Source organism: Grampus griseus (genome assembly GCF_964374135.1).
Source record: "Grampus griseus genome assembly, chromosome: 8".
NCBI lineage: Eukaryota > Metazoa > Chordata > Mammalia > Artiodactyla > Delphinidae > Grampus > Grampus griseus.
In genome coordinates this window covers 105,314,818-105,444,863 of record NC_139002.1, presented here as the reverse complement: position 1 = coordinate 105,444,863, position 130,046 = coordinate 105,314,818, and the positions used below count along the sequence as shown (strand labels likewise).

The 130,046-nt window shown below is 53.4% G+C and overlaps 4 protein-coding genes and 1 long non-coding RNA gene across 8 annotated transcripts; 2 read left to right on the top strand and 3 right to left on the bottom strand.

The window, feature by feature from the left end:
* Window positions 1–23,968: 23,968 nt before the first annotated feature.
* CHKA (choline kinase alpha) lies at window positions 23,969–85,975 on the top strand. Of its 2 annotated transcripts, XM_082661224.1 has the most exons (12): window positions 23,969–24,356; window positions 49,083–49,194; window positions 60,140–60,193; window positions 66,214–66,327; window positions 70,433–70,566; window positions 70,960–71,064; window positions 72,138–72,196; window positions 73,791–73,878; window positions 74,274–74,382; window positions 77,174–77,280; window positions 78,648–78,729; window positions 84,772–85,975. In XM_082661224.1, the coding sequence occupies exons 1-12, from the start codon at window positions 24,028–24,030 to the stop codon at window positions 84,829–84,831; spliced, it is 1,353 nt and encodes a 450-aa protein (XP_082517350.1). In that variant the 5' UTR covers window positions 23,969–24,027; the 3' UTR covers window positions 84,832–85,975. The 2 variants fall into 2 exon arrangements, with proteins under 2 accessions (XP_082517350.1, XP_082517351.1); XM_082661225.1 differs by lacking the exon at window positions 60,140–60,193.
* A 2,378-nt stretch (window positions 85,976–88,353) lies between these two features.
* On the bottom strand, window positions 88,354–100,222 carry TCIRG1 (T cell immune regulator 1, ATPase H+ transporting V0 subunit a3). 2 transcript variants are annotated; one of them, XM_082660893.1, is made up of 21 exons: window positions 100,185–100,222; window positions 99,115–99,178; window positions 97,768–97,888; window positions 97,303–97,381; window positions 96,233–96,453; window positions 96,059–96,144; window positions 95,686–95,812; window positions 95,522–95,604; window positions 95,252–95,345; window positions 94,885–95,097; window positions 94,074–94,218; window positions 91,399–91,538; window positions 91,139–91,296; window positions 90,973–91,063; window positions 90,314–90,432; window positions 90,023–90,236; window positions 89,546–89,674; window positions 89,355–89,459; window positions 89,163–89,280; window positions 88,576–88,753; window positions 88,354–88,491 (listed from the first exon to the last, which is right to left on the bottom strand). In XM_082660893.1, exons 3-21 carry the CDS (start codon window positions 97,882–97,884, stop codon window positions 88,413–88,415), a joined length of 2,496 nt encoding a protein of 831 aa, XP_082517019.1. In that variant the 5' UTR covers window positions 97,885–97,888; window positions 99,115–99,178; window positions 100,185–100,222; the 3' UTR covers window positions 88,354–88,412. The 2 variants fall into 2 exon arrangements, with proteins under 2 accessions (XP_082517019.1, XP_082517020.1); XM_082660894.1 differs by having other exon boundaries at window positions 89,552–89,674.
* Window positions 100,223–102,858: 2,636 nt separating this feature from the next.
* Window positions 102,859–106,997, bottom strand: NDUFS8 (NADH:ubiquinone oxidoreductase core subunit S8). Its single transcript, XM_082660530.1, has 7 exons — window positions 106,914–106,997; window positions 105,904–105,961; window positions 105,764–105,814; window positions 105,100–105,189; window positions 104,833–105,005; window positions 103,129–103,257; window positions 102,859–103,043 (listed from the first exon to the last, which is right to left on the bottom strand). The coding sequence occupies exons 2-7, from the start codon at window positions 105,959–105,961 to the stop codon at window positions 102,912–102,914; spliced, it is 633 nt and encodes a 210-aa protein (XP_082516656.1). The 5' UTR covers window positions 106,914–106,997; the 3' UTR covers window positions 102,859–102,911.
* A 1,404-nt stretch (window positions 106,998–108,401) lies between these two features.
* ALDH3B1 (aldehyde dehydrogenase 3 family member B1) lies at window positions 108,402–125,214 on the bottom strand. 2 transcript variants are annotated; one of them, XM_082660373.1, is made up of 10 exons: window positions 125,167–125,214; window positions 121,134–121,296; window positions 117,493–117,603; window positions 117,260–117,380; window positions 116,880–116,965; window positions 116,271–116,352; window positions 113,676–114,062; window positions 112,806–112,972; window positions 111,133–111,232; window positions 108,402–109,101 (listed from the first exon to the last, which is right to left on the bottom strand). In XM_082660373.1, the coding sequence occupies exons 2-10, from the start codon at window positions 121,293–121,295 to the stop codon at window positions 108,911–108,913; spliced, it is 1,407 nt and encodes a 468-aa protein (XP_082516499.1). In that variant the 5' UTR covers window position 121,296; window positions 125,167–125,214; the 3' UTR covers window positions 108,402–108,910. The 2 variants fall into 2 exon arrangements, with proteins under 2 accessions (XP_082516499.1, XP_082516500.1); XM_082660374.1 differs by lacking the exon at window positions 111,133–111,232.
* On the top strand, window positions 123,421–125,550 carry LOC309826319. Its single transcript, XR_014297093.1, has 3 exons — window positions 123,421–123,476; window positions 125,001–125,197; window positions 125,348–125,550. It is a non-coding gene; the product is annotated as an uncharacterized lncRNA (long non-coding RNA).
* Window positions 125,551–130,046: the final 4,496 nt, after the last annotated feature.

Sequence of the window (130,046 nt, the reverse complement as noted above, 5' to 3'; positions counted from 1 at the left end):
GTAGGTCAGCATGGACACCTGGTCCTGTTGCCAGTTAAGCTGCGTCCACTCGCGGTGAGGGCGGTCAGGGTGAGTGGTGCAGACCAGGCTGGGAAGACTTCCCGATGAATTGGAATATCCACGCGAACTTGGGTTCCCGGTATGAGAAACGGCTAACAGGGCTTCCCTGGTGGCGCAGTGGTTGAGAGTCCGCCTGCCGATGCAGGGGACATGGGTTCGCGCCTGGTCCGGGAAGATCCCACATGCCGCGGAGCGGCTGGGCCCGTGAGCCATGGCCGCTGAGCCTGCGCGTCCGGAGCTTGTGCCCCGCAACGGGAGAGGCCACGACAGTGAGAGGCCCGCGTACCGCAAAAAAAAAAAAAAAAAAGGGGGGCTAAGAGGTGGCGCACCTGTTAAATCCACAGCCCCTTTCAAGGCTCGGGTTTGCTGTCTACCCTGAGATGAGTTGCGCCTTCTCCATAACCAGTGGCAGCTCCCGCGCCGCCCAGAGCCCTCGTGTGAGTTCCTTTTCTCCAGTGTCAACTCTGTTGTTAACACGTGCCCATGATGTTCACTGCAGAACCCAGCGGCACTCAGTGGGGCGCAAGCATGCTGCTGACCTCAGGGGCACTTCAGTACACCAGGGCTACGGTCAGTGTGACCTCTCCTGCAAGGGAGGACGAGAAGGTCTCCAGCCTCCTCCCTCCCTGATGTCATAGAGCTTGGGCAGCGCTTAGTGTTTGCTAGTGACAGGCTCAGAAGAAAAGTGGACATTGACTCTTCAGGAAGGGGCAGGGTACATTGGACGGGCAGGGTTGGGCAGAGGGGTCTCCCACTCGAGCTCCCTCCACCCTTCCTCCTGCACTTCTGCCACTTGCACTCTCCCAGAGGGTTAAGCTCACGTTCCTGGAAGCAGTTGAAAAGCTGCTAACCTGGAGGACAGAAGACGGCCTACAGCCTCACAGAAATAACTTTGGTAAAGTCCTTTTTACCAGATCCTGTTTTCTCCTCGTCAGATTTGTGAGTGTTCCTGCCGAGTTGCTGTGGACTGACTTCTGTCTTTTGGGCGTCACCCACCCTGTCGGACCTGCTCTGCTAAGGGGAAGCAGAGCACTGCTGGGTCTGCTCAGGCCCACAGGAGGGCTGCCAGCGAGTCGGCAGGTGGCCCTCTCCCCAGTCTGAGAGCCTGAGCAGGCAGTGTCCAGAGTGGCTGGGGCAAAGTTGCATTTCTTTGCTATTTGTCAAGCAGTGATTATGTTAGGTGCTGCTAGGGGTGGGGAGGCAAGATGTGTGTGTCTTCAGCGTGGGGGGTAATTAAAGCCCTGGGAGAAGGTGAGATAACCTGGGCAAAGAGGACAGGCAGCCGCAGGGCCCTCTGGACACAAGGTCAGGCAGGTGCTATCGCTCTTTGGTCCTCGTGCCCTGGGGGCGCCTGGGGAGGCCCTTCCAGGAGGAGCCAGGCAGGTGGAGGAGAGAGCAGGCGGAGAGGAGGTTTGACCGAAGGTGGAAATGATGAAACTGGAAGGGAGGTGGGGTTAAGGATTAACAAAGGACAAGAGGGTCGGAGCGTGGAAAGCTTCTACAGGGTGGGGGAGGGGAGGGGTTACTCAGAGTCCGGGGAAGGAGGGGTGGTCTTAGGTTGATAGGTCTGTTTTCCTTGGCAACAGGAAGAAAAGAGGTGGTAGGTGAAGGGGGGGAGCCAGTTCCAGCATGAAGGTTTCTATTTTGTCTAAAGTAGGAGGTGCGGTCACCTGACCGGGAGGAGATGACGGGCCCAAAACTTGAGTGTGCGGGAGATTTGAAATCAAGAAAGGGTGCGCAAGCTGACTAGGAACCCAGTGTGGTGCTTCACAGAAGTCTCAGTACCAGTCAGTGTTCTAGGCACCCATGGGAGAAAAGGCTGGTGGCAGCACTTCTCCGCACAGGTGTGAGGCTCTCAGCCAGGTGGGGGCCACAGAAGGCAACAGGGCTGGAGGCTATAGGGTGCAGGTGGGCAGGAGAGGGCTTGAACGAAGAGGCCTGGAGTGCACTCAGGGAGGAGGAGTCCGCAACCAGAGTAGGCCCCTGACCAGGGGAAGTGGACTTGCCCAAAGCCTGGCGGTGCCCCTGTGGTCAGAACAGCCAAGCGGTAGCTGGACGAGCACACCGGGAGGACAGGAGGCTGAGGTCAGAGGGGAGGCTCTCGAAACCGGAAGAGCTTCATTTTCAATGGGATTTGGGGGAGAGTGTTGTGGTCCTGAGGCAGCAGGAGGGCCCACAGAACCGAGGTCAACCAAGATGAGAGCAGATCAGCCTTCACCGTGAGCCCTGGGAAGCAAGCGACCGCCCCCGGAGCCAGACAGAGACTGAGCCTGTGGCGGACAAACACGGAAGACACCCTCTTCAGGCGGCGGGGGCCCGGGGCTGTGGGTAGTAATATGTTTCAGGGAGAGAGTGAGTCAGCCTGCCCGAGGCCACGTGGCTAGCAGCAGCGAGTGGCAGCTCTGGCCCCAGGGCCCCACTCCTGGTGGATCGGCCTGGAGAGCACTGGCTGGTGAGGGTCACAGAGCCAAGGGTCGCTCCAGCCTCTGTCTCGAGGCCCCGCCTTCCCCAGGTTAATTCTGGAAGTCTCCGTCTGCTTCTTAGGAGTGAGTGACAGGTAGCAGCCACTGCGTCTTACCTTCATTTCCACGCAGTGACGTGCAGCCAGGAGAACCTTGTCCAGAGGTTATCGTGCAGATATGCTGGGTGAGCCACCGCCATGTGTCAAGGGTGGGCGAGGTGCCACGTGTGTTTGCTGGGCCCCCGAGGGGTGCGGACTTGTCTTTATCTGAAAAAGTGAGTCAAACACGAGGATACCTCAAGACAGCAAAAGAATTCCAAGGTATCCTCCAGCCTGGCAACTCTGCGGTGGTGACGGTGGCTTCACACAAAGGTCCAGATGTGAAGGAGGGACTGAATCTGACCAGGAGAGTTCTTGCGTTATCCCCTAAAATACGCCTATGGTACCCTCCGGACAACTGTCCTCTCACAGGACAGACTTCAGAAGCTGTAAGGACAGGTCCGGGAGGCAGAGTTCCATTCTAGGACAGAAAGCTGATTTCCATGTCGGAAGCACACCCGTGAAGCGGGTTACCCCGTGTTTGGCTCCCGGCAGGTCAGGCTCTGAGGTTTCTCCGCAGCCCCTCCTTGGGGCCACGAGCTGCACGTGGCACTGGCAGAGGTGCCCAGGATCAAGCCCGAGGCTGTTACCTTCCCTCCTGATTCTGGCAGGTGGAGGAGGCCCTTCGCAACGTCACTCTCCTAGAAACCAAACAGAACGACATTTATTTCCTGCTCTTGCCAGTTAAAGCACATTTTTCTTCTTCGGGTAAGAGGGTGAGTGAAAGACTGAGCCTTGCCAGCCTCCGAGTGGACCAGAGCTGGCCCTGGAAATGGCTCAGTCTGGGCTCACGGCTAGTGGTTGATACCTGGCCTTCCCCCCGCACCCCCTACCCCAGGCTGCCCACCCGGGTTTGAGCAGCACCTTTGGTCTTTCTGCCCTTTCCTAGCTATGTGAGCGTGGGCAAAACACTGCCCCCTCTCGTCTCAGCGTTCTCCCCTGCACGATGGGGTAATACTGGCACTTAACTCTGGGATGGTTGAGGATTAAGTGAGACCACTGGTTGGGCCTTCATGTGGGGCCTGGTACCCCAGCCAGCAGTTGGTGTCAGCTGGCATCAACGTGTGCCACCTCAGCAGCCTGTGCGTGGCACCCCCGGCCCTCATGGGCCTCTGACCTCTGCGCTCGCCAGCTGACCCCTACTCAAAGGGCCTAAATCATAACTTCCTCCGTCCCAACCTCAAAACGCCGGCTGCCGGAGATGGTCTCCACCATTAACATGGCTCCAAAGGATTCCGCTTCTTTCTTCCTCTGGCCGGTGCCTCCTCTGCTCACCAGAGGATGCTGCCCCATCCCTGTCCGTCTCCTGCTGACACAGGGTCTCTCTGGTTCACCTGCTCCCTTGACGACCTTCCCTGCTTGAGCACTGAAGAGGTGCTGGATGCTCACTCCAAAAGCACAGCGGGGGGGGGACTTCTCTGGTGGCGCAGTGGTTAAGGATCCGCCTGCCCATGCAGGGGACACGGGTTCGAGCCCTGGTCCAGGAGGATCCCACATGCCGCGGAGCAACTGAGCCCATGCGCCACAACAACTGAGCCTGCGCTCTAGAGCCCGCGCACCACAACTACTGAAACCCGAGCGCCTAGAGCCCGTGCTCTGCAACAAGAGAAGCCACCACAATGAGAAGCCTGCGCACCACAACAAAGAGTAGCCCCTGCTCGCCGCAACTAGAGAAAGCCCGCGTGCAGCAATGAAGACCCAACGCAGCCAAAAAAATTTTTTAAATAAATAAATTTATTAAAAAAGCACAGGGGCCACAGGAGTGATTTGGACCCAGCCCTTTCCCTCACACACAGCAGATACACAAACAGCAAACAAGCGTGAGAAGTGCTTGACTAGATGTGTGTGAGAAGCACTGATGGAGTACAGAGGAGGGTGTCCCCACTTCTGCTGGGGAATCAAGGCAGGCTTCAAGCAGGATGTGAGATTAAGGAGGGCCCTGAGGGATGAATAGGAGTTCATAAACTCAAAGAGCAGAGAGGCAGCCGACACGTGCGAAGTCCTGGAATAAGGAAGGACAGGTGAGAAGGATGGTGAGAAGTTCAGTGTGGCCAATCTAGGAGGTTTAAAGGAAATAGGTGGGCCCAGCCCGCAGCCCTGAGGAGACCAGGGGTCAGGGGAAGGAGACAGGGCCCCTCTGGGGTGAGTGGCAAAGGCTCTGGTCAGGCGCCCTCGGGGCAAATTCTGTCTCCACCACTTCCTAATTTCGTAACCTTTGTTTCCTGTTCTGTAAAATGGAGACAAGCAGTCGTGTCCACCTTGCGGAAGATTAAATCAAACAGCAGAAGGATGCATGCTGATGGGTAACTGATAGTTGCTTTCGTTTCCTGGAATCTAATTCCAAAAGCTGTGCTTTTTCTCTGGCTTCACCCAGCCAGACCCAGGCTCAGCCTGGACCTCCCCAGGCCCCCTCTGGACCCCAGCCCCAACTGTGGCCCCGCATCCCAGGAGGCCACTGTAGAGAGGAAAACTGAGCCCCAGGAGGGACACTGCCTTGCCTGGGATCACACAGCGAGCCGGAGGCAGAGGGGGCTGGGACCTGAACCCAGGGCAGTGCAGGCAGCCTCAGCCCCCCACCCTGGCCGTGGCAGGTAGTGCTCTGACTCAGCGGGCCAGCCTGGCCAGCGAGACAACTCCTGTTGACATGTGATAACGTGTTTGTTTAGCTGGGGTCACTTGCCAAGGGGGTTAATGTTCAACTCCCACCAGCCCTGGAGCTGCAGCAGGGAGCCAGGTAGTAAGATCCCCAGCCAGCGCTGGGCCCACAGCCTGTCTGTCCTGCCCACCCAGATACAAGTCAGCCCTCGCCTTGGGGAGCACGAGACGATCGCCCAGGGTCTGTCTTGGATCTCTGGAAAGATGTGCAAAGGCAGCAGGTGGGGCCCCTCATTGCCACTCCTGGGAGGAGGAACCCGAGGGTCTGAGTGTGACAGTTTCACGAGAGCCCACAGGGCTCCATGACGTTGGGCTGAGCTGGGGGCGTGAGGACCCCTGGAAGGCCCTGGTGGGCTGGGACTCAAAGTGTGTGTGGGGGGGGGTCTATCAGTGGCCCTGGGGCTCACTTGGGTTAGGTGGTCTTTGCTTGCTTTTCCCTTTGCCTGGACCCCTCCTGCCCACCCTCACCCCAACCTGAGAGCTCCTTCTCACCTCTCGGGTCTCTGTGCAGATGTCACCTTCCAAATCCTCTCTAACCCCGATTTCCTCTCTTCTCAGCCTGATCCCTGGTGCCCTATGGGGTCCTTGTGGCCCGACAGGTATCAACCTCAAGGAGGCCTGGGCGAGCTGGACCCTGGCTGATGGGAAAGGGCTTCCTCCCTGGAGAAAGAACCCCTCGAGCGATTTCCACTACCCATCCTCATAGGTTGGCTGGCAGGGGTCAGGCTGCCACCAGTCGTGGGACCCCCTGGGCCGGCCTCCCCTCCTCCCTCCCGGTGAGGCTGGAAGCGCAGGGGCCACGCTGACAAAGGGGTCAGAGCAGATCCGGGCCCCAGGACCCTTCACTCCACACAGTGACTCCCAGAGAGAAGGAAACGGGGAGCAGAGCCCGGGTTCTGTGGAGGGCCCAGTTACATGGCCCGGATCTGGGGCGCGGAGGGCCGCTGGCCAAGGGGGAAGTGGGCGGGGTCAGCAGGCTCTCTTGCTTCCACCTGTTGTTGCCCCAGCCGTCATGCCAGGGGAGAGCGGGGACCGGCAGGGAACCCGTGGTTCTCTGCGGCATTCCCCGCCCGCCCAGCTCGTTTCTGGGCACAGAAATAGCTGCTTCCCGGGGCTTCCCACACAGCCCCGAGGGCTGGGCCGCACGAGCCCTGAACTCACAAACCCAGCCTCATTCAGCTTCAAGGAGCCTTCTAATCTGCCTCTGGACACCCAGGAAGCACAGAGAGGGAAACAGGCCCCTGAGGGCCAGGATCTGCCCTGGGCAGGGGCAGAGCAGGCACGAGGGCCTAAATCTCTCTCCTCCGGGCCAAGTGCCCTCTCTGTGGGGATGGCAGGCGCTTCCTGACAAGGAAGCAAAGCTGGAGGTGCAAGAGGACAGGGCACCTCGGCTGCCCGCCCCTGAGGGAGGGAATACGAGGGGCTGAAGTTGCAGGATATGCCCAGAGGGAGACCAAGGGCCCTGGGGACAGTCCCGCCCTGCCTGCCAGCCTGCCTGCACTGGACAGTGGGCACAGTGAGGACCAGTGGGGCAGCGGGGCTGGCATCCGCACCTGGGTCAGAGAAGAGACAGGCCAGGCTGCCCTGCACTGAGAAGGGTGTGGGAGACCCCGGGGCCAGGTGACTTCCGGGCCCTGGGTCAGATACGCAGACTGCAGCCAGGGTGGCAGCGAGCATTGGCCACGTGGCTTCCAAAGGGTGTCAGCTGGGTTGAGAAGGGCCTGTTACCGTGAGCTGACCTTGGACTCCGGCCATCAGGAGCTGCAGAGAACCCAGCTTCGGCCACCCACGGACTGCCCGCCAGGCCCCTCACCCTGTAATTCTGTTCACTCCCTCCCATCCTCGTTCATTCACTCGTGAGGTGTTTGCTAAGCACAACCTGGGCACCGGGGAATCCCCTGTCCTTTCTTTCTCCCAGGGGACTCCTCATCCACAGTCTGACACACAGACAGACAGACACACACACACACACACACACATGATGTGGTTGGGGCTCTGATGAAAGCAGCCCAGGGGACAAGGTACACAGGGGAGGGTGGTGAACACAGCAGGGAAGGCTTCTCAGAGGAAGTGTCCTTTGAGGGAGCACCTGGGCCGGAGAGCCGGGGAAGCGGCTCAGCTGCCCCGGGAGTAAAGGCTCCACCCGCCCTCTCACTGCACTCCCTCACAATACCCCCCTCCCTGGGCCGAGAGCTGAGGCCTCAGACACAGCCCTTGACCAGATACTACTTGTTCCACAGCTGTGGCAGCACTGCTTTAACGACACATGGATGATATTTCAGAAAGAAAAAAAGAGGGGCGCCTGGTGGAGTCAGATAGACCTGGGTCTGAGCCTGGGCTCAGCCATGTGCCTGCTGCAAGCTTCGTCTTTCTGAGCCTCAGTTTCCTCATCTGTGAAATGGGTGCTTGTGGAGCTTGGACGAGGATTGAATGAGATGACTGGCTTAATGTGCTTAGCACGGTGCCTAGCAATTGATCAGCTCTCGATCTGATCTTGGCTGTTGGAGGAGGCCCCCTGAGATGGTGACCCCCCGAGATGGAGGCCCCCCGCAATGAAGGCTGGCCCGGGCACTCAGTGTTTGTGTGGGGGGAGAGGACCAAACACTCCCCTCCCCCAAGAGAACACTCTTTCCTCTGCGGCTTCCTGGACCTGCCCTGAGGGTCAGCTGCTCCAGCACATCCCAGCTGCCTACCTCCGAAGTCCACCAGCCCTGCTGCCGAGGGGATAAAGAAGCCAGGGCGGCCACTGTCAGCAGGGTTGGGACAGGACAGGTGTGGAACCCCGGTTCCCTTGTCGGGTCATTTGCTACATGCCTCTCCTGGAGGCTGCTCCCCTTCTTTGGAAGCGTTCTTCGTTCATGTGACTCAGGGTGGACCACACACACCAGCCTGACTCCAGGGCTGGCCAGTCAGAGGGCATGTCCCTGGGCACTGTGACCAGTCCAGGGATGGACACATGACCAAGTTAGGGCAATGAAATGCAGCTAGGGGGCTTTGGCGGGGACCCTGCGGCAAGGGGCACCCTCTCTCCACTGGGGTTCCTTCATCAGTAGGACGTGAGCCTGGAGCTGCCACCCATCTTCTTGCTACCACAGGGAGAGGCCGCCAAGGGGGCAGGTTGCATCAGGCCAGCTTTGCAACCCCAGGTGCCTCAGCCCGAGACCCAGATACCTCCTCCAGCCCTTTGACACACTGCTACTGCGCTGAGGAAGCTGGGCCTGGTGATGGGATTAGAGGCTGGAGGTCAGGTCACTGAATTGCTGGGTGACCAGGGCCGGGCATTGGGCCCCAAAACCATAGACCCACAAGGGGGAAAGAGCTGGGGTTTGATCCCTGGTTTTTCTGTTCTGAAGCCAAAGTCCCCCACTACTTCCTTTAATACCTGCTCCAAGCTTCTGCCAACAGCCAACTCCTTCCCCTGCCTTGTGAAGTACACAGGTCTGGGCCGTGCTGCCGGGCCCTACTCGGCGGTCCCAGGAGAGAACGGAGGCCGCCTGTCAGCTGCTCCCTCCCATCATGCTGCTGTACCTTCCGTGGGGCGCTGACCATACCGGGCTTGCCCAGTGTTTAAGGCCCAGGGCACACACAGAGGCAGAAAGGGAGGCTCCGGAGGTCTCACTCCTGGGTTTGAATCCACACCCTGCCACCTCATGGCTGTGTCATTTGGGACAAATGACATCACCTCTTTGAGCCTCACTTTTTTCATCTGCCAAATGGGAATGGTAACAACTAATCGTCAGCTGTCACCTAAATATTGACACTGGGCTTGCATTTTCCATATGTTATCTTGATTTTTCCTACAAGCCATAAGGCAGACCTCACCACTGCGTGTTCTCCGTGAGGAAGACCACAGACCCACAGAAGTGACAGAGCTGGTTTTTGAACCCTGGTTTTTCCATTCTAAAGCCAGTGCCACCAACTACTTCCTTTTTTCTTTTTTTTTAATTGAAGTATAGTTGATTTACAATATTGTGGTAGTTTCACCCAACTACTTTCTTTAACGCCTTCCTTACCAGGTGCTGTCTCAGGTAAGGTTCAGCCAGGAAAAGAAGATTTCAAGCAGAGAGGGATTGAACTCAGGCCCTGAGGGGCTGCAAAACCACTGGAAGAGCTGGGGCAGTAAAGTGTGGGCAGTACCCCCGACCTTGGCGTTTGGAAATTGGGAAGGGCAAGAATTGCACCACAAGGGGGGTGAGCCCCAGGAAGACCCCAGAAGCCACTGGCCAAGTGTCACATCTGTCTCCCTCCAGGCTTTCAGATCTGGGGAATGCCTGAGACTGTCAGAATCTAACCCAGAATCCCGCTGCAGGGGACTCTGGGACCCACCATGTGGTCCTGGGCCTATGGCCACATTTCCCCACGCCTGCCTCACCATCACCCATCCCACTGGGCTAATGTGAGGATTCTAACCTGTGTAGAAACTGGTACCCAGGAAGCACTCAGCAAACACCAGCTGCTGTTAGGTGAGATGACATTTATTCGGGTAGGAGCCCATGGGCTGCTTTGTTTAACGGCCCCACCTCCGCTGTGGCTTCTGCAGGATGGAATCCCCCACTGTGAGGGTCTTGACCTGTCATTCTTCCACAGAGAATCAGGGACCACAGGGAATCTTCCTGGCGGCCATGGCTGCAGCGTCCCTCCCTGACACTCTCCCTGGTGGCGTCTGGCATCCATGGTGTCAGTGGCGGCCACAGCAGCTCCTAGAGCAGAACACAGGCTGTGGGCTCTTGACAGCCTCGCCCAAAATTCTTTTACTTCTTAAGTTGACCTGATCAGTGTTTGTGGTCTGAAACCAGCAGACCCACCTGGGGCGTCTGGTGGCTGCGGGGCTGCGGCTCTCACATCTGCTCTGGGGGGAGGTGTGTGGCGGGTGAGAGTGAACAGGGACACATCCATGGATGGGAAAATGTGTAACCACTGAAGCTGGTATCTTCAAAGAACAGGGAGAACGCTGATGATAAATGTTTCCGCTGAAGAGTATGCTTTACGTACAGTCCACGATTTACGTACAGTCCACGATTTACGTACAGTCCACAAATTTTAAGATACCACTCAATCGTTTTTGGACAAGATACACACCTGTGTAACTACCACCCAGCTCAAAACCTAGGACATTTCCAGCCCCCAGAAGTGTCCCCTCCCAAACAATACTTCCCGAAAGGAAACCATGATCCTGACGTCTATCATGGATTCTGTTCTATCATACACTGTTCTAGAACCTCCTATAAATGGGATCAAACAGTGGGTACTCTTCCGTCTGTCTCGTCGCACCCCATGTTATGTCCATGAGATTCCTTCACAGTGTTGTGTGTACTATTCAATTGTGTGAATATACCACAATCTGTTTATACATTCTACTTGTGTTGGACATTTGGGTTGTTTCCTGTTTGGGGCTATTTGCTGGGCATCGTTCATGCACATCTGGTGTGGACATAAGCACTCATTTCTATCAGGTATATATCCAGGAGTGTCATTACTGCTTCCTAACATACATGTATGCTCGCAATCTGATTGTTTCTCAACACTTTGTATGAACAATTTCACACCTACAGACAATTTGAAAGAATTGTTCAGTGAGTCCCATATTTGCTCCACCTGGATGCCACAATTCACATTTTCCTATAATTGCCTGATCATATCTCTAGCCATCTGTCCATCCCTCTATCCGTTCATTAATGTCTCTACTTTTGTTGATGAACAGTGTAATTTTAAGGAAAAAAAGAGGCAGGATCCAAAATTATCCAAACACCATAGACCCAGAGACATTGGGAGGAAACGCAGCAAAGCCCCAGTGGCCACGGCGATCTCTGCTTGTAGGATTTAAACAGTTTCCTTTTTAGGATTTCCCAAATTTTCTGCAATAAACTTGTATTAATTTTTTTGATCAAGAAAAAAATCCGGGCTTCCCTGGTGGCGCAGTGGTTGAGAGTCTGCCTGCCGATGCAGGGGACGCGGGTTCGTGCCCCGATCCGGGAAGATCCCACGTGCCGCGGAGCGGCTGGGCCCGTGAGCCATGGCCGCTGAGCCTGCGCGTCCGGAGCCTGGGCTCCGCAATGGGAGAGGCCGCAGCACTGAGAGGCCCGCGTACCACAAAAAAAAAAAAAAGAAAGAAAAAAATCCATTTGAAATAAAAAGGAGCTTTGCCTTTTATAGGATTGGAATTTCCCTCTTTGGGGAAAGGAAGCAACGGGGAGGGGAGAGGGGGTGAGGATGGGGAGAAGGGCGGGGTGGCCGCACCCCCTTCAAACAGAGAAGGAGCCCAGGGAGGAACCAGGTACCACCTGGAGAAAGAAGAGCGGGAGGTTGGGGTAGAGCATCAATTCGGGGCAAAAACCCCCGCCTGCCTCTCCCTAAGACAGAGGTGTGGCGACTTCCCTGGTGGCGCAGTGGTTAAGAATCCGCCTGCCAATGCAGGGGACACGGGTTTGAGCCCTGGTCTGGGAAGACCCCACATGCTGCAGAGCAACTAAGCCCGTGCACTACTGAGTCTGTGCACTAGAGCCCACGCAGTGCAACTACTGAGCATGCGTGTTGCAACTACTGAAGCCTGCAGCACCTAGAGCCTGTGCTCTGCAACAAGAGAAGCCACTGCAATGAGAAGCCCGCACGCCGCAACAAAGAGTAGCCCCCGTTCACTGCAACTAGAGAAAGCACCGGCGCAGCAATGAAGACTCAATGCAGCTAAAAAAAAAAAAAAAAAAAAAAAAAAAAAAAAAGACAGAGGTGTGGTTACCAGGGATTCCCAGGGGCAGAAAGAACGGTACCCAAGCTGATGACGCTGCCTCAGAGGGATCCAGGCAGTTGGTGGTTTCTGAGTCCAGCAGGGGCTTTCAGAATGTGGGGATCAGAGCTCAGTCCTGGACATGTGGCTTGAGATCCCTGGAAGAAGAAAAGGCGGGGGAGACTGAAGGAAGTAGAACGAAGGCAAACTGCCCCCCCAAGCCTCCTGACCCTGAGAGGTATGAGCGAAGAGCTCTGGGGACTCTACCCCAAGCTGGAGGTGACCAATAATAGCGGGGAGAATCTCATCACAAGCAGTGTCTAAGATGAAATTTGGGAGAAGGTAATGGAGGGAGAGACTGGGTACTGTGTTCTGCTTGTTATACTTTGCTACGAAAAGCTTTAACAGATATGAAATGGCCAATGAGTTCATGAAAAGATGCTTAACATCACTAATCATTAGGGAGATGCAGATCAAAACTACCAGGAGAGGGAATTCCCTGGTGGTCCAGTGGTTAGGACTCCGGGCTTTCACTGCCGAGGGCACGGGTTCAATCCCTGTCCAGGGAATTAAGATCCCACAAACTGCACAGCGTGGCCAAAAAAAAACTACCAGGAGATACCACTTCACACCCATTAGGATGCCTATTGTAAAAAAGGAAACAGGGCTTCCCTGGTGGCGCAGTGGTTGAGAGTCTGCCTGCCGATGCAGGGGACACGGGTTCGTGCCCCGGTCAGGGAAGATCCCACATACCGCGGAGCGGGCTCACTGAGCCTGTGCTCTGCAATGGGAGAGGCCACAACAGTGAGAAGCCCACGTACTGCAAAAAAAAAAAAAAAAAAGGAAACAAAACAATAAAGAATAAGTGTTGGTGAAGAAGTGGAGAAAGCAGAACCCTTGTGCATAGACGGAATGTGACATGGTACAGCCGCTGAGGAAAACAGTGTGTGGACCTAGAAAAATGGTGCAGATGAACTGGTGTGCAGGGCAGAAATAGAGACACAGATGTAGAGAACAAACGTATGGACACCAAGGGGGGAAAGTGGCAGGGGGTGGGCGGTGGTGTGATGAATTGGGAGATTGGGATTGACAGGTATACACTCATACGTATAAAATGGATAACTAATAAGAACCTGCTGTTTAAAAAAATAAATAGAATAAAATTCAAAAATTAGAAAACAGTATGTGGTTCCTCAAAAAACTAAATGGAGAATTACCATTTGATCCACTAGTTCCACTTTGCAGAACATCCCCCAAAGAATTGAAAGTAGGGACTTGAACAGATATGTGGGCACTAGCGTTCCTGGAGCATAATTCACAATAGCTAAAAGGTGGTAACAACCAGTGTCCATCAACAGATGAATGAATTTTTAAAACGTGGTCTAACAGGGACTTCCCTGGTGGTCCAGTGGGTAGGACTCCACGCTCCCAAGGCAGGGGCCCTGGGTTCGATCCCTGGCAGGTAACTAGATCCCTCATGCATGCTGCAACTAAGAGCCCACATGCCGCAATGAAGACCTGGTGCAGCCAAAATAAATAAACATTAAACAACAACAACACATGGTCTATCCATACAACGGAATATTTTTCGGTCTAAAAAGGATAAAATTCTGACATACGTTATAACTTGGATGAACCTCAGAGACACTGTGCTGAATAACATAGGCCAGACATGAAAGGACACATATTGCATAGTTCCACTTATAAGAGGTCCCTAGAATAGACAAATTCATTGAGACAGACAGAGGCCCCTTTCCAGGGGCCAGATGGGGGAAGGAACAGGGAGTTGTTGTTTAATGGTTACAGAGTTTCAGTTCTGCAGGATGAAAAGAGTTCCAGAAATCGGTTGCACAACAATATGAATTTACTTAACGCTACTGAACCGTGCACTTAAAAATGTTTAAGATGGCAAAGTTGGTCATCTCAGATGAGAAAGACCAACTTCCTAGGATAGGTAGTAGGACAGTGTGAGGACCCCACTGGGCACATGGTCATGAATTGAAAGGAAAAACAGTTGAACCAGTCACGGGATGTTCCTCTGGAATATTCAGCCTTTTCAGGGGCAGTTGAGAAGGGCAGGTGGAGAGGAGCCAGTTGGGTTTGCCTAAGGTGGGAGTTTGCCAGGTGGATGTAAGAGAGGAAGAGAGTGATGTGTTAGGATAGGCCAGCTGCTAAAACAAAGAGCCCTCAAATCACCCTGGCTAAATAGCACAAAGCTTTGCTTCCAGCTCACATAAAATTCTGTTTTGTTCTTGGTCAGGCGTCTCTCCTCCACATGGTCACTCAGTTTCCCTCCTTCTTTCCATGCTGTTGTTTTCACCCTCAGCTCCCTAGGTCTGAGAGTGGGAAAGAAGGTGTGAGGAAGGCATATCAAATATTTAACCTCCTTGGCCCTGAAGGGACACGTTTGGCCTCTGTGTGTGTCTTAGTTCATTCATGTGGTGGGAATGGTGGGTTCAGGGAACCAGGTACTTTGCAACGAGTGCCGCTGCCTTGGCTTCTTCCCTTGGAATCAGGGAAGCAGGAGGGCAAAGAGGCTCTCGCAGGAGGGAGAAGTGACCCACACAAGGAGTCACGTGGTCCTAGCCCATTGCAAGGGGGTGGGGGACGGGGATATGTGGTCGTCCCGTGTTCCCAGGAAGGAGAAGGGCACCTGTGTAGAGGAAATACTCATGGAGTCTCTGCCATGAGGGGCAGGCGTGTTTATGAGGGCGTGTAATCTACACTGGGGGTGGGGAGAAGGGAAGGCTGGAGGGGAGAAAGTGGTAATTACAGCTTGAACAGAGGGTTAAAAAGGGTCAGAAATGGTAGCCAGGAAAGGTCCCAGTGGAGCGCCCTAAACTCAGATAGGAGCTGGTGGATGCAAACTAGGATGTTGGAAATGCATTTCAGGACTGGGTTGTTTCTGGTGGTGAGACAGTGCAGGGCCACGTGTATGGGTCAGTGGGGGGGGACGGGGGGACAAGAGACCAGGAGCACAGTGTTCTTTCTCTTTTCACCCTCCAGCTGTGGGTCAGGCTCGGCTGGAAGCTCTTTGTAACTATTCACTCATTTAATCCTCTAACAACCATATGAGGTAGCGACTCAAATTGTTCCCACTACCTTGGGAATCCCAGCCCATTCATTCACGGCACAGCCACTGAAAGAGGAAGATGGACCGAGGGGTCGGTAGACACAGCGGCCAGCCCAGGAGAGGGTGAGGAGTCTCACGGCAGGAGGGCCAGTGGTGTGGGGCTTTGGGGGAGGGCTGTGCGGGTCCTTGGCCTCAGTCTGGAGGCCTGGCTTCCTGGGAGGATCTGCTGACCCATCGCTGCTACCAGGATCACTCGTGCCTTCGGGGAACCGGAACCTTTGTTCTGTCCCAAGTCTCGAGCTGCTCTCGGCCCAAGAGCCCTCCCCCGCACCCTCCCCCGGCCAGGCTGGCGCCACAGCTTCGGGCGGTGCCTTGCTGTTATCGTGGTAATAAAAGCTCTAATTGCAAAAGCGGCTTCATCAAGCCTGTTGGAGGAAACCGGAAAAGGCTTTAGCTCTCCTAACCGAACACCGGAGCAGCTCCCACCGGGTCCCAAGCGCGGGAAGGGGGCTTGTAGAGCAGGGAAGCCCAGCGGTCCAGCTGGGACGCCCCCCTGAGACCCTGCCGCAGAGGCACGTCTGGGGCGCCCCCAGACGCCCCCCACCTGACCCTCGGCGCAGCGCCCTCTCACCGACAGCAGAGGGGCGCAGGAATCCCAACCGGCCGGATTCCTTTCCCCAGGAGCAACCCCTGGCCTTGGAATTTGGCCTGGCAGCTGGGCTGGGAGTGGTGGGTACGCCCACTGCTTCCCAGAACCCGGTGGATTCCAAAACCATCTTCCCCCTTCTTCATTCGCGTGTCCCCCTCCCTGACACCAACCCTCCCTCTGCCCTGTTAGATGGCCTCCTGAGAAGCTCTGGTACTGGCCAAGGTCACACAGAGGGTTGCCAGGGGGGCCCCACCTGTGGGAGGCTTCTTCAGGCCAGGGTGGGAGTTGGGGGCTGCCAGCTCCCTTGCTTCCAAGCTGGTCACTAAGGAGGGTGCTGGGGATAGAGCTCGGGGCATCCAGGCGAGGGTATCTCCTCCCAGGAGGAAGAGGCCAGATCCTGAGCTTGGAGAATGCGGGGTGGGGATGGCCCAGCGCCGGCCATGGCATCCTGGGTAAGCAGAACCACTGCCTCCTTCCTGTGCCCCTGGGCCTCAGCTTACACATCTGCTCACGGGGCCCTTGGGTCCTGCTCGTTTTTCTCCACAGAGAGGAGAGTAATCCCAAGGCCACCTGACACAAGTCCAGCCTGCAGGGCCCAGGGCTGACTAAGGAGAAAGTAGTCCAGTGGGGTGCAGTTCCTGAACAAAGGTTTCCCGACTGCTAGCCCAGGAGTCTGGTCCCCACAGTGTGACTTCCATCATAACAGGGATCTTTTAAAAACTGCATTTATTGTGTTATAAAAAAGTAAAGCAGGGACTACCCTGGTGGCACAGTGGTTAAGAATCCTCTTGCCAATGCAGGGGACACAGGTTCGAGCCCTGGTCCAGGAAGATCCCACATGCCACAGACCAACTAAGCCTGTGTGCCACAACTACTGAGCCTGCGCTCTAGAGCCCGTGAGCCACAACTACTGAGCCCACGAGCCACAACTACTGAAGCCCGCGTGCCTAGAGCCCGTGCTCCGCAACAAGAGAAGCCACTGCAATGAGAAGCCTGTGCACCGCTACGAAGAGTAGCTCCCGCTCGCCGCAACTAGAGAAAGCCCGCGCACAGCAACGGAGACCCAATGCAACCAAAAATAAATAAATAAAATAAAATAAAAGTAAGGCATGTAGGGCACAAAACCACGGGACAGGTTTTCACCAAAATTGAAATAAATAAATAAATAAAATAAAATAAAAGTAAGGCATGTAGGGCACAAAACCACGGGACAGGTTTTCACCAAAATTGAAATAAATAAATAAATAAATAAAATAAAAGTAAGGCATGTAGGGCACAAAACCACGGGACAGGTTTTCACCAAAATTGGAAGGTGACTTGGGAAGGCTCTGCTGTGGGGACACAGGAAATGCAGCCCCAGGGATCACTGCAGGACAGTGATGGACAGTCGTTATCAGGGTCTCCCACTGGGGCCCCAGGAGGGCCTCCTGTGCCCTAGGGCCTCAGATTTGGATTTCTGGTGTCATTTCTAAATAAGGATAATCAGAGAGACACGGTCAGGCTTGAAAACGTTCTTCACACCGTACCACTTCAGTGCTCCCCCAAAACCATAATTATTTTTGATTAATTCTGCTATTAGCTTGTGAACAGTAAAATTATCTTGTATAGGACCCTTTGCATATGTGTTAAAAGCATTGATTCGTTCAAATTCAGTGTTTCAAATATGCCCCAGTTTTGACAATTACGTTGAGGTACCAGCATGCCTTGGAAATATTGCAGGTTGGGTTCCAGACCACCTCAATAAAGCAAATATCGCAATAAAGCGAGTCACATGAATTTTTTGGTTTCCTAGTGCATATAAAAGTTATGTTTACAGTATACTGTAGTCTATTAAGTATGCAGTAGCATTATGTCTAAAAAAACAGTGTACACCCTGTCAACTGAAAAAAAAACGCACAGCTTAAAAGTTGAGAATTACGTTTTATTGGGAGGACATTCTGACAGCTTGGAGGAATCGCTCCAAAGAAGTAAGGGAGGAACCAGGATATATAGGGATTTTTGCAACAAAAACCAGGTAGTCAGAACATTAAAGGATTACTGTTAATTAAAGAAAATCAGACATCTCAAGTTAATGAATTTGGCGCTTTTCTGTGTATGGGAAGATGTAAGAGTCTGGGCTCACTGAAGTAATTTCTTTGATACGCACCTTACCTCTCTAGGGCCAGCATCCTATTCTTTCCCATCCTGAATCCCCTCAGAGTGCACCGTTGGGTGCAGCTGCAATGGCTGATGGTTTGACAGCCACAACATCCTTTGTTCACTAATATGGCAGGTGATATCCTTCATCCACATACTTTTAAAAATACTTTATTGCTAGAAAATGCTAACCATCATCTGAGCCTTCTCTGAGAGGTAAACTTTTTGCAGTATAAGGTCAACTGAAAAAATGCACAACCTAAGAGCTGAGTTATGTTTCATTTGGGGACCTTCCTGAGGACTACAGTCTGGGAAACAGCCTCTCAGATAGCTCTGAGGAAACATTCCAAAGAGGTAAGGAAGGAGCCGGGATATATCGGATTTTTTTGTTGGGAAAAAAAAAAAAAACAACTTATAGTCAAACATCAAAAGATTACTGCTAATCACAAAAACCAGACATCTCAAGTTAATGATTTTAGTGCTTTTCTCTGTGCGGGAAGATGCAAGAGACTGGGCTTGTTGAAATCATTCCTTTGACAGGCATCTTAGCTGTCTAAGGCCAGTATCCTGTTATTCTCCACCCTGAATTCCCCTCACAGTGCGATGCAAGGGGAAGGCTGCAGTGGTTGATGGCTTGATGGCCACAGCATTTGTTTTTTACTGAAATAGCTGGCAATATTTTTTGTCCACAAAAACATCAAAGATCACTGATCACAGATCACAGTGGCAAATATAATAATAATAATAAAAGTTTGAAATATTGCCAAGATTACCAAAACGTGACACAGACATGAAGTGAACAAATGCTGTTGGAAAAATGCTACCAATAGACTTGCTCCATGCAGGGTTGCCACAAACCTTCCATTTGGGAAAAATGTATTTGTGAAGAGCAATAAAACAAGTTACGCCTGCATTTCTTCATTTTTGAAAGTGCTAGGAGCCTCAAAGAATGGAAAAGTCCCCAGGCCCTGGTAGACTTCTGGGAGGCCCTGCATCGCCAGAGTTCCTGCAGGCTTTGCTTCCCTCATGGTACTTGGGATGAGTTGCTGCAGGGCCACTCTTACTAACAACAGATGATGGCTGCTCTCTGTCAGTCTCTGGGAATCCAGAGAACAATCAGTAGAAGGGCACAGCTACCCTTTGTGTGTCCTTGACTTTGAGCCCAGCCCTTTCCCTGCTGGCTTCCATGACTCCCCCCAACAAACTTGTAGGGTAGGAACAATTATCTCCATCTGGTATAGAGGGGTAGGTAACTTGTCCTAGGTCACACAGTTGGTGGAGGCAAAAGTTCCAAAGACAGGTTTTTACGTCTAATGCTATATACTCAGGATACCTGCATATGGGGTATGGGGCGAGGGCCTGTCCCATCCACCGGACGCATGGGCATACAAGTCACCTGCTTTCATTAAACTCTCTGGGCCCTAGGTCCTACCTGTGGCCTTGAAGCATTGAGGCTAGGTGTATGGTAGAAGGATGCCTCTGAGAAAGGCTGAGACCTCTGGAAGCTGCTGGCCGGCCAAGTCTCTAGCTGACAGAGCAGCCTGGACTGGGGCCAAACCCAGGCACTGAGTGAAGGGGCCCAGTTCCATGTCACACTGCTGGCAGGGCTGTAACCCAATCTTTTTTTACTTATTTTTTTTATACAGCAGGTTCTTATTAGTTATCTATTTTATACATGTAAGTATATATATGTCAATCTCAATCTCCCAATTCACCTCCCCCACCCCCGCTTGTCCATACGTTTGTTCTCTACATCTGTGTTTCTGCTTTGTAACCCAATCTTGAGCAGGTAGGATTTCAGTCCATTGATCTCTCTGAGCTCACGTTAATATTTTAAGGCTCAGAGCTGAAGTTGGGGTGCCGGGTCTTGAGTGTAGCCTGGGAGGGGGTGGTGAGCACAGCTGTCCTTACTGAAATAGCGGGCAATATTTTTTGTCCACAAAAACATCAAAGATCACTGATCACAGATCACAGTGGCAAATATAATAAAAGTTTGAAATACTGCCAACATTACCAAAACGTGACACAGACATGAAGTGAACAAATGCTGTTGGAAAAATGCTACCAATGGACCTGCTCTATGCAGGGTTGCCACAAACCTTCCATTTGGGAAAAATGTATTTGTGAGGAGCAATAAAAAAAGTTATGCCTGCATTTCTTCATTTTTGAAAGTGCTAGGAGCCTCAAAGAATGGAAAAGTCCCAGCTGTCCACAGACACAGGGCTGTCCTCCAGCCCTCTAGGGAACTCCCACTGTGCCAAGTGCCTTGGACTTTCTGGGTCAAAGGTGTTTTTGGTGCAGAAGGATGGGGTTCTCCTACATTCAGAGAGCAGAGTCCTGGGTGGGTCCTGGGTCCTGTCCTTACTAGCTGCCTGCCTTGGACAAATGGTTTTACCTCCTGGTAAACCATCGCACCTGAGAGACGAAGTGCTAATGACACTCACCACACTGCTGGCAGCGAAAGTTCAAAGATGCTGGATACAAGTAAGGGGCTTGCACAGGTCCCGCTCGTACCAAGTGCTTGACAAGTGGCCCCTCTCTTTTGAGGGGAGGTAGACGCACAAAGCCTTTCCTAGGAACAGGCCTTGCAGCTGGAGCTGGTGGCAGGGCTGGGGCCCCTGAGTGGATCCCTTTGTTCCTTGGGGGAGGCCCCTGGTCTGCCCAGTGGCCCTGGTGACTCCTCTGCCAGGTTCCTCAGGCCAGACCAGAGGAACCAGTCTGCAGGAATGTCAGAGACTGGACAGGGACCCCCCAATCTCCCGCCTCTAAGCTGTCCAAGGCACATCACCCACACCGTGTGTCTGCTCTCAGAATTCAGCATCAAGGAGCTTTTGGACAATGTTTTCCGATGTCCTAGAAGAAAAGATTTTACACTTGGAACACACTCTCTCCAGCACCAGTGGCTGCCTTAGCAAATTTCTCTCCAAGCTTCGTCCAGCTGTGCACAAATGATCACATTTTGGTCATCAGAATGTACATTCCAGTTTGCATTCTTTTCTCATATGACATCGTCTTCCGAGGCTGAGTTGCTACAAGTGTGTGCATTTTTCATCACCGAATGCCAGCTGCTGGCCGAGAAGCCACGCCATGCAGCACGTTGCACGTAACAACAATACGGGGCGGGGGGGTCCTGCTCACCGCACACTTCCTGTACGTCCTCTCGCTCTCCCTCACAACAACCCTGTGCCCTGCGGATTATAACCCCCATGTTACAGCTGAGGAAACTGAGGCTCAACCCAGAGTCATACAGTTAGGAAGTGCTGAGCCAGGACTTCATTTGTTCAGCAAATACTTCCGAGGGCCTACAAACCTCAGGGCCTGCTGGGCACTGTGATGGAGAACTAGACACTTAGGTCCCTGCTTTCCTGGAGGTTGCAGTCCGGTGGCGACACAGACAATACACAATAGAGCAACTAACAAGGGTGAGGGGAGAGGGAGAGGGTGGCGTGGGGTGGGCAGTACTGCTAGTCCAGATTGGAGCAGGGGCCAGGCATAGCTGGTTTCCTCACTGCCCAGTACTGCCAAGTCCTCTGGCTGGCACACTGGAGGCACTTGAGAAATGTGTGGAAAATGAACCCTGCTTACCAACTTCACTGCTGTCTGATGCACCAACATCCTTTCTAGCCCAGTCCAGGGCACTAGACAAACATTTAGGTTATTTCCAGCTTTCTTCAGTGAGAGAACACGGTGATGGCCAGTTTTACGCACAGGGCTTTTTGCTGTCAATGACTTCTTTTCTTGGGAGGAAGTCTTGAGAATGGGGTTGCTACCTCAAGGGTCATGGGCATATTTACCTTTCTGGATTTCTCCTTCGGGTGGTGATATGCCTGGCACTTTTCCTGAGCACCTACCGTGTGCTGTATACACCATCACAGATGACTCTGGAAAGTTGATATTATTATGCCCCTTGCAGAGGTAAGCAGCCTGAGGCTCCTGACTGCCTGGTAGAGATGCCTTCTCAACTAGCTCAAACACCCCTAATGTAAAACCTAATATTTTAGCATTACTATACGCCAAGCTCCTCAGTTTCTGCTTCGGAGGTGTTGCATGGAATTGATCACGCCGGTGCTAAGGGTGGGCCCTGACTGGCCAGGCCAAGGACGGGCCATTGAGAGCTCAGTCCAGGACTTTAGTTTGACTGTAGGGGAGGGAAGTTTTGTCCATATGGACATGGTGCTCTTCACACAAAGGAGCCAGGACACCTGCCCGGCTCCTCACCTTAGCCAAGGGGCCTCACCTGAGTTGTTCAGCCTCCGCAGGACTCAGTCTTCATATCCATTAAATGGAAGCAGTAACAGATATAACTTTCCAACACTTTTAATGAGGCAATTTTTTATTCCCACAGGGAACTGCGATCCCATAAAGGGGTCTGTGGGTTCTAGTAGCCTAAACCAGGCTTGAAACGACAGAGGCTCAACCCCTACTTCCTGTGCCCCTTCCTCCTGGCCAGGTTTCTGGCATTCCTCTGGGATTACCAGGCTGCTGTCACGGGACACTGCGATAAAGGCCTGTCACCTGGGCAGAACGTAGACACAGCCCCACCATCTGAGGGCTGGTATTTTTAGACAAAGTCCTTGGCTCCCTTATCTAAATGGCCTGACTGGAGACCTTGATTTCTCAGCTTTTCCAACATCCAATGGGACTCCTACTCTGCCCCCTCCTCCATGCTGGATGGCTCCCAGCTCCCTCCAGTTCAATGTCCAGGCCCACCTCCACAGCTGCCTTGACAAAAGTCCCCTTTCATCATAATCCTTTTGTTCAATGAGCGCATTTTTCTTGGAGCAAGTTCAGCCAAGTGCACACTGCTAAAGAGAGATGTTTTCTTCCCGAAGACTGTGAAATCCCCACGTAGAAGCCATTTCCTGCATGCCAGGCGCTGAATTTCCTAAGCAGCCAGGGAACCCTCTTGTCCCAGCTCATGCCCGGTAAAAACAGGATCTGTAATTTAAAAATTTATCCATACTCCAAATGCTTTCGGAAAGGATTGGGGCGGCGGGGTGAGAGGAGTGAGGGACATGGGGCAGTAAATGTGGTAAATGCGAGCAGGGGCCCTTGCCTCCCCTCCGCGGGCAAAGGTGCGTTACACACAGTCACGGGGCTGCCTCCAGCGTGGGGGCGGGCGGGGCGGCACCCACAAAGCCAGCAGCCCCGTGGCACTCACCTTTGGCCAGTACTCAGGGCGGCTGCGGGGATGCCGCTCCGCCCGCCCCGAGCCTCTAGGCCCTGGCATCCTCAGCACCACGGACAGGGAAACTGAGGCTGCAGGAGGCTTCAGAGGGCTCCGCGGCCAGCTGTGCGGCCTTGAACCAGTCGCTTCTTCCCCCTTTCGGGCGTGACCCGGGGACAATAATTTCTCAGGCTCCAGCTTGGACGGGGCGTGGCCGCGCCTCGCAGGGAGCTAAGCCGGCGCTGGGAAGTGTTATAAAAACACACGCACGGAGCTGCAGAAGGAGGTGCCTCGCCCAAGGTCATGCGGAAAGAGAAGCCAGCCTCCAGGGACCGGCTTCCTAACTGCCCGCTGCCAGGCCCCGGCCTCTGATGTCCTGCAGGATTCGAGGGGTCAAACAAAGTTTCGGCCACCAAAGCCAAGTTCTGGCTCCCCCGAGGTTCAAGGGCCGCGCAGCCCCCGCCCCCACTCGGGGAGTCCCCCCCACCCCGGGGAGCCCCCCCCCCGCCTCGCTAGCTTTCTCCATCCTCGCGACCCCAGCACCGGCTCGACGCTCCGCCCCCTCGAGGCCCCGCCTCCCCAGGCCGCAGGAAACGAGACAGCGGGGGGAGGCCGTGTGCTGCCGCAGCCAATGGGGAGGCGGCGTGGCGAGGGCGGAGGCGGTTGTGATGCGCCAGGCCGACGGACGGCGGCCAATCAGCGGCGAGCGCGAGGGCGGGCTGTGACGCGGCCGGCGCTCCTCGTGCGGCGGCAGTACAGGAGCGAGCGCCACGGCCAGCAGAATCAGCGGAGCGCCGCCGTCGCCCGCCGCTTGCCGCTTCCACGCCGCCGCCGCCGCCCCGCGACCGCCCGCCGGCCCCCCAACCGCCGCCGCCCCCGGCCTGCCCGTCAGCGAGCGGGCGAGCGGCCTCCGCGCCCGGTCTCCGTGAGGGGGGCGTCCAGCCGGATCCTGAGCCTCGCGCTCTCGTGTTGCGGCCGACCGCGCCTCCTCGGCCGCCTGCCCGGCATGAAGACCAAGTTCTGCAACGGGAGCGAGGCGGAGCCCTCGCCGCTCGGGCTGCTGCTGAGCTGCGGCAGCGGCAGCGCGACCCCGGCGCCCGGCGTGGGGCAGCAGCGCGACGCCGCCAGTGACCTCGAGCCCAAGCAGCTGGGCGGGCGGCAGCCGCAGCTCGCGCTGCCCCCGCCGCCGCCGCCGCTGCCGCTGCCCCCGCCGCCGCCGGCCGACGATCAGCCCGAGCCCAGGACGCGGCGCAGGGCCTATCTGTGGTGCAAGGAGTTCCTGTCCGGCGCCTGGCGGGGCCTTCGCGAGGACCAGTTCCACATCAGTGTCATCAGGTCGGTGTCGGCGGCGCGCCGGGGCGGGCGTGAGGGAGGGAGGGCTTCGCGGACGCGCGGGTGACGAGGGCCGGGGGCGGAGTCTGAGGTCGGGGGCGGGGCCGGGGGCTCTGCGACCCGCGAAGCCACCTTTCAGGAGCCTTTGTGAAATCCAGGCCAAATCCCGTGAAACGGGCCCCCGAAGACCCTCCAGAAGGCAGGCTGTTGAAAACATGCCGCTTTCGTGGCAAAACAGGTCTCTTCTAAGGAGAACAGTACTGTTCAATCACAAAGTACATTTTGTCCAGAAGCTTAAACTGTGTCTAGCAAGTCCCTTTGGGTTTAGGGCCTTGAATGAAGGAGGGATGTTTTGGCTGGCTTAAAAAAATCACTTGGTGACTTACTTTTAGTTCTTCAAGTCCATGATTAGGTTTTTCCCACTGAAAGAGACATTTGTTAGGGGTGAAGGGGTGATGTTTGTTAGTTCCCCGCTAACCGCTCAGACATGTAGGTGTGTGACCAGCCAAAGTTAGGATGTGTGGCTCAAAAAATAACTAAGAGTGAGGTAGAAAGAATTTCCCCCCCCTCTTTTAAGCTTAAAAAAACTAATCATAAGTTTAAATTACAAAAAAAGTAAGCGTGTATGTATTCAGACTTAACAGCAAAAGATAAACTGGTTTTTGTCCATCCTGCTCCCATGAGATGATCACTTAACATTTAGTGGGCTTACTTCTACTGAGACCTTTAAAAATGTGTTTTCTTGGGCTTCCCTGGTGGCGCAGTGGTTGAGAGTCCGCTTGCCGATGCAGGGGACGCAGGTTCGTGCCCCGGTCCGGGAAGATCCCACATGCTGCGGAGCAGCTGGGCCCGTGAGCCATGGCCACTGAGCCTGCGCGTCCGGAGCCTGTGCTCCGCAACGGGAGAGGCCACAGCAGCGTACTGCAAAAAAAAAAAATGTTTTCTTTTTCTGCTAATTTTCTTGTAACTGGTTGACCAGGTTGAGTGCAGTATCTAGAAACTGGCTCGCTGGCTGGCTGCCACCGATAAGCCCCAAATCCAGTTTTAGTCATTTGATTCCTTTTCTCTGCCCAGTGCTTCGCCAGAGCTGCAAATGCAGCAAAATTAACTGAGCTTCACTTTCTTTTTGTGCCTGTGGCCTCTCTTACAGATATGCCTAGGAGCAGTGAGAATCATAAAGGTAGAAAGAGAAAAGAAAACCAAAGAATTGCTTAATGAAACCTTTGTTTTTTTCCTGAAATGAAACTGTCTCCCAAACTATCACATTTAGTTAGGCCTGAAAATTCTCAGTGAGAAGATCATCCGAGGCCATGTGATCGTCAGGTCGTCCAGCTGTAAAGTGGAAAACGTAGAGGGGCAGTGACTTGCCTGAGGTCAGTGGCTCTGTGCTGACATCACAGTGAGCTGCCTGGTCTCTTGAACCCACCTCCTACTCCAGTGCTCTTGCCTGTTGCCTATGAAAACGTTTCGGCTACCCTGGATCCAGCTGTAAGATGTTTTTGAGGTGCTTTTCTGGGGAGTGTCACTCATTAGATAAACCTTTGTGTTTTTGCTTAAACCTGACATTCTAAAAGCTTTGAGGATGCCGATGAAAAAACTGATCGGTAGTCAATCTAAGGAAATGGAAAATTTTATTCAAGTCAGACTGAGGATTATAACCCGGAGACAGCCTCTCCGAGAGCTCTGAGAACTGTTCTGAAGAGGTAAAGGGGGAGGCCCAAATATATGTGATTGTTGCACAGGGGGTGCGTGCAGTCGAGCTCACATCTCAGCAAAAGGTGGCTGCTAGTCATGAGGAATGACTTCTTAATTAATGCTGTTAGTGCCTTTCTAAGTGTGGGAAGGTGCAAGGATAAAAAATTTCTACAGAAAATATAATATCTCTCTGAGGGTCAGTTCTGTCATTTTTCTGAGGGCATGGAGTACTTCATCCTGATCTTTGCCCTGAATTCCTTTCAGGGTGTATTGTAAGTCAGCAACTACAGTGGCTAATGATTTGATTCTTGTTGAACTGGATAGTGGGCAGGATTCTTTATTCTGCAGTCCCTTCCCTTTCGGTTGTAATTTCAACCAAGGTTTGGGAGGCATTTCGTGACCAGTCTGTCCCACTGCGTTAAGAATGCTCATTCCCAGGCCAGGGGAAGATTTTGTTGATAGGCCACTCAGTGTGCTGTTAGTGGACTAGGCCCTGTTAACAGTAGCGAAAAGCCTCTGGACCACCTATCTTAGTAGTCTGTTATGCTCCAGGAAAAGTTTCCTTCTTCTTTAAAAAAAAAAATTTTTTTTTTAATTATTTATTTTTGGCTGCGTTGGGTCTTTATTGCTGTGCACAGGCTTTCTCTAGTTGTGGCGAGCAGGGGCTACTCTTCGTTGCGGTTCGCGGGCTTCTCTTATTGAGGAGCACGGGCTCTAGGCACGCAGGCTTCAGTAGTTGTGGCACACGGACTCGGTAGTTGTGGCTCGCGGGCTCTAGAGCGCAGGCTCAGTAGTTGTGGCGCACGGGCTTACTTGCTCCGCGGCATGTGGGATCTTCCTGGACCAGGGCTCGAACCTGTGTCCCCTGCATTGGCGGGTGGCTTCTTAACCACTGCGCCACCAGGGAAACCCCAAAGGTTCCTTCTTGTTGCTTCTTCCCATATCTAGAGCTATACTATTATAATCGTTGGTCTTATAGAACTGTAAGTTTGGTCAATCATTTCAAGTTGGCTAATCATCATTAATTTTATTGGAGGCTTAGTCACACACTTGGTAATGCAAGAAACAGTAATCTTGTAAAATAGGCAGAATACTGGTAATATAGCTAGTGACATTAATAAGATCATAAGTAAGTATTTAAGCTAAGAACTTCCATTAGGTTTGGCCCAGTATCACCCCAGGTCGTCTGACCAGTCTGTTCTGGGCCAGTTGCTGTCTTTAAGGGAAATAATATACTGGCATTGTATGTGAAGTTCACCAAAGATGTCATCAAGTGCAAGGTGAGTGGTGGGTCATTGTGACCCCTAACAGGATTGGGAAAGGAGTTACATGGTTGGCTCCAGAAGAAGAAAAATTGATCTTTATGGTTGAGCAGGTATTTCTGTCATTGGGGAGGTCTGGTTAACACATAACGTAGATGCGCGATGCATGCCAGAGGGGAGGGAGGAGGCCAAATGGGCAGAGAAAAATTTTGTGTTTAAATTTTTCTTGTCTTGCCTTAAAATATGAATTTTTATTTCATCAAGGATGTTTTGTTTGTTTTCTCCAGGAATCAGTGGTCTTGGAAGACACAGCTTTCCTTTTGGTTTGGTGGACCTTTTAAAATAATGTTGTGTGGTGTGATACACTGCCTCAGTCCTGTTTTCTGGAGTAGAATGTAGTTATGGAATGAGTTTAACAAGGAGAAAAGAGGTGATTTAGGATATGGGAAAGTGGGTGATGCCTCGCTTTAAAAAAAAGGCAAAAGAGGTAGTTCAAGTGGGGAAAGATATACACTTGGTTGAAATTCAGTGGCCCCCCAGAACCAGTCCATGTACAGGTTCTGGCTGTCACGTGTTCCTGATCTGTCTCTCCAGCCCCGGCTCTTTGCTGGGTGCCTGCCTCAGCGCAGCCCATCCAGTCCATCCCACACTTGACCCTTCTGCCCCTCCCCACCCTGGAATATGTTTCTCCTGCTTCTTTTCTTTGAGTTATTAACAGCAGCTGGCTGGTGCCTCAGGATTATTTCTCACCCTTTGCATTGGCTCAGAAAGCCCTCCTCAGCACTCGGTGGCAACTAAACCCTAGTGAACTGCTCTTGTGCCCACACCTCCGGTCTGCTCCAGGCCCGCTGTCCTTGCTTAGACCCTGTAACAGGAGGCACCTGTGGATATCCTTGTGCTTTGGGTGGCCACCCCCCCTCCATTCTGTATCCCATTGCCAGGGATTTCTCAAATATCCTGACTCCTTTGTTTAAAAGTTTACTGTGGCGTCCTGTAGCTAGAGAATAAAATCCAAACTTGTTTGCATGGTTTATACTTGGGCCCCAGCCTTAATTTTTCAGGGTGGTTCTTTTTTTGTTGCTGTTTTAAAATCATTCCTTTCCCCTAACCAGCAGCAACTAACAGTGAGCTAGTTACACTTGTCCTTGCACTTCTTGAATGAGCTTTGTGTTTTCAGTCTCCAGACCTTTCTTTGCTCCTACATTTGCTCCTACATTCTCCTACATCCTGGCAGCCTGGTGTCTGCCTTTTTTTTTTTTTAATAAATATATTTATTTATTTAATTTTTGGCTGTGTTGGGTCCTTGTTGCTGCACATGGGCTTTCTTTTAGTTGCAGTGACCGGGGGCTACTCTTCGATGCGGTGTGTGGGCTTCTCATTGCGGTGGCTTCTCTTGCTGCGGAGCACCGGCTCTAGGCGCGCGGGCTTAGTTGCTCCGCAGCATGTGGGATCTTCCTGGACCAGGGCTCCAACCTGTGTCCCTTACACCAGCAGGCGGATTCTTAACCACTGCACCACCAGGGAAACCCCCTGGTGTCTGCTTTTAAAATACCTCCTTCAAGGCCTAACTTAGAGAGCCAGAGAGAATTAGTTTCTTCCTCATTTAGGTTTCTTCCATACCACTTCATGCATACACATCTTTATGTCACAGCACTTACCACATTATGTGTGTTCACTCGTTCAAGTCTGTTAGACTGAATTCCTAGAGGGCATGTCGTGTTCATCTTTGTATCTCCAGTAGTAGAAGAGTGCCTGACTTTAGCACCTGGATTTTCTCTTAAATTGGCTTCTTTGCTGTCCTCCTAATGTGATGATAGGGCTCTTTGTAATCAGACTACTGGTTGCCTGAGTCCCTCCAGCTATGAGTGGTATAGGGAAAGATAAAAATTACTGTAACATGAAAATTGTCATTAATGTACTGACCACTTGGAAATTTTGTCCATGCCCGGACATCACAGCTGAACACTAGCTTCTGTTTCTGCCCATCAAATCAATGTTTGTTATTATCACGCTCATTGCTGGTGGATAGAACAGTCACAGTGAGTTGTGAAATGAAATTGTAAATCTTGCAAAAGATGCAAGATATCATGAAGTTTGATGAAAGAAATGTTTGTGGACTATTAAAGTTTTACACACATCTCCCCACAGACCCACTACGAGTTGAGAAATGATAGGATAGATGGTACCATGGGCCCTTCAAAATCAGATCATTTAAATATCAAAAGACAGAGAGGGCCTTGAAAAGACTGGCAAAGTCCTCAGCTGTGTTTGCAAAAGTATACAGTAAAAGTCAAAGAAGGAGTGAATTGTGCTTTATGGTGCTATCTTAAAGGGTTTTGGAAAAATTATGCCAAAACTCCCTACTTGATTTCCTTTATATGTACATAGTTACTTTGATAATCTAAATTATGTTACATGTAAAGACATAAATAATTCTGTTCCATTTTTCAAGATAAAGTTTCATTTACACTTTGTTTTTACTACACACTGTGAAAATTTGGTCCCTTAAGGGGCCTTACTTTTTTTGTAAAAAAATTTAATAAACTTAACTTTTTTTAGAGCAGTTTTAGATTCACAACCAAATTGGGCAGAAAGTACAGAGAGTTCCCATTATACCCTCCTCCCCCCACAGCCTCTCACTGCTGACATCATTCTTCTCCTGCAGTGGTACATTTGTCACAGTCCACGAACCTCCACTGACACGTCATTATCACCCAAAGTCCACAGTTTACATTAGGGTTCACTCTTGGCGGTGTACCTTGTACAGGTTTGGACGAATGTATAATGATGTGTACTATATCCACCATTGTAGGATCCTACAGAATAGCCTCGTGGCCCAGAAAGTGCTCTGTCCTCTGCCGATTTATCCCTCCCTCCCCTCAAACCCTGATCGTTTTAGTGTCTCCATAGTTTTGCCTTTTCTAGAATGTCATATGGTTGGAATCATACAGTATAGCCTTTTCAGATTGTCTTCTTTCATTTAATAATATGCATTTAAGTTTGCTCTGTGTCTTTTCATGGCTTGATAGCATATTTTGTTTTAGTGCTGAATCATATTCCATTGTATGGGCGTACCACGGTTTATCCATTTGCCTGCTGAAGGATATCTTTTTTTTTTTTAAGTCTTTATTGAATTTGTTACAATATTGCTTCTGATCTGTGTTTTGGTTTTTTGGCCCCAAGGCATGTGGGATCTTAGCTCCCCGACAAGGGATCAGACACGTACCCCCTGCATTGGAAGGTGAAATCTTAACCACTGGACCGCCAGAGAAGTCCCTGAAGGATGTCTTGATTGCTTCCAAGTTTTGACAGTTAGGAATACAGCTGTTATGAACATCTGTGTGCAGGTTTTTCTCTGGACATGTTTTCAGTTCATTTGGGTAAATACCAACAAGCCCAGGTGCTGGATTATATGGTAAGAGTATGTTTAGTTTGGTAAGAAGCTGCCAAACCGTCTTCCAAAGGGGCTGCACCATTTTGCATCGCCACCAGCAGTGAATGAGTTCCTGTTGTTCCACATCCTCCAGCATTTGGTGTTGTCAGTATTCTGGATTTTGGCCATTCTGCTAGGTGTGTAGTAGTATCTTGTTTTAATTTGTGATTCTCTAATGGCAAATGATGTTGAGCATCTTTTCCTGTGCTTATTTGCCATCTGTGTATATTCCTTGCTCAGGTGGTTGCTTGGATCTTCCGCCCATTTTTTTTTTTTTTTTTTGCGGTACGCGGGCCTCTCACTGTTGTGGCCTCTCCCGTTGCGGAGCACAGGCTCCGGACACGCAGGCTCAGTGGCCATGGCTCACGGGCCCAGCCACTCTGCGGCATGTGGGATCCTCCCGGACCGGGGCAGAAACCCGCGTCCCCTGCATCGGCAGGCGGACTCTCAAACCACTGCGCCACCAGGGAAGCCCCCGCCCATTTTTAATCAGGTTGTTTTCTTATTGTTGAATTTCAAGAGTTCTTTGAATGTTTTGGATAATAGTCCTTTATCAGATGTCTGTTGCAAATATTTCCTTCCAATTAATGGCTTGCTTTGCATTCTCGATAGTGTCTTTTGCAGAGGAGAATTTTTTAATGTTAATGAAGTCCAGCTTATCAGTTATTTCTTTCAAGGATCATGTCTCTGAAGTTGTATCTAAAACATCATCACCATACCCAAGGTCAACTAGATTTTCTTTAATGTTATGTTCTAGTTTTATAGTTTTGCATCTTACATTTAGGTCAATGATCCATTTTGAGTTAATTTTTGTGAAGGTATAAGGTCTGTGTCTAGATTTCATTTTTTTGGCTGGGGCTGTCCAGTCCTTCCAGCACCATTTGTTGAAAAGACTATCCTTTCTCCACAGTATTGTTTTTGCTCTTTGTCAAGATCAGTTAACTGTATTGATGTGGGTCTGTTTCTGGCCTCTGCATTCTGTTCCATTGATTTATTTGTCTGTTTTTTTTTGTTTTGGCCAGTATCACGCTATCTTGATTCCTTTAGCTTTTTAGTAAGTCTTGAAATCTGTACGATCAGTCCTCAGACTTTGTTCTTCTTTAGTATTGAGTTGGCTGTTCTAGGTCTTTTGCTTCCCCATGTAACTTTAGAATCAGTTTGTTGATATGCACCAAGTAACTTGCTGGGATTTTTATTGGGATTGCATTGAATCTATAAATCCAGTAGGGAAGAACTGACATCTTGACAATATTGAGTCTTCCTGTTCACAAACATGGAATATCTCTCCATTTATTTAGTTCTTTGATATCTTTCGTTAGAATTTTGTAGTTTTCCTCATATAGATCTTGTACATATTTTGTTAGATTTATACCTCAGTATTTAATTTGGGGGGGGTGCTAATGTAAATGGTAACACGTCTTTAATTTCATTGTCTACTTGTTCATTGCTGGTATACAGGAAAGCAACTGATTTTTGTATATTAACCTTGTATCACATAACCTTGCTATAATTGCTTATTAACTCCAGGAGTTCTTTTCTTCAGTCTAGTCTCTTGGCTTGCTCATCTCTGACCCTTATGCCCACCACCTCCTTCCTTGGTTTCCTCTCTGGCGGAGCCTGGCAGTCAGCCTAGACTCCCTCCATGATCTCACCATCCTCTGTCCACTGGCAGGGAATCTTTTACCGCCCTAGGACAGCCCTCATCTTTAGCTTTGCATTAGCCCATCTTGCATCCACAACCAGACTGCCATCTCCCTGTAAATCAACATTCAATCATCTCATTGTGCCTAGTACTTTTTTTGTTGAATATCACAGTAGTCTAGGGCCTGGTGATGAAACAATAAAAACATAAGGCCCAGGAGGTCCATGTGGGCTAGAAGGGCTGTGGGGCACTTTGTGGAGAAAGTGGGAGCATCCCTGAACTCTGAGAGGTGGAAGGACCTTTCAGGTGGGAAGAGGAGGCAGAGGTGTGCTGTGTCCCAAGGATGCTAAGGTTGGTGGCTTGAAATGGGTATTTTAGAAGTACTTTCTGAGGGACGTTTGGTAATGTCTGGACACATTTTTTTTTTTTTTTTTTTTTTTTTGTGGTATGGGGGCCTCTCACCGTTGTGTCCTCTCCCGTTGCGGAGCACAGGCTCAGGACGCGCAGGCTCAGCGGCCATGGCTCACAGGCCCAGCCGCTCCACGGCACATGGGATCCTCCCGGACTGGGGCACGAACCCGCATCCCCTGCATTGGCAGGCGGACTCTCAACCACTGCGCCACCAGGGAAGCCCCCAGACACATTTTTGATTGTCACGATTTCGTGGTGGTGGTGGTGGTGGTATTACTGGCATCTAGTGGGTAGAGGGCAGGAATACTGCTCAACATCCTACAGTGCTCAGGACAGCACTTCCTCTCCGTGCCCTGAATGTGGACAGTGCTGAGGTTGAGCAGCCTGGAGCAGAGGACTGAAGACTGAGCTTTTCTCTGTCCTGCACACTCTTTTTTTTTTTTAATAAATTTATTTATTTTATTTATTTATTTTTGGCTGTGTTGGGTCTTCGTTGCTGTGTGCAGGCTTTCTCTAGTTGCGGCGAGTGGGGGCTATTCTTCATTGTGGTTCGTGGGCTTCTCATTGTGGTGGCTTCTCGTTGCAGAGCACGGGCTCTAGGCGCATGGGCTTCAGCAGTTGCAGCATGCGGGCTTCAGTAGTTGTGGCACATAGGCTCAGTAGTTGTGGCTCATGGGCTCTAGAGCGCAGGCTCAGTAGTTGTGGCTCACGGGCTTAGTTGCTCCGTGGCATGTGGGATCTTCCGGGACCAGGGCTCGAACCCGTGCCCCCTGCATTGGCAGGCAGATTCTTAACCACTGCGCCACCAGGGAAGCTGTCCCACACACTCTTTTTTTTTTTGCCGTACGCGGGCCTCTCACTGTTGTGGCCTCTCCTGTTGCGGAGCACAGGCTCCGGACGCGCAGGCTCAGTGGCCATGGCTCACGGGCCCAGCTGCTCCGCAGCATGTGGGATCTTCCTGGACCGGGGCACGAGCCCGCGTCCCCTGCATCAGCAGGTGGACTCTCAACCACTGCGCCACCAGGGAAGCCCCCACACACTCTTAAAGATTGATAATAAACAACTGACATTATCTCCTGTAATCTTCACAGACCCCTACTAGATACTCTTACACCATCTTACAGAGTAATTTGCCCAAGACCATGCAGCTGTCTGCAGAGCCAGCAGCCCACCTGGGACAAAGCCTGTTCTCGTAACTGTGCCTGTAGACTTGGTGTTGAGAGAGCTGGGAGTTGACACCTGTTCCTGATTACTGTGTACTATGCTGTCATTTTACTGAAGTGCTTTTTTCCCCCTGAGCTGTGGTCGTTTCAAGTTGAATTTTAGATGGTTAGAAGAAATTTTGCAAAGGTCTCCTTTTTTCTTGTTTGTGCTCTAAATTCAGTAGCTCTTTTGATATTACGCTGTCTTCTATTTTCCTTGCAGGCCCTGAACCTTAGGGAGATTAAGTCCTGTGTGTGCTGGGCTTTGCGCCATGTTACTTGTGGACAGTTTGCAGAGGTTTCAGTGGCTTTTTTGGTTTTCAGCAAAGTACAGTTGGTTAGGTGCAGACGAGAAATTTCCCATCTCAGTTTAGCAGGTGAAAACCTTTGTGTTAAAGGCTTCTCTGGAGCAGGCAGTGTCTCAGGTTTCTCGTTGTCTGAGCTGACTCACCTAGATGGACTCCTTTTCCAAATGGTTAAAAATACATAGATGTTTTTGATGGATGAATGGATGAGCAGAGTGTGGCATATACCTGTAATCAGATATTATTCAGCTTTGATAAAAAGGAGATTCTGACACGTTACAACATGGCTGAACCTGGAGGACGTTCTGCTAAGTGAAATAAGCCAGTCAAAAAAGACAAATATTGTGTGATGTCACTGCTGTGAGGTCCCTAGAGAAGTCAGATTCATAGGGACACAGTATCCTGGTGGGTGCCTGGGGCTGGAGGATGGGCAATGGGGCGTTAGTGTTTAAAGGGCACGGAGTGTCAGCTTTATGGGATGAGCAGTCCTGGAGGTAGAAGATGGTGATGGTTGCACAAGAATGTGAATGTACTTAATGCCACTGAACTGTACACTTACCGATGTTTAAGATGGCAAATTGTATGTTATGTGTGTTTCACCTCAACTTAAATATTGGAAAAAAAGTAATCTAGATGTGTGACGTGAGGAATGGCATATTTCAAGACCTTGGGCACTTCACCAACTTGTTGTATCACTACAGCATGCATTTTCCCCATGTAGAATGGGGAAAGACCTGATAAGTCTACAAATAAAGGATACAAGCCATTTGTAAAGCTACTTGTATTAAATACATGTTGCTAAAATAAAAACTATGTTATACAGTAGACCACTATCTAGTGAAGTGATTTTACTCCAAAACTTAAAAAATTGTTTCTGTGGGGCAAAGAGAGTGCACACAATAGTGCAGAGGCTCTCTCCCCTGCATTCACTTTATCACTTGTAGTTAAAATTACCAACTACTTCCTGTCACACACTGAGTACTTGAAGCACAGGGTGTGACATTCCCAAGTGCCCAGGACCTGCCCCGTGTAGACCAGCTTCCTGCTGCCGTGTTAAAGTGACACACAACACAGCATGAATGGACCACATCTACTGGACTGTTCGGCCTTATCTTTGACTTGGATTTGACCTCCTTTCTACACATGGAGTATATTTTCAATCTATGAGAACTTTTCAGAGCAAGCAAACTTGAATGATAGTTTTTATAGCCAACACCTGCCAGTAGCATTCGGTGTTTTTCACAAGGTGGATGAACAGTCTGGGAGGATTTGTGAAGCGGCCAGGAACCAAGATGCCATCTTGCCCTGCAGCTTCGTGGCTGGAGAGGGAGTGATGAGGGAAGGGCCGTACCGTGGTCCCACCCTGAGGACTGAGCCTTAGAAGGTGGGGAGCTGGAAGGGTAGTTTTTACAGTTGCTGTGGCCCAGCCACCTTCCTTTGCTTCCCTGCGTTACAGTTGAGTCCTCTCTGTATTTGAGTGGGGAGCCCTCTTGCCACCTCTGACCTCCTGGGTAAAGTACAGCTGTGCCATAAATGATGAGCTGATAGACCTTTAAGTCAGGGCTGATAGACCTTTAAGTCAGGAGTGTTACCTCATTTGCCTCATGGCGGGGAAATGTTCATTTTCATCTCCCTCCTTGAAAATCTCCACTGCCATTAAGTCTGGAAATTAACTGTACTGTATCCCAAATGTGAGAGTAACCTGTTTGAATTGTAGTGACCTCTTAGCAAGTTAAGAGGATCTTGATTGATTTTGTGCCTTACCAGGGTTTTGGGGTTTGTCCTGTGTTTAGGTAACATGTAAATTTCCCCAAGATGCTTCACTGTCTAACACAGTCGACTTCTGTTGGAAAGGATTACGCTTCAGGTTCTGGAACAGTGGGGCTAACGTAGAAAAAGATGAGTTGGGGGAGGTGAGAATCAACTTGCCTAAACCTAGAACTGCCTCTAAAGTTGTAGGTTGGAAAAGTCACCAAGAAACAAATTGATCATTACTATTATAGATTGCTATCAGTGAAAAACATTTTGGCTTTTAAAGGGCTCAGTCAGGCAGTTCAGGGCTGAAAATGAGGCCTGGGCCTAAAAATCCTGAAACGTACACAGGGTATTATCTGTTATGTGACTAGAGTAGAGAAATCAGCAGGAAAGTTTCAGTTAACTGGAGCCCAAGTTACTAAACATTTTCCTTAATTTTTTTTAAGAGAAAGTGTGAAAATAAGAAAAAGCAGTATTACTTTAAGCATTAAGAACATTCCCTGGCCTGCCTTGGAAGCCGTTCACATCTGAGTTCCTCTGTGTGTGTCTTAACCTCCCTAGCATTCTGTAGTGATATTTCATGTTCAGAATAAGGGCCCCAGGCCAGTGAGGGGCTTGAAACATGAACAGGTACATCACATTTGCCACCCTATATTTAAGGCAGGAACAGAGGGAGGTACAAAGAGTTTTTAGATTTTCCACAAGAGTGTTTTATTTGTTAGCCTCTAATTATCTTGTGGTTAGGATGGTACTTCATACCGACCTGATGATTAACCAGGAGGTCAGTTGAGTGGGATAGTCCCTCCTTGAGCATTCATTCCTTTTATTTGTGAAGGGATTACAGAGGACAGTTGGAAAAAAACAAGGGTTATTTTTGCTCATTTTGTTAAAGAAAAAAAATCTTTGAGTAGATAATCAGTGTACTGGCTTTAAGATTCAAACATTACAAAAGGGTGTCTTTCTCCCACCTCTGACCCCAGCGCCTCTCCCTAGAAGCAAGCACTTCCAGAGAGATGTCATGCATACATTAGTATATGTGGGTGTATTCGTTTCTTCAGCAAACACTGAGAGCTGCAATGTGCTAGGCCCTGTGCGAGGGGCTGAGAATGTGTAGCTTCCCCTCCCTCTTTAATACTTAACAGTAGATCACTTTTTTTGCACTAAAAGCAGCACTGTGTCTTGGAGACTGTTTTATATTGGTATTCATTGAACTACCTTATTCTTTTGAATAGCCATATAGTGTTATATTTTAATTGAAATAACATTTTGATCTTTTCAGGACAGTTTGAATGCTAGAACTTCTGCTTTGTTAAGTTAATCATGGTAATAAAAGATTCCATTCATTAAGTGCTCAGGTACTACGTTAATCTGGGCAGTGAGCCTCAGGGAGAGGAATTCTTTTTGTTTTTTTTTAAGATGAAAGTTACTTTAATTTATTTTTATTTATTTATTTATTTTTGGCTGTGTTGGGTCTTCGTTTCTGTGCGAGGGTTTTCTCTAGTTGGCGGCGAGCGGGGGCCACTCTTCATCGCGGTGCGCGGGCCTTTCATTGTCGTGGCCTCTCTTGTTGCACGGCACAGGCTCCAGATGCGCAGGCTCAGTAGTTGTGGCTCACGGGCCTCGTTGCTCCGCGGCATGTGGGATCTTCCCAGACCAGGGCTTGAACCCATGTCTCCTGCATTGGCAGGCAGATTCTCAACCACTGCGCCACCAGGGAAGCCCCAAGGGAGAGGAATTCTTAACCCCAGGGGCTCAGAGAGGCTGAGTAGCTTACCAGGAGTTAAAGTGTTAATAAGTGGTGACTCCTGTCTAGTTCTAACACAGTATGATGGTTATTTCAGCTAGTCACTCAGGTGTGCACTTCAGTTTAGGAAGAGATAACATACACCTGTCTCTATTTTTGCCCAGATTTTTTGTGATAAGCAGTTCTCTACCATAGTACCTATTGCTTGCAAGGTATGTGCAAAAGTATCCTGAGAGTATGATGTCTGGCAAGGACTTCAAATGACCTTGAGCGTGTTGACGAGTCCTGTATTTCAGGTAAGTAATAAAGTCAAGTGGCATATCTCCCCTGAGGTCCAGTCAGTGCTCCCATGGGTTAGAAACCTCAGCAGGCAGGCATCCTGTCACAGTCCAGCGCCAAGTGACATTCATATAGACGAGTCATGTGGAGAAGGCAGGGGTCCCCCCAGGTGTCTGACCTTTTCAGGGACCCTGTTTTACTGATGAGAACTGCGAACAGACCTGGTTTGTGAGTCACCCTTTGTCCGTTTTGGACTGTGAATAAGGGTGAGTAGGATTCTGTAGGGTGTACATACGATGGCAGGTAATTAATGCCTGAAGTTACGGTTGTGGCCTTTTACTGCTCTCCCCTGCACATAGGCTACTGGAAATTTCATCTCTTCCGAGTCTTCCTCTCTTAGTTTTCCTGCGTTGCGTTTGGCCTGCCAGCGCAGGGGTGGAATTCAGGATGCTGCATAAAGAGTACTGTGGAAGCCACCTGGTTCAGAGATGTTCACAACTACTGAAGCATAATTTTAAAACTTTGAAAAGTCCAGAGATTATGAACAGCACTGAAGTGAGCCAATCGACAGGAGGAGGGCAAAGGGCACGGGAGGCCAGTGTTGGCAAACCTTCCCTCCCCAGGCTTTTCTCTTGATGGTTTTGACAATGGCCTGGATGGTGTAAGGTGCCTGGGCTGTGGAAACCAGGTCGTGGGAGAGTGGAGAAGGCGGTGGGCTGTGTGTGTGTGTGTGTGTGAGCCCTCCCTGACAGGCCTCAAACTGGGGGGCTGCAGGAGTAGGCCGCAGAAAGATACGTGGGGAGGAGAAGAAGTGTATGGCCAGGACCAGAGGGAAGCACCTTTGGTCGTGCTGGTGGGGGACAGGTGCCACCTCCAAATAGACTTACAGGTAGGTGTGGGAAGCTGGAAACCCAGTGTAACCACAGAGGTTTCCTGAAGCTCGGTAACTTCTCTTATTCCAAAGTCCGTAGTAATGCTGCTTCTTTTTCCAGATCCTAAAATCAGAGGCATCTTTTTGAGGGCTTGATTTCTCCTAGGGTCTAGAGTTTCATTGGAAGTGTTCACTACTTGGGAGCACATTTTAATCAAATGGTGATTGCCATGGATCATACACATGGAGCTTAATATTAAGAGGACGGTCATTCATAGGTTCAAATAAATCAATGAATGGTTGATTTAATAAACTAAGGCAAGTTATCACTGGTTTAGAAAGGAAAAAGACAGCATTATTGAGATGTAATTCACGTAATATAAAATTCACCCTTTTAAATGGTACAGTTCAGTGTTTTTTAGTATTTTTACAGAGTTATACGGCAATCACTGCTGTTTTTTCAGAACACTTTCATCACCTCAGAATGAAGCCCTGTACCATTAGCGTTCTCTCCCTGTTCTCCCCTCTCCCTAGCTCCTGGCAACCACTGATCTACTTACTTTTTTTTTTTTTTGATCTACTTACTTTTTATGGATTTGTCTCTTCTGGACATTTCATATAGATGGACTCATACAACATGCATGGCCTTTTGTGACCAGTTTCTTTCACTTAGCATCATGTTTTCTAGGTTTATCTGTGTTGTAGCATGTATTGGTACTTCATTCCCTTTTATGGCTGAATAATATTTCATTGCTTGATACACCGCAGTTTATTCATTCATTAATTGATGGACATTTGGATTCTTCCCCTTTTTTGGCTATTATAAACATTTGTGTTCAGTGTTTGTGAGGACATATGTTTTCATTTCTCTTGGGTATCTGTCTAGGAGTGAAATTGCTGGGTCATTTGGTAACTCAACATTTAACTTTTTGAAGATGTCACTGATCTTTTGAGCCCTCTGTCAGAGGATCTCCACAGACCCCAACAAATATCCCTATTGAGTTTGAGAGGATATTGGACAAGATTATTGTTGCTTTGACCCATTGTGATCTTTTAACCAGCAACTTTTTTTTTTTTTTTTTTTGCGGTACGCGGGCCTCTCACTGTTGTGGCCTCTCCCGTTGCGGAGCGCAGGCTCAGCGGCCATGGCTTACGGGCCCAGCCGCTCCACAGCACGTGGGATCTTCCCGGACCGGGGCACGAACCCGTGTCCCCTGCATCGGCAGGCGGACTCTCAACCACTGCGCCACCAGGGAAGCCCTTACCAGCGCCTTTTTTCCCCTTGCTTCCAGTGATCTTGGTTTTATACATATACTAAATTACCAACTGATTTTTGAGAAGAGTTCATTATAGTATATGCTGGTGATTGTGTATGAGATGCCATAAAGTTTTATGTGAAACAACCTCTCTTTATTAAAAATTACATTTATAAAGTAGTAAAGAATAAAGTTTTGAAAATAATAAAATAGCTTTATCAAATCTGAACATTTGGCTTCAGGTTCCCTTCTTTTGCCCAGAGGTAACCGCCATTTTGCATTGGTGTTAAAATTCTGTTTCATTCTGAAGTAAGATTCTGATCTTTAGAACAGAATTTTGAAGTCTTTCATAACCTGTGTATTTGGTCTAAGTGCTGAAACATTAGAGCATTTTTTGTGACAGGTGTACTTGCAGTAGGGTGGTTCACGTATGGGGGGTTAATAATCCTGTGAGTCATGGAGCCTTTGGTTCATGTTTGACTGTAGGTAACCAGTTGTCATCTAGGCTTCTATTTTAAGAAGACCTTTCACACCAGGAAGGCGTGATGATATTTCCTGCTGTGAGGAACTTTGAGAGGAAGTAGCATCAAATGCCAGATCTTAGTTTCGTGGAGTGGTTTTTGTTTTGAAATGATTTTGTGGAATTTTTCAGGGTTCTTTTAAAATTAATTGCAATCGGGCTTCCCTGGTGGCGCAGTGGTTGGGAATCCACCTGCCAATGCAGGGGACACGGGTTCGAGCCCTGGTCCGGGAGGATCCCACATGCCGCGGAGCAACTAAGCCCGTGCACCACAACTACTGAGCCTGAGCTCTAGAACCTTCGAGCCACAGCTACTGAAGCCCGCGTGCCTAGAGCCCGTGCTCTGCAACAGGAGAGGCCACTGCAGTGAGAAGCCCGCGCACAGCAACGAAGACCCAACGCAGCCATAAATTAATTAATTAATTAATTAATTGAAAAATAAAAAGGGAAATCTCTTTTTTAAAAATGTAAATAAATAAATAAAATTACAATCAATGCGATGCCAACTGTGATAGTTTCTTTGACCCGTTTCTGGATCAACTAAAATTTTAGATTATCTGCTGTTTTACATCTTCCAGTTTTATTTTCTCCTCTTAATGATTAGTGCAGTTAATTATCGCTTCATTTGAGGTGGGTAAAGAATTGACATTTATCAGTTTGGGGGGAAGTTACTTAGCATAGAATCACTAAGGCGTACATCAAGAAATCCATTTAAATAAAGTTGCTAACTTTCAGTATGTTTCATAGTTTATTTTCATTAACTATTTTTCCCTTATTGACATACTTACAAATATTCCCTTTGCAATAATTTTTTTAACTTTAAAATATTTCATGCCATTTGTTAACTTTATGTATATCTTGAAGCATTAAAAAATTTCATTATCTTCACTAGCAGTTTAATGGTTTAAAAAATTATATTTTTGATAATATCAGGTTTTAATTGATTAAAAAACAGGTCAAACGAGATATGAGACAGGAGTTCTGACACCACTGACAGGTGAAGAGTGAACTGGTGTGGCTCTGTTTTAGGACACTTTGGCAGTAGGCATCAAGAAATTTTAAATTGGTAGTGCCCTTTGGTCCAGAAAACCCAGCTTTAAAGGGTCTCCTCAAGATTTATGCAATCTTGTGCATAAAGATTGACATATAGGTATACATTTGTAGAGTTGTGTGTAGAAGTAAAAAATAATGGGAAAACTCTGTCTTTAGCATTAGGCAGTTGGTTAAACCATGCTGTATCTTTAAGGTGAAATTCCATGCACAATTAAAAATGATGTTTTTAATGCTGAATTGAGGGAAAATGCTCATAATATAAGTGGAAAATGAACTTTGTAGAGCAGTATATTCACCATGATCCCTTTTTTTTTTTTTTTTGCAGTACGTGGGCCTCTCACTGTTCTGGCCTCTCCTGTTGCGGAGCACAGGCTCCGGACACGCAGGCTTAGCGGCCATGGTTTATGGGCCCAGCCGCTCCGCGGCATGTGGGATCTTCCCGGACCGGGGCACGAACCCGTGTCCCCTGCATCGGCAGGTGGACTCTCAACCATTGTGCCACCAGGGAAGCCCCATGATCCCAATTTTAATAAAAAGAAAGAAATTGGGAAAAGGAGCTTAGGAAAATGACAAGAAAAAATATATACTACAGTGTTCAAAGTGGTTATATTTGAATCATAGAATTTGGGAAAGTAGTTGTCTTTTTTATTTTGGGGGGGTCTTTCAGATTCATGTACACACAAGTTTTTGGAACCTGGCTTTTAAAATCTGAAAGTCAAACAATTTAATACACGTTAAGGCAGCCTACTTTAGTTGCTTCAACAACTGATAAACTTAATTGAGTTTGAAAAAATACGCCAGGTCACCCAGGTCCTTCGTCACTTGTGGTGTGTAGGTGATCTTGAATGTGCCAAGAGCAGCACAGCACTACCAAGCAACTACTTTGTGGCTCTGTTTTCACAAATCCATTTTCTTCAGCATATAAACCAGTTAGCCTTTTGGTTCTTCAGTTTGGAGTTGGTTCTTTGTTTTTGCATGGTTTCTTTTCAAATATCCTTTATGTTCTATGTGTGTTGTCATTTGATGAGTCAAGTTATTCTCAATTGTAAGTTAATTCTTGATAAGCTGTATATCAAGAGAAATTGAAATTATGATTTTCGCATCTCATCAGCAGTCTGTAAAAGCAGCTCTGTGTTCTGCTCGTTATTCCATTGGTACCGTTTGAGGGACCTGTGGGGTGAGGATTAGGGACGCACACTCAGCTGGATCCCTAGGGCACTGGTTAGAATTCCCGCCAGCAGTGACTTCTCTTTTCAGTGTCCTACCTGCCATGGCTTGCTTACATATGTTGAATATGAAATAAATACGTTACTCTCATCTTATTTGATATTTTGCTTATGTGAGTATCTCTGTGCCTCCTAAGTTTAATTATGACATGTATGTTTATTATAAAGATCTTCTGCCACATGGTAAAAAGGTTGAAGTTTCAGACTTCTTTGGAATCCTTGAGCGTTCCTGGGGTTTTACTTGGAAGGATATTCTTGACAAATCCCATGGTAAATTGGCTGTTGTATTTCTGCTGTCATTCTGTGGCGTATCTTCCCATCGTATCTTCTTCCTAGTCGTATTATTTAGCTCATTAGTGTCTGACATTTTTCTAGGTGTTTTCTGACGGTTTGGGTCATCTGTGACAGTGACATTGTTTCATTTATTTTGATTGTCACTTAAAAATCATCCATGTTTTACTTCTTCCCACTAGGGCCTATTGGGTGAGCGGCTACAGATAATACAAGAAATGAAGGATTTCCAGATTGTGGGCTTGTTTGTGGCCAAGCCGGCCTGCTTTCCTTCTTTGGGACTCTGGGGATAAACTGAATCGAGTTACACAGCATAGAACAGTAGTTCATCTGTTTGCTCTCGCCGTGGACTGAGCTTTCGAGAGTATGTGACAGGAAGGAAAACTAGGGCTTTTAACTGATGTCATGCCTGTCCTGTTGCTTGGTAGCCAGAGGCCCGTGCTGGCTGTGCCTGGCTGTGACAGGCCCTTGTGACAAGCCATGCACTTGGGGTGCGGGCCTGAGTGGAGGGGAAAGGAGAAGGCTGCCCTTCTGTGTCTACGCCTGCCTGCTTCCTGTGTCTTCCTGAGCTGGGGTCGACAGCTAGCTTGCCTCCTGGGAAAGTAGGTCCTTATTCCTGGCAGAGGTTCCCAGATGCCATGATTGCTTTTCTTTAAATAAGCTGTTGAAAAATATTCTTTAAAATGACTTTTATTTACATCTGTGAAACGTTGTTTCTGTAGAAGCACATACAAGTTTCACTGGTGAAGAAAAATGAGATTTTTTTTTCCTTTCTAAACCATTGAGATATAGTTCACATATCACAGTTCACCTGCTTAAATTGTAGGATTCAGTGGTTTTTGGTATATGGGTTTTTTTTTTTTTTTTGGCCGTGCAGCATGTGGGATCTTAGGTCCCCCACCAGGGATTGAACCCGCATCCCCTGCATTGGAAGCTCAGAGTCTTAACCAGTGGACTGCCAGGTAAGTTCCAGCATAGGGTTTTTAATATATCCACAGGTATGTGCAGCCATCACCACAGTCAATTTTAGAACAATTTCATACCTCGAGAGGAAACCCTGTCGCCTTTAGCCCCCTTCTGCCCCGGCCCTAGGCACCCACTCTGCAGATTGCCTCGTTCCGGACACTTCATACGAATGGAATCATTTAATATCTGGTCTTTTGTTCTGGCTTCTTTCACTGAGCATGTTTTTAAGGTTCATCCATGTTGTAGCTTGTGTCAGGACGTCATTCCTTTTTTAAAAATTGTGGTAAAATATGCATGGCATAAAAGTTACCATTTTAACCATATTTAAGTGTATAGTTTAGTGGCATTAAGTCGGTCACGTTCAAACATCACCACTGTTGATCGCAAGAATGTTTTCATCTTGCTAAACGGAACCTCTGTGCCCATTAAACCGTAGTTCCTCATCACTGCCGGTAGCCCCTCTTTGAATTCATTAGCTCACTCCGAATCTGTTTTACTTATTTTGTGTGTTTCCTGGAATGAGGTATGTCCTTTAGAAGTCTAGCCCTGCTGACAGCTTGAGTTTAGCCCTGTGAGACCTGTCTAGAGGCATCTGATCTCCAGAACTGTAAGATAATAAATGTGTGTGTGTTTTTTTAAAATTAATTAATTAATTTATTTTTGGCTGTGTTGGGTCTTCATTGCTGCGCAAGGGCTTTCTCTAGTTGCGGCGAGCGGCGGCTGCTCTTCCTTGCGGTGCGTGGGCTTCTTGTTGCCATGGCTTCTCTTGTTGCAGAGCACGGGCTCTAGGCGCGCGGGTTTCAGTAGTTGTGGCACGCAGGCTCAGTAGTTGTGGCTCGTGGGCTCTACAGCTCAGGCTCAGTAGTTGTGGCGCATGGGCCTAGTTGCTCTGCGGCATGTGGGATCTTCCCGGACCAGGGCTCGAACCCGCGTCCCCCACATTGGCAGGCGGACTCTTAACCACTGCGCCACCAGGGAAGCCCTGTGTGTTGTTTAAAGCCACGAAGTTTGTGGTCGTAAGTGACAGCAGCCACAGGAACAGAGACATTTGTCTTATGCAAGTTAGTACAGACCCGTCCTGACGTCGGGCTCCTGTGATGGATGGCGGTGCCCGCAGCACCACTGTGTGTCTGGCATGGCACGTGGTGCCCTCCTGCTTGTGTCCCGTCTCTCAGCATGAGGGTAAAAGCAAGGATTCTGGAGCCAGATGCCGTCTTCCATTGTGGCTCTGCCACTTTCTTGCTTTGTCTCCTCCTCTGTGTGATGGAGGCAGTACTGGCACTGCCCTGTAGGTTGTCGGGAGGATGGAATGACCCCACCCTTGTTGCGTGCTCAGGACGTTGCGGCCCCAGGGCTCCGTGACCCTGAGGTCTTACAGTGACTAGATTTAAGTGCTGCTCCTTTACAGAGGAGTGCATTTTTGAGGGTCACAGAGGTTTAGCAGCGTGCCCAAGATTACACAGCTAGTAAGTGCAGAACTAGGGTTTGAATCGGCTCCCTGGCTCTGAAGCCTGTGGCTTTTCTTTTACATGATGCCCTCCCCCAGGAAGAGGGGACTGTCCCTTGGGGAGCTTACAGTCTAAATTAGAGAGCCAAGGCTGACCACCAGCCTATTAGAGAACAATATAAGATGGTCATTTGGAGAAGGGAGGTTCTGGAAGAGTGCTGTGGGTCATTGTCATTTTCAGAAAATCTCTATTGAGCATCCACCATCTGGGGCCACTGGGCCTTGAGAATTGAAGTTAGACGTGACCCCTGTCTTCAGGAGCTAGCAGGGAAGACAGCAAAAGATTGTTGAGGAGGTTGGACTTGGAACTTGGTTGTTTCTTTTTTGTTTTGTTTTTTGCGGTATGCGGGCCTCTAACTGTTGTGGCCTCTCCCGTTGCGGAGCACAGGCTCCAGACGCGCAGGCTCAGCGGCCATGGCTCACGGGCCTAGCCGCTCCGCGGCATGTGGGATCTTCCTGGACCAGGGCACGAACCCGTGTCCCCTGCATCGGCAGGTGGACTCTCAACCACTGCGCCACCAGGGAAGCCCTTGGAACTTGGTTTTAAACAGTAGGTAGTTTTTATTTTTTTATAAACTTATTTTATTCATTTATTTTTGGCTGTGTCGGGTCTTTGTTGCTGCGCGCGGGCTTTCTCTAGTTGCGACGAGCGGGAGCTACTCTTTGTTGCGGTGCATGGGCTTCTCATTGCGGAACATGGGCTCTAGGCACACGGGCTTCATCAGTTGTGGCTCACGGGCTCTAGAGCGCGGGCTCAGTAGTTGTGGCGCACAGCCTTAGTTGCTCCGCGGCATGTGAGATCTTCCTGGACCAGGGCTCGAACCCATGTCACCTGCATTGGCAGGCGGATTCTTAACCACTGTGCCACCAGGGAAGCCCAGTAGGTAGTTTCTAGATGGCAGAGAAGAGTGAGGAGTTTCCAGATTGGAAGAACAGGAGTAAGTGGATGTGGTGACACTGCATCAGTTACTACTAGGTTTAGCTGCTTATAACAGAGGGCCCCAGAGTCACAGTGGTTAAACAACATAGAAATTGATTTCCATTGTGCATTAAAGAGGTCCAGGAGAAGCCAGGCTGAGCAGGTGTGGCGGCTTCACGGCTTGGTGGGGATGCAGACGCCTTTCGGCTAACCGCTCTGCCATTCCTAGGCTGTGGCCGTTAGTCTCGTGATCTAGGAAGCTGCTGAAGCTCTGGCCGCTTGTGCTAGTTCGGGGCCTCGCGCGAAAGTGGAAACGCCACTAGGTATTTCAGCAGCCATAGAGGATTTAATATAGGGAATCGGGTGAACAGGCAGCGGAGAGCCAAAACAGCAAAAAGGAACAGAATTGATTAAAATAAGGAATACTAAGTGTGCAGGAAGCAGGCTCCTGGGGCTGGGGGACAGGGAAGAGGTTGGGGTGATCAGAACCTGGAAGCTGAGAGGAGGGGCCCACAGGGTTGGGATCCCGACCTCCAGGGAGAGGGCACTGCTTGGCTATTGCTGGGGACCCTGAGGCTGGTGCTGGGGTCGCCCAAAGAAGTGAGGATGGGAACGGGCGGGTTGCGCCGCCGCACGCGGGCAGGAGCGGCCAGCAGACACGTCTGCCGCCAGAACCTGATGAATGGGAGCAGCTGATAAAGGAGGTTTGTCATCGGCAGAGTCCCAGCCCAGCATCACAGCAGAACTGGAGTGGGAATTTGGAGCCCAGAGGCAGTAGCTTAGCCCTGACCCACCACTGTCTCCTCGGTCCACACAGCAGGATGGATGGGGAAGAGGGGGCAAGCGCATGAGCATGTCTGACGTTGATTTCCCAAAAGCCACATAGACACTTCCTTGACATTTTATTTGCCAGGACTTGGTCGCACAGGCCCGGGCAGCTGGTAAGTAGAGTCCTGACGCAAGACACGTTGCTGCCTGAGCACAGCCCAGGTTCTCTAACCCAGGAGGGTGGGGAGTGTCTGCCACAGGGGTGGAACTTTGAGCATTTTTGTGGCACCGTTAATGCAGCAGCGTTAACAACCTCCAGATAAAACGTTCTCCCTGTTATCTTTCTTCCTCACACAAAATGAACTCTGTCTCTTGGACCATTTTTTGACGGTGCCTGTCACTGTGTGCTCAGGATCCCTGTCTGACTGGGCGTGTGATGATGCAATTTAGGTTCGTTTTTAGCCTCACTTTGGGGAACGTAGCCTCACTAAGACTGTCAGTGGATAGAACAGGGAAAGAGGCTGCTGGCTTCTGTGACTGGGGGATGTCGTTCTAGGAAGCTGTGGTCCACCTTGCTGATAACGTTTTCTCCACAAGTTGCGCCTGTACTGCTGTGTGATATTGATGCATCTGACAGGCAGGTGTAGACTCAGGGTTTGCTGAAGTATCTGGTTCAGACATTGTCCCATGATTTTGAATTCTGTCTTACAGTTTTATGTGTGCCTTCTTCATTGGAGCGGAAGTTGCTCAAGGGCAGGGACCAGAGCCTGTTTCAGTGTTGTGTTACCCGAGCTTCCAGCGTGGTGCTTTGCTTATGTAATAGTTCCCTGCAGTTTACTGACTGTCTATGAATAGGACTGGGGGACTCTGAAGTCTACTACAGATGAGGTGCCTCTGGTCTCGAATTCCTAATTGTACAGTATTTTGTGTTCATTTAACTCCAGTCCCCGCATTAACTAACCACCCTCTGCACCTAATCATTTCCAACCCAGGCAGGTGATTTGTCCCCGAGGCTATGCTTTCCTGTTTAAACGTCCCCTGTAACTTGTTGCTTGTCTTTGGTAGTCACAGTAGAAGGTTTAGGGTATTGAGAGCTCTGAGAGCTCCAGTAATTGTTAATGTTGCAAATTTTTTGAAAAGGCTGTTAGGCAAACCTGGTTGAGAAGGGGTGGATCTTTCCACTTCAAGTGGAAAGTCCTGTAGGAGATGGTTTAAGTATTGCCCCAAGAGTTTAACCTGGCAGTGATGGGTATATGATGGGAATTTTGGATCATACGTGAATGTGGGCTGGAAGGGAGGCATCTGGGATTTCCCCCCATTCCCAGGGCTGAAGAGGGTCTCCTCGCTCCTTGTCACTCTCTGAGGCAGATGCCACATGCAATTATAAAAACTCCCCCCATTGCTGTCCTAGAAGAACAGATCCGGAATTTGCCTGTTTTTAATGTGACTCGTGGAATTGATCTGAGAACTGTGGAGTTAATCATTTATGTTGCTAGTATCCAGAGAGATTAAATGAAGACTTAGATGAGGACAGTTCTTGTGGGATGGATCCTGACTTCTCATCCACACGCGATTTAGCTTGCTTTCAAAATACAGATCCTTACGGTCCTCTTGTTTCTGACAGAGGTGGCCTCAGTAACATGCTGTTCCAGTGCTCCTTACCCGACACTCTGGCCACCGTTGGTGACGAGCCTCGGAAGGTGCTCCTGCGGCTGTACGGTGCAATTCTAAAGATGGTGAGTTCCTCGGCTGCTTGGGGATGGGAGGGGCCTGGTCACAGTTCTCATCCTCTTCCCAGATTACCGGGGAAGAGACTTAAAATATGTTAGTGGTGGTGTAAGAGCTATTTAAATATATTGCTTTTGCTTTAATTGGGCTGCACAACTTGGTTTTTTGTTTATATTCTAAGTAAATTCTGTCTTTACTTAACTATTTGTTAGTAAACTAGTACAAATACATCCAGCTTTATATCCATAGGAAGTACAATGTTGGTTAAATCTTTAATAGTTTTGGATAATGCTTGGATTTTCCACACATTGAAATGTTCAGCTCAGACTTAGGTTGTAAAATTCGAATGTGGGGAGAGCATCATCAAAAAGGGTTTACAGGATAGTCCCAGTGGAAAAGTGTGAGCTCAGTGAAGCCGGATTTATTAACTGCCTCCCTTTGAGATTTCTTTAAAACTTTGAATTTGTTAGATTCCTAATCTTTCTAAATTTTTATATTACTTAAATAATTGAGTCTATCGGTTAAAGTACCTTATTTGTTGAATTGTCTTAACCAGTTATAGGATATCCCAAATGTCTGGATTAAAAAAAAAAGCTATACCATGAATTTATCATTTTACTGACCACACATATAAATGTGTATGTTTCTGTGGTAGAATTTTGATACCCATTTAAATCTTCCTTGGAAGGGCCCATTTTGACCTTCATGAAACGGAGAATAGTTTTCTCACTCAGTTTTTTTTTTTAAAGACTAGTCTCTTTCAGCTCAGTCGAAAAAGCAGGTCATGTCCATATCCGTGATGATTTGATTATATGTTTAGAAATATTAAAGTTAAAATTGGCACTCTGGATATTAACTCATTTAAAAACATTGTCATGATGTGACTGAACCTTTTCGTTGGGTAATTTTCCCTTAACCCTGTCCAGCTGTGAGAGTGGTCAGGGTCTGAGGTTAGGAACAAGCTAGCGTGTCTGAGGAAACCCGAGGCCACTTTGGCATTAGGTTCACGTGCTGACTGACGGCCGACCCTGCCCCCGACTGACAGTGTACAAGCAGAACAGGGTCTGTGCTTACCATGCAGTCCAGTTTTTTATTTAATCAAGTTGCAGTTTCAGAGCAGTTCTTGAACTATACCCAATTAATGTCCTTTTGGGACTTTTAATGAAATCAACCTTCAGCTATTTTTTTCTCTGAGGACTTGCTGTAACAATTAAGTCCCATTTCTGCCCATTCGTTTCGTGTGCTTTCATTTAAGCAACTCTTTAAAAATACTTTAATAACTAGCTGCTGGAATTGCATGCGATATGAGACTATTTAAATCTGATTTATGGAGGCTTTGTTTCTATTTCAACTTAAATAGGAGCGTTTTCAGTGTGCACGGTGCGCTCCTCCTAGGCCGGGGGCAGGCCCTGTGCCCTGAGAGCAGCAGAGACCTGTGGAGGTGAGGGGATGCTCTGATGCATGCTGTCCAGGACGCCGGTCACCAGCCACTTGCGGCCCTCATATGCCTGAAAAGTGGCAAGTGCAGCCAAGGAATGGAGTTTAAAATTTTAAGTAATTTTACTTAATTTAAATTGCAGTGGTTACATGGAGCTGGTGGCTGCTGCGTTGGCTGGCACGTGTGCCCTGTTAAGGACAGCTAACTTAGTAACAGCCGGCTGCAACGCAGGCCGTGACCTTGCAGTTTTCTTTTCCCCTAATAAAGATTCACCATCAGTAGTTAATATTTTGTCCTTTTTGAAATTTTAGCAGTCTAGAATTATTACCTGATAGTACTTAAGTGCAATAGAAATGTCTGGAAATAGAATTTGAACAGAATTCGATGTCCCTATTTATTTTTAAGGGGAAAAAGACTATTAGGTAACTCAGTAGAAAAATAGAGAAGAATTGAAGCCACTTAAAGTGGAATTAACTTTTACCAAACGAATGGATCAGAGTATGTTTTACATGCAGTTAATGGGGGAGGAGGGGTCAGCACTCTAGATTTAGCTTCTCAATTCTATTCTTACTAGGCTGTTAGTTTCCATTCCTGAAACTGCATCTGCTGATGAAGAGTAGAAGCTGTGCTTGAAAGCACATGGGTGGAAAGGCAGGCAGGTAGCTCACACGATGGATAACGAGCAAGCGTCTGACAGTCTCACACCTGACTCTGGCGACAAACTCATTTTCGTTAGAAACAAGCTGTTCCTTTGCTTTGTAGGTGGGACTCAATGTTTTCAATATAATTACTCAGTTGATTGAGTCCCTAGTTCAAGTACACTTTTTTTTTTTTTTTTTGCGGTACGCGGGCCTCTCACTGTTGTGGCCTCTCTCGCTGCGGAGCCCAGGCTCCGGACGCGCAGGCTCAGCGGCCATGGCTCATGGGCCCAGCCGCTCCGCGGCACGTGGGATCTTCCCGGACCGGGGCACGAACCCGCGTCCCCTGCATCGGCAGGCGGACTCTCAACCACTGCGCCACCAGGGAAGCCCTCAAGTACACTTTCTTGTTGAAGTTTGAACTTAGTAAAACCATGAAACCTACAGCCTCAAGTATTTTTGGTTCCCAAGTTCTTTGGGGTTTGGCAGGGGCACTCGCTGCCAGTTAGAGTTTCGGACATTAATGGCCATTTGAATACTTTGGCAACATGAGGAGGGGAAGAAATTCAGGAACTCCGAACAGGAACTTCAGTTTAAGTGAGAAGGAAAGTAAGGGGCCGAGACTAAGCAGTCAGTAGTTCTCGAGGCCGACGGCGGTGCCGTGCACTTTACAAGTTGAGCTCTCACGGCGTGGTGCCGGGGATTTCACCAGAAATGGCCCAAACTGATAGTAACTTGCCAGGATTCGCATTAATTAAGAGACGTGGCTGAGCAACTGTGGAACCCAAATAATAAGTCACATTACTTTCATAAATGCATGGATTGAAGACAGAAATATCATGCAAATCAAATGTTATGCTTTCCTTATTTTTGCCTCTACTTAGAGGAGAGCACACACACACATCCCTACACATGCATGTGCGTTTGTACAAATACAACTTGGTATTTCCTAAACTGGCCATATACATGCAGTTGTCACATCCTTCAAGGTGGATTAGAATGAGCTCCTTCCCTGAAACATGTTAATTGATGACTGCACATAATGATAGACTTACGTATTTTCTCAGAATGTTTAGCTGTTTTGCTTAATTACATGATAGACTGGTTTAGTTTAGTATGTCCCTTCTTTCCCTTTCTCCTCCTTGTTCCAGCTTTGGAATTTTTTACCTCTGTGAGAATCAAATATTATGTAGCAGTAATTTGTTGATTTACATTTACAAGTAACTTGGTTTAAAATAACGAGATGCTTCTCGACTTTCTTGTTTTTCTTCATCTTGGTGTTGCGAGATGTCTGACTTCCTTTATTTCCATAGCAGCCCTGAAATGACTGCTCTCTGGTGCAGTTCACTAAGGGTTAAGTAGCAGAAGGCCAAGGTAAAACCTCCTGGTTGGGTTTAAGGCCCACAGTTCTGTCCCACAAACAGCTATCTCTGCCACCCCCCTCCATTTCTGTATAAGATGAGACATAAGCAGACTTCCCAGCTGTACCCTGGATGTTTTGTTTAGGATTTGTGTTAATTTTAGGGCGTATGGAAAGTCCTGTGTTGGACAAGGGGGAAAATGGGTCCTTTTGAGAATAAAACAAGGTAAGACACACACAGCTTCGAAAAACTGCCACACCACACGATATTATTTGCAGGAGACTATTAAATATAAAAATATTGGTGTGATCTTAAAACAGTGAATGTCAGTAGAATTCAGTGTCTGTTTCACATAGGCCAGCCTTAACTTTAATGACAAGGAGGTTATTCTCATTAGCTGCATAGACGATGGAAACCGAATTCAACTATAAAATTACCCGTGACTAAGGCAGGTAGGATAGCTCGGTAGAAGTTTTGAGAAGTACTGGTTTATCCTTTGCCATTGTGGAAAGAGATGTAATTGCTAGATGAGAGCTTGAAACGATAAAATTAGCTGTCAATGTAACTTGATTTTTTTCCTTTCTGGTACTGGGAAGGAACATGAGCTCTGCATCGTCCAGTAGCAGCCTTTTCCCAGAAGCAAGTTTGGCTGATTACAAATAACCAGTTTGCTTATTTATCATGAATTGTGGAAGACACAAATGTCAGTACGTATTGTTCTTTCAATGTAACCTGTGCCAGTTGGCGGAAGTCTCAGAGGGGGCTTTGTCCCTGCCTCTGTCAGAACAGTGACTGTGTCGAGCCAGTCCCTTCTCTGCATGAATGGAGAGATTTGGCCTCACCGTTTTGAACGGTCTCACAGGCATGAACGTTTATAATACACCAGCGATCTCTCGAGTGCTGTCTGGGAAAATTTTGTTTTTGTTCTTTGAGTAGTAGAAGGCTAATACTAGTGTTTGTTGACGTACTAACCATAATTAAATGAAAGGCACCAAGGCACAACGCAGATATGTATCAGTGACTCAAAAGAGTACCGTTTGGGACACGGTCTTTTCTGAATCCAGAAAACAAAATGTCTTCTTCCCTGTTTTCTCTTAACCCCAGTTTAATTAAAAATTCAGTCACGATAAATTACAGAGCAGCCTACAGATAGCTGGCAGTAAACTCTTGGCTACTGAGAAGCTGTCTGCTTGCGGCACTTCCCTCTGGAGCTGAGACGGCATGGCTGCCGCTCCCCGTGCAGAGCCCTGCTCCGTCCCGAGAGGCTGAGCACATGTCCCTGCTAACTGAACACGGTGCATTCGATTTTTTTTCTCATTGTATTAGGTCATCATGACCTAATTTACTCTGGTTTTAAAAACTCCCCTTGTATGTGTTGAGCATGGTGTAATTATACCTATTTCTAAGGCAGTCAAAACCTCCCTCTCAGAAGTGAAACATGTTTCTAGCATTGCGTGTTCCCATTTGGTCTAACCTAGTATTTCTTCCATTAATACTCTCCAAAGATAGTTGCCAAATTACAACCTACAGTGGTACCACCTTCCGTACCTGCTTTGGTGCCTTCTTTTGATAACTAAATAAACCACAAACTACTGTGTCTAATTTTGACATATGCAAAGTGTCTTTGTCTTGCTGGTCTTAAATGTTTGGGCTTTAGAGCATGAAGCCAATACAGATTTCTGGTCCCTGGAACGCTGGTGTGACCGCAGCCCGCCCTCTTGGGAAGGAATGTCTTTGTGTTGGGTGGCGTGAAGGGCGTTGGGGGTAATGTACCACTTTAGCTGTATGTGCATGTGTTCTCTGCTGCAGGCTTGTCCATGCGATCGTGCCTGGAGCACTCTGGTTTCCAGGTGACAGACACGATTCACGGTATAGTATGAGTCCTCTGAAGTTGGAGCATTCTCTACAGCTTTAATTTCTTTCTTTTAGTTCTTGGTTTCAAGAAATGTTTTTTAAAAACAAAGTTGTAATGCTTATGTTAAGTAGCACCAGCTACAGTCTGTGCTTGCTTAAAGAGGTACAGTAGTTAAGATTTCAGAATGTTGAATATATCACTTTGGGTTTTTTGGTTTTTGGTTTTGTTTTTTGGTTTTTTTTTTTTGGTCCAAAGCAGATCAGACCCTTTCTTCTGTTTCCTCAGTAGAAAATGACAAACATTTCGTAATTTTAGAAATTTATGGGCCTCAACTTGAAAGTTCATCTGAAGTATTTAGCTGCTTCTTCCTTCATACCACTTTCAGCCTTAAGGAAATGCCATGTACATATTGATGTGTTGGTTAGACTTAGAAACCTCCTTCTCTGTCCTAATCATTTAGTGTCCTTCTCGCCCACCCTGTGCCTTTATGAAGCTCAGCAGTGCTGATCTGAAGTGGGAGGACACAGGCTGGAGAAGCGAAGGCCCTCTTCCTGGACACGTGTTGCTTACAAGTCAACCCTTGGGGTGCTCATGCCGAAGGAACTCAGAAGCCTTTGGAGTCTTGGGGCCTCAGGTTACCCTGGATCAGACCTCAATTTTGAGAAGGTCCTGAAAGGCGCCTTCTTTACCTGGACTTCCACTCACCTGTCTTTCTCCTAGTTCACGTCTGCCTAGAGCCTTTTAGACATTCTAGTCTCCTCTTGATGTTCATCAAGACATCCGATTTTGTGAAGTTCAGCAGGGTCACATTGTCTTAGATTTGGTCCTTGGGCAGATTGAACGTACTCTAGAAAAACGTTAGGAATCATTTGTCTCTTTAAATTCTCGTAATCCGTATGTGTTCACTAGGTAATCACATAAGCTATACTTTAAATCATTGCATTGTCATCTCACATTTTAATGTGTTCTATAAAATATTTTCAGAAAAGGCTGTAAGAAGCCATGAAAGCAGTAAATGCAGAATGTTTTCATGGAGATGAGGAAGCCAGAAGGTTAGAATCTGTGATATTGAGAAGAAAACTTGAGAAGAACCACATGACTGCTGTGCATTCTAGGGAGTCAGGATTCTCACCCTTTCCTGCCCCAACTCACCTGAGAGGTGGCACACAGTCCGATCGATGGTTAACAGGGATGGTGACAGGTGTGGCCCCCTCGTTGAGAGCCTCTTCTCTCGTAGAGAGTCGACGTGGTCAGATAACCAGTGTGGATCTTAGAATCTTCAGAGCCACAGGCAGTATAGTCAGGAAGCCCGTGTCACTCCAGGGCCAGACGAGCATCACAGCTACTGAACATTCAGGCTGGTGCAGCCCATCCTGTTACTCTCAGGATAAACACTGATAGTCTGGAGTCCCTCGGGACTCAACTCAGGAGGTTAATCTCAGGTTAGTGGAGAGCTGGATGATTTTCCTAGACCAGATCTTAGATGCCCTAGAAGTTGAGTCTAGCTAACATTTGGATTATTCTTTCTTAATCACTCATTTCTAGATCCCAAAGCACTTTATCAAGGCTGCAACCAACTTACTCCTGTTTTAAAAGAGGCTTTATCTCCGCACAGCTACACATACACAGACTAGGGAAAATGAAGATGCTGCTTTGTTTCATCTCACAAATGTGGTTTTATTAAAGTAATTTAATCATAAAACTAGTTCCCTCAGCATTAGCAGACTCTTTTGTTAAGAACTGGCCAAGCGATGAGAGTTTATTTGGCTTAAACAAATTTAAAGAAATAAGCCTGTTATACTGTGGAATATCAGGTAACTTACTTTTTGCAGAGTCTTCTTTAAAGTACAAAAACCTCTAAAAGCCTCTAAATGCAATTTTGCCAGAAAAGTAACATTTGAAACCTTGTACCAAATATATTTATTGTAAAAGTAACATATACTTTTAAACACTTTTTAAAGTATAGGCATATGTAAAGTAAAAAGTCAGAATCCTCTATGCTCTCATCTTACTGCCTTAGCTCAGGGGTCCCCAACCCCCGGGCCGCAGACCAGTACTGTTAGGAACCGAACCGGGCCGCACAGCAGGAGGTGGGCCCTGCCACCCCGCCATCGCTCCCCGTCGCTCACATTACCCCTGAACCATCCCTCCCACCCCCGGTCCGTGGAAATATCGTCTTCCACGAAACCGGTCCCTGGTACCAAAGAGGTTGGGGACCGCTGGCCCTAGCTAATAGAGTTCAGGCTTTTAGGAATTTAGGTTTTAAATTTACAAGTGCTTGGTCAATCACAGATCTGTTTCCTCTTTTGAACTCTTCTATAACTTTAAAACAAAATACCAGCCACGCCCCCTTTATTATTTTTACCACTTTAGCCTGTTGCTGCAGCACAGCTAATGAATACATGGGTTATAGTGAGTACTTGTAGATTCTCTTGAAAACCAAGCCCAGAATAGGGAGAAAAGAATGAGGAAGATGGGAGGAAGCCAGCGGTGGTATATTTTTATTACCGTTGGGTGTCTTCTTTTTTGTTTTTATGACATCTTCGTAGCATACGATTCACTTATTGATTTAAGCGTACCATTCAGTGGTTTTTAGTATATTCACAGAGCTGGGCGTTGTCTTAAGCATGTGGGATACATTCTGACTTCTTAGGTCTTGCAGTTTCAGCGTTTATTTTTAAAAACATTTTATTATGGAGAATTTCAGATGCACACAAAAGTAGACCAGAAGAGCATAATGAACCCCAGGTACCCAGTATCCATCTTTCTCTCCGACCAGCTGTCTTTCCTCTTTACCTTCATTCATTCTCCAGGGTTATTCCAGACATTGTCCTATTTCTTCCATGACTGTTTCAGTCTGTACCTATATAAGCTGATTTAAAAAAAACATGACTACATTAGTGTTCACATTAAAATTTTTAATAATTAATATTAAATAACCAGCTAGTGTCCAAATTTCTAATAAATGTTAAAATTTTTTACCTTTATTTTATAACTTATTGAAAGCTAAGTTTTATTAATGTACAAATTAGTTGGTGAAGAATTTGGAGTCATGTTAAATACTTGTACAATGTGTTTTAACATCTGCTTCAAATAAATTTGTGCGTCTGAAATAAAATCCCACAGATTCCAAGTTACATTTTACCTTCTTTCTTCCTGGACAGAACAGTCCTCGGACTCTCTTTTGGCCACTCTCTCTTGTTGGCTTACCTCTGCAGGAGGCTGCTTCTCTCACCTTTCCGTGAATATTCAGTCCGCTTGGTTGGCGATTTCCTGGTCTTGCCCTTCTTACCTGTAGGACTGAGGGAACCTGAACATTCTGTACTGAGGAAACAGAACAGAGGGCTGGGTGTGGCAGAAGTCCATCTTGCCTTCCTGGTGGTGCTCTGATGGGATAAGTAATGCATTCCCTTGGGGGTGGAATGGGGTGGGCGGGGGTGGGGAAATGATTAATAGAATTTATTTCTACCTAACAGCGCTGATATGTTAAAAAGGAATGGCCTCGGAAGCAAGCCAACTTGTAACTTGGATGAGGTGACTTGCTGGCTTTGAGAGCACCATTAGACAAGGGAAAGGGAACTTCTGCTGGCTAAATAACCCCCTAACTGTCTCCCTAAGAAGATACAGTTCAAGTAATAACAGCACAGGAATAACCATAGTCACCTAGAATTTTGTGCAGGTCAAATCCCGTTACAACAAATTTCAGTAGGATATCCAAATTCCTTGTTTGTCTTTTCCTACAAAGTATCAAAATAAAAAAAAATACATATACATATATATATATATATACAGTATATCAGATTATAGAACTTTTTTTGTTCTTAACTGTCTTTGGGGAGAAAAAGCACAAGGATTTAATATTTGGGGGACATTTCAGCCCCATCGGACATTCTGACTGACACTGTTGCCAGTTCCCCCACAACTGGGATCACAGATGTAAGTCTGCCCATCGCCCTTGGTTGCTCCTTGAGCTTCCCAGCGCAGGAGTGTTTATTTAGTTGTGCAGGCCACAAAGTGTAGTGAGCACCAGGGTTTGCTGGGGAGACCAACAATAAAGAAAAGATGGAGTCCCTATTCACTAGGAACTTGTAGGCCGCTGGGAGGGAGCAGCTAAGGGGTAGGTCTACGGCCGCCCATGGTGCGGTCAGGAGGGTATTTTGGAGGTAAGGAAGGAGTGGCGCTTTCATGGTACCTAGGTACTCCTCCCGAGGGTTTTTATCACACCCTACGTCAAGCCATCAGCAAGAGTCTAAAAGTATTTCTGTAGTATTTTCATTTTGTAGCTTTCATTGTAACGGGATTTAACCTGTAGCATCTTTTCATCAGAGAAATGCAGATTACACAAATGAAAATATCATATATCCCCCATTTGTACTTTCTGTACTTTGTACAAAGTGTACTTAACTGTGTGTTAAAGATATTATTGAGTATGTCTAAGTGCAACTCTTTTGCAGATAACTTCATATGAACGTGGATATTTATTTTGTTTACTTTTATATCGAGTAAACTAGAACATGTACTGTTTATACAAAACATTAAATGTCTGTGGGATGTCATTTCCGTGTATGATGGATGGGAGCTGTCGCTTTAAACCGCTTAGGTGTTTTGAATGATGCTAGAGTAGCTGGTGGTGCTTAACGTGGCATTTTTTTTCCTGTCCACACTTTCTACCCTTGGTACAGGTATTTTTGATAAAGCTGTGGAATGGAAAGGTATGTTTTTCCTGGGATGTTCAAGAATCTTTTACCTTAACATTTTTAAAGAGCTTCCTTTATGGGCTTCTGTGTCTGACGTAAGCAGACTTAGTTTAATTTTAACAAATAACATCTTTCTAGGGGCAATATTTGAGTATAAAATTTTGACAGGACACGTTTGAAGGTTTTTAAAGCACTTGGGGTGGGGGGTTGCTTTTAAAAGATAAGATCTGCCATGAAGAAAGGATGTGGCCAGAGAGTTGCTTATGGTAGTTCGTGGTTGAGGTGTGTTATTGACTCGATCCTGGTTACCAATAATTTGCAATTTCATTGAGGAGAGCGATGAAAGTATCTCTCAATACGTTAGCATACGAAATAAGTTTGGGCCTTTATTAAACTGGCACAGGCCTCTCTCGGGTGGAGGAAGACTCCACACTGAGCTAGTGGTGCCCTGATGATCAGGCTTGGCCGCGCAGACTGGGTGCCAGGCTTCCTGCCCACACAGGGCACCCTCGTCCACCCTGTGCTGACCTCGGCGGCCGCGAGCCCACGTGCGCCCCCTGCCCTTGCAGGACAGCACCCTCCTGGGGCTGGCGTTGCCTCAAAAGACCCACCTGGCTAAACAAGATAAGCCAGCCCAGCGTTTGTCTTGAGGAGGCCTGATTGGGAGAGCAGCCTCCACTGACTTTCCTCCAGCAATGAAATTGTGAAAAGGTACTCGGGATGGTGGTGAGACTCACAGCTGTGTGGTCTCGACAGCACATCCCTTTTCTCGTAAAGAAATGAAGTGCTTCCTCAGGTGTTGGTCCTAGTGTGGGACACTGGTGGTGCATTTAGACTGCGCTGAGAAACACTCGCTAAAGATCTGTGATGTTTTGTAAACCGTGACTGTTCTGATGGTTGCAAAGTTAGTGTCTGCTCAGTGTTCCCCATCTCACTGGAAGTGTTTGCTTTTTCTCATTCGTAGCGGTCCTGTAATAAGGAGGGATCCGAACAAGCTCAGAAAGACAATGAATTTCAAGTAAGTAATTCAGTCCGTTCTGCATTTGTGTGAGGTGTGAGCTGGTGGTGGGCAGCCTTGCCCCCCTGCTCTGGCAGTGCCCCTTCCTGCCCTGGAGTCCTGCTGTGTGTCCCAGAGGAGGGGCTCTGGGGGTACTGGGAGCTGCCACAGTGAGACCCAGCGAACAGTCTGTGTTCCATTTCCTACTAAGGGTGTAGGGAGTGCACTTGGTGCCTTTAGGGTGATCTGAACAGCATTTGGGGTGCTAGGAGGTGGCGACTTGGGGTGACCTGCGTGCGTGATACTCTGATGTGGAGGCAGTCTGTCGCTGCCCAGGTGTCTCAGTGGCTGCCCTCCCCCGGGGCGGGCAGGAGTGTTTTTCCCTCTGCGTGGTGCCCGGCTCCCGAAGGCTTCTTCCTAAATATGAGATTTCACTCAGAAATGCGTATATTCAGAAGAGCTCGAGGTCCAGAGCACCTGCCCCCTCTTTGAGGCTCAGAGGTGGGGCGTCTGGAGTCGTGATCTCCACACTCCAGGGAGTGAACAACTTCTGAGCACACTCCCCTGGTGTGTGGAGGTTTGTGTATAACGGGGGGAGTGTGTGGGTGTGCGTGTGTAGCATACACACCACGCACCCCGTAATATTGACACACGTAAATACACTGGTTTTACTAATTGTATACGAATTATTAAAGTGATCAAGAAATAGAAATGTAGAAGAGGTGAGAGCATATAAAGGAATAAAAGCGCTGCTGTTCTCTCCTCGCGGTTCCATGGATGTTTTGCATGGGGTGACGCTGTCTTCAGCCTCCTGGGCCCTTTGTGTGTAGACTTTCGTCCTTTCTGGGAGTTGAAGCTGTCGGGCCACTAGGACCTCCACGACGCTAATCTGAAGTGTGTTTCCAGCTCTTGTTTTATCTGGACTTCTTAGCAGCGAAGGTGGCCAGGACCCAGGGACACGAAGTAAAGGCCCCTCGTTTCCTGCACCGCTCTCTGCCTCCTTTGTGGGCTCAGTCTGTGATTGTCTTAAGTACTCAGAGTCCCCAGGCCTGAGGCCCTATTTCCACCCCCCGCCTTACCAGGCCACCTGATCCAAAGCTGGTCCTTGCGTTTCTCCTAGGGGCCAAGGGTCTGCAGCTCCTCCAGCCCACAGCCCTGCTTGGAACTAACACTAGCTGCTACCCGTCTCCTGGGGTGTCTCACCAGGTCCAAGACCGAACCCATACTCTCCCCACCCCTCCAAACAGCAAAATCTAAATCTGGCCTTTCTGGGCAGGCCGGGAAGCAGGGAGTCACCTTCTGTACCCTTGTCCCCTCACCCCTGTGTCCCATCCACAAGTCTGTTGGTGGTTTTCCTTTGAACCATATCTTGGATCTGTCTACTTTCTCTCCATCTGGACTGTGCACCTGCCTAGTCCAAACTGCCACCAGCTCCTCCCTGGGCTTCCGCTTCCACTCTTATTTCCTGCAGACCATCCCTTCGTCTTTGCCAGAGCCAGCTTTTGAACTGCTCATCCGATCGCGTCAGCCTCTTGCTTACAATCCTTCGGTGGTGACTGTCTGCCCTGGTCCCAGTTAGGTGGGCTTTATCCTGCCAGGTCCCGGCAGCCTGACCCCCGCCGAGCTTCCTGGTCTCATCTCACAACGCCTTCCCCCTTCCCTGCTCTCCAGCCGTGTGACCCTAAGCTGTGTGGTTTCCTTCCTGCCACGGGGCCTTTGCAGATGCTGCTGCTTCTGGCTGGAATGCTCTGCTCTTCAATCCGCACCACTCCCCCCAACTGCTACTTACAATTGGGATCTTGGCTCCCAGGTTCCTTCCACAGGGAGCCCCTTCCTGCTCTCTCATGTAGGTTTGCTCCTCCATTCGTGCTCCTACAGCACCGAGTGCCTCACCTTTGCACTTTCCGTGACTGTAAGTTTCCGTATTACGTGTTAACGTCTGCCTGTTCTTATGAGATTCTAAACTCAGGGCGGGATCCCGCTGCTTGTGCACACTCTTCTGTCCCTTCCTCTCATTAGTCCAACGTGCCTTCGCCGCCGGGGACCCGCGCGTCACTGCCACACCACCTCCTCCTCCTGCGCCGGCTGGATCTCTGCTCGGGGCCCAGCAGGCAACAGTAGTAGGTGCTGTGATTTTGTTTTTGATCCTCTGTGTCAGAAGGTGGGCAGTTGGCTGTCAGAATGGGGAAGGTGGTGTGTGTCCCTTGAGCCTCTTTGAATGGCCGGTCTCCTCCAGCAGGAGGCCTGGCTCCATTCCCGTTTGTGGTGCTAAGCCGCAGGAGGGGGCCAGCGAGTCTGGTGGGCTCACCTCCCTGGCCTGCGCTGTGTGTGTCTCACCTTCTTTGCTCTTTGGCCTCCCCTCCCCACCAGAGAAATGCTGTTACGTCTTCTCAGGAGGGTCATAATCTCGATATTATTGCTGGACTTTTTAAAGGAGGAAAACCACACAGATGAATTGAGAAGTCAGTCTAACCCTCCCCCAGCCCCCCACCCCGGCCCCTCCCCCTCTTCTGCCCGCTCTGCCCGGGTGTCCGTCTGACCCTGTCCCCGTTGCTCCCAGAGCCACTCTTGGTTCTGTCACCGACAACTTCTGTGTTGCCAAATCCAGGGCCCACTTTCCTCTGCCCCCTGTTCGCTGTCTCCACGGCGTCTGACACAGGACATGCTGTCGCCCGTCCTGACAGCAGGCGTCGTCGCCTCCCGCACTACCGGCTGCCCCGGTTCCCCTCCTGCTGGCCCGGCTACATCAGGGGGTGTTAGGGTGCCGTGTAAAGTGGGTTTCTTGCTGTAGGCACAGTCGGTTGGAAACATTGCTGTGGGTGCTGGGCGTCCTCAGGCTCTGTGCTGCGCCTCTTCGGCCAGTTCGTTAGCTTTAACGCTGGCCGTACGCCGAGGACTTTGTATCTGGCCCAGACCCCGCGGCAGCCCCAGCAGCTTCTCCGGGCTGATTCGGTCCTCTTCTTCCTCGGTTCCTCTGCTCCGTGCATCGGCCCCTCCCAGGCCTTGCTTTGCCCCCGTCAGGGTCACCGTATCTGCTTGTGGGTGGCCACCCCGTCACGCTCCATCAGGATACCCTCTGCTCCTTCTCTGCGCTGCCCCGGTCTGCCAATGGCCCTGCTCGGTTCCGGCCGTTTCTGTCCCTGGAACGCAGGCTCTGTCCGGGCAGCAGCCACGTGTGTCTTGTTCTTATTGTTTCCCTGGGGCTTAGCACATGCCGGGTACAGAGTATATGTCCAAGTTACATTTGGGGGGGTGAATATATGAATGAGTATTTCTGAAGCCATCGTGATTCGTTTCAAGTTGAGGTATTGAGCTGCTCTCCTGAGAAAGCAGGACCAGCCGTGGGTGGATGGTGGGGGCCGAGCCCGGGTGCTGCAGGCAGTGGACCGGGTCACGCCCTTGCGCCTGTCCTTCACTGAGCTCGCTTTCCTTGAGGGTTTTGAGACCTGAGGATACCTGCTGTCCTTCGTAACCTACCCATCCTTCTTGCTTGTGACTTGGCATTTTCTTTCATTTCCTTCCTCTCCAAATTCTTCCCTCCACACACCACCACCCCTTCTCCCTACTGTGAATAAATATTGAACTGCAGTATCACAGAAGAACAAAGGTGTTTCTTGTTCACAGTGTGCAGAGCAGTGCTGAAGAGAATGGGAAAGTTCTTTAAGTCTCTTTCCATCTTCTCTCCACCATCCTGGCACCGGGTGGACCCTGCTCTGGAGGATCCTGGACAGTGTGGCTTCGGCCCCGGTACCAGTGATGGTGCCACGTGTGAAGTCAGCTCCCAGCAGACTTTGCACTGCGTGGGCACCACGCACACTTCCTGAAGTCATACTGTGGGTTAAATCTGTGTCTAGAACTAGACATTTCAGACGTAAAGGGCTATTTCGGATTGGCTGCACATGTGTGTCTTACATATGCCAACCCCAGTGCCCTCCAGCTTAGTCACGCTACACAGAAAAAGGTTGAAAAACCAAATTTTAATCCTGGCAAAATCCTGGCTCCGTAGGACAGAGGAGATCCCGATCCTACTCTTTGGAAACAGTTGGGGAGTGGGTTGGAGTTTTGAGGTGGGAGACTGTACAGAGGGCAAGGGGCTGCCAAGAGCCACTGCCTGCAGGTGGCGTGGTCTGGGCCGAGCCCTGCACCTCCTCGTCCACGATGCCAGCCTCCGATCGCTCGGGCGGGCGGCAGCAGAGGGTTCACTTCCCGTGGGGTGTCTCTGAGGCCGGAGTTGAGGTAAATGGGGCCAGCACTGACCGTACCTCCTGCCTAGGTTTGCTGTGAGGTCAGGTGAGTGAGAGAAAACATTTTGCCAGCTCAGTAGAGCCGTTAGGAACTCGTTCTCATTCTCTAAGCGTTTAAGAGATAAAACCCGTCTGGTCGAATCCTCCTAAAATCCATTAACTAGATAGATCAGTGCTGTGTCTGGATTGTCGTTGTCTTAGTCTGCTCGGGCTGCCAGAAAAAGCCACCTGGGTTTATTCTTCATAGTTCTGGAGGCTGGAGGTCCAAGGGCAGGGTGCCAACACGGCCAGGTTCTGGTGACGGCCCCTTCCTGGCTTGTAGATGCCGTCCTCTGCCTGTGTCCTCACGTGGCGGAGAGGGAGGCAGAGACTGAGAGAGAGGGAGAGAGGGCAGGCTCTCTGGGGACTCCTCCTATAGGGATACTGACCTCGTCAGGGCTCCACCCTCGTGGCTTCACCTAAATCCATCACCTCCCAAAGGCCCCATCTCCAAATAGCATCGCACTGGCAGTGAGGGCTTCAATCTCTGAATTTTGGGAGGACACAGTCCAGTTCATAGCAGTCATATGTACAGAACTGCAAATTAGTGAATAGAGGTTGGGCCTCACAAGGTGATGATGGTTAGATCATAATTGTGGAGATTATACAAGATGGTGGATGGATTACCAACAAACCCATTCTCCCCAAAATGTAAAAGTGACTGAATTACTTTTACTTTAATATGGCCCCATGTCCTTTGGAAGTAGCTTTTCTTTTTTCCTTTTTGTTTTCTTCTCGCCAACTTTAGAATCATGTCCCTGCCTGATGAGTTTGTCCTTGCTAAGTCTCTCCATCCATTTTGGTAAAATGAGTGTATTTTAAAGAGCTCTGTTTTATTGAGCAGTGTTTCTCTGAGATCCTGTCCCCACGGCCCCTTTCACCCCTGAACAAGGGGTGACCTAGAATCACCTGAGAGTGTTTCCAGACCACACCTGGTGCCCCTCCCGACACATCGCCATAGAAGCTCCTCAAGACGCTTGGGCACAGGGCTCCTTCCCGCCCTTCGCCCCAACCGATGGAAACTCTTAAGCTGTAATTTCCTGCTTAAGGGACGAGGACTAAGGAGTGGATTTGAATTGAGACCAAAAGGTGGATTTTGAAGGCAGAATGGCTCTAGATCCCTCTTCGTTATTAGGAGTAACTAAAGGCGGAACGTAGGAGCGTCAAAGAGGTGTAGACAAGAAGACAAATGTTAAACGACAGAGGAGACAGGGGATAAGAGCAGAAAACCGAACCCTTGAGCGCCCTGTGCTAGGGTGCACTTTGGCATGGGCCCCGCACCCCGTGGGGGACCCCGCAGGCCAGTTTCATGGGCAGAGGGCCCTTTGAACCATTTTCTTTCCCTGGGCACTCTCGACCGAAAAGCAGATCAACCGTCACCAGAATGGATGGACTTGTTGTGACCTTTGATAAGATGCCAAGGGTGAGACTCATATGAGTTTTAAAATAAATAGAAGCGATAGAATATTGATACTGTTCTATTTTTGGAACCAGTGACCTAAATTCAACTTGAATTTTAAATCTCATCAATATAGTGTGATGTTTGCCAGCATGGATCCTGAGGTTTACAGATCTGTTTCTTCGTATTTAAAGTGGGGACAGTGGTAATAAAAACAACAATTGGTAAAAATAATAATGATGATGATGCGCCCTCAGGGTTGCTGTGGGAGTGGGTGAAACGGCTCGTGTGAAAGGACTGCCGATGCCTGGCTCGTGGTCCACACTCACTAACCGGCTGTGTGTTGCCATCTGTTTCAGGGCGCCGAGGCCATGGTTCTGGAGAGCGTTATGTTTGCCATCCTTGCAGAGAGGTCGCTGGGGCCAAAGCTCTTTGGCATCTTCCCCCAAGGCCGCCTGGAGCAGTTTATCCCGGTAAGATGCGCGGAAGGCTGGTCAGGTGATGGGAGCCACAGTGAGAAGACAGAGTCTGTCTCGTCACCGTCAGTGCAGGAGCCCGAGGCGCTGTGGTCCAAAATAGTAAATGTGGCCTATGTTATCACAGAAGTAAAGGAAAACAAAATTTCTCTTGAATTTACATCAAAACCTCTGTCTTTCCTGCAAAGATACGTTCATCCATTCAGAACCACGCAGGCAGACCTTGTTTAACTGAGCTTCGCAGATGCTGGGTTTTTACAAATAGAAGGTCTGTGGTGGCCCTGCATTGTCAGACAGTGGTTAGCATTTCTGAGCAATACGATATCTTGTAATTAAGGTATGTACATTGTTTTTGCGACATAATGTGATTGCCACTTGATAGACTGAAGTGTAGTGGAAACATGACTTTTGGACACGCTTGGAAACCAGAAAGTTCACGTGACTCGCTTTGTTGCGGTCGCTTTACTGTGCTGGTCTGGGACCGGACCCCCAGAATCTCCGAGGAGGCCTGTTTGTGAAACCTAACAACTTCCGGGCCTTGGTTATAGAACCTGCTGCAGGACGTGGCCCTGCCCGCACTGTGCCACGTGTCTGGTCTTTGCCCTGCGGGCGCCACCACTGCTCTTTCCCTTGTCTCCCACTGCCCCCCCCCCCCCACTTTAGGGTCTCCCCTGCCCTCATGTGCCTGTCAAGTTCCTTCACATTTCAAGGCCTTGCTCAGATCCTCTGTTTGCAGGACTGTTTTCCCTTCCCTGCTGTGCTGAGGCATTGTTAGTGTTGCCCTAGCATCCGCCAGTGTGCCTTGTTTAGAGTTCTGTGTGCATAGCCCCCGCCCTGTGCCCCGTGCCCTGTACCCTGAGCCCCGAACCCCGAAGAGGGCTTTAAGCCTCAAGAGTTCCCTATAAAGTTGAGTGTGGGGCAGGTCTGGGCCTCGTGACCGGCTCGTTTGGGTGGAGATGCCGAGCCTTGCTGGCCTGTGTTTCCGCTCGTGGAAGGGCACCCCTTCTTGAGCTCTGTGAGCTCCCTAAGGGCTAGGGGCTGCTGCCTTCATGTCTTGCCTCATGTGATGTCTTGGCCATGAGAGGCCTCGGTGTGCAGGGCCGCCCGGTACAGTCGTGCAGGTGGTGCAGAGCACAAGGACACCTGGCCGACAGGGTGCTCTGCTCGCCAGGCCTGCGTCCAGCGGGGGCTGGAGGGGGCGTGGTGCCCTCTTCTCGTTCACACGTGGTGCCGTGTGTGCCAGCTGCCAGCCTGGGGCATGTTTGAAGGAATGGATGTACCTCCCTACATGGAAGAGGCCTTTCAGTCTTTTCCCTGGCACCTGACTGTAGGTTTTTTTGTTTTTAATATAAATTTATTTATTTATTTTTGGCTGCGTTGTCTCTTCGTTGCTGTGCACGGGCTTTTTCTAGTCACAGTGAGCAGGGGCTACTCTTCGTAGCGGTGCGTGGGCTTCTCATTGCGGTGGCTCCTTGTTGCGGAGCATGGGCTCTAGGCTCATGGGCTTCCGTAGTTGTGGCACACGGGCTCAGCATTTGTGGCTCACGGGCTCGAGAGTGCAGGCTCTGTAGTTGTGGCGCACAGGCTTAGTTGCTCCGCGGCATGTGGGATCTTCCCGGACCAGGGCTCCAACGGGTGTCTCCTGCATTGGCAGGCGGATTCTTAACCACTGCACCACCAGGGAAATCCCTGTAGTTTATTTATAGTTTTATTTATAGTTTTCCCATTAAAGACAGTAACATCTGTCTAGCATGAGAATCAAATGAGATAGCAAAGTATTAGAATTTTGGAAATACAAAACACTTCGTATGGTTATAAGTGCCAACGTGGATCCATCTTAAAAAACATAATGTTGATAAAACCAAATTGCAGAAGGCTACAAACGGTATCATAGCATTCGTATAAAGCCCAGTAAAAAGCAAGATACAAATTGTTTAATAAATACACACGTGGGCTGCTCTCACCTTCTGCGATGGCCCACACTCTGTCTGTGGAGTGTGTTTCTCTCTAAATAAATCCACTACTTACCTAAAAAAAAAAATTTAAAAAGGGGCTTCCCTGGTGGCGCAGTGGTTGAGAGTCCATCTGCCGATGCAGGAGACACGGGTTCGTGCCCCAGTCCGGGAAGATCCCACATGCTGCGGAGCGGCTAGGCCCGGAGCCATGGCCGCTGGGCCTGTGCATCCGGAGCCTGTGCTCTGCAATGGGAGAGGCCACCACAGTGAGAGGCCCATGTACCACCAAAAAATAAATAAATAAATTTAAAAAATAAATAAATACACATGTGATAAAACTTCCCTTTTTAGAAAAGGTAGAGGACCAGTGAACACAACTTAGAATAATGGAAACGTCTCGAGGGGAAACACAGCTCCTTGAGATCAGGGCACATAGGTGGTTATGTCTATGGAATAGTTACTGTTCTCCTATTCTTTTTGTTTTTTGTAATTTTTTTTTTAACTTTTTTTTTTAATCTTTATTAAATTTGTTACAATGTTGCTTCTGTTTTATGTTTTGGTTTTTTGGCTCCCTATCTCCCCACCAGGATCGAACCCACACCCCCTGCATTGGAAGGTGAAGTTTTAACCATTGGACCGCCAGGGAAGTCCCTGTTCTTCTTTTAAAGTTTTAAAGTTCTCTACTCGTGTACACGTTTACTACATAACATAGTAAAGATTTTTTAAAAATTATTTTAAAATGCTAGGTTGAACCATATGAAACTGCCAGGGTTCAACTGTTTCTGCCGCCAGAAACAGCGACTCCATTTGCCTCAGCCTGTCAGCGTGTGTTATTTCCAGGTTTACCCTTGACCGCTGAATGGGGTGAGATGAAGTTCATCTCACCTGTTCCCATGGCTGTCCTCCAGCAGACACACGAGAGCAGTGACCTCTGAGAATGGTAGTCAGTCTCATATCTCTTTGTGCTGGGAAAAGAGCTTGGATTCCAAGATTTGTTCACGTTAGAGCACGTTAGCTTTAAATTGTCCCCGTTGCCAAACCAGTTACGGGCCTTCTTTAACAGCCGAATGAAAGCTCCGCCAGCTGCCTCGAGGAGTGCTTGGCGTCCCGCCGCTAGACGCCGAGTTCCCTGTCCTTGTCGCGACTTGATAACTTGGGAGAGTCTGGGGTTGAGGGGAGGATTGAGCCTGATGCTTTCAGGGAGCTCTCAGCTCCGATCACAAGGCACCTGCCATCCTTTGAGACTTCCATGGCTGGGTGCTGGCCCGGGGCCTTGACCTGCAGCGTCTGCTTTAGTTCAGAGCTCCCTGTCGGGGACTTGATGTCCTGGTTCCCATTTTACAGAACCCAGAGAACGAGGCACAGAGGTATAAAAGTACACCCTTGGCCACATAGCGTTGAAATGAGTGTTAAACCCAGAATTTGAGCTGGGGTTTCTCTAACTTGGGGACACTCACTCTTAACTCCTGTGCTGTATGGCTTCGGATTCTCAGAAAAATCTCTCTTTGGGTTTCGGTAGGGAAGTGGTTGGTTTGGAAAAGATAAGAGGTGCTCCCGTGGGTAGCCGTGAAAGCGCAGCCAGGACGGGTGTGGCCGCAGGCTGCACTAGCAGAAGACGGAGGAAGCCCCCTGCCACACCTGTCCCTGGTCGGCTTTGCCCTGAGAGGCTGCTCTGGGCCAGGCTGGGTGCTGAGCTGCCCCGAGGGCAGGAGTGGGAAACCCTCGCCCCGAGCGCCTGGCGCCCCTTCTGCTGGGAAGCTGTTCTGAGCACCACACCGCCTGCCCTGTGTCTGGGAGGAGGGCTGAGCCGATGGGGGAGCTGGACGCGGGCCACGGCATAAACTGCTGACGACCCGGCGCTTTGAGCCTAGGAAGGAGCCCCCCGCAGTGTGGGGTAGAGTGATGGGAGAGCAGGACCATAGGTGCGTGAGAAGGACTTTGTCACAGCGAAATGGCCCTTTGTGGCTGGCCTGCCCCTCCCTGAGTAGTGCTGTCTGCAGGGCACAGTGCCCGTTCTGAAGGAATTTTGCGCCCTGGATGAGACTTAGATGCCCTAGAAAGACGCTTCTAGCTCTAGGGCTGTGTGCTCTCACGCTTCAGGGTTACCTGGATGAACGCCATCTTCTAACTCCCCTTTTTAATTCCAGAGCCGGCGATTAGACACTGAAGAATTAAGTTTGCCAGATATTTCTGCAGAAATAGCTGAGAAAATGGCCAGATTTCATGGTATGAAAATGCCATTCAATAAGGAACCAAAATGGCTTTTTGGAACAATGGAAAAGTAAGTGATCAGCCGCTGGGCTCTCACCTAGCTTCCCGCCGGTGGCTCCCAGGGGTTCCAGAGCAGCTCTTGCTTGCCGTGCGGGTCAGAGGCCTTCCCCGGTCCACCAGCGCACAGGCTGTCCGCTGGTGATGATTGTCTCATGAATAAAGTGTTCTTGAGTGTAAAAATCAATTCCTGAACCAGGAAAGCAGACTGTTTGCAGAAATGCTCCTGAACAGGCTAGATGGGCAGAAAATCCACATCCTAGAGTGTACTGAACCCCAGGCCCTTTTCCCTCCTCTCCGTCTGGGGTCAGGGGCCCTGCGGGTTTTGCATGGTTACATTGAACTAGAGCCCCAAAAGCAAGCTAGGTGAATTGAGCACTGATCCTTTGTTCCCTTCTTTTGCAAGATACCTGAATCAAGTGCTGAGAATTAAATTTACTGGGGAATCCAAAGTTAAGCAGCTCCACAAATTCCTCAGTTACAACCTGCCTTTGGAACTAGAAAACCTGAGGTGAGTGTTTGCTTCCATTTCCTAACTTAGTAAAAGTGCATCTGTCCAGAAATGTAAATGTTCTTAGTCACCACGCCTGCTTTCAGTGAACGTTAGGAAGCATCACCTGAGGCTTGGTGTTTCGTGGGATGAGTTTAGACAGATTAATTCTGTCATCTGGAATTACAGTTTTATATGAGTGGCATCACCTCTCCTCTTTTACATTGGTTTTGTGGGATAAGTTTAAACAGATTAATTCTGTTATCTGGAATTACAGTTTTATATGAGTGGCTTCACGGAGGAAGTAAAATTCCAGAATTCTAGTCCTGGTCAGTGACTAGGGCGGTAGGTTTTTTCTGAAACAAAAACGAAAAACAAGGGGCTTCCCTGGTAGTGCAGTGGTTGGGAGTCTGCCTACCGATGCAGGGGACGCAGGTTCGTGCCCCGGTCTGGGAGGATCCCACGTGCCGCGGAGCGGCTGGGCCCGTGAGCCATGGCTGCTGAGCCTGCGCGTCCGGAGCCTGTGCTCCGCAACGGGAGAGGCCACAACAGTGAGAGGCCCGCGTACCGCCAAAAAAAAAAAAAAAACAAGAACCATGGGGGCGGGCCAGCGAGTGTCAGCCGATGAGGGGAACAGATCAGCCCAAGCTAGCGGGGGATGGAGTAAGAAGCTTGACACTGGTTTCTGAGTAGAGGCTACGCTGGTGTCTCCAGGGTGCGGGGGGCACGCAGGCTTCTAGCCTTCATCCATCGCCTGAGTGTCAGCATTTCCACCTTTAAATACTCACATATTTGAGTGTCTGCTGAGCCAGCATCAGGATTGGTTCTGAGGAGATGTGACCAAGACAGTCTGCAAGGAGCTTCTCTTTTGTTAGGAGAGAGAGAAAATAAGTAAATAAAAAAATGTCAGGTTGTGATGAGAGCTGTGAAGGAAACCAGAGGTCAAAACAGACTGACACAGAGGGCTCTGCCTGGGGTCCGAGGTCAGAGGGCTCCGAGGAGGGCCCCCCGGAGTGGGGAGAGCGTGTGCAGAGGTCCTGCCACGGGAGGGAGCTGAAAGGGTGAGAAGTAACAGCAAAACCTTCCTTTTCCAGATCATTACTTGAATCCACTCCATCTCCAGTCGTGTTTTGTCACAATGACTGTCAGGAAGGTAAGAATTGCTGCCTGTTATGCTGAAGGTGGGGCTCATGTGTCTACTGAGAAGATTCCCTCCAGTGTGTGTGATAAATGCCAGGTGCCCATGAAGAGAGGGTTAGGTGCACGGAATTATGGCACGGCCATGCACGAAGTGTTGTGTGACTATTAAGAGTGAGGTCGAGTTTTATACAAACCAACAGAAAAATCTCCAGGCTACATCAAGAGGAGAAAAAGCGAGTTTTAGAAAAACGTGTAGGATATCATCCCATTTCTGTAAGAAAAAATATGAGAATATCCACTAAACCGAGAGCTGGGATACACGAAGTCACGTATTTGTTCAGTGTTTAACTCCTTTCGGTAAACATGTCAGTTGGCTTTGTCAGTCCGAAAGGCATCAAAGAGGAAGATGGCTCCTCGGCCAGTCTGGGGGCGCTTGCCTTCTGCCCCTGCAGCCCAGCACGCTGGCCAGGGCCCCCTTCTCTCTCAGGGTTGGCTCACATGCTTCTAATGACTTCGGGTTTCTCTGCTTTAAAAAATTGCACTCCCATGTACCCCTTACTGTAACCAGACTCTACCCAGTGTTATTTCAAACATACCAGTTTCGTCAGAGGCCCCATCCGGCCGGGCACCTCCCCCTGATACTGCCATGGCACCTGGCTTTGCCTTGCTGTCCTCATCCTGCCCAGCGCAGCTGGCTGAGGTCCACCCTCGGGCCCTTTCCAGGCTCTACGGCTTGTTTTTAATTTGGAGAACAGTCCCTGGTGAAGACTTGTCATCAGTGAGACGTTAGTTTGAGCCAGAATACCTGTTACTAATTAGCTGATGATTGCTGGGCAAGTCGGGTCAAGCAGCCTCGTGTGTGTAACGGGTGATGGTGAACGGCCCAGAGGTCGCCGACGGGCTGAGGGAGGCCCCCGCCGGCCACGGCAACACGGGGAGAGCGTGGAGGGGGCGGGAGCTGGACACTGGGTCTGGCCCCGGTTCTCCTATCAATGGCTCCCGGAAACGGACGATGTGTGCCGAAAAGCCTTGGACCTGGCTCAGCAGAGCCCACCCGCCAGCGCCACCGTGAGAGATGCAGCACGTTGGGTAGAGCGTGGGCCTCTCCGAGCATGTGCCTGGGGGGCCAGTCTGGCAGCCAAGCCCCTTCTGCCCAGAATTCAGCCTTAAGGGAAAGAAATATGGTCGTGGGAGCACTGTCTGTGCTCTCCTCCTTGGGGGCAAAGCAGTGGGGCCTGTGTGGACACCAGGGCCCAGCTTCCCAGCTGGGGGCCACAGCCCCGCCCGCCTCGGGGCTGCTGGGGGTGCCAGAGCTCCGGGGTGCCGAGCAGACCTTTCCCTTCTTGCCCCCGTGTGGAAATGGGGGGGAGCCCAGGCCACGCTGCTCTTGGGGTGCTGGCAGCAGGGCTCTCGGGCCAGGCCTCCCAGGTCAGTGCTGCTCCTGGCACCCTGTCCCCCCGTCCCGTGACTCGGCCACGTCCGCTCGCCACGTGGTCAGGATGCCCTTACAGGATCAGAACCACCCTGGGCCCTGTGGTTGGAGACTTGCGCCTTCGATGACAGAACGTGCCCAGAGCAAAGGTCGTGTCATCCAAACCTTTTTGCAGGTAATATCTTATTGCTGGAAGGCAGGGAGAATTCTGAAAACCAGAAACTGATGCTCATCGACTTTGAATATAGCAGTTACAACTACAGGTAAAGTCAAATGTTTTTATTTCAGTATTCTGTGTGTGTGCGGAACGAAGGAGAAAGTAGGTCACGATACCATCCTGAGTTGGAAGTTTCCTCCCTGGAGGCCAGCACTTTGTGTCCCAGCGGCCGCAATGGCCGCGTGGGGCAGCGCAGCCTGTTCTCAGCTGCGTCAGTGGGAGCAGGGGCCAGGTCCTCAGAATCCAGAGCTTGGCCTTTCGTTGGCTTCACCAAAGCACTGACCGCAGGACGGCACTCCTGAGCGGTTGCTCCAGACAGCGGGCCAGGGTGCTTTGGTCTGTCCCGTCACTGAAGCATTCATGCTTTCGGGACCCCGGGGGCCCAGGGGCGCTCGCAGCGGGGCTGCTGCCTCATTTTCTGTGCCTCTCGCTCTTTTTCAGGGGATTCGACATTGGGAATCATTTCTGTGAATGGATGTACGATTATAATTACGAAAAGTACCCTCTTTTCAGAGCAAACATCCTGAAGTATCCCACCAGGAAGCAACAGGTAGGAGACTCGTGTTTGTATTCAGTGCACTTACTGAGAAGTAAATCACATACCTCAGCTTTACCCAGTCAGAGATGAGTACAGCTTCACTTTTAAAGATGCCCTTTTAAAACCATGGAGTTGGTTAAGCAGGTCCTTTTGCTTTAAAATGTTATTTTGTGTCAAGATACAGACTCAGTATTTGAGTCCAGCCTTTTAAAATCCCTGTGCCAGAGGTAAACTGCGTCCAGTCAGAGAGGAGCACAGCCTCCTTTGTGATTCCTTCTAGTGTTTTCCCAAAGCCCAGCCTCCCTCCTGCTCTCTAGCCTTCTTTTGGGGATCACTGACTTTCCTCCGTTTGTTTCACTCTGTGCAGGCAGAAGTAGTCTTGTGGGCACCGCGGTTCAGTAGCTGTTGCAGTGTTCACAGACCCCTTTCCTGTCCTGGGTTATGCGAGTCCAGTGACTGGAGAATCAGTCCTGTGGGAATCTCTCCCCAGGAAGCCCTCTATTCCATTCTTCAGCCTCTGCCGAAGCCTGGGGTTGAGGATGAGTACGTAGTGTTGCAGAAGTTAGCAGGCTGGGGAGAGGGGCACTGCGCCCACCTCTGCCAGCCTTGCAGGACAGCAGCTCCGCCCGCGCTGGGCGGCCCTGCCGCCCGACATCCCTTCTCCCGGGATCCCCGCCTGGTCAGAACGTTTCCCAGGGGCCGGGGGTGAGGACGGATGTAGTCAGTTGCTGCAGTAGCTCACTCAGGAGAGGTTTCTCGAGCACCTGCCTGAGTTGGGCATGGGGAGAGTCTCCAGCAGGTGGCCACGCTCAGGGGCAGCCGTTCAAATACAGCCTTGCCGTGTGGCCAGACCTGGGCTGCTCTCTTCTGGCCTTATTTTCAGGCAGACCTGATGACCTTGAGCGTGTCCAGAGCAGAGTGACCGGGACGGTTTTGGACCTCAAGTTCAAGCTATGTGGGTAGGAAGGGTGGGAGAACGTGGGGCTGTTGACCCCAGGGAGGAGAACACGGCAGCCTTCAGGTTCTTGCCATGCTGAAAGAAGTTAGACTTTTGTAAACACTGGGCAGGCAGCTCCAGAGATGAGCACTCTCAAACCAGTGAGGGGAGATTTTCAGTAAGAAGACAGATTTCATTTTAGTGGAAGGCGGCAGAGCTGTGTAACCCCCGACACTGCACAGCAATGGAAATGTAAAGAAGCTCCATTCCTGTTTTCTGAGGTTTTAAAATCACGTGCAAGTGTTGGTCTCTGTCAGATACCCTGTCTGTAGCTACTGAGGTAATCTCACGCTTTTCTGTCTTTAATCCATTGAAGTGTTTTAAAATGTTAAGCAATACTGAAGTTCCTGAAATAAACTATTTGAATGAGTTAACGTTTTTTTGTAATGCTCTGTTGGATCCAGTTAGGCAATTTCTTATTTTAGGAGATTTACATCTATGCATATATGTGAAATAGGACTTTAATGTTCATTTAAAAAAGTATTCATACCTGCTTTTGGAATAAAAACTATACTAGTCTTACAAAATGAGTTGAGTGTCCCTTTTTATTTTCTGGAACAAATTTATCTAAGATGGTGTTGTTTGAAAGTTTGGTAGATTTTGCCCATAAAACCATCTGGGCCTAGAACTTTTGGGGGAGGGAGGGTCATTAATTACCACTTTCTTAGGGTTTCAGTCTCTTCAGATTTTCCATCTTCATTTGCCACCTTCAGCGTTTAGGGTCTCCCAAGAAATTAAACCATCTAGGGTGGTGGTTCAAGCATGGGTTCTAAAAACTAATGGGCCTGGATTTCAATCCCAGATCTGCCACTGCTGGTTGTAACGTACTATTTCTGTGCCTCAGTTTTCTCATCTGCAAAAATTATTTTGTCGTCGTGGGGAGTGTGCCTGTTACACAGAATTTAATAGGTATCAGCAGTCATCTTTTTTGTGCCAGGTTTACTTCAGAATCTACAGCCCCCTGCCTAGGACAGTGCTTGATCTTGAATGATGCTTTCTGGTGGAGGAGGGGGCGTAGTGTAAGAGAGCCGACTTCAGAGCAGGAAGATGGAAGAGGCGACCCAGGGAAAGGGTGGGGAGCGCCTTCCAGCCGGGTAACCAGGTAGCAAGGGTTCTAACACGGAGAAAGACTGACGGCTGTTTTCTTCTTTACAAAAGCAAACAAGCCGAGGTTGGCTGTGTTCTGCTGCCTTTTGATATGGTATGAAATAGTGAAGAACAAGGGCTCTCATAAATCCTAATTCATGTGTAGACTCAACGTGCAGCCTGGTAGAACCTTAGGGTAAACTGTCTTCTCCAAACCAGAATCAGACACTGCCAGTTTATGGACATAAGTGTGGACATCATCACAGCATCTTAGGGGTGGAAGGCCCCTTCACAGTGCCTGGTCCGGCGCCTGCCCTGAGGCAGCATCTGCCGACGAGCATCCGGGTGCCCTGGTGCCTCGTGCCAGCGCCGCGCGGAGCAGCAGCCAGGCTGGGGAGGTGTGGAGTAGGCTGACCCTGCTTTGCGGTCAGTGGAAGACAGGAGTGTGAGTTAGAAGGAACAACTCTACCTAAATTACTTTCTGCAGAAGCAGTAGTGGTCTTGCCGACAGTATGGCATCGAGTCCATTAGTTCTCTGACTGTAACCCGGTGAACCCAGCCGGGTGGGTGAGCTCCCTGGACCACGCCCCTGGGCAGAGCAGGGTGGCGGGCTTTGCTGACGTCCGGAAGAGTCACGCTTGACGTGTGCACTTCGTGACAGCATTGACATCACCTGTTTTTAACCATCATTGACCCTAATGTCATTGCTTTTTTTTTAAGCTCCATTTCATTTCCAATTACTTGGCTGCATTCCAAAATGAATTTGAAAACCTCAGTAATGAAGAAAAGTCCGTTATAGAAGAAGAAATGTTGCTTGAAGTCAATAGGTAATTTTTTTCCTTTGTCGGTTTGTAACGATAGCTTCCCTCTTTATAGCGCGTACTTGGGATGCCTCCTTGCAAACAGGAGTATTTTAGGAGCTCCCTCACGACCATACATCTCGAGGTCTTGTACGTTGTCAAAAACAGAACATTTGGTTCTTGTCCATGTGGCCGAGTGTGTTCGGATCCCCCAGATTTCAGCACACAGCCAGTGAGGAGAGCAGGGTCTGTGCACTAGGTCAGGGAGCGAGGGTGCCGTTCCGAACCGTCATCCCCGCCGCGGACTCTGCTGCACAGCCGCTGCCGCCAGGGCCTGCACACTCTTCTCACTCGTGCTCCTGGAGAGCTGGGTGCCACCGAGTAACATGGTTCTCCTAGAAAAGAATTCAAAATCTGTTTTCTCAACAGCTGTCAAAGCAGGGCTGAGAAAGCTCCAGATTCCGCAAAGGTCTAGATCACTGTGTTCTCACACTCACTCATCTCTTTGGTCAGGAGGCCTGAGTTATTCCTAATCTTTGGGGTCTTCCATGAGATTATTTGTTAACAGTGACGGTTTGAGTGGCTGTGGCCCTCCTCCCTCAGCATAGAGCACCTCCTTCGTGTCCTCGGAACTGTCCACAGTCCTCTCATTGAGCTGAGGCCACCCTGGTGGCCCCTCGGCTCCGCCTGCAGAAGAGAGCTTCCCTCCCTGGTTCTTGATCAGATGGAAATAGGAAAGCGGAGGTGGAGGAGACCCAGACAGAAAGGGTAGCACCAGGGGATCTAGTGGGTCAGGGATGAAGAGAAGCAGAATCAGGTCTGGTAAGGGCAGCACCGAAGCCCTCGTTCCTGAATTAGAGCTTTATCTTTATCGTTTTGAGAAGAACTTGGATTCGCAGTGAAGAGGAACGTGGCACAGCCTAGAGGTGGGGACCTGGCCACACCCTCCTCCTGATTCACTTCCGGGGGAGAGGGGCATGGGGGATGGCAGCAGGCTGTCCGGAGGCCCACGCTTTCCTCCACCTGTTGCTGGTGGGGTAGGGGCCGCCAAGGCTGTGCGCTCACACGCGTGCCAGAGGGTTTCTCTCTCTGTGTGACCCACGCTTCACCAGCAGCGGCCACTGAGGCCTCCGGGTGGGTCCTGCGAGTGTTCCGTGTGCCAGGGACAGGGAGTCGGGGTGTTCGCACCTGCAAGGTCACTGGCCAGCGGTGGGGAGAGGACGGCTGTGGGCTCCTGCTGCTCTGTTGCCGTGGAATATTGTCCCACTGGGTCGGCCAAGGCAGACAGTTTGCACCCAGATGAGTTAGAACGTCCATCTGGCAGGAAATGATGTAATCGGTCCTCCAACTGGTCCCACACATCTCATGTGCATTTCCTGCTTTTGTAATTACAGGTTTGCCCTTGCGTCCCATTTCTTCTGGGGACTTTGGTCCATCGTACAGGCCAAGATTTCATCCATTGAATTTGGGTACATGGTATGTTTTGGGGGTAGTTTTTCTCTTCTGCTCCCAGGAAAGAAATGCTTCCATGTACGTGAATGCTCGGCAGTAAATGCCTGTTCCTCCCAGGGGGTTACCTGTTCCCCTCCGAGTACCTGAACCAGGTGACCAGCACCAGGACAGCGGGCTCCCCCTGGGGAAGCTGGGGGAGAAAGGAAGGCTGCATAATTGAAGCCACTTCTGCTGCTGCTGTGTCTGCCTGTGGAAGTTGCCCTCACTCCCAGGGCCAGCAGGTCCCACCTCCCCTGCTTCAGAGAAGTGCTCTGTGGTCCTGTGGTTCTGATGGGGGATGTAGAAATCCAGACCCTTGAGGTCCAGCCCCGACCTCAGTCCCTTCTGACAGAAGGGACACTGAGTGAAGGAACGGTGGTGGGGTTACCTACCGTGCCTTGTTTTATTCACCTGTTAACACCCCATCCTCTGGCCTACAGCACCCGACTTAAGAGTTGGAAGCTGGTGCTGATTGAGTTAGACCTGCTTTTGTGCAGCAAGTTTGTACCAAACCAGGCTGTCTTTTTATTCTAACCTAAGCGGTGTCCTTGGCATTTTACTTTGCTCCGTAGTGAGTGGTGGGGGGCGTCCTGGGGCAGGGGTGCACACAGGTGTAGCGAGCACCTTGCTTTGGGACAGGTGGTGGGAAAGGACTGGTGCATTTTGTTCTCCTCGGTCCTCAGTGAGGATGGTTTCTGCTTCTAGGCAGAAGATTTGGTAACGCACAGATGCTCTTAGGCAAAAGAAGGGGAAATTTGGATTTTTAAAGCAGATTTGGAGTCATGGTTAGATGTTACTGTAAGATAAAGTGGACTTCAGAGAAGGAAAACCACCGAAGGTAGAGAAGGGCGTTGCATCCTAGTGAGGGCATCACTTCATCTGCAGGACATAGAGAGACCCTCAGTGTGTGTGCCCCTGAATTCTTCAAAAGACACAGAGCAGGGACTTCCCTGGCGGTCCAGTGGTTAAGACAGTACGCTTCCACTGCAGCGGGCACGGGTTCCATCCCTGGTCAGAGAACTAAGATCCCACGTGCCGCACAGCACGGCCAAAACTAAACAGACCGAAACAAAAGACATAGAGCAAAAAGTGACAAAGCCGAAAGGAAAGGGGGAATCTACTATTCACCAAGTAGATTGCACACCTCTAGGTAGCGGGTGGACCCAGGAAACCCTGCCACAGGCAGGGTGGACACCTGAACATCATCACCCCAGCCAGCTCAACCTGACGAACACGGGTGGAGCCCAAACAGCTGCAGGACAGACATCCTTGTCAGAGAATGTGGAGTCTTCATCAGGATAGGCCACAGGCTGGGCTGTGAAACAGGCCTCAAATGCACTGCAGAGTAAGTTCTCTGACCACAGTGCAATTTAATTGGAAATCAGTAACCAGCAACCACAAAAATATCTGGAGAATTCTCAGTTATTTGGAAATTAAACTGTATACTTCTAAATAAACCCTGGATCAAATGAGAAATTACAAGGACAATTAGAAAATATTTGGAATTATAATAAAAACACAACATGCCAGAATTTGTGGGATGCAGCTAAAGCAGCATTTGGAAACTTACGGCTTTGCAGCTTAAATGCTGTCTTGGATATGAAGGAAGTTCTCAAGCCAGTGATACAAGCTGCTACCTTGAGAAGCTAGAAAGAGAAAAACCAACTAAGCCCAAAGTAGATAGAAGCAGAATGAAGGTAAGAGCAGAAATCATTGAAATATAAAATGGACAAAAAATAGAGAAAATTAATGATACCACAGAAGTATTTATAAACCTCTGGCTGTACTAAGCAAGAAAGAAAAGAGAAGGCAAACATTGCCAAAACCGGGTACAAAGAGAGGCCATCACTACAGACTCTATAGATCTTCAAGTAGAAGACGACAATGAACTCTGCCCACGGATTTGACAACCTGCCTGAAGTGTGCCAATTTCTTGGAAGATACAGATGACCAAAACTGACGTAAGAAATGGCCATATAGTTATTTAAATAAGGTGAACTCATAATCAGAAACCTATAGATTTGGGACTTCCCTAGTGGCGCAGTGGTTAAGAATCCGCCTGCCAATGCAGTGGACACGGGTTCGAGCCCTGGTCTGGGAAGATCGCACATGCCACGGAGCAACGAAGCCTGTGCGCCACAACTACTTAGCCTGTGCTCAAGAGCTTTTGAGCCACAACTACTGAAGCCCACGCACCTAGAGCCCGTGCTCTGCAACAAGAGAAGCCACCGTGATGAGAAGGGCACCACAATGAAGAGTAGCTCCCACTCGCCACAACTAGAGAAAGCCCACGTGCAGCAGCGAAGACCGGATGCAGCCAGAAATAATTAATTAATTTTTAAAAAACCATAAATGCTACTAGCCTCCTTAGCCATGCATTCAAGGCTACATACACCCTCTTAAAAAAAAAAAAACCTATAAACTTCAGGTCCTGGTGAATATCATCAAATATTTAAGGAAGAAATAATAACAGCTCTACAGACTTGTAGAAAATAAAGGGAGAGGGATCACTTCTCAACTCATTCGATGAGGCTAGCATGACCCTGACACCAAAACTAGACAAGGACATTTCAAGAAGACTGCAGATCACTGCTTTTCATGAACATTACCCCCAAACCATTATCAAAATACTGGCAAAAAGTAAATCCAACTTATGTAAAAGGATAATATTTTATGACCAAGTGGCATTTATCCCTGGAATGCAAGGTTAACGTCAACATTTGAAAAACCTATTAGTGTAATTCACCGTATTAACAGAATAAAGGAGAAAAACCATACAATCATCTTAGTGAATGCAGGAAAAGCATTTGATAGAATTCAACACCTGTTCATGATAGAAAGTCTCAGCGAACTAGTGATAGAGGAGAACTTCCTCAACCAGGTAGAGGGCATATACACACCTCTTGTACAGCTGCCGTGGTAATGGATGGTAAAGCACTGAATGCTCCTCCCACCTCTGCCCCAAATATAGAGCAAGGCAAGGCTGTTCGTGCTCACTTCTCCTCACAGGCTGCTGGGGCGCCTAGCCAGCAAAGGAAGGCAAGAAAAAGGAAGAAAATGCAGAAGTACCAGAAAGGAAGAAGAAGAACTGCCTTATATTTATAGGTGACATGATCATGCACATGAAAAAATCTAGAGGAATCAGTAGAAGAGCTATTTAATAACTACTGAGTGAGTTTATCAGGGTCGTAGGATACAAGGTCAGTATGCAAAACCCACTTGCATTTCTACGTGCTAGAAGCAACTGTAAATGAAAAATTTTTAATTGTGTTTACGATGGCATAAAAAACTTGAAATACTTGGGGATAACATTTTTCAAGTATTGCATGATCTTTACACTGACAACTATAAAACATTGCTAAAAGAACCTACATAGAGATAACCACATCTGTGGATTCAGAAGACCTAATCTTTTTTTTTTTTTTTTGCTGTATGCGGGCCTCTCACTGTTGTGGCCTCTCCGGTTGCGGAGCACAGGCTCCGGACGCGCAGGCTCAGCGGCCATGGCTCACGGGCCCAGCCGCTCCGCGGCATGTGGGATCTTCCCAGACCGGGGCACGAACCCATGTCCCCTGCATCGGCAGGTGGACTGTAAACCACTGCGCCACCAGGGAAGCCCCAGAAGACCTAATCTTAAGACTTCCATTCTCCCCAAACTATCTTCTGTCGTCTCCGTGACCCCAGCAAAATCCCCACAGGCTTTTGATAGAAATTGACAAGCTGATTCTAAAACGTATGTGAAAATGCAAAGGTCCTGGAATAACTAAAACACTAAAACTAACTAGAACCACGTTGGAAGACTCAGGCTACCTGATTCAAGACTTACTAAGCACAGTAATTAAGACCATGTGGTGTTGGTCATAAGATAGACATAAATCAGATGGAACAGACTAGAGTTCCCAGAAATAGACTCCTTCCTACACATATAGGTAACTGGCATTCCACAGAAGGGCCAAGGTAATGCATTGTGGAAAGGATTAGATTTTCCAGAAATGATGCGGGGACAACCGAATAAGCCATATGGAAAAAAATAATGAACTGTGAACTTGCGCTCTACACAGAAATTGACTTGAAACAGGTAATAGACCTAAATGTAAAAGCTAAAACGGGAGAGAAGCTTCGTAACTGTGGCAAAAATTTCTTAGGTCACATAAAGCACTAACCCTCAAAGAAAAAAAAATACAGTAAATTGGACTTAATCAAAATTTAAAACTTTTGTTCTTTGAAAGACACCATTAAGAAAATGAAAAGCCCAGCCACGGACTGGGAGAAAGTAAGGCAAATTTATATCTGACAAAGGACTTGTATTTAGAATATATAAAGAACTCATAACTCAGCAAGAAACCAAACAACCTACTTTATAAGTGGACAAAAGATTTGAACACTACACGGAAGGTAAACTAATGGCCAGTAAGCATCTTTTCATCTGCTTGATACAAAGTCATAAAGGAAATGCAAGTTAAAGCCCCAGTGAGATGCCTTGCACACCCATGACAATGGCTACAACTTAAACTCAGGATACCAAATGTTGGCAAGACTGTGGAGCAGCTGACCTCATATACATTGCTGGTGGGAATGTAAAAGGGTGAAACCAGCGTGGAAAACAGTTGGACAGCCTCTTATAAAGTCAAACGTACACTTACCGGGACCTCCCTGGTGGCACAGTGGTTAAGAATCCGCCTGCCAACGCAGGGGATACGGGTTCAATCCCTGATCTGGGAACATCCCACGTGCCGCGGAGCAACTAAGCCCATGGACCACAACTACTGAGCCCACGTGCCACAGCTACTGAAGCCCGCACACCTAGAGCCCATGCTCCACAACAAGAGAAGCGACCGCAATGAGAAGCCCGCATACCGCAATGAAGAGTAGGCCCTGCTCGCTGCAACTAGAGAAAGCCCGTGCGCAGCAGCGAAGACCCAAAGCAGCCTCCAAAATAAATAAGTAAATTTAAATCGACTGTACTTCAATAAAATTAAAAGTTAAAAAGAAAACAAAACAAAAAAAAACCCTACACTTACCATACAACCCAGCAGTCCCTCTCTTTGGTATTGATCCAAGAGAAATGAAAGCCTGTTTCCACGCCAAGACTTGTATTCAGGTGCTCACAGCAGCTTTATTTTCAGTAGCCCCAAACTGGAAACAACCTACATGCCCATCAGCAGATGACTGGATGAACACACTGTGTTGGAGCCACATCACAGAAAACTACTCAGCCACGAACACTGCCGCCCACGGCAGCGTGGATGTGTCTTAGTCACAAGCCAGACACCAGAGGGGACGTAGCGGACGATTACACTCACGTGGAAGCTTTCTGTCGCGATCTGGTGGGCTTGACTACAGAGACCCAGGAGGACCTTGAGGGTGACTGTGGTGGTGGCGTTGAGCTAGGTGTGTGCATTAGCCAACACCACACGTTTTAAATGAGTTAAGCTTTGTGGTATATAAATTATACCTCAACGTTAATTTTTTTTGAAGTGGTGCTGTGATCTTGGCAGTTAGCACTGCAGACTTTTCGATTTGGAGTGGCCCTTAAGAGACTGTGTTCTGCACACCGGTGGGCAGACAGGGGAAGGGACCCAGGGGCCCGGTGGCTGGCCAGGTTTTCTCACTTCCCTCCTGGTGTCCTTTTAGTAATGGTGCTGCAGCAAACAGGTGGCACCTACCGTCTGTCTACCCTTGCTAACGCCCCAGGGACCTTGGGCTTTGACAGAGAAGCCTCTGTTGTGTCCGTCAGTCCGCGTCTGTAGCGTTCAAGGTGAATGAGTCGGTGAACCGTGCTGCACCAGATACATAGACAGAAGTCCCGTCTCCTGTCTGGGATGGCAGGGCCGGGCCGGCGCAGCTGATGGAGTGGGGAACGTTGAGGGTAAAGGGAAGGCGGTGACCGGGGCTGCTGCCAGCGGGAGAGGACCGTCCTGAGAGCAGCGCGGCTCCTGGATGGCCTGCAGCACACGGAGCTGCTCTGCTCTGTGCCGGGGGGCGGGCGGGACCCGTGGTGAGGCCCCTCTTCCTTCTGTCTCCTAGGAGTATGCCCAGGCCAGGTTCGATGCCTATTTCGACCAGAAGAGGAAGCTTGGGGTGTGACTGGGGAGGCCTGCCTGCGCTGCATCCCTGGACTGCGCGGGGGCAGCCGAGCCCGAGGCTCCCTCTGTGCTCCGACTACTGTATCTGCAGCAAGAAGGCTCGGACGTCTCGCTGCCGAACACAGATGTGTATGATACGAAAGACTGTATTAAAATTGAGGAACATTTATTTCATATCTTGTTTACGATTTCTCTAGGACTCTGACATGAGATCAGGAAGCAGAATTACAGTACACTAGTGCAATAGTGCAACATCTCAGACCCCCTTAATCTAGAGAAGGCATTTTCTACTTCAGTCAGGTGGGGCAGACAGCAAGAGTAAGCAGTGTCACTGCAGGTGCCTTTTGGTTAATGTTGATCTTTAAAGGATGTTAATGACCGTGCTGGTGAACAGTGCTGACTGGGCTTTCTGTAGGTAACGGGTGTGCAGGGTGGCGAGTGGGCAGCGACACTGCCGATGCCCCGTGGCCTGACCGGGGTCCTGGGAGATGCAGACCGCCCCCGAGGTGCGGGGTGCACAGAGGCGGGGACGACTGGCTGCCCGCTGACTGCTGCCTGTCATCCGTGTTTTCCTCTGCAGGTGAATCTCAGATGAATCTCACCCTAACTGGATGCAGCCCCGCCATGCCCTCTAACTGAAAGTGCTTTATTAACCCCGGCTCTGGGGCAGGCAGTGGGCCGTGGCCACAGAGGGCCAGCAGGCTGCACGGGGACACGTGGACACACATGCCCACCCCGGCCCCCCCACTGCCCAATCCGCTTTCCTGGTAGGGAGCGGGCTGCTTTGTCCCACACTCTGCAGCCTTTTCCCCTCCACCTCTGCTCAGCCTGGAGCTGGGCTCTTGTGACAGGGCCAGCTGCCCGCCCCCAGGCATGGTCGTGCCCCAGGGAAGCCTCCTGTCGCCCTGGTGCTGGGGCCTCGGTGTGCTGGGTGCGGGAGGGAAACCTTGCCCTCACTGCTCCCCAGTGTACCTCATGTGGTCGTTCTGGTGGGAAACTGCAGCCTATATGTGGAGTATGGGGGCGGGGATAGAGTATAGCTGTGAAATCTGTATGTATTAAAAGTCCTTTGGGATAAATTTTTTTTTCACTCTGAACTCTTATTTGAATTGTTTTTTGTGCATACATTCCTGCTACCACAAAGACTGTACTATACAAACAATAAAAAAGATAAAAGCCCATCCTCTGCTGTCACCCTCGGATGCATCCCTAGTCTCGGGGAGGTCTCCAGTGCGTCCACCCGGCTCCGGAGGCGAAGCCCTTGGGCGGGAGGGAGGGGGGAGCACCGGGCTGTCCAGGAGGGAACTGAGTGGCTGGGTCAGGGCAGGAGGGGGACTTCCGCTGCCCGGCCTGCTAGACACCGAAAGTTTTAACCAGGTGAGTGTGTTATGATATCCAAGCAATAAAACTGAGTCCTAGGGACTTCCCTGGTGGCACAGTGGTTAAGCATCTGCCTGCCAGTGCAGGGGACACAGGTTCGAGCCCTGGTCTGGGAAGATCCCACATGCCACGGAGCAGCTAAACCCGTGCGCCGCAACTACTGAGCCTGCACTCTAGAGCCCGCGAGCCACAAATACTGAGCCTACGTGCCACAACTACTGAAGCCTGCGCGCCTAGAACCCATGCTCTACAACAAGAGAAGCCCCCGCAGTGAGAAGCCCCCGCTCACCACAACTAGAGAAAGCCTGTGCGCAGCAACGAAGACCCAGTGCAGCCAAAAATAAATTTTTTTTTTAAAAATCCAACAGCCCTAGATGCTGCTGCCCTGTGTGTGTGATCTTAGAACACAGCTCCCAGCTCCTGCCTGTGCCCACAGGGTCTGACCGGCCTTGCCCGCCCCCTGCCCCCAGCCTCTCTCGTCCCTAAGACACCAGGCCCTCTCGCGCTTTCCTCTGCCAGGTGGCTTTGGGGTCAGTCTCCCTCACATCCACTCGCTGGCTATCACTTGCATTCTCTGTATGTGGAATTCCTGGGATGCCCATCTGTTCGCTCAGTCATCCTCCTGGATTAGACCGTACACTTGCCCGAGCAGGCCTGTCCCCAGTGCAGGTGACCCCCCTGTCTCTGTGTCTCCTGATGTGACCCCCACGCCTCAGGGGTGCCCCCTCCAGTGCCTTTGCATGCTGGTTCCCCAGCAGCCAGCCCTCTCCAGCCAGGCTGTCCACGCGTCAAAGCCAGGGCAGGGCCAGCTAGCATCTCCCTGGGGTCACACCTGCCACCCACCCCCGAAACATGCCACATTCTCGGCGCTGAGCCCCTGCTTAGGGTTCCCCTCACCTGCCCCACCCTGCGAGTCTCTGCATAGCTCTGCTCCCCAGGAAGGTAGAGCTTGGAGTCCGGGGCTTGGGCCAGATGCTGAGACGCACACCACCCCCTCTGTTCCTAATCAGACACTGCTCTCAACGTTTCCTGGAGCCAAGTCTCTGCCAGGCGTGTCATACTGCAGCCAGACAGCCCCTCATACCCCAGCCCAGCATCTGGGGGCCCTGAGCGGGGCAGCCCCGGGCTCTGGAGGGACAGGCTCCTCCCAGCAACTGGCCAGACAGAGCCACGGTGACGGGGCCAGGTTATGGGGCCAGGCCTCCCGGCTCGCCGCGCCCAGGGCGTCTCTGCCTTCAAGGCAGCCTTTGTTCCCAGGGCCTCCAGCCGGAAGAGCCACTTGGCAGCTCCTCAGCGGGAGAAAATGAGGCCTCTGGGAAGCACTGGCTCTGCCACCCAGCTGGGGGTGGGACCCAGACCAGAGAGGCCCAAGGATGCCACCTCCCTCCCCCCAGCGGAAGGATGGCCTGGCAGCAGGACTGCCCACCAGGGAGGGATGGGGGAAGACTGTGGCCTCTGGGGAGGCAGGGCCTGGAGTCCGGCTCTGCCCTTTTCTGACCTTCGGAGCCCTGGGCAATTCTCAGGGTGCCCTGGACGAGCCTCTGCCCTTGTCTGCGGGAAGGTGGCCTTGGGTGTGACACCACTGTCCATGTGGAGTGCCGGGTCTGGCTCAGGTGTCCCAGGCTGCTCTCTGCTGCAAAGCATCTTGAGTGCCGGGGGCCAGCGCCAGCACAGGCACGTGAGAATATTGGCCAACTGGTGCCAGGCACCACCCTCCATACCCAGGGTAGCCCAGACATCATCGTACAGCCAGTTTGCATATCCCCAAGGATGGGGAGCTCACTCCCCCTGGCCCAGCCTGGGAGGACAATCTTTCTGAGCTAGAATGTACTGGAAACAGCCCTCCCTGGGCCTAGTTCTGCCCTTCACCCCAAGAGTCTGGGATCGTTGCAGATGTGCTCATGGGTCCTATCCTGACATCCTGAGGCCCCAGATCGTAGACCAGTGGCTCCCACCTCCCCCCACCCCCCCCCCCACCAACTTCAGCTGCAGAGACAGACATAAGGGAGACGGGCACAGAGGCTGGCGTGGTGTCCATCCAACCAAAAGGCTCCCGGGGCAGGACCAGCCCATGCCAGAGCCCAGGCTCCTCCACACCCAGCAGCCCCAGCCCCTGCCTCCCAGACAAGACCAAGACACGGGCCCTGGGCCTTCCCCTTTATTTCTTCCCTGCTCAGCAAGGCAAGGGCAGGGCTGTGGGCACTATTCACCCTCCACGGCGAAGGTGAAGGGGCTCAGCTTGTAGCCAGTACCCGAGTAGAACTTGTTCTGGAACTCCACCCTGGGGTGAGAAGGGAGAGCGGGTGAGGGGACGCCCCCCCGCCCCCCCCACCGTGCTGCCCACACCAGCCAGGCGGCCACTCACCAGTGCAGCCGCAGCGCGTGCAGGAAGGCCGAGAGCCCCTCCATCACCAGCAGGATGGCCACAGTCATCACGGCGAAGGCGGCGAATACGGGGACCAGCACCACAGCCGCCACACCCATCTCGCCGCCCAGGCTCAGGCCGGCTCGCATCACCATGGCCCACAGGACCTGTGACAGCTCTGCAGATGGAGGAGGGAACCGTGGGGACCACCAAGCCACCTCGGCGTCCCGAAGCCCGCCCTCCCCGTGGGCCAGCGGGGGACCTCCTCCGACGTCCCCCCTTTACAGACAGGGATACTAAGAAGCGACCAGGGCTTCCCTGGTGGCGCAGTGGTTGAGGGTCCGCCTGCCGATGCAGGGGACACAGGTTCGTGCCCCGGTCTGAGAAGATCCCACATGCCGCGGAGCGGCTGGGCCTGTGAGCCATGGCCGCTGGGCCTGCGCGTCCGGAGCCTGTGCCCCGCAACGGGAGAGGCCACAACCGTGAGAGGCCCGCATACTGCAAAAAAAAAAAAAAAAAAAAAAAAAGAAGCGACCAGAGGGGACCACGCATCCAGCAGCCGGGTATGGGAAGGAGCCGGGACTCACGGGCGTGGGCCAGGCTCAGGGCCCAAAGGCGCAGGTAGGAGGCCGTGTTGGAGATGCAGCCCAGGCAGAACTCGATGGTGTGGATGGCTTGGTGCATGAATACCTCGGACAGGACAAACTGGGGGGACAGGTGGCAGTGAGGGGCAGGTGGGGCCGGAAGCCATCCCCTACTCAGGAAGGCACCATACCCACCTCGGCCTCCGCCTGGTCCCCTGGGCATCCTGCCTTCTCCTCATCAGAGCCCTGGCTGGCCAGGGACGTGTCAGGCAGGTCCAGAAGCCCGGCTGTGTCCTTATCCTAGAGGTGGTGCAGCGGCATCACAGACCCCCAGCCCCAGATGGGGCTCACGTCCCGGACAGGACCCCACCCCCAGGCTCCCCTACCTCTACCGGCTGTTGCCTCCTCCGAGAGTGGCAGCGGCGGTGCTCCCGGTGCAGGAACAAGGGCGTGCCAAGCAGCAGGACGGGCACCATGGCCAGGGCCAGGACCACCAGCGTGGGCTGCACCACTTCCTGCAGGGGAGGAGGGGGCGATGGTCAGGGCGCCCCTGCGAGCCACCGGCCAGCTCGGGTCACGCGATTCCCCAGGGGCCCGGGGAGCCCGCAGCCCACTCCAGCCCAGGGCCCCTCACCAGGCAGGGACTTCGCCCCGTGTGGAATTCCTCTGGGCATAGAAGCCACCACCCCTGCTGGGAGCTCCCAGGGAGGCCCCCTCGACCTCCCTGTCTCACGGCCTCAGGCCTGCATCCCACTTCTCCCACGAGGATCCTGCAGCTGAGAGGCCCAGCCACCAGGGGGTCCCAGGGCGGGGTGTGAGCCCCCCACCCCCGCCGCCCCACCCCCACCCCCGCCCCAGCCTACCTGCCCGGAGAAAAGTGGCCGGTCTGTGGGGCTGCTGGAGAAGAGGAACATGTTGATGAAGTGGATGAGGATGCTGGGGGCCGAGGCCGCGCTGGCGGCCGTGACTCGCAGCCACTTGTAGGCGACCAGGAAGACGAGGTAGCCGAACAGCCCCAGCAGGAAGACCAGCTCGGGGAGGGTCTCCAGCAGCAGCCGGTGCCACTGGCCGAAGTGCCTGGGGCAGGAGGGGAGCCGGGTCACCAGGTCGCCCTGGCCCTGCCTGGCCCCCACCCCAAGGCCCCCGGTCCTCACATGTGGTTGAAGACCCCCAGGACCACCCCGAAGGTCATGTGGGTGACCCCCAGGATGACAGACATCTTCATCTTGAAGGAGTTGAGGAAGCTCAGGTGGTTGACAGCCAGGCTCCAGACCTGTGGTGGCAGGAGGGATGGGTGTCGTGAAGGGGCCTCTCCACCCGAGTCACTCCCATCGGCCTGTCTGCCCCTCCAGGGCCTCTGCACAACCCGTCACCTGCCCGACGAGGGGCAGCAGAGGGGAACAGTTAAGAGCACAGACTGGGCTGGGCAGCCTGGGCCCCAACCCCAGTTCTTCCTAGCTGGGTGACCTTGGGCGTGTAACCTCAGTTTCCTCACCTGTAAAATGGGGACAGTACTGATGTGCTCTCATGGAGCTGTCACGAGCACTAGACATCAAGTCAATTCAACAAGGGCTCAGAACGGTGCCTGCCTGGCACAGAGGGGACTACAAAAGGCTGCCCTTATTGGAACTCGCTTCTCTGCTTTTCAAGTGGCTGCAGTGCAGGCCCCCCTGCCACGCAGGCCCTGGTCTAGGGGGGCTCCTGCCTCCTGTACCCGGAACTGGGCCTGGTGCTTGGGAGGGGCTGGGCGAGCGGGGAGCCCCGGACCCGCCCTCCTGCCCGCCACCGCCTCCGACAGGCGGCCGGGACTCACCGGGTCGATGCCGAAGGGGTACGGTCCCAGGAAGACGCCGGTGACATTGGGGTCCAGGGAGAGCAGCGGCTGCTGGGCCAGGAAGGCGTCACTGTGACAAGAGCAGGCGGGCTGGTCAGGGGCCCGGGGGCCTCAGGGCTGCGGGGCGGGCACGGCCGGGCCTCACCTCCAGCCCGACTGGTTGGCCATGGCCGCCACGCTCCAGCCCGAGGGGAAGACAGCCATGGCGCAGCTGAAGCACTCGTTGTAGATGAAACCGGTGTAGACGGAGAACAGGCCCATGAGCAGGAGCAGGTAGCGGCCCTCAAAGAAGGTCCTCCAGATCTGGGGGTGCAGAGAGGTGTGGCGAGAGCCAGCCTGGGCCCCCTGCTGTGCCCGGAGCCCCCCCACTCTCCACCCCGTACCACCCACCCCGTCGCCCCTCACCTCGTTCTGCGCCGTCTTCACGGCTGGCCGGTTCTCGGCCAGCACCATGGCCAGGGCGAAGAGAAACATGAGCAGCCCGTGGCCCACGTCACCGAACATGACCGCGAAGAGAAAGGGGAAGGTGATGATGGTGTAGGGTGCTGCGGGCAGAGGGGCCACGCGGTCAGCCAGGACCCCCATCCCTGTACAGGATGCCACACAGGCTCCCCAAGCCAGGCTCCGGGGCCCCAGGAGACATGAAGGTGGTGTAGCCAGGCAGGGATGCCACACCGCCTGCCTGCACTCAAGATCCAGGCACTTACTAGCTGTGCAACCTTGGGCTAGTATCTTAACCTCTCTGAACCTCCATTCCCCATCTGCAAAATGGAGATAAAAATACCACCACTTTATAGGGCTGTTATAAATGACTTTATCCATGGACAGTACCTGGAAGACCATAAATATAATGTTAGCAGTTCTAGCTATTATTATTTATGAGAAGAGCTTAAAGCAGAAGCACAGAGAGCCCAGTGGTAGTCCTGGCTGGCACATGGCAAGTTCCAGAAGGCCGAGTTGGTCACTTAACCTCTGGGGCCTCAGCTTCCCTTTAGTAAAATGGGGACATTTTCTCATAGGTGTTAGGATTCTAACGCACATCCCAGTTATGGGTTGAATTGTGTCCCCCACCCCAGCAAAAGATATGTTGGAGTCCTAACCCCCAGTACCTTAGACAAGGACCTTCTTTGGAGATACAACCTTTACAGCTGTAACCCAGTGAAAATGAGGTCATTAGGGTGGGTCCTAATCAAATATAACTGGTGTCCCTATAAAAAGGGGGAAATTTAGACCTTAGACACATACACTGGGAGAATGCCATACGAACATGAAGACAGCTGTCTGCAAGCCAAGGAGAGAGGCCTGAACACATTCTCCCTCACAGCTCTCAGAAGGAACCAGCCCTGCCGACACCTTGATCTCAGACTTCCGGCCTCCAGAACTGAGTGACGATAAATACCTATCATTTCAGCCGCCCCATCCATGAGGCTTTGTTACAGCAGCCCTAGGAAACGAATACTCCGCAAAGCTACTGCTTTGAGAGCTGGTGGCATATTACCAACCGTGGATATCTGGTGATCAGGCCTGTTCTAACCAGACTGGCATCCGCTAACGCAGAGGGACTACGGGCAGGTGAAATGGGCTGGGGGCCCCACGTCAAGCTCCCAGATGCTGGTCCTGCAGGGTCAGCAGGCCCCAGAGGACCACGTGACCCTGGTCTCAGTCCACACGGCCCTGGATTCCATCCTCATGTGCTGCCTGTACTGCCCCGGGGATCCCAAACCCTGCCTCTTGCCCACTGGATGAGGCAGGACCCCTCCCTGGCCTCCCATAAGGGACCTCATCACGGTTCACCCTCACACCCATTCTTTGGGCTCACACAGAGATGCACTGCAGCCCCTACCCCGTGACACGGGGGATGCTGGGCCACTGGCCACACCGCAGCCAGCCTTCTGCAGGGAGGGTGGTATCTGGAGGGAGAAGAACCTGGCGGATGACAGGCCAGGTCCCACAGGCCTCAGGAAGGAGGAGGGGGCCAGGAAGGGAGGAAAGCCAGTGCCTGCTGCCCTCGGGACGGGCACTGGCAAACGGGAGGGGGCTGCCACCACCCAGCTCCAGCCTGTTGGAGGTGGGCCATGTCGCCAAATCTCTCACTTTTCGCCAGTCTTGAGAAAATGCAGACTTTTGCGAAAACTCCCACTTTAAACCCTGGCACCCGCAGCAGACACTGAGGCTCTGCCCAGGCGGCCGCAGCTCCCTTGGCAGCTCTGTGCAACCCTCTGCCCAGTGGGCCACTTAGAGAGCAGCAGCCTCGCCAGGCCAGTGAGCACCCAGGTGGACGTGCCTGGAGCTGACGGCCTCACTGCCCACCCGCGAGGGCTGGCAGACGACTGAGGGCGCTGGGTTTGAAAGCCCTGCTCATCAGCCTTGAGGTGGACACACCATAGTGTCCTTCATGCTCTAGAGCTCCCTGCAGGCTCAGGCTGAGGCTGGGCTTCACCTGAGACTGGCCCTACTCAGCTCTCCCCTTCCTGCCTGCTTCCCCGTCCCCTAAGGTCCCTTACTGGTTTCTCCCAGGAACACCTCTCTTAATACGCCACTTGCATCAGAGACCCCATCTCAGGGTCTGCTTCTGGGAGAACCTGACCTGGGGCTGCACCCAATTCAAACCTTTCAACGTGGCCAGACAACGTGGCCAAGCAAAACACGTCTGCAGACTGATGCTGGCCTCGTGGACCACTGGTTTGCAGCCTTTGGCGACCATTAATCTTCCCAACACCGCTCAGGTATGTACCATCAACCCCATTTTATAGATGAGGAAACTGAGGCTCAGAGAAGCTAAGAAACTCATCAAAGTAAGTGAGTAGGACCTCCAACCTGGTCCATTCCTACTGCAAAGCTGCTATCCTTTGCACAACTCTGCCGGTTCCCCTGTTAGCTTAACAGCAGGGCAGTGGGGGTGTCTGCGGGGGATAAACGTGAAGTGCCTCCACTGGGCCCCCAAGAACATGACCAGGAGTGCGCCCCTCACCTCAGGAGGGCGGGACAGGCCCAGGTGGCGACGCAGCCCTCCCATGCTTCCACCCAGGGCAGCAGCTGAGCCTCCCGAAGGCCGGGGCTGGGGACGTGGTGCCTCTCACCGGGGTTGACCTCCTGGTAGCGGCCCACACCATAGGCGTCCACGATGCCCTGGAAGCTGGCCGTGAAGCGGTTGGTACGGATGAGTGTGGGGGGCATGTCCCGGCAGGGGATGCGGTGAACCACGGCGCTCACACCCGCCTCGCTCTGGGGCACCCGGCAGGCAGACAGACAGACAAGACTGATGGCAGGGGCCTTCAGGGACGCTCGGACCCTCCAGCCACGGCCAGCTAGAGATGGAGAACACTGTGGGGACTCGCTGGGTGGGAGCCAGGGGACCCAGGGCAGCCCCTCCTCTCCCTGTGAAATAGCATGACCAGCCCCACCTGCCCCAGTTCAGGGGGATTCAGGGAGGGCCAGAGATTGGCCCAAAAGTCACTCGGGAAACAGAAGCGTGCTTCTTCCCATCCAGGTGGCCCAGGAGAGGGAGCCCCATGGCCACAGGTGAGCACCTAGCACGGCGACCCCTGGAAGCAGGGTCAGCAACCCCATTTCACAGATGAGCCCAAGGCTCCCTCCAGTTGGCCCAAGGTCACAGGGCCAGTACCTGCAGAGCCTGGATTTGAACCCGGTTTCTAACTGAACACCCAGTGCAGCTTCCAGGGTGTGACGGCCCATCCCAGGGCCTCTGGGAAGTCGGGGCAGGAAGAGGGCTTGCTGGGCCAGGGCCATCACGGTGGACTCCCTGGAGGAGGATGAGCCCCGGCAAAGGCACGGCGCTGATGGCACCGGGAATGGGAGATGTGTTGTGTGGAGGAAACCAGCCCCTGCCTGGCAGTAGGGGAGGGCGGGAGACCACCCCCCCATGCTCACCGAGCTGCCCTGCAGCGCCTGCTGCAGGGTGGGCAGGTCGCGCGTGGCACACCAGGCCTCGGCGATGAGGCACTTGTGCGTGGTGCTCACGCTGCACTGGTTGAGGGCCAGGTACACGGCCTTCATCTTGCGGATCTGCACCTGCCAGGGCGGCAACAGTCTCTGCACCCGGCCCAGCACCTGGCTCAGGAAGTGCTCCGTCTCACCCAGGACCTGCGACCAGAGCAGGGGGTCAGGAGGAGTGGCAGGGGGAGGAGGGGCGGGGAGGGGGAGGGGTGTCAGGAGGGGAGGGGCGGGGAGGGGGAGGGGTGTCAGGAGGGGAGGGGCGGGGGGAAGGCAGGGCTACAGCCAGGCCACGGGCGCCCACCTCCTGCAGCTCTTGGCTCTGCTGCTGCAGCTGCTGCAGGGCTGCGCGGCGGGCCTCTTCCTGCTCCACAAATGGGAAGACGTGGCAGTGGAAGCTGGCAGGGAGGAGGGGGGAGGTGAGGTGGGCACAGGGTCCAGGGCTTGCAGAGGCTGAGTCGAAAGGGAGCCCACAGGGCAGTGTGGCAGACAGAGCGGGCTCGGTGGAGGTGACACGCAGGGGCCCGGGCACGAGGGCAGCGGGGGGCCAGCCCCCCACCCGACGGGGGCTCACCAGTCAGTGATCTTGCGAATCTTCTGCCCGATCTGCTCTCCCCAGTAGGAGATGAGGAAGGTCACCCACGTCGCAGGCTCACCCTGCCGGAGCGGGGCGCACATCACCCTGCAGTCCCGGCTCCACCCAGCACGCACCCCAGCCTGCGCGCCCGGGCCGCTCACCGTCACGGGCCCCTCCAGCGGCTGCTCCACGTCCCTGAAGCTGGCGATGAGGAAGCCGTGGCAGGCCCTCCAGAGCAGGCGCTCCAGGGCGGCGGCCTTGTGGGGCTCCACGGCACCTGCTACGAAGCTGCAAGGACGGGCGGGGCTGGGCAGGGGCTGCTCCAGCCTCTCCCCGCCTCACCCGGGCCAGGCACACTGCCCCCGTCCGCACAGAGGAGGCAGGAGCCCGCCAGGCAGGGCCAGAAGAGACCCCCAGGGGCAAAGGGAAGTCCAGGCCTGAGGGCGGCTGCACGAGGGCCCTGGACAAGAGGTCCGAGCTGGCCGGCCTCACCCTGCACCAACCAGAAAGCGAGCGAAGCGGCCCCTCACTTACTTGACCCTCAGGTCCTGGTGCGGCCCCCCGGGGGACTGCAGCAGGGGTGCTCTTTCCAGGGGCCCATCTGTGTGGCTGGCTGCCAACTAGGAGCCGAGAGGCGCCATGAGTCCCGGCCCAGGTGGGGTCTGGGGCCCCCGCCCCTCCCCACGCCCTGCCCGGGCCGGAGCTGACCGAGGGGCCATGGCCCTGGCCCAGTACAGCCGAGTGGAGCTGCAGCTGGTGGAGCTGGGCCCGCAGGGCCTGCCGGTTGCCCCGCACGTCCCGGAGCTCCTGTTCTAGGCGATCCGTCTCCTCCTGGATGTGCAGAAGGTCGCGGGGCAAGGGCGCCGGCAGCGCCCCCTCAGGCAGAGGCAGCGTCAGCCCAGCCTGCCGTACCTCCTCCTGCAGGAAGGCTGGGTGCAGAGGGACGGGCATCGGGGAGCCGGCTCAGGAGCCACCACCAGCCAATGGCCACTATTAGCCAAGGGATGGCTAACATCTAGGGAATTCCAACTGCCACCCCAAACTCTGCTGGCCACCAGCTAACTGATTCACTGAGTCTGAGACCCCGGAAAAACCTCAGGCTAAACCTCCATCCCTGCAGGTCTTCTCCGCCTCCCCCCGCCCTGGGGCTCTTCTGGGCTGCTCTCCGTCCCCAGCCCCTGGCCTGGGTCCCATAGCGGTCTTCGGGCAGGTGGCCCTAGCACTGCAGGGGATGAGAGCTTGCATGGAGGCCCACAGGGTACCTGCCTGATGACTTAAAACCTATCAGTCAATCTAACCATTAAACAGACATGCTCTATCCTCCCACCTTGCAGGACCCTCCTAAGAGGCGTTTCCAGAATAGAACCCAGGGCAGGGGTCCCTCTTGCCCAGGGCCAAGCAGCTGCTCCTTGGGGGCACCTGACCCAGGATCCTGGCCTCTGCCCATCCCAGTCCATCTGCAGCAGAAAAAGTTCTGTCCATGCTTCTCTCCTGCTTAGGAACCTATGGGTGGCTCCTGGCGCCCAGAGGGTGAAGTCCCGAGCCCTCATTCGGTATTCAAGGCCTCTTCCAAACCGGGCCTGGCCTGGACCCTCTGCTCAGCTCACCCAAGAACACCCCAAAGATCCCAGCTGCCCCGTCCTGGCTCTGCAGGGCCTGGCCCGGACCTCCCTTCTCTGCCGTCCGCCTGGGCAACTCGGACTCTTCCTTTCAGACCAAGCTTGACTGGCGCCTCCTCCAGGAAGTGTGCCTGGGGTGTGGGCCCAGGGCCAACTCACCGAAGGTCTTCTCCAGCTCTTCACAGCGACGAACATCTACCACGAAACGTCTCTGGAAGGCACTCACCGAGGCATTGAGCTGTGGTTGCCAAACGGAGGGATCAGTTTTCCAGGCAGAGGGCCAAGGAGGTCCCCCCACCAGGGCCCAGGCCCGGCTCTCCTCAGGCCATAGCTGCCTCCCCCAGAAAGGTGCTGAGTATACTGTGACCCTCCAGATGCCCAGCTGAAGACACACCAGACCCCATGTGGCCTGGGAAGGGTGAGGCAGGGCCCAGGAGGCCTGGCTGAACCCAGGCTGGCACAGGGCGGTCTCAGCCACGAGTAAAGCCGGCCTGAGAGCAAAGTATATATGGCAGAGGTTGCCGGGATTCAAGCAGGGCCGGGGGTCAGTCTGGGGGAGATGGTCCACCGTATGGGACACCCAAGAACGAGGCCTCCCCTCACGCCCACCCCAGCCCCACTCACGTCTCTGAACTCCACAAGGCCCAGCTCCCCAAGCTGGCTCACGCAGGCGTAGGCAGCAGCTGTGGGCAGGAAGAGCTGGACGAGCGCCACCTCCTCACTCCGGAACATGGAGCCCATGGTCCTGTGGGGCCGACAGGGGTGGGAGCTCAGGCGGGTGGGGTCCCAGGCAGTTCCCCACCAGGTGTGAATTCTGGGTTCACATGATCCTGCAAGGTCCCGCTACCACCCCTATCTGACAGATGGGGAGACTGAGGCCCAGGATGGCTTAGCGGGGTGCTGAGGTCACACAGGAAGTAAGCGGCGAGCTGACCTTAGAGCCGGACCCACAGTCCAACGTCAAGCTCCTTCCCAGCTGGCTCTGCCCCGTCTGAGACCCCTACCCCCCACCCCTAGTGGCTCCTGGGGACACTGGCTCTTCTCACACCTGGCCCCTGCTTCTGCTGTCCCCCCTCTGTGACCTGCCCTCACCCGAGATCCTACACATCCTCGGGGCCCCAGGCCAAGGGCCACCTCCAGCGCCGGCCACCTGACTGCCCTCGCCTTTCTACCCTGGGGAGCAACCTTGACAGGAACAGCAGGGCTGTGGTCCGCCCCATCCCCACAGGCAGCCAGGGCCCTCCTCCCTCCCTGCCGGTCTGTGGGCGCTGAGGGGTGGGGGCCTCCTCTGGGACTCAGGAAGGGTAGAGAGGACAGGCAGAGGGCGCTGAGGAAGCGGGACCTTCCCCTGAAGCCCGGGCTGTCCGGCAGCAGCCGAGCTGGTAGGGGCTGAGGGAGGAGCCCTCCAGGTGTCGAAACCAACAAAAGTGAAACTGTGGAAACTGAAATGGGCAGGAAGGGCCTGGCCGGGCCTTTGCTTAATCGCCGCCCGCAGGGCAGGGGGAGCGCCAGGGTAGCCTCCCTGGGCCCTGTAGACGCCCAGCCCACAAGCCAGGGCTCCATGGCCACTGCCCTTGGGGCCCAGGGCCGGCCCCTGCCCCTCTGTGGGACTCAGTTTCCTTAGCTCGCAAATTGAGCGGGGGAGGGGAGGGGACAGGAACAGGCCAGAGCCCCGCTGAGAGGGTGAACATCTGACACCCTGCCAGTGCTGTCTGGGCTGGGCTGGGGCCTGCCTAGTTGGTCACTTCCTCTCCTGGGTCTGGTTTACTTAAATGTAAAAGAAAAAAAAAAAAAAGGAAAAGCAGCCCCTTCCCCAGCCCCGGGAGAATACAAGAGAGAATGGGGAGAGACAGCTGCGGGCTGTGGAAGCAGCAGGCCCTGAACAGGGAAGGGTGGGCAAGAGGGCCAGGGACCAAGGCTCTGAGCCCTACCAAGCTGTGATTACTGTGTGTTCTCTGGGGAGTCTCTCACCCTCTCTGGGCCTCCACTTCCTCTTTGGGTGAATGGGACTTGGCCACCCCGCCAGAGACAGGACCTAGGTGGGGAGATAAAAATAACAAGGGCCCCCATGTAACTCCCTCGCCCGCAATACCTCATTTAAATCTAACAGCAATCCTTGGGGGAGGGGGCACTGTAGCCCTGTTTTATAGACGGGTCAGCAGGGGACGGAGCCAGGCAGGAGCCAGGCCCTGGGGCTGCAGGTTTGGAAGTCCCAGCCCACAGTATGCGCTCAGGGAAGGGCTGTTCTCTGCCCCAGGTACCCCAAAAGGCTGGGCTGGCCAAAGGGGGGTTGTAGGGAGCTAGGTCTGGGGATCCAGGCAGGGCAGCAGCCCTGCGGCCTGGGCACGTCCCTTGGATGGGACAAGCCATGGTGAGCACAGGGGTGCAGAGACCTGGGCAGATCCCTCCCCTGGCATTTCAGGCCTCCACTGTCTCATCCCCTCCCCCTCATCCTCCCTGACCCCTTCCTGAGCCAGGGGCCACCCAGAGACATTTACAGAACAAATGAAGGTGCCTCCACCCTTCAGGGTCCAGGCTCTAGTCACTCTGTGCCCCTCTCCTCCTGCTCCCTTGGGAGGCTGGAGGCTTAAAGCCAACTCCTCCAGAAAACCACCAGATCGCTCCTCTGAGCCCCTGGCCCGCCACGACGAGCTGGGCTGGAGACGAGGGTCTGCGTGCGCTCTCTTCTAGCTCCGCCTCTTCCTAGTTGGGTGGGCCTCAGTTTCCTCATCTGTAGAATGGGTCCCTCCCTGCCAGGAAGATGCAGCAGAGAAAGCTCTGAGCACCACCTAGCCCGGCACAGCTGAGCTCAATACTACTTGTTTGTTATAGACTGTTAACACCCCCATTCTCCTCTTCTTTCTCCTCTTTCGCCTCTGTGGCCCCCGGCAACGGCTGACACCCGCGGGCCGGACGATTGAGCTGCCTCTACTGACCCAGCTGGGTTGGGGCGCCACGACACCCTCCGCTTCCCAGGGCAGTGGGAAGCGAGGGTGGTAGGCAGAACTGGGGTCTCTGCAGCCCCCGTCTGGGGCACTTACCCCCGGGTCGGCTGCACGCGGCGCTGCTCTGCGCAGCTCTGCACTCCCAGCTCTGAGATCCCCGCCGCGGCGCCCACGCAACTCACTTTCCGCGGCGGGCGGGGCCGGGAGGGGCGGAGCCATGGAAGCTCCGCCCCTGGCCCGCCCCGAACCCCCACCCGGAGTCCTGGGAGCTGGAGCGCGGGTCGGAGGCAGGCCCTGGGCTAGGATTGCCTGGCGGCCTCGCTTCCTCGCTCCAGGCTGGGAGACCATTCGGAGCTTTGGGCCGCCTAATACGGGCGAGGAGGCCCGGAGGCTGGAGCAGACACTGACCAGCACCAACCGCGCACATCTACGTGGCCGGGACGTGGGGAGATGCCCAGCCTAGGCCCAGCTCCGGGGCTACCCACCATCTAGAGGGCTCACTGGGCTGATTAGACCCCAATACGCTCAGGCCTGGGGCCCAACACCTACGTGTCCCCACCTCTAGGACCCCCTCCCCCTTGCGTGAGGCCGCACGCAATTACACAGGTCCTTATAGCTTCCTGCTTCTGACCACCACCTTGGACTCCAGGTCCAGTGGTCTGGGCCTTTGGGCAGGTGGCTGCCCTTCTCTGGGCCTCTTTCCTCAATGGCAGCAGGACACCAAGGGCCAGGGCCTGGGACCCGCACCCAGCAGGCACTGGGCAATGCTCTGCCCTGGCTGTCACTCCTCCTGTGGCTGGATGTGTCCCCATGACCTTGCTGCTACTGAGCTCCGTGCAGTTTGTCCTATCGCAGCACCCACAACCTGGGGCTCACGACTGTCCAGCTGCCTGCACTTTGGACAGGCCAAGCCTGCACCCGCTGGGGCCCCTCAGGGCAAGGGCCTGTGAGAGGTGGGGGGAGGGTGGACAAACGGAGCCCCAGAGCTGGGCGCTGGCAACTGAGTCACAGCCAAGGCTAGTGTCTTCAGCAAAGTGGGAGACACTTTCTGGGGCACGGAGGGGCTACTTTCAAGGAGTAACCTCGACACAACCAGAGTACCAGTGGGGGCCTCGGGTCGATACTTCCTGCTCAGGGCAAACTGGAACTCTATCATGTTACAAAATGGCGTTAGAGCTGCACTCTGACCCAGCAGTAAGGGAGAGAATCAAGTCAGGAGCTGGATACACTCATCCATTTTATTTTATTTTTTTTTGGCTGTCCTGCATGGCATGGGCAATCTTAGTTCCCCAACCAGGGATTGAACCCACAGCCCCTGCACTGGAAGTGTGGAGTCTTAACCACTGGACCGCCAGGGAAGTCCCTAGACTCATCCACTTTAAATGAAAGTATTCTATTTACCTGCGTACAGATGGAGGCTCCATGTCAAGCGTCTAGTGCTGGTTATGTGTGGGAAAAGCAAAATTAGAGGCGATTTAGGATTTTCAAGCCTGCCTCTTACAACTGGCCTTGTTTTTGGAGAGCTCCTGCCCCCAGCAGCCAGCAGGACTAGTGGTGCTGGACTCGTGGACACTCCCCGGGCTCAAGTCTTCCTTCCTGGTCCTGCACTTCTCACCTCTGTGCCATTTTGTGGGTTCAAAGGACCCCAGAACCTTGGCCAGTGGTGGGGCCCACACAAGTCCTGGGCCACTTCTGCATCAGGAGATGGCCCATCCTGGCCTGGTAAGTAGGTCCAGGTGTCAGCAGGGGATCTGAGAAAAGGGGCTTCCTGGTAATGAGCTGGGTAATCTGGGTTTCTTTGCTGCAGGCCTTCTCAGAGCCTTGAATGTGCTATCATGCAGTGCCTGTCCCAGAGGGGAGAGGCACTTGGGGCATTTCCCACACTTACTGGACCCTAGAACACCCTTCCAAGAAGCATCTTGGGAGATCAGTGTTTTGTAAAAAGCACTTTTGGAAATAATGGAGAAAGGGAACTCCGAGATCTCTCAGGCCCGAATTAGTTTTTTCATCAGATGTGTGCTGTGTGATCCTGAGCAAGACACTTCGCCCCTCTGAGCCAGTTTCCTCATTGCTGAGAATGAATTGAAATCCTCTCACACCTCTTAGCACCAAGTTAGAGGGGGCTGTTTTTGGCGACTCTGCTGCCACTGGGCTTGCGTGTGGCCCCAGAAGGAACCATGTCACTTGGCAGGGACTGCAAAGCAGGAAGTCCTGAGCGGCAGAAGCCATGCCAGCAGCCTGGTCTGGGGAAGCTGGGGAGAAAAGCGGATGTGGCTGGAGGAGAGGCAGAGCCAGCTCACAGGCAGCAGGGCCTGGGTCACCCCCTCGTGACTGTCATCCCCCCCCCCCAGAGCAGCCTTCCCCTGCCTCCCAGCAAGGATGCTCTGGCCTTTCCAAGTTCCTGCTCTTGATGTATTTCTGCCTGTGGCCTTGCGAGAGGCTCTAGGTCCTTAGGGTCTCAGCTGTGGGTGGCCCTCAGGAGAGGACAGGCCCCAGCCCCACCCCTTGGGCACACAGGATTATGGGAACAGTGGACCTGGGCCGACCTCCAGCCTGCGGAGCCTTGGGGAACATGCCCAGGAAGATGTGTGGGCCACACACTGCCGCGGGCCCGGGCCCAGCCACGGGGAGGGCCTGGCAGGTCCCACAGAGTCGCACAGGAGGGCGACTCTGTCCGAGGACCTGGTCCAATGGAGGAAGCCACAGGCCGTGGTCAGGCCGCAGACGGTCTCGGCCTGGACGGCGGACTGATGACAGAGGCGGTGGGGAGGTCAGAGCTCTTTTATTGGGCAGAAGGGGACCTCGGGCCAGCCGGCGGGCCGGTCACCGGTAGAGGTAGTCGGCCTGGATGTTGGCGGCGATCTCGGCCTCCCACTTGTCCCCGTTGTTGAGCAGCTTCTCCTTGTTGTAGAGCAGCTCCTCGTGCGTCTCCGTGGAGAACTCGAAGTTGGGGCCCTACGAGCGGGGGAGCAGGCGCAGCCACGTCAGGCCCCTCCAAGGAGCTTCCGCCCCGGCCTCCCCCGCCGCGGGGCCTGCTCACCTCAACGATGGCGTCCACAGGGCAGGCCTCCTGGCAGAAGCCGCAGTAGATACACTTGGTCATGTCGATGTCGTAACGTGTGGTCCGGCGGCTGCCATCGGCCCGAGGCTCAGCCTCAATGGTGATGGCCTGGGGGGTGGCACAGGGTACTGTCACCTGCCAGCCACGCTGGCCCCAGGCACAGGATCCAGCCCCCGCCACGGCTCATTCCCACTCCTGCGGGACTGGCCCCCCGGGGCCTACAGAGCGGACCCTCTGTCATCCACTCTCGGCCCGCATGTACCTTTCCTGACCCCTCTCCTAACAGGCCGCCCGGCGCGGCTGTGACGTCGGCCTCTGAGCGCTTGCCCTAGCTGACATTCTCTTGTTTGTTAACGGCCAGCACCTCCTCCCTGAGAACGTGAGTCCCACAAGGAGAGGGCCGTTGCCTGCCTTGTTCACCATAGCACCTGCAGACCCAAGGGGTCCCACCCGGTAAAAAAATGCCCCATTACTGTCGGTTGCATGTTGAACAACCTTCCCAATTACATCTAGTTATCCCCATTTAATGGATGAGAAAACTGAGGCTCAGAGAGGTTGAGGGGTTTCCCAAAGCCACACAGTACGTGAGGGGCAGAGCCCAGACTCAAACACAGGTCCTTAACTCTCACTTCCTGGGTGCACACTTGCACCAGCTGGGGGAAGGGGTGGCCTGGGGCCTCCCACAGCTGGGAGGACCTTCAAAGGGATGTGGCAAAGGCCCTCAGATGTCCCCAGGAGTGTAATGCCCACCACTCATAGTGGGACCTTTGGCTATTAGCCTCATCTCTTTGTGCCTCCGTTTCCTCATCTATAAAAATGGGGATAATAATCTCTACCTCCTAGAGTTGTTGCAGAGATGAGTCATGAGTTTGGCTCAGTGCCTGGTCCACAGCCGGCACTCACTGTCTGGATGCCACCACTGTTATTATTTTTTCGGGGCTCTCCTACGTGCTCCAGGTCGGTGGCTAGACTGGGGACAGCAAGGCCACAACTCGTGGCCTGCAGGACCTGGGAGTGGTCCAGGAAATGAGGCAGGTTGTGGACAGCAGCCATCCGGAGTCACAGAGATGTGGCCTGGAGCGGCCGCCGGGAGGGGGTCGCTGTGTGGACCGTGAGGACCCCTGAGCCTGCTGGGCTCCTGCCGGGCACATCCGCCAGCCCAAGAGCCCCAGCTGTGTCTGTCTGTTTCTGCACTAACAGTCCGTGTGGGACCCTCCGACAGAACCAGATGCCAGGGGCTCAAAGGAGCAGCAACCAGGGGCAGCGAGGGCCTCGGCTGTGGCACACGTGTCCCTAGGTCCGGTCCTGTGGTAGGCACACAGGCAGCGCTCCTGAAACGGCTGCTGCATCCGGGTAAAAGTGGAGACCCTCAGGTGCCGCCTCGTGGCTCGAGGCCTGGGTTTCATGCCCCCGACCAGACCCCCAAGGGCAGGACCCACGTGTGTCACGTGGCCTGCTCAGGGCTGGAAGTTTCCCTCCCCTGACTCACTGCCTCTGAGTCGGCTCCCATTCACGGGAGGAAGAGGCTCAGATCGGGAAAGGGACTTTCTGAGGACACCCACCCGGCAGGGGGCCCAGAGTTCGGGCCCAGGGCTGCCCGCTTCACTCTCTCTGCAGCAGGCTGTGGCCTCCCTCTCCCAGCGGCAGCGGCCGGGGGGCGGTCAGTTGGGGTCAGGGGCTCACCTGGGCTGGGCAGACGGCCTCGCAGAGCTTGCAGGCGATGCAGCGCTCCTCCCCGGACGGGTACCGGCGCAGCGCATGCTCGCCACGGAAGCGCGGGCTCAGTGGGCCCTTCTCAAATGGGTAGTTGATGGTGGCTGGCTCTCGGAACAGGTAGCTCAGGGTCATGCCCAGGCCTGGGGGCGGCACAGGCACGGTGGGAGGGGGCCCTCCTCCCTAACACATCTGTGCCCCCGACCAGCCGGCCTCCCCCCTCCCCCCAGGGCCCACCTCGGATGAGCTCGGTCCACAGCAGGGTCTGAGCTGCCCGGTCGGTCACCGACTTCATGTCCATTGAGGGCTCCCGCATGTTCACATATTCTGCAGGGGAGGAGGGCAGAGAGGCCGTGGCAGCAGGCCTCACACAGGCCCTCCCCAAGGACTCCAGCTCAGGGAGACGAGGCCTGGCCTCCTTCTAGGTGCAACAGCTGGGCCCCCCAGGGGTTTGTTCATTCACCAAACCTCCCCCGCCTCAGTGAGCACCCTCGAGGCCAGCCTCAGGCCCTGGGCAGTCCTCGCCAGCTTCTCCCTGTGCCTGTGTGGCCATCCAAGCCAGGAGTTGATGGGGGTTGGAAGGGGCTTGGGTACTGGGGTCCTGATGAAGAGGCACAGCTCCCAGGGCTCACACCTGGCAGCTCCCTCCTTGTCCTACACGGGGAAGGTCTGAGATCACACGGTGTAGCCACATGGAAGGCCCTCCACCCCCTGCAATGACAGACCCGGCCCCCAAGAATCATATTCAATCTTGATCACCATCCTCTTTATACAGAGTGGAAACTGAGGCTCCGAGAGGGCGAGCCCCCAGCAAAGCCAGGACCAGAACACAGGCCTTCTCCCCTGCCTCTGGCAGGACGATGATCAGAAAGCCTGAGGCTTGCGGCGCCCCGGGACTCACTGTAGGTGGCTGCCACTGTGCTTCTGTGGAGGCTCCGGCCACTGGGATACCCTGCAAGGATAGGGGTTACGCTGTGCAGATGCGACCTCATGCTAGGAGGCTGGGCCCCTCACACCCAGGAAAGGCTCCCTTGGTCCTACCTGCACGTGCGGCCTGGGCCAGGGCCCGAAGCAGCATGGGCGTGGTCAGGCAGCGCATCTGTGGGCAAGAAGTGAGGCATAGGTGGGTCTCAGACAGACATGGTTCCCCACCCCCACCCCCGGGAACCCTAGCATTGCAGGAGCCTTGACCCTTGACCCCAGTGCCACTGTGTCAGCTTGTCCCTGCTCACCCCCATTCCTGTCAGAGGCACAGACGGGCTTCCTGTTCCCAGGTGCAGCCCCTCCCGGCCTCCAACCTGACCCAGGTTAACACTGCCACCTGCCACCGGCGTTTATTCAGAGCTCACCGTGCCAGGCACTGTGCTAAGGGTCACACGCACTGTCACTTTGTCCACATGATGACCTCAGAGGGAGGCACAGATGAGAAGCCACAGCTCAGTCGTGTTAAGTGACTTGCCCAAAGTCACACACTGAGGGGGTGGGACCAGGATGTGAACCCAGGCCAGACCCCTCCCTTTACACCCCCAGCCCTCCCCTAATGAACCTTTTAAAGGCTTAAATAACCCTCAAGATCAAATTCCTCTCCCCAGCATCAAGGTCCTTCTGGAACTGTCTCCCAGCCTGCCAAGTGACCTTGGGTTTTCTCACTTGTGAAATGGGAGGTCACGAGAATGGAGGAGGCTCGAAGATGCCAAGGGTTTAGCCCAGAGCCTGGCACTTAGCCGAGGCCAAAAGTGCCCCTCTCGTGACCTGTGACCTCTAGTGGGACCATTTCTTTTGACCGCTGACTTCAGTGCCAGGCACCCAACCCGGCTCCTTCCCCGCCCTTCCTCATGACCTCTGACCCGACGGGCGCAGGAGGTGCATATGCGCCCTGACGGTGCCGGTTTCCCGCCCGCTGCACGCTCAAGGACACAGAGGCCGCGGGTTCTGAGCGGGCCGAGATAAAGCCCGGGAGCGGAGCCGGCGGAGCCAACGGGGGCCGCACACTCGACCCCGATGCCGCGCTGCCCAGGCTGGGCCTTAACACCTGAGCCCCGAACACCCACCTTGAATCGCTGCCTCTCCTTCCAGGGCCGAGGGGCCTGTCCGTCGAGAGGCGGAGCCTACATCCTGGGATGCTGCCATTGGGCGTGGACTCTTCGTGGTGTGGTCTGATTGGCTGGTGGCGCAGCCGAAAGAGGCGGGATCGAAAAAGTCTTTTCTCCGATTGGCTAGGGGAGCAGGCAGGGGCTTGAAGTGGTGTAGAGCGCCGCCGGGTTGGGTGCGAGAAACTAGTGAGCCGGGACTCCCGAGCTCTTGGAGGCGGGACATCCGAGGCGTGGTTTAAGGTTGCTGCTCCTGTCGGACCCGGCGCCCTGGGCTGGAGGACACCCGCTCGCCCTCGGCGGGGCGTGTATGATAACGGTGATGAGAATCGTAGCCTGTGGTGATTCCTCGCGGGAGCCATGCCTACTCTATGCTAAACCTTCATCCTGGCGTCTTCATATAATCCCCCCGGCAGCCCTGTGGGGAGGAACGATTAATTTCGCTTTACAGATGGGGAAACTGAGGCACGGACTTGTGTAGTAACTTGGCCTAAGCCTTAGATCTGCGAAGTGCGGCCGCCTGAGCCACTCCTGGATCTGTATGACCCGGGAGCCCCGTCCCTCAACAGCCCCCAAACCCGTGTTTCCTCCCAGTGAATTGTGTGGCAGAGGGACCCGGGAGGCTGCGGACACTGAGAAAGCCCCTGAGGCCGCCTGTGTGTTGGGGGGAGTGGAAGGTGGTCAGGGAGGGCTTCCTGGAGGAGATGATATCCAAGTAGAGCGCAAGGAGGAGTCGAGCAGAACCAGAAGGGCCAGAGAGCATGCCCAGCTTCTGTGCGGAGGTCCACCAGAGAAGGAGGACACATCCAGTGCGTTAGAAGAGGGCAAGGATGGGTTGGCGGTGGGGGGTGGGGGGGGAGCGTGTACAGGGCTGTGCAGAGCCTCCCAAGGATTGTTATGGGTCCAGACTTGTGAGCCAGGGGCACCACTGAAGGGGTTCAGGCTGAGGGCTAGTATGGTCCAGTGGGCTTTGGGAAGATCTCTGAGGAGAAGGGCTGGGCCCCGGGGAAAGAGGGTAGGTGATGGATGGCCCGGGGCACAGCGATTAGTGTGTGGATTGGGGAAGTCTGTGGTATTTTATAGAATCATCAAGAATTACTCAAAGATGGGACTTGGGAGGTGAGAAGGGAGTGTCTAGCAGGAGGCCGGGGAGTCTGGCTTTGTGGCTGAGTGGATGGGGGATCACTCCACGGCATGGGGGCCCAGGAGGATGAGCAGGAGAGGGAAGGGGAGGAGTCCAGTGTGGGACATGATGAGGGGAAGGTGCCCAGGGCCAGCCACTTGGGGGACAGGAGCTAGTTCAGAGCTCCTAAGAGGCCCGAGGTGAAGAGAAGGGAGATCCTACTATGGGCATCTCATCAACCTGACCTGGAGGGAGAGGTGCGGAGAGAGTAGAGGGAAGCAGCCTCCCCCCTCCCAAATGAGGAGACAGGACGCCTGGAGCCTGGAGTCGGCAATTAAGCTCCAAAATTTAATCCTCATGATGATCTCAGGAGGTGTTAATCACCTCCTCTGTGCAACAGATAGGGAACCAGGCTCAGAGAGGGCAGGGACGACCCAGGTCACAGCAGGCCAACAGTGTGTCATGGACCGGATGCCAGGACCCCTTCTGCACCCTCCACAGAAAGGGCACCTTCTGTCCTGAGAGGTACCCACATCTTCCCTCGTCTCCCGGAACACAGGTGGCCAGCGTGGGAGCGGGAGGGCAGGTTACTGCACTGTTTCCGATGCTCCCAAACCTTGGCCCATCCTGGCTGGGGGGCAGCTGAGGGCCTGAAAAGAGAAGCCCCAGGCGGGAGGAGGGCAAGCACTGGTCTGGGCCGTGGCCCCGGCAGGTGTTTTCCCCCTGTGTCGTGGACCCCAGGTCATGTCTCCACCAGCCTCAGGTGGCCACGGCAGCGGAGGACTCGTAGACGTGAGCTGGGAGGGACGCTCGGATCCCCTGTGTGCAGGGTGGCTCAGAGCAGGGCGCAGCTGCAGCTGCGTGTCTCCATGGCTGCGAGCAGCACCCTCAGGTTGCGTGGAGTGTGGGGCGGGTAGCGGAGAGCGTAGACCTTCTCCAGCCCAGGGCGGCGCAGCAGGCAGGCGCGGTGGTGGGAGAAGGTGTCGAAGGAGAACTTGCCGTGGTAGCTGCCCATCCCACTGGCGCCTGTACAGTGACAGGGAACACAGCAGTTAGGCCCCCAGTGGCCAGCCGAGGAGCGTCAGACAGACCTGGGCTCTGCCAGTCACACAGTATGACCTGGGTGGGCTACTTCACCCCCCGATCCTTGGTTTCCCCAGCTGTAAAGTGGGCTAATCATGAGATGCTGTGGGTAAAGGGCTTAGCCCTGAGCCTGGCCCCAGCACCCACTCAAATAAATACTGGGGACACCAGGTGCTGGGGCACGATGGGTAGACAGTGGTCAAGAGTGGATTCTGGGGGGGTGGGGGATGTATTGGGAATTTGGGATTAACAGACACACACTACTCTATATAAAATAGATAAACAAGGACCTACTATATAGCACAGGGAACTATATTCAATATTTTGTAATAACCTATAATGGAAAAGAATCTGAAAAGAAGAGCGTGTATATATATATAACTGAAATATAACTGAATCACTGCTGTACACCTGAAACTAACACAACATTGTAAATCAACATTTTCTTTTTTTTTTTTTTTTTTTTGCGGTACGCGGGCCTCTCACTGTTGTGGCCTCTCCCGTTGCGGAGCACAGGCTCTGGACGCGCAGGCTCAGCGGCCATGGCTCACGGGCCCAGCCGCTCCGCGGCATGTGGGATCTTCCCGGACCGGGCACGAACCCGTGTCCCCTGCATCGGCAGACGGACTCTCAACCACAACATTTTCAATTAGAAAAAAAGAGAGAGGAAAGATGGAAAGTAAAAAAAAAAAAAAAAAAGTGGATTCCGGGGCAGCTGCCCAGGGTTGAATCCCAGCTCTGAAGTAGCCATGTCACCTTAAGCAAGTGATTTCGCCTTGGTCTCCTCTGTGACATGGGGTGACGGTGGCACCCACCTCCTAGAGTTGTGGGGATTGAGCAAGTGTTCAGACCCATAGATACAGTAAGTGCTGTGTTGTTATGAGTCGCAATGTCCAGGTAGGGAGGCAGTCAAGGACCCGGCAGTGGGAAGTCCAGGGCACCCAGCCTGGTGGGATCAGGGGTAATCCGGGAGGGCTTCCTTGAGTGAGTGGGGCCTGAGGGATGTGGAGTTGACCAGATAAAGTGGATGTGTGGGGCAAGAGGGGCCCAGGCTCGGGGACAACTCAGGGAGCCTTGGAGGTGGGTGACCGTGGTGTGTCAGGACTTGGGCAGAGCTCTGTGTGTCTGGGGCAGCAACCAGGGAAGCGGGGCAGGGGCGGGAGCAGGACTCCGTGGCCAGACCAGGAAGGGTGGCCTCAGGGAGCTGAGTCAGAGCCCTGGCTCCGTCTGAGGGCCTGGGAGCCGTGGAAGGCTTTGCCAGGGGAGCAGCAGGGTCAGATTCACCTGCAGACAGAGCCCCACGCTTCCCTGAGGAGGGGGTGCTGGGGAAGAGGGTTCCAGAACTGGGGACGGCAGCGGTGCGCAGCCCTGGACCTCCACCACCACAGCATTGATCTCAGCCTGCCGTGCTCCTGTGACACCAGCCGCTCCCCAGGGAGGGTCCAGGCCCACCAGGGCAGCCCGCCAGGACCTGCTGGTCATTTACTCTAGTGCCAGGTGCAGGCAGGTGGCGGGACGGCAAGCCTCTGGCCCTCTCGTCCCCTGAGGAGGAGGTGGGCTCAGAGAGGGGAAGTGGTGGCCTCGCATCACACAGCCGTCAGGCTTGCTGGGACCAGCCTCAGAGGCCAGGACTTCACAGCGGTACTGGGGGCTGCTGGGGCTTGGTGGAGGGGGGAGCCGGCAGGAGCCCCTGTCTCCTGTGCGACATGCCAAGCATGGGACAGAGGGGACACAGGAGGGGTTAAAGGAGCAGCACGTAGCCTCACTGTGGAGTAAAGAGAAGGCCCAAGGCCGCCCTGCGTGTGCTAAGCCCCTGCAATCACAGTGATGTTTAAAAAACCCTGAACTGTGTATCTGTGGGTCCCCCCACATATGTAAATGCAGAGACAGGTATGGAAGGTTCCGCCTCAGACTCTGCAGAGGGGAGCAGGGTGAGAGATGACGGTAAGAGGGCATGGCTCTGCCGGCACGTACCCACTCCTCCGAAGGGCAGGCTGGCGACAGTCATGTGCATGAAGCCGTCGTTCCCACAGAAGCCCCCGCTGCTGGTCTGGGCCAGTACCCGCTTGACCACCTGGGAGAGAAGCAGCTATGAGGCTGGTGGCGGAGCTGCCGGGGCCGCGGGGGCTCTGTCCAGACCCCTCAGGGCACTGGGACCCACTGCAGGGTCTGAGGCCACCGTGAGAGCTGGAGGCGTTGGCTGTGGAGCAGCCTGCCACCCGTCCCCAACTGGAGACGTGTTTCCTGAGCATCCCTTGCTTGTGGCCCATGCAGGTGACTGTGGACACAGACTCAGGCCTGATGGGGAGGTGGGAAACCCAGCATCCTCCTGGGGACGTGGAGGGTGCAGGGTGAGGGGCGGGCAGTCAGGGAGGCGTTCCTGGGAGGGATGTGAGGTGCCTGCTGAGTCTCAAGGCGGGGCAGAGATGAGTAGGAGGGCCCCCCAGGCAGAGTGAAGGGCAGGTGGGGAGGCCAGGGGTGGGGCGGGGCAGGGACGCAGCGGGGGGCCTGTGTGCAGCACAGGGAGGACGTTGAGATTTGGGTTTTGGAAACATGAACTTGATCCTTGCTTGACTTAATGAAGGCCCTTCCTCTTCAGCCTGTAGGTGTATTTGAAGAATGAGGGCGGTGGGGTGGGGGTGGGGGACTTCCCTTGTGGCGCAGTGGTTAAGAATCTGCCTGCCAATACAGGGGACACGGGTTCAAGCCCTGATCTGGGAAGATCCCACATGCTGCGGAGCAACTAAGCCCACAACTACTGAGCCTGCGCTCTAGAGCCCGCGAGCCACAACTACTGAGCCCACTGCCACAACTACTGAAGCCCGTGCGCCTAGAGCCTGTGCTCCGCAACAAGAGAAGCCACGGCAATGAGAAGCCTGTGCACTGCAACGAAGAGTAGCCCCCGTTCGCCTCAAGCCCCCGTTTACCTCAACTAGAGAAAAGCCCACGCGCAGGAACGAAGGCGCAGTGCAGCCAAAAATAAATAAATAAATTTATAAAAAAGAAGAAAAAAGGGGGGGGGAATGATTAGTAGACACTAAACAGTAGTTGCACGAAAACTTGGCTATAGTTAGTTGCAACGTGTGACCCTCAGGTAACAGCTAGGTCGGGGCTTGCCTGCTGGTGGGTGGAGTGGACCCCCATCCGCCGACTCAGAAATCCCACTGAGAGAAATCCCAGGGAAGGGCAGGGGACCAGGGCTCATGCTTGGGCCTGCATGTCCTGGTCATTCATCCTCCCCCAGTCATGCCATCCCACGTCGTGTGTGCCTTCCATGAGCCAGGCAGAGGAAGGGGACACTGCCGCCACCAGGCCATGATGATGCAGAAGCATGGAGGTGGGGCTGACTTAGAGGGGACACTGGACCCTAGAGAAGACCCTGGGGAGCCGCCGACTAAAGGCCCAGAAGAATGTGGCCTAGATTGGACGGCAGGGGGAGGCCCTGCTGCCCCGAGCAGGAAGGAGAGGGACAGAGCCAAGATAGTGCCACCGTCCCAGAGCTCCTATGACTGCCCCCGAGGGACCAGGACGCCCGCCCCTCCTGCCAGGCCCCTTGGTCCACTCTGGTCCTGGTGCCACCTCACCCTCTGCTGACCTCACTCCACCCTCCACTGCTGCCACCCGCTCCCACCTCTGTCCAGCCCCACCTGGCTGCTGTTAGAGAAGGCGTACAGGGCCAGGGGCTTCTCCCGACGGCGGATGAACTCGACGGCCTCGTCCAGGCTCCTCACGTTCATGATGGGCAGGATGGGCCCGAAGATCTCCTCCTGCATCACCGGCTCCGTCTCCTGCACGCCCACCAGCACCGTGGGAGCTGCCCGGGCACAGGGCACGGCTCAGCCCCAGGGCTGGGGCCTCGGGCAGGCAGGGCCCAGGGACCCAGGGCTCCAGGCTCAGGGACGTTCTGGGGAAGGTGATCTCCCCACAGCCCCCGGGAAGTGACCTTGAGGGGCTCCCCAGCCTGACCGGGGCCCGTGGGGCCCAGAGAGCCCCTCAGCCTTGGTCTTACAGTCAGAGGGTGACCGGACCTGAGGTCCCGGGTCCCAGCCTGCTGGGGAGCAGCGTCACCCTCTGAGCCGTTCGGCCCGGGAGACTGGGGCTGCTTTGTTCACAGCGTAGCGGGTGCTCAGGACGGGCTGTTGAAATTCAGAACCAGGAATCGTGGGCTCACAGGACCTGGGGTCATGGCCCCGTGGAGCAGCAGATCTTGGGGCTGAAGTTTGGAACCTGAGCCCTAGAACTCCGGGGTCTGAGCTTGGAGAATCCAGAGCCTGGGCCAGAGGGCTGAGTCGTGGGGTCACAGGCTCGGACACGGCAACGCGGAACACTGGTGTCACAGAATCGTGGCACCAGAGCCGTGGACCAGGCTGGGCTCTAGCAGTGGGGTCGGGGAGCCTCAGGGCCCGAGGTTACAGGCTGGGCCCAGACTCGGGGCCCAGCTGTGGCCCCCAGCGTGGGGGGGCCTTAGCTGGGGTGGGCTGGGAGTGGGGCACAGTGGCGGGGAGGGCGGGACTCACCGATGTAGCGATCGCTTTCATCAGTCTGGCCCCCGATGGCCACGTGGCCACAGCTCAGCAGGCCCCGGAGCCGCTGGAAATTCTTCTCACTGATGATGCGGCCCAGTTCTGGGGAGCTCTGGGGGTCTTCGCCATAGAAACGGGTGATGGCACTCTGCAGGGCGGGCAGCAGTCGAGCCTGCATTTCGGGGCTGCACAGGATATAGTCGGGGGCCACGCAGGTCTGGCCGGAGTTGAAATAGCGGAAGAAGGCCACGCGGTTGGCCACGGTCTGGGGGTCGCAGTTGTCATCCACGTAGCAGGGGTTCTTGCCCCCCAGCTCCAGCGTGACGGGGGTCAGGTGCTTGGCGGCAGCAGCCATGACAATCTTGCCGACTCGGGGGCTCCCTGTGGTGGAAGGAACCAGAGTGGCTCTCGGTCACTTGGGCCAGGTGGGATGGCCTCAGCCCAGGGCTGGGACCCCTCGAGGGGGCTCACTCCCTGCCCTGCGGCTCCCTGGAGAGGCAGTAGAGTAGAGGGCGGGGTGGGGGTGGGTGGGGGTGGGCGGGGGAGAGTCGCCCTCACCTGGCTTTTCCTTGTCAGTTGCTGCTGCACTGGGACCTTTTTCAGGTCGTCCCCCCTCCCCTTCCTCCCCCACTCCCCCACCAGCCCCTCCGAGGAGCTCTGCCCACAGCTGCAAGCCAGGCCCAGCTCCCTGTCCTGACCTGCCCAGGTAGACAGCCAGGAGCCCCCGTCTCCCTGCTTCTGATCCCAGCTGGGCCTGCAGGCGACTCTTTCTAACCTGCCGCCCTAAGTCCCTCCCCACTCTCCACTCTCCTCAGAAAGTAACTCCTATGGCCCGGCTCCAGCTCTAGCTGGTCCTCATTTGGGTCTCCCCTCCCTGACCTAATCTGGCAGCCTTGGCGCCCTCCACACCCACCGTCTGCCCCCTCTTCCCCTGGGTCCCCACCTCTCCTCTGGGCTGGTGTCCTGGGTCTCACAGTCCCCTCTTCCACTCAGCCACCCCCAAACACTCCTGACAGCGCCCCCAGGCCTCGACACACTCTTGCCCACGCCTGGCCCAGGGCCCCACGCTGCCATTCCTGTGATGTGATAACCCTGGCCTTTCTCGCCGGCCACCGCAGCCCGAGGGAGCCCAGAGTCCAGACACCTCTCTGGTCTCACTTCCTCCTGCTTCCCTGCCCTCGTTCCCTCCCATCCAGGCCCCCTTGTCGGCTGAGCCGGCCCCAGGGGCCTCTCCCTACCACGGTTCCTCCCTTAGGTCCTCCTGTCTTTGTTCAAACACCTCCTAGTCTGTCCCGCCTTCCTGACTACGCCCACAACTGAATTCCCCACCTCCACCCTGGTCACCTTTGCACGGGCTCCATGACAATGGAGGAGGCTTTAGCCCTGCTTTATCCCAAGGCCTCGCGGTGCCCGTCTGCGCTCTCAGTAAACATTCACCGAGTGAGTGAGTGAGTGAGTGAGTGGCTGCTGCCCAGGCCACGTGCTGTGACAAAGGCTTCCATTCATTCATTTGTCCTTAAGACAGGCCTGTGACTTGGGGATGGCCCCTATCATACCAATAAGGAAACTGAGGCCTGGAGAAGTCAGGAGATTATGGTGGAGTAGCTTCGGGCGGTCCATCGGCCTCTGCACAGACTGCCTCGGGGACCTGGTGTAGAAGCTGGCCTCCGGGGATCTGCCTGCCTTGCCTCTGCACCCTCGGTCCTGGGGGGCCAGGGCCCAGAGTCCACTGAGCTTCGGGCTGTGATGGTGGAGGGTGGTCAGGCGCCCCGCCACCCCCCACCCCCGCTTCCTTCTCCTGGTGTTTCCGGCCCCTGGGAATCTGTAGGAACAGCTGAGGACCCTGGCCCCTCTGCTCCCACAGTCGCCCTCCCTGTCTGTTAAGGTGGCATCTGGCAGGCCTTGTCCTGGGCTCATGGCAGGGTCTGGGGAGGAGAAAGGCAGAGATGGCACGTCCCCTGCTCTGATGGGGACAAAGTGTGCAACACAGGAGGCGGGTCCCCTCCTCCCTCCTCCAGGGCCTCGCCTTGTCTGTATCCTCCACCCTTTCATCTCTTCTGGAAACTCCATCCTGGTCACTTGAAGCTAGGTGGTATCTGGACCACATGGGCACATGTCAGGGTGATGGCAGGTGACCTCTGGGAGCAAAATACAGCCTGCCCCAATCCTGGCTAGTGCAGTGGGCACTGCATCTTTTTGTCACCCAAGCCCCCAAACCCTCATCTGTCCAGCCCTCCAGAAGGGCCGTGGGCGCAGGAATGAGCGCCTGGCACAGCGGGAGCTCAGCAAGGACAGATGCTGTGATGTGTGAGGTTGTGAGTGGTGGAGAGGCCTGTTTCCGGGATGGGGCCCATCCCTCCCAAGGGTCCCCAGGGGTCCGGGGCTGCTCCCCAGCCTGCGCAGGGAGAGTGGAGCAAGCTCGTCCTGGGGCCGAGAGCACCACCCAGCACTTGCCCCAGTCTGCATCCTCCCTGGCTGGCTGGCTGCTTCTGTCCCTCTCTCAGAGTTGGGGATAAGACCCCCTAAGGGTGGGGCTGGGCAAGCTTCTCACCTCTCCCATCCTGCACAACCCCCAGACTGGCTCCTCACCTGTGAAGAAGATGTAGTCGAACTTGTGCTCCAGTAGCTGCCCGGTCTCCTGGGGCCCGCCCAGCACCACGGCAAAGCAGCTCTGCAAGCCAGACGGGCGGAGGGCTCCCCCTGGGACCCCAGCCTGAGGGCCCAGAGGGCACCTGCCTGCCTGCCTGCGTGCTTGGGACGGCTCCCCCCTTGCCTGGGGCCCGGGCTCCAGGTGGGCTGGGTCGGGGGCAGTGGGGAGCGGGGAGCTCCCCGGGGGCAGTGGGGAGCGGTGAGCTCCCCAGGGGCACTAGGCACAGGCAGTCCCAGCCTAACAGGTGTAAGGTTGGGGCCTGGCGGGTTTGGGGTTGGGACTGAGGCCGGGGCTGGGCCAGCAGGGCCGACCAGAGACAGACAGGGACCCCCGAGGGACAGGCCCCACCCCTCTGTTTCACTCAGAGGGAAACAGGTTGAGAGGGGCGGTGACCTGGCCAAGGCCACACAACCCAGAGGAGGCAGGAGTGAGGCTGGAACTCAGGTCCTGTCTGAGGAGCCACGCCAAGGGCTGCCCGGCCCAGCGGGGCCTGCTTAGCCCTGCTCAGCCCCAGTGTAGCTGCTTGCTCTGTACCTGGCCCTGCTCACCTGGTCCAGGTATCGGGGCAGCACCTCGGCCAGGACCTTCTCAGTGCTCTTGCTGACCTCCGAGGGCTTCAGCACCACACAGTTCCCTGAGGGGCGGGGCGGGGAGAGGGTGGCCAGTTGTAGCCACTCCCCGTCTCCATTCAGTCCTCACACCTGCAGGGCAGGTGCGGGCCTCACTCCACCTTCAGGTGAAGAATATGGCTCAGAGAGGTGCCCTGCCGGCCCCAAGGCCACACAGCCTGCGGATGGTGGGCCAGATGGGAACCAGGCCTTCTTAGCTACCTGGTGCCAGCTCCCCCCTCCTCCCTGGCTCTGTGGGCGGCTGTGAGGCTGGGGGGATGGACGGGAGGTGGAGGGAGAAGGTGGTGCTTCCCTCTCACCTGCTGCGAGGGCGCCCACCAGGGGCTCTAGGCTCAGGTTCAGAGGGTAGTTCCAGGGGGCGATGACGAGCACCAGGCCGAAGGGCTCCTTCCGGATGAAGGCCGAGTCCAGCTGTGTGGCCTGGGTCGGGGCCAGAGTGATGGTGAACGGTGAGGTGCCAAGACCCCAGCTCCTCAGCACCGCCTGCCACCCAGAGAGGCTGCCTGCGGCCCTGACGCCCAGGGCCACTCACCAGGTTCCTGGGCACTTTCTCATCCTTCATCCAGGCCCGCAGGTTCCTAAGGGCCAAGTTAATCTCGTTCTGGCTGATGCTGATTTCAGACACCTCTGACTCGAAGGCTGACTGCAGGGGAGGGGGAGGGGCAAGGTCAGGGCTTGGGCCAGGGTAGCCAGGATCCGCAGGTGGCCGGAGCCCTGGGGTGGGCAAAGCCTCCCCAGGCAAGGTCTGTCTTATTCACTCATTCATTCATTCATTCACTCCATGTTCACTGAATGGTTAGAGCGCGTGGGTGCCGTTTCTGTGCCGGGGATGCAGCCGTGACTGAAACAGACAGAAAACCTGCCCCACGGAGCTGACATTGTAGGGGGACGGTCGACGTGATGATGAGAACACTGACTACTCCATTAGGACGTGACAAGCGCAATGGGAGGGTGAAACAGGGTAAGAGGGATAGAGACTGCTGGAGTGTGTGTGCGTGTGTGTGAGTGCATGTGCACATGTATCTGTGTGTGTGTCTTTGCTCTATTTTATATAAGATGGTCAGTGCCAGCCTCTGGGATGGGGTGACATTTGAGCAGTGAGGAAAGGGAGGGAAGGAGCCCATGGATACCTGGAGGCAGAATATTCCAGGCAGATGGTATGTCCTGTGCAAAGGCCCTGGGGCGGGTTCAGGCTTGCTATGTTCCTGATTAGCAGGGAGAAGAATGGGTGAGGTGATGAGGCCAGGCAGCTGGGGTGAGGACTGTTGAGCAGAGCAGGGACAGGCTCTAACTTAAGTTTGAACAGGACTGTCTGTGTGGCCCTCTGTGGCCTGCTGTGTGGATGTCAGTCTGCAGGGGACACTGGGGACAGGTGTCTCTGGGTCACTGGGGACTGGTCACTGGGGACAGGTGTCTCTGCCATCAGTTCCCACAGCCCAGGGGCCAGGGCAGATTTCAAGGGCAGGAGTCGGAAGAAGGAGACAATCAATAGGGCTTTTGTCCTGATCTATGCCGGCTGGCATGCCTGCCCCACCCCCACGAGGGAGGAGGGAGCAGCCTGTGGGCTGCAGGCAGCTGGAGGCCCATGGCCTAGGACACAAGAGCCAGGCTGTCCTGATGCCTGAGACTCAGCCATTATGGTGCAAGTTCCTTCCTGTCAGAGGAGAGGGCGACGGGCCCAGGAGTGCCAGAGCTGAGCCTTGGGGGGAGGGGGAGGGCGCAGGGACCTTGGGGGGAGAAGCCACGCCCACCAGCGCTTCTAGGGGCTGAGCCTGCTTCAGGCATGCCTTCTACTATGTCTGTGTCCACAGCCCACACTCCTGCCCAGCGAGGTCTCCTGTGACCTGACTGAGGTTTGGGCCTGTTTGAGGGCTAATCTGAACCCCGCTGAATGCCAGGAGTTTGGAAGAGTAGCAGCTGTTTTGAGCCAGGGTTCTGTGCCCTTAGGCAAGAACACGCCCTCTCTGAGTCTCCTCTGGGGGTGACTGGGGGTGACCACCTCTACCTGGAAGGGCTGTTGGGGGTTAAATGGGACGATTTGTGCAGGTCAGACAGGGCAGATGCTGCCTGCTGGGAAGGCGGGGGACAGGGCTGGCTGAGCCCAGAGGGAGGGACCAGGCCAGAGGCCGGGACCAGATTGGATTTTCTGGGCTGCTGCTTCCTTTGTGGGGCGCGGGCTCCTGGAGGCTTGAGGGTTGCAGGCAGGAGGTGAAATTTGAGCCATAGGGAGAACAAGGACCAGACAGACCATCGGGTCAGGTCTCACGGAGGCGGCCAGGCCAGGCCAGCTGGTGGGCAGGGCAGAGGCTCAGTGGGGTGTCAGTCCCCAGGGAGCCCGACATGCCAGGGTAGGGGGTGTGAGCCCCCTCTGTCCTGGACCAGGTCCAGTGAATGGACACTCCCCACAGGGAGGCAAAGTCAGGCCCCTTGGGTGTCAGAGAGCCAAGGAGAGTACGACCCGGTGCCTTGGTTTCATAAATGGGGTAGCAGACGATTCCAGAAATGGCAGACGAGGGAGCCCGGGTCCCACCTGGCTACAGTCCTGGAGCGTGGTGATAAATAGAAGGTTTGAGGACCCCGAGAAAGGGCGTAGGCGTCACCAGGAGGCCACGTCCTCAGGACAAGTCCTTGTGGCCAACTTGTGCTGCCCCCGTGGACAGGGGTGCCCTGATCCATGACCCCAGGTGCCACGAGATACTAGTCTCGAAGTGACTGCTCTGGACACCTGGCTGGGTGCCTGCAAATCAGGTGGGGCCCAAGGAGGCTGCAGAGGGCCTCCCAGGCCTGCCAGTGCCGGCATCTCTTTCATGAGCTGGGTGGAGCCAGCAGGCCCACCGGAAGGGCAGGGGAGGCAGGAGGGCAGAAAGGGATGACCCCAGGGTTCTGCTCATGGGCTCAGGAGGTTTGGGGAGAAGATGAGCTCAGCGCTCAGCATGAGCCAGTGTGGGACTGCTGCAGCCCCCTGGGGACAAGTGGTGACCACAGGTGCTGGCCGGCAGCCAATGTGCACCATGGGCCTGTCCTAGGTGTTAAGTATCAAAACAGCACCTCACCAGCTGGTAAAGAGTCACAGCCTTGGAGAGTTACAGGTGGTGAGGGGCCAGTGGGGCGTCAGGGGTGAGCTTGGGCACCGTGGCCTTTGTGGCAAGCTCAAGGGACATTTTGTCCAGAGAAGAAGCCCCTGGACAGTTGTCCTAGGGCAGTGGCAGCCACACGGGTGGGCCCTGCTGGCTGAGACGGTGGAAGGCTGCCTACAAGGAAGTGTATTTCTTGAGGTCCTGCTGTGGCTGCTGCTGGAGATGGGAGGGGCTGAGCCCCCAGGCCTCCAGGGTTTGGACAGAGGCCATGATGCCCACGGTACCTAGTGAAGCAGAAGTCCTCCACATGCGGCCCTAGTGGTGTGACCCAGCTCCCTGGACCTCATCCCTTGCATACCTCTGCCTCTTCCACTCCCCTTCAGCCGCTCTGGCCTCCTTGCTGCTCCTCAAGCACAAATACACCAAGCACCTCCTGCCTCAGGGCCTTTGCACATGCTGTGCCCTCTGCTGTTTCCCCCCTTGTCCACGTGGATCCTTCCCCCTCCTCCTTCAAACGCCACTGTCTCAGAGAAACCTTCCCTGACCCCCACATACAAAACCGCACCCTGACCCTGGCCCTCTCTCACCCCCTTCACACTGGGAGTGTCTCTCCATGGCATTCATTACCATCCAACATGCTGTGTATTTTACTGTCTAGTTGCGTCTCTCCCCAGGAGGCCAGCTCCCTGGACACAGGAACTTTGTTTTATGTGTTGTATCCCCAGAGCCTACAACAGTACCTGGCCCATAGTAAGTGTTCAATAAGTAGTAGTGGAGTGGGGGAATTCCCTGGCGGTCCAGTGGTTAGGACTCCGCGCTCTCACTGCCAAGGGCGCGGGTTCAATCCCTGGTCGGGGAACTAACATCCCGCAAGCTGCACCGCACGACCAAAAAAAAGAAAAAAATAGTGGAGTGAATGAAGAAATGAATGAATGGGTGAATGCAGAAGAGCGGGTTACGGCACAGGAAAGGAGGTGGGGTTTGACGGCTTTTAGTTCCCCCTTCATGGAGGATGCAGCTGTCCCCATCCCCCCTGTCTCAACCTCCCCACCCCTGCCCTCCTCCTCCCACCCCTGCCTGTCCCCCCACAACCCACCTTGTGCAGGTCCTGCGCCAGCGCCTCCTGCAGAAGCTGCTTGTTCTCTTGCAGGAAGCGGCTCAGGCCCTTCAGCTGGGCAGCCCGGAACTCGGCCGGCCGCGTGCACCCCGAGTCGAAGGCCTCCCGCAGCCGCTGCAGCGTGTCCGCGAAGGGGTCCATCCTGCCGGGCGGGGCAGCGTGGGCCGGGGCGCCCCACCTCCAGGCGCCCTCCACCGCCCCTGCCTGCACCCGTGTGGGCCCACGGGCACCCCCATGGGGACTCACACGTAAGCCCAGGGACCAGGGCTGCCCCACCTACACATACACACAAACACACACACAAGGGGCACACTTGGACACCCACTGACAGAGCTACAGACCACACCTCTTAACCAGTGGGCAGGAGGGTTCTGGACCCCAAGGCAGTCACGGGACTGGGTGTGGGCTTGGGGGACAGCTACTCCGTGGCCCCTAAGAGTGAGCAGGGAGCCAGGGGGTCACGCTTCTTCCTGCCACCCGGAAATTAGCCCTAAGCCATGGCCCCCACCCTACTCCGGTGCCCCTCCTGGAGACGGTAGCCCTTACCCCAGCAGGTCTGAGTGTAGTAACCAGGGGAAGTTTGGTAACTAGAGGCGGAGTCCACCAACCACCACTTTGGGACACTCCCAATACGAATGCTCTGTTCCCACTGTCCCCAGCCTGGGGGCCCTGCCCAGGGTGGCCAGGCTGGCTGGTGGTGGCTCAGAGGGCTGGGTGACAGGACTCCTCTCCCTGTGCCCCAGCTCCGCAACAAGACTGGGAAAGAAGAACCCCACCTCCCAGAGGCCCTGCTGCCCATCCCAGCCCCATCGGCCACAGTGTTGGAAAAGCAGGGGATGCTGAGGGGTGAGGGGTGAGGGGGCACTCAGACCTCCATGCTGTCATCAGCCAGGGCTGGAAGGCAGGGTAGGGGCTCTGACATTCCCCCGGGCGCCCGCCTGCTTACTTGAAGTTCATCAGAGGAGCTCTCTGATGCACTTAGTCCTCGGCCTGGTGCCAAGGACCAGTGGGGACCCTTTCCTCCTTCTCTCTCTGACTCACTTCTCTTCTGGTCTCTGCTTGGCTGATGCCTCCTTCAGGCAGCCCACCATGATTACTCCCTTACACATTCTCACAGTGGGCCCTTGGCTCTGCTCCCCACCGCACTGTGTCATACCTTGTGATAAATACCTGGTTTCCTTCTGTCCACCTCCCTGCCCCGCCTCCCCATCCCTCTCTTTCCTCTCCCACTGGACTGGGCAGCAGGACCCCTCTTGCCTACTTAACTTATCATTTGGGGCTTTGTGCCCCAATCTCCTCATCTGTTAAGGTCACCCTTCCACCTACCACCTGATGGGTGTTTATCAAGGATGAGACCGTGCTGGCCAGTTCTAAGCCCAGGACAGGGCGTCAGTGCCCTCAGGGTTGCCAGCTATTGTTAAGTGACTACTGCCACCACGGCCCTAAGTTTTCTGGAGGACTCCATGAGCTGTTCCAGCCAACAGGATGGCCTGCCCTGATGGGCACTCTGTGCTGAGAGCCTGCTGGAGCCCTACGCTGTCCCCATAGGCATGATGGGGGCCAAACTGACCCCACAGGCCTCCTACTCTGATCAGGAGAAACGGGGCAGTTGTCTCGGGCACAGGGCGGGCACCACATCCCCCAGAGAGGGTGACTGTAGCAGAACAGGGACATCATCAGAGCCCCTGTCACTCCAGGCTTGTCCCCAGCTCCAACCCTCCTCCAGAGAGGAAGGCATACTGGCCAGAGACCCAAGAGCTAAGAGACTTGCTGACCCCTAAAGCCGCCACCTGAGCTCAAACCCTGACCCTGCCTCTGTAGCTGTGTGACCTTGGGCAAGTCACTCATCTTTTCCCTGCCTCAGTTTCCATGCCTGTAAAAAGGGGATGCTACCGTTCCACCACATGAAGCACCGGCCATTGTGTGCATGGTAAGAGCTTAATAATGGTCAGCTGTGGTTATTGTTACGAAGTACTCAACAAATATTTATCCCTCTTCCTTTCCCCCATCCTCTCTCACCTTCAGACTTCTGCTGATGGATGCTGAGGGCAAACCACACCCGCCCCTCTCCCGCCTCCGCAAGGGTCTTTGCACTTTCCTAAGAGCCTGCAGAACCCACAAAAATGTAAGGCACGTCACTTGAAGAGGGCATCTCCGAGTACAGTGTGGGGTGGGGAGCTCTGCGGGGGTGGAGGTCTGGTTGGAACATTCCAGCAGCCTCTCCTGGCAACACTGAGGCCAGCTCACACCATATTGCAGTTTGGTCAGGACCGAGGTCCCAAGGGGAGACTGCTGCAGGGCAGGGAACTGGACTCAACCCAGGTAAGCAGATGTGCAAGGCTGCCTCGGGCCTGGGGGGACCCCGGGCCTGTGACCTCACAAGGGAGCTGAGCAGCCACTGTGGACACACAAATGAGGGGGTTCCTTCATCGGGTGGTCTGGCGGCCCTAAGCCCACCTCCCTGGGAGTTGCTAAGTCACTTGATGTGGCAAGGGATGGGCCTGGTTCCCCGGGCCCCAGGGCCAGCCACCTTCCCTCAAGGCCATGAGCCTGGGGATTCTATAATAATAATAATAATAATAATACTAGTGACTAAGCACTGACTGTGCCGGGCACTGTGCCAGTGTGGGTGCCTGATGTGAGTGCAGCATAGCTTTTGGCTGGCACCCCTGTAGGAAGCTGAGGCCCAGGTCATGGGGCATCAAGGAGGGAGACAAAAGGGGCAGGCACTCAGGTCTGCTGCCTCCAAACATCATCAGGGAACAGCTGCTGCCCGAGCCCCGTCCCTGGGCCCCGGCTGGTCCTGCGGATGAGCTACCTCCCAGCCCCCACCTCTGCCCACCCTCTCATCCTTTCTGCCTCGGTTTCCCTGTCTATACCACAGGCCTTCTAAGAGCACCCTCTGTATGACGTGTCGGGGGCCTGAGGACCTGGATCCAAATCCCAGCAACTCTGTTTATTAGCTAGGAGACCTTGGGCAGGTGGCTTGGCCTCTCTGTGGCTCACTCTTCCCATCTGTGCAATGGGGATGGTGCCTTGTAGGTACCCCATAGTGCTGTGAAGTGCTTGGTGCAGGGCCGAGTCCCGTGAGTGCTCAGTGAGGACGGCTCTGAACGATGGTTATTCAGACTGCAAAGGACAGCTGTGCTGGGGGGTCTCGGGGAGGAGACCCTGGGGTGGGAACCCGAGGAGACCTTGGCCCAGCGTGGGCACCAGGGAGGCAAGGACATCAACTTGAGACCCAGGTGGGGGCAGGGATGCGGGGCTGGGAAGAGTGACAGAGGTGAACATGGTGGTCTGAGGGCCCAGGGGACCCCCATCAGGCTGTCAGAAGGTGGACGGCACGGGGCTGCCTCGAAGGCTCTGCAGGTCCCAGTACCCTAGGGTCTCCAATCTGATCTCCCCTCCCTGCCCCGTGGAGCCTTAACCTGGATTTTTACAAGGTCTCCCAAACTCTGGGGAGCGGCCCCCTCCCTTCCACGGCGGGTGTGGGGAGCTGGGGACCAACCCTTGGCCGTGGGCCAAGCCAACCCCCGCCCCACCGCACGGAGAGGCTGTGCCCCCGGCTGCCTGACGCTGGCAACCTCACCTTCCTGGACCCTGGCAGAGTCCATTCCCAGGAACGCGACCGCTCAGAACCGCTCGCTGCACAGCCCACCCCAGCAGCGGGCATGCGTGGCAGTTGCCCGGGAAATGTGTTGACAAATGGATGCTTGGCCGCCCCCAGGGACAGGGGTGCACTCCTTCCTGGGGCGGCCGGTCCAGAGCAGGGGCTCTTGGCCTCTCTCTTCGCTCTCTTAGGCTGGGGCAAACGGAACTCCCTTCCCCCTTCCCCTTTCTCCTCAGGCGAGCAGAGAAGCTCCGAGAAGACAAAGCTAGTCCCTGCGCGTGGCCGTGAGTGGCCAGGCTTTCCAGGACTGACGGCAGCCCAGAGTGCCCAAGCCAACCTGCCAGCGGGTCCCTGGCCCTGACTGCTCGCTGCTCTATCCCCAGCCTCTGCAGAACACCGTACCTGAGGCCCTGCGAAGCTGCCCTTCCTCCTGGTGGGCCCTGCTCTACCCAGCTGCCCTTCCGTTATGAAATGTGCAAGGCTGGGCCAGCCCCTGGGGTGGGGCTGTCCTGGCCTTGTGCCTGACTTTGACTCTGGGCTGGCTGGAGGCTGCAGGCTGAGATTTCCCCATCACTTCCCTCAGGGGCCTCTAGATCCTTTCCTGGACCACAGAGAAGGAGCCAGGGCGCAGAGAGGGCCAGCACCAGGCCAGGGCCACACAGCAGGTCTCCAGGGAGCTCTGAGCTGAGGGGTCCATCTCGACCCCTGATGGGAAGGATGGAGGATGAGTCCAGAGTAGTGGACCCAGGAATTACGGTGTGGGGTGCGGGCTGTGGCCTGGAGTAGCAGGGGGAAAGCCCTGCTCCCCACACCCAGCCCCCCCACCGCCAGCCCCTCTGAGCCTCAGTTTCCCATCTGCAAAATGAAGAGGTCTGATCCAAAGACAGCTGGAGTCCAGAAATCCAATCCCAGGGCCCAGGCCTGCCTGCTGCAGGCTTCGTCCCTGCCCTGGGCGCGTCTGTGTCCAACATCACGTCATCCAGCACCCCGCTCACAGCACCTGTCACCCTGCAACCTGACATTTTACAATGAGGAAATGGAAGTCCAGAGAGAGGGCACAGGGCATGAGTGGCAGGCTGGGACCCACATGAGAAAGTGTTGCTCCAGAGCGGGGCTGGGTCCACCCCCTGCTGTCCCCTCCTGCCTCCCCGGAAAGAGCGCCACCCTCTGCCCTCTAGGTGAGCCGCCATGATATAAGTGTCGCCATGAGGTTCCTGTGTCCCTGCCCCTCAGCCTCACCCCACCCCCACCCCGGGCACACCTGTCAGAGCCAGCACAAAGGGGGACGATCCCCTGGCAGGTGCTGGTGTCAGACAGGCAGACGATTAGGTTACAGGTAGGGGGACAGGAATATCCTTTGTGCTATCGCCCCATGCCTGTCGCCCTGGGCCCGCTGCTGCCCTTCCACCTTGGTGCCCTAGGTCTTGTCTGGGATGCTGGCCCAGGGCCTCTGGGCCGACTGGGCACCTGGGAGATGCTCCTCACTGCCCCCACCCTCCCCGCTGCCCCTGCCTACCTGGGAGGGTAGGAGAGGTCTCCTGGCCCACACCTGCTCTGGTAGCCCCTGGAGGCTTCAGCCGTTTGGGACTGGGGTAAGGGGCTGCAGGGGCCCCGTCCTCTTCGTGGGATGGAACCCCCAGCCGCTGCCTGTCACGTGGCTCAGCATGTGACAGCCCTGCCCTGCTGTCTGGAGCTGAGCCAGGCAGAGGCAGAGCCAGTGTCAGGTGGGGCTGGGCTGGAGCTGAGCCTGGCAGCGGTCAGCCAGGAACCAGGTCCAGAGAGGGGCAGCCACTGATCTAAGGCCACACAGCAAATCAGGGACCCACCTGGGGAGGTATGGTGGGTGGGAGGGGTATTGCAGGATCCTGAGGGACCCCTCCCTGACCGGGGATACCTCCTGCAGGGGTTACCCCGAACTTGTCATGAATTCAGCCTGGGAGGTCCCCAAAGAGGCCTGTCCTCCTGACACAGGGGTCCTAACCTGGCCTGGGAGTGAAGCTCGCCAGTCTGAGGGGGCACTGCCCCTTGGGGAGGAACAGGGACCGGCCCTCTCCCCTTTCTGGTTTGGATGCCTCTTTGATCCTCAGAGCTCCAGGAGCAGAACTTCCCTGGTGGCGCAGTGGTTAAGAATCTGCCTTGCAATGCAGGGGACGAGGGTTCGATCCCCGGTCGGGGAACTAAGATCCCACACGCCGTGGGGCAACTAAGCCCACGCGCCACAACTAGAGAGAAGCCCGTGCACCGCAATCAAGAACCGACGCAGCCAAATTAATTAATTTTAAAAAAAACAAACAAAAAGCAGCTCCAAGGGCTCCGTGGTTCCTAGGGGTGACATCCTTGTCGCAGGGAGCTCGAGATAAATGGGGGACGTTGCGTGGGGTACCACTAACAGCCACTCTTAGAACCAGCTGCGGCGGGTGGCAGGCTGTGCCGAGGTCCCGGGTCAGCCGGTGGGGCGGGTGCTGGGGGGAGCACCGAGGTTGGAGGGGACACATCTGCCCAGCCAGGCGCTGCTCTTCTGCAACTCCTCTGGGTTTCAGTTTGGAGAACGGGATGAAAAGACCCTCATGAGTGTCGCTGTTGGCCTCCCTCTCCGGGCAGAGGTCGGGGAGGACGAGCTGGTCATGGGCTAAGGCATCATTCCTTCATTCCTTCATTCATCATTCCCTCCCTCACCTGGTGAGCCTGGCTCACAGAGCCTCAGACCTGCCCAAGAGCACCTCACCACCGTCACCTGCGACAGATTCAAACCTGGCTCCGCAGCCCACCTGCTGGGTGACCTCGAGCAAGTTAGGCCCCTCTCTGGGCCTCCGTTTCCTCCCCCCAAAATGGGATTGATTCGACCTGCCTCACAGGGCTGCAGTGAGGGCGAAATCAGAGCACATCTGGAATGCACCTGGTATACAGTAGGTGCTCAATAGGTGTGAAGGCTTTTCTGTCCCTTTCCCCACCTTCCTAAGGGAGTGGCCACCCCAGGCCTTGTCCTGGGGCCCCGCCCCCGCTTCCTTCCCCCTCCTAGCCTTGAAGGCAGGACCACCTGGCTCCCCCCAGCAGCCACCCACAGAGGCCAGTGTGACCCTGGGGTGCAGTCAGAGGCCACTGGGGTGCAGTGCCTGGACACACTCAGCACTCACCCATGTGCTCACTTAGCAAAGCTTTACTAAGCACCTACTGTGTGCTAAGCCCTGCGCCAAGCACTTGACACAAATTCTCAGATGTTATGGTCTGAGCTTTACAGATGAAACAACAGGCTCAGAGAGGGACAGTGGCCGGGCTGGGGCCACACAGGAGAGGGACAGGTGGGGATTCTAACCCAGCCAGCCCCAAGTCCCCAGCCCGCAGCGTCTCCAGGGTACCCCGAACTCTTGCTTAGGAGCTGGGGGGTGGTTACCCCCACTCCCAGGAGTCTCAGCCGAAAGCAGCATCTCTCCTGGACACTTGCTGTGCCAGGAGCTGGGCAGGGTCTTTGGCACATCCCAGCTCAGGGACCTCCCGACAGCTTGTGACAATCATCAACCCCATGGTTTTTAGTTTAAAAAATGGTAAAGATTAGGGCTTCCCTGGTGGCGCAGTGGTTAAGAATCCGCCTGCCAATGCAGGCGACACAGGTTCGAGCCCTGGTCCAGGAAGATCCCACATGCCGTGGAGCAACTAAGCCCGTGAGCCACAGCTACTGAGCCTGCGCTCTAGAGCCTGCGAGCCACAACTACTGAGCCCATGTGCCTAGAGCCTGTGCTCCACAACAAGAGAAGCCAGCACAATGAGAAGTCCGCGCACCGCAACAAAGGGTAGCCCCCGCTTGCTGCAACTAGAGAAAGCCCGCGTGCAGCAACGAAGACCCAATGCAGCCAAAAAAAAATAAACTAAATACATTTATAAAAAACACAAATGGTAAAGATTTGCCTCAATGCCAGGGAAGTGGAGTTAGATGAATCAGCAGTGGACCCTGCCTGCTACTTTGGATACAAGGCAGGGTGACACTTCACAAGACCCCCGGAGCTGTCTCAGGGTGTTCGAACCGGGAGCAATATGTATCTCTCCTGTTTGTTTTTCTACAAGGAGCATCTATTATTTTTATAGTGAGAACAAAAATAGAACCTAGTATAGAGAAAACCATTAGACAACAGTGAGGGTAGATGTGACAGGGAGTGCTTGAGGTCTGGATGGGGTGGGAGGGGCCGCTGACCTTGCTCTGTTCTCTGCCCTGCAGGTCACATGGGCTGTGTTTATCTGGGTCCCCTCTAGGACAGCCTCATAGGAAGTCTCAAGGCTCCCTGACAGCAGCTTCTTAAGCCATGCAAAAATTCTTTCTGGAAACAAGGGGATTTATAAGTCAGGGTTTAGTGAACAGAAACCAACCTAGGTCTTTTGAGTAGAGAAGATCTAGTACAGGGAATTGGGTTGGTGAGGGAGCCTGGAAAGGTCAAAGGCAGGAAGTGGTGTCACCAGACCCCAGAGGGTCAAGGTCAGCCAGGGAAAGCTAGACCATGGTAGGACTGCTCTGTGGACACTGGGACCCTGGAGGAGTCAAGCCACTGTCCACGTGCTCCCCCATCCCCACCCTAGTTATGCCCTGGCTCTCACCTCCTCCCAAACCCAGAACCTCCCACTGGCCGAGCCTAACCAGGGAGCCTGTTGCACAAGTATTTGTCTCTCCAGGAGCAGTTTGCCAGTCACATCCGAACCCCAGTCTGGACTGATCCGGAGATATTTTCTTGGTAATTGACAGAGTTCCTGAGCGTCAGCGGATTCTAGGAGCCCAGAGCCTGAAACCACCTGCTTCTCAAATTCATCCAGGGTCACTGTGTCAAAAGCTAACAAGACCGAAATTACTCCTCACTCAGCTTGGGACATTTGAATTTGCATTCTTCATGTCAGTGTTTTTAAAAATTAATCGATATTTAAAATTTAGATGTAAATATATTTCCTTTTCGCTTTTAATAAGATTAGGACAGTGTCATTAACCACTGGGTGCCGTAATGGCAGGTGTGGAAACAAGCTACCAGGACCCCACCCCCGCCACAAATGTTCTAAAATGAGTTGATTTTAATAATGCAATTCAAAATTAAAAGTTACCAACATCACAGAAGGAGTCCACATGTAACAAGGACTCCAAGGACTTAATTAAATCATTTTAGGGCCCTAAATGGTACAGTAACCTCTGTTTTAGGCATGGACCAAGACCCCACAGAAAGCAAGCAATATTGCAGAAAGCCAACACCTAAGAAGTAGCTGCCAGAGACTTCCCTGGCCGTCCAGTGGTTGACTCCGAGCTTCCACTG

Bases quoted from the DNA above. Each gene is read 5' to 3' on its own strand.
- CHKA (XM_082661224.1), top strand. From the start codon at position 24,028: ATGAAGACCAAGTTCTGCAACGGGAGCGAGGCGGAGCCCTCGCCGCTC. The intron at 49,195-60,139 runs GTGAGTTCCTCG...TCTCATTCGTAG, and splicing joins ACGGTGCAATTCTAAAGATG to CGGTCCTGTAATAAGGAGGG. The intron at 60,194-66,213 runs GTAAGTAATTCA...CATCTGTTTCAG, and splicing joins AGAAAGACAATGAATTTCAA to GGCGCCGAGGCCATGGTTCT.
- TCIRG1 (XM_082660893.1), bottom strand. From the start codon at position 97,884: ATGGGCTCCATGTTCCGGAGTGAGGAGGTGGCGCTCGTCCAGCTCTTC. The intron at 90,433-90,972 runs GTGAGTCCCGGC...CTGCCACCACAG, and splicing joins ACCCCTTCGGCATCGACCCG to GTCTGGAGCCTGGCTGTCAA. The intron at 89,675-90,022 runs GTAGGCTGGGGC...CCTCCCCTGCAG, and splicing joins GGCCACTTTTCTCCGGGCAG to GAAGTGGTGCAGCCCACGCT.
- NDUFS8 (XM_082660530.1), bottom strand. From the start codon at position 105,961: ATGCGCTGCCTGACCACGCCCATGCTGCTTCGGGCCCTGGCCCAGGCC. The intron at 105,815-105,903 runs GTAGGACCAAGG...CTATCCTTGCAG, and splicing joins GGCCCAGGCCGCACGTGCAG to GGTATCCCAGTGGCCGGAGC. The intron at 103,044-103,128 runs GTGAGCAGGCCC...CCCCGCTCGTAG, and splicing joins CTGTGGACGCCATCGTTGAG to GGCCCCAACTTCGAGTTCTC.
- ALDH3B1 (XM_082660373.1), bottom strand. From the start codon at position 121,295: ATGGACCCCTTCGCGGACACGCTGCAGCGGCTGCGGGAGGCCTTCGAC. The intron at 117,604-121,133 runs GTGGGTTGTGGG...CCTCCCCTGCAG, and splicing joins TGGCGCAGGACCTGCACAAG to TCAGCCTTCGAGTCAGAGGT. The intron at 116,353-116,879 runs GTGAGCAGGGCC...TCTGGCTTGCAG, and splicing joins TGCCCCGATACCTGGACCAG to AGCTGCTTTGCCGTGGTGCT.